Below are 144179 nucleotides of genomic sequence, written 5' to 3'. Positions count from 1 at the left end.
GTGAAACTAGTAAAACTATCGTTTGCAATATCTCATCTACTAAATCAAATGCAGTAGAATTAGGTGAAACAAGTAAAACTAGTAAACCAGAATTAAAAGAGAACTAGGTGAAACAAGTAAAACTAGTGACACGGACGTAAAACGGAAGTAAAACTAGTTAAAACTAAGTAAAACCCGGTAAAATTATAAACTGAAGTAAAACTAGTAAGGGAAGGTAAAATTAGTAAAGCTAGTAGAACGGAGGTAAAACTAGGTAAAATTAGGTAAACTTAAGTAAAACTCGGTAAAACTAGTAAGGGAAGGTGGAATTAGTAAAGCTAGTAGAACGGAAGTAAAACTAGGTAAAGCTACTAGAACGGAAGTAAAACTAGGTAAAACTAGGTAAAACTAGTATAACGGAAGTAAACTTGGAAAAACTAGTATAACGAAAGTAAAACTAGTATGAAAAGGTAGAACTGAAGTAAAACTAGATATAAAAAAGTACAATTATCAGTCTTGTGAGAAATTTGCTCGGATTATTTTCCATGATTCTATCTTTTGTAAAACTAACTATGGTTTGCAATATCTCATTTACTAAATCAAATGCAGTAGAACTAGGTGAAACTAGTAAAACGAAAATATAACTAGGTAAAGGAAGTAAAATAAGGTAAAACAAGGTAATACTAGTAAGAGAAGATAAAACTAAGTTTAACTCGGTAAAACTGAAGTAAAACTATGTACAAATATTAGTCTCTTGACAAATTGTTTGGATTATTTTCCACGATTCTATTGTTTGTTAATATCTCATCTACAGTTGAGAAAACGACAGAACTGCTTTGGAATTAAATTGTTGTTTTGGGAATTAAGTAAAATTCATAGCACTAAATTAAATGTAATAAGCTAGGTGGGATTAGTAAAATTAGTAAAACGGAAGTAAAACTTGGTAAAACTAAGTAAAACTAGATAAAACTAGGTAAACTTTAGAAAAACTCGGTAAAACTATAAACTAAAGTAAAACTAGTAAAAGAAGGTAGAATTAGTAAAGCTAGTAGAACGAAAGTAAAACTAGGTAAAGCTACTAGAACGGAAGTAAAACTAGGTAAAACTAGGTAAAGCTAGTATAACGGACGTAAAATTTGGAAAAACTAGTATAACAAAAGTAAAACTAGTAAGAAAAGGTAGAACTGAAGTAAAACTAGATACAACTATCAGTCTTGTGAGAAATTTGCTCGAATTATTTTCCATGATTCTATCTTTTGTAAAACTAGTAAAACTATGGTTTGCAATATCTCATCTACTAAATCAAATGCAGTAGAACTAGGTGAAACTAGTAAAACGGAAACATAACTGGGTAAAGGAAGTAAAACAAGGTAAAACAACGTAATACTAGTAATAGAATATAAAACTTAGTATAACTCGGTAAAACTGATAAAACTGAAGTAAAACTATTGCACAAATATTTAGTCTCGTGAAAAATTGCTTGAATTATTTTCCATGATTCTATTGTTTCTTAATATCTCGTCTACAGTTGAGAAAACGACATCAATGCTTTGGAATTAAATTGCTGTTTTGGGATTCAAGTAAAATTCATAGCACTAAATTAAATGTAATATAACTAGGTGGAATTAGTAAAACGGAAGGAAAACTAGGTAAAATGGAAGTAAAACTAGGTAAAACGTAAGTAAAACTAGGTAAAACTAGGTAAAACTAGGTAAAACTAGGTAAACTGGAGTAAAACCAATAAGGGAAGGTGGAATTAGTAAAACTAGTAGAACGGAAATAAGACTATGTAAAACAAAGGTAAAAGCTTATTTCAAATAAGAAGTGATATTCATCCATGTGGTCGAGGTAGAAGGTAAAAGCTTCGTTTTTCTTCTGAAATGGAGATGGTAAAAGTGAGAATTGGAGAGAAGGTAAAAGTGAGAAGGTAGCGTTTGATGATATTGATTAGGAAAGTCAAAAGACTAATTTCTATGTTTTTAAAATTTTTTATTAACTTACTTTTACATTGAGATTAACATGCCCTTTTATTTATCTGTTTAAATTGTTTTCACAGGCCCAATAATTTATTTTATCCGAAACGACTCAATTTTTGCTCTTTGATTCCGGCGAATCCTCCCCACCGTCACAACAAATCAATTTTTGCTCTTTGATTCCGGCGAATCATCTCCACCGTCACGTTCTAATCCCGAGGTCTCTCTTATCCCTCAATTCTATTTGAAAACCCATCTTTTGTTTCTCTGTCTTGTTCTGTGTTTATGATTCATTTGGCTTTGTGGGTTTTGTATTTCATGTGTATATCAGAAGTCATTATAGCTATTGATTGATTGAATTCTAAATCTAAGTATGAGGCATGTGTGTGATGTTATCATTGTAGCTTTTGATTGATTGAATTTGAAAATCGAAGTCTGAGGCATGTGTGTGTTTCGTTTCTGTGTTTGCAACTTTTAGGTTGTTTCGTATGTGTGTTTCAAACCTTTGTTGCTTTGCTTGATTTGATTCAGCGTCCAACCACAAAATAAGAAGCTACCGCAGCTAAGGTGAGCCCAACGTGTAGCCAAAATTAGCTTTTTTATTTGGAGTTTTAACTAATGGTAACATTGCTCACAGATGCGTATAGAAGAGAGTAAAACTGGAATAACAGAGATAAAACTGGTAAAAGTGGCAAAACTGGTACATCTGAAAATAATAAAATTGAGAAAGAATTACAAGAAATGAATAATGCTTGAGAAAATAATAAAAACTGGTTTGTCTTATGTTATTGATCAATGCTTGTGTTTGGTTCTTTTAAAGCTTGAATTGGCTTGTGTTATGTGCTTTTGTTTATGTTTTGTTATTGATCAATGCTTGTGTTCTGTTCTTTTAAAGCATGAATCAGTTTGTTGGGCTGATCAATGCAATCTATGTGTTTCTACCGTCTTGTGTGAGGTTAATTGGAGCAATGCGACAATGATATCTGATTCATTGGGAGTACCTGAGGTCATACAAATGATAGCTGCTATCATTGCAGCGTTTAACCTTCGATATAAGTGGGTGATGCTCTCCTAGTGGGTACTAGATAGATGCACCTTCTTTAAAGTATTTCAAAGTCCACGATAGCAGATATCGATTTTCCTATTTGATCGAGCATATGCCAAATCTTGAAGAGGCAGATATCAAAGTTAGGCAAACTGTCGAGAAGTTTTTCGAAACTATTTTTTCTGTTAAACGTCTTTCTTTATTAGCATGGTTCAACAGTAGAGAAGAGGTAACTTGCTTCCTGATATATCATGGTTTTTAGGTGTTTTTAGCCATGATATAAGTCTTAAATATAGAGTCTTCTTGGTGTTTTTAGAGTCTTTTTGAGTCTTTATAGGATTTAACATGGATGGGAGCATAATGGAGCTAAATTGGAGGATTTGGAGCTTAATCAAGCATTGAGGCTGAGTTACAAAGTTGGGAGACGAAATTGAGAGAGTGCATCGATCGACACATTGATAGCATCGATCGATGCTAGGCCAAATACGAAATTGGAAGTTTTCCCACAAGTTTTGAAGATTTACAAATCTGCCCCAAAGTTTTCCATATTTGCATCATTGGTCCCTGGACGTGTTTAGGAGTATAAATAGGATTTTTATGGTCATTGTTTAGACCTAAGCTTTATTTTTCCCTGCAACTTTTTGAGAGCAAAACCCTGTGAGATTTTTAGAGAGCTTTGGGAGAGAGAGATCTGCTTTGAGAGAAGAATTCTTGAACTCCTTTACTTCTTCTTTAATCTCTTAATGCAATTTATTCAGAAGATGTTTTCTGTTTCATTGATTATGTCTGAGTAGATCTGCTTGTTAGGTTTAGGGTTTCTCATTAGGGATTTCATGGATTATTAGATCTGTTATTATTTAGGATTCATTATCTTTCTTGTTCTTCATCATAGGTTGTTCTCAATGCTAGATCTTTGATTAGTCATCTGGATTTAGATCTTAGGATTATTAATTGATATGAGAATATAATTGATTTTCCTGATAAAACCTTGGTGAGCAAAATTATTTCTTGCAAAGAGATTTGATTTAATAATTTTGTGAACAATCTAAACTTGTTTTTAAAGCTGATTTATTACCTAGAATTTTGCAAAGAGATTTGAATTTTCTGGTTTTAAATTTAGATAATATTTGCAGTGAGAACTGATTTATTTTATAATTGTGTTTAGAGTTCAAGAACGGTGCTTAATTGTTGAATCCTGCTTATTTAATTAATTGATCTGATTTTCCATGATTTCCTGAGAATTTCCCTAAGCCTAGCGTTTATTCCTATTGATTTACAACTCCTTTATTTTCTGTTTTTGCATTGCTATTTAAATTTAATATTTTGATTTAGCATAATTAAAAGAGTAATAAGTCTATTGTGTGAATCTAGAGTTCTTGTGGATTCGATCCCTAAGTACTACAATTGATCTCTTAATTTGAGAGAGTAGCTCAGGGTTAAATTTGAGCATATCAAATTTTGGCGCCGTTGCCGGGGACTCTTTTGATTCACCATTAGATTAAAATCTTTGATTTTGTCTAAATTTTTCTTTTTCTGTTTTACTCACACGCTTTTGTTTCTTTTCTCTTGTGTGTTTCAGGTTCATGCCTAAGCCTAGCACCAGGAAAAATCCTACTGGTCCAGTTATTAAGCTTACAAACCAAGAGTTAGGACAACTAGAGCGTGAAAACACCAAAGCAGCCAAATCAGCGAAGATGGCCAATATAATCATATTGAGACCTGATGAGGCTGGGGTTTTGAAGGATCAAGAGGGTAATGTGTACAACGAGCAAGGCCAGAAACTTGATGCTGAAGGACGGGTTATTCAGGAAGAACTCGTCGTGGCCGATGAGAATGCAGATGGCGTCGATCGACGCAACGTCGGCATCGATCGACGCAACTAGGACGGCATCGATCGATGCAATGCTGGCATCGGTCGACGCAATGCCGGAGCCGGTGCGAATGGTGCAGATTTGGGTGGCAATGACCAGCAGATTGTTCAGCCTAGACGGGACAACAATGGAGAGCTTGTCAAGACTCTTGCGGACTTCAACAGACCAGACTTATTCTATGAGAACCGTTCCAGAATTGTCCCTCCTCCATTCCCAAGGAATGACTTTGAGCTGAAGCCTGCCTACTTCGCTCTTGTTGGACAAAGGCCATTCCAGAACCTGCCAAATGAGAAGCCTCTAGATCACATTGAACACTTTGAGGACATTGTTACTAGCATCAAGGCTAATGGAGTCACTGAAGACTACCTCTACTGCAAGCTTTTCCCCTACTCTCTTGCTGGGGAAGCTTCTCATTGGTTAAGGCAGCTGAAACCAGGATCTCTGACAACCTGGCATGACATTAAGGTGGCGTTTTTGAACTACTTCTATGATGATGCGATGTCTGATGAGCTAAGGATCAAGCTTTCTACCTTTAGACAAGGCCTACTGAATCTTACAAAGCTGCTTGGGTAAGATTTAAGGCATACCAGAGGGACTGTCCACATCATGGATTTTCAGAGGTGCAATTGATCAGTATCTTCTTTAGCGGGATTGACTGGAGGTATCAGATGGCTTTGGATGCTGCTAGTGATGGGAACTTCAAGACAAGGTACCCAGATGATGCTGAAAAGTTGATTGAAAGGCTAGCATCAAGTAATAGCACCAAGAATGCAGACTTAGAGCGGAAAAGAGCACATGAAGGCAATGGTTCAAATCAGTTTGCTGCAGTGAATGCTAAGTTGGATACAGTGCATAATCTTCTTGTGGGAAAGAAGTCTGTCCATTTTGCTGAAGATGTTGAGACTTTTGAGCCAAAGCCAGAGATTACAGAAGATGTCAACTATGTATATGGAGCTGGATATCAAAATCAGAGATTTGGTCAGAAGAATTCCTTCACAGGAAATCCAAGCAGCAACTTCACAAGGAACTATGGTTCTTCATCTTACCAACCCCTCCCTCCACCCAGTTCAGAGAGCAAGATGGAATCAATGGTTGAACAGATTCTTCAAGGTCAGCAGAAGTTAACAGTAGACTTCAATGGAAAGATTGATTCTGTTTACACTGAGCTGACTGGGAAATTTGAAGCTCTAAACACTCATGTCAGGAAGCTGGAGAATCAAGTTGGGTCTGTTAAAAGACAAGAGGAACTTCTTTCTAGAAGAACTGAGAACCCCAATCATGCTTGTAATGCGATTTTGGTGAAGGACGTAGACGATGATACAGTAGTGGATGATGCATCGACCGATGCAGCTGCAAAGCATCGATCGACGCAACCCTCAGTGGTCGTAGAAGAGTTGACTTCACGAGACAGTATCGACCGATGCAATTCAAGTATCGACCGATGCAACGTCGAGACCGAGAAGGGAGTTACGAAAGCTCCGATTCCAGTTGCTGAGAGAGTGTACAAGCCTAAGGTTCCTTTTCCTAAGCCTAGGAGGTCTAAGCAGGAGCTTGAGGAAGCTAGATGCAAAGCTATGATGGAGAAGGTGATGATTGAGATGCCTTTGATTGATGCTGTCAAGTTTTCTCCTAGTATTAAGAGATATGTGAAGAGGATGGTCACTACTGGTTTAAGCCCTGAGGAAGGAGCTTTGCTTACAAAGGATGTCAGCTCAATTCTGTTGAAGCAGCTCCCACAGAGGAAGAAGGATAAAAAGCAGGAAGTTATTGTTTCTAAGGAAATCAGTGCAGTGATTCAGAGTAGGATTGCAGAGAAGTTACCAGATCCTGGAAGTTTTGTGTTAGATTGCTCTATCTCCACAGGAAGGTTTCCTCACTCTCTTTGTGATCTTGGTTCTAGTATCAATTTAATGCCACATTCTGTTGCTGTGAGACTTGGGATGACGGATTTCAGACCAACTAAGATATCTCTTATCTTAGCTGATCGATCTAGAAGGATTCCTGAAGGTGTCTTAGAAGATGTTCCAATCAGGATTGGAGATTGCATAATTCCCACTGACTTTGTGGTGCTGGAATATGACAAAGAGCCTAATGATCCTCTCATCTTAGGACGCTCTCTCTTGGCTTCAGCTGGTGCTATCATAGATGTGAAGAAGGGACACATATCTCTGAATGTGGATGATTTGGTCATGAACTTTGAGATGGACAAGCTGAGAAGGGTTCCCACTATTGATGGTCAGACATTTTCTGTGGAGGTTGTTTCAGATGACAATCTGATCATAGAGCTTCAAGAAGACATTACTGCTGGGTATGTCAAAGAGTTGGAGCCTGTAGAGGAAGTGAGTAAACAAGCTGCTAAGCTTGAAGATTGGAGTGGAGATCATCTAATCAGTACTAGAGATCATGATGAGGTTCTAATGCATGACAAGTCTCTGGAAGATGATGTTTTTGTGATGGAAACACGAATTGCTGAGGAAAGCTGCAAAAACGTTGAAGAAACACGAGTTCAGAGACTTGCATTGATCGATGCAGCTGTTGCATCAATCGACACTCCTTCCAGAGACGGCTCGGACTTGTCCACAACCACAGATTCTCGCGTTGGATCCTTAGCTGCAAGTCCTAGACCAGTTGTAAAGCTGAAATCTCACTATTCCACAGTTCAGAAGCCACAGGTAAGGCCAAGGTATGCATCTCCTTCTCCCAAACCTTCTCCATTCATCAATAGGAATTTGAAAGGTACAAAAACTGTTGTGCAGTTAACCAAGCCACAAGATTATCGCAGTGTGCTTGTTTCTTCTGTTGATGATTTTCCAGGACTTAAAAGAAAGCCACCCATCCCTCAGTCCCGTCCTGGTCCTGCTCCTCACATCCTTGTCAAACCTCATGCAGCTAAAGCCTACACACCCCCTTGGATGAAGAGGACATCCTCTCAGAAGCATTCACTGCCATGTTCCGATCCACCGGATGCCTGAGATCCGACACAGTCAAGCTAATGACTGAAAACAAGCGCTTAGTGGGAGGCAACCCACTGATAGGTTTTTCTTTTTCATTTTTCTTTTGCTTTTCATTTATTTTTATTTTATTAGCCAATCTCATACTTGATAGCACTGGGGACAGTGTTGTTTAAGTCTGGGGGAGGCAGTTACTAACTACGTTTTTGTTTTTGAAAATTGAAAAGAAAAAAAAATTTGTTTTATTGAGTCAAAATTTTGTTGGGAACTATGATTTTTCTTTTTAGTGTATTGCCTTGGTTGATTTATGCTGCAGATTGAATCCACAAATCCGACTAATGAAAAATCCAATGGCTGACCAGTGAACCAGAGACATCCGAATTTCCAACAGAATCCATAAAAGCTTGAGGTAATTTCTGTACTTTTCTTTTTACCTCATCAAGGAGATTGATTTTCATAGAGCTTGACTCCTTGTTCATACCTGACAAGTAAGACTTCAGAAAGAAAATGGTACTCCTCTCCCTTATTTAAGTTTAAAAGATTTTTCCTGAGAGCTTTGTTTTTAAAAAACAAAGAGAATAAAAGATGAGATGATTTTGATCAGTTTAGAGAGGTAGGTAAATTACCTGTGACCTCATTATTCTACTCTTGAGTCAAATGATCACACAAAGCTTGGAAGCGAGGGGTAGGTAAATTACCGATGACCCCATTATTCGCCTACACCTTTGATTCAAAAAAAAAAAAAAAAAAAAAACAAAGCAAAGCTCTGAGGAAGAATAAATAGAATAAGTCTGGGGGAGAGAAAGAGTACTAAATGTGGTAAAAGATATGTCTTGCTTATTATGGTATTGCACGGGAATGAGTCTAGAAGGTTCTTGACATTGATCAAATTGATGAGACCCACCGATGAAAGCTTAATTGAGGAAGTAGTGGAATTTGGTTTGAATTTGGGATGCTAAGAAAGTCAACGGAGAAGTACATGGTGGTTCGATTTGGATTTATCAGCTAAGCATGTGGATTAAGGTTTGGATGATCATGGCATTACTATTAAAAAGAAAATGAGTTTCTGCGTTTTCAAACCTCTTTCACATGGCTAAGTTTATGTTTTGCTTGAGGGCAAGCAAAGGCTAAGTTTGGGGGAGTTGATATATCATGGTTTTTAGGTGTTTTTAGCCATGATATAAGTCTTAAATATAGAGTCTTCTTGGTGTTTTTAGAGTCTTTTTGAGTCTTTATAGGATTTAACATGGATGGGAGCATAATGGAGCTAAATTGGAGGATTTGGAGTTTAATCAAGCATTGAGGCTGAGTTACAAAGTTGGGAGACGAAATTGAGAGAGTGCATCGATCGACACATTGATAGCATCGATCGATGCTAGGCCAAATACGAAATTGGAAGTTTTCCCACAAGTTTTGAAGATTTACAAATCTGCCCCAAAGTTTTCCATATTTGCATCATTGGTCCCTGGACGTGTTTAGGAGTATAAATAGGATTTTTATGGTCATTGTTTAGACCTAAGCTTTATTTTTCCCTGCAACTTTTTGAGAGCAAAACCCTGTGAGATTTTTAGAGAGTTTTGGGAGAGAGAGATCTGCTTTGAGAGAAGAATTCTTGAACTCCTTTACTTCTTCTTTAATCTCTTAATGCAATTTATTCAGAAGATGTTTTCTGTTTCATTGATTATGTCTGAGTAGATCTGCTTGTTAGGTTTAGAGTTTCTCATTAGGGATTGCATGGATTATTAGATCTGTTATTATTTAGGATTCATTATCTTTCTTGTTCTTCATCATAGGTTGTTCTCAATACTAGATCTTTGATTAGTCATCTGGATTTAGATCTTAGCATTATTAATTGATATGAGAATATAATTGATTTTCCTGATAAAACCTTGGTGAGCAAAATTATTTCTTGCAAAGAGATTTGATTTAATAATTTTGTGAACAATCTAAACTTGTTTTTAAAGCTGATTTATTACCTAGAATTTTGCAAAGAGATTTGAATTTTCTGGTTTTAAATTTAGATAATATTTGCAATGAGAACTGATTTATTTTATAATTGTGTTTAGAGTTCAAGAACGGTGCTTAATTGTTGAATCCTGCTTATTTAATTAATTGATCTGATTTTCCATGATTTCCTGAGAATTTCCCTAAGCCTAGCGTTTATTCCTATTGATTTACAACTCCTTTATTTTCTGTTTTTGCATTGCTATTTAAATTTAATATTTTGATTTAGCATAATTAAAAGAGTAATAAGTCTATTGTGTGAATCTAGAGTTCTTGTGGATTCGATCCCTAAGTACTACAATTGATCTCTTAATTTGAGAGAGTATCTCAGGGTTAAATTTGAGCATATCACTTCCTATCCGTTTTCTTAACTTCAAGTTCTTAATCGTACAATAGTTTTTTGTTTTTCTCTGAGAATAAATTATTTGTCATTTTTTGTTATGGTTGCAGCATTCATATGCTGCTGGGATTGTTTTCAACCAGCTTGAACATCTGAAGCTGCGTATAGACGGTTATCAATGGCCGAAATTAATTTACCGGTTGCTTGGAGATTCTCCTAAACTGCAAGGTCTCATTATCTACTCCTATGTAAGTAGTTGATTATATATATATCTATCTACTAAATACTCTACGCCACAGTGTTATTGAGTCCCTTATTTTCCTATCTCAGTGTGTTCCCCATTGTGATCCAACAGAAGGAAAACTACATAACGGTAGTAGAACAGAAGTAAAACTAGTAGAACTGAAGTAAAACTAGTAAGGGAAGGTAGAACTGAAGTAAAACTAGTAAAAACAAGGTACAACTATCAGCCTTGTGAGAAATTTGCTAGGATTATTTTCATGATTCTATCTTTCGTAAAACTAGGTGAAACTAGTAAAACTATCGTTTGCAATATCTCATCTACTAAATCAAATGCAGTAGAAATACGTGAAACAAGTAAAACTAGTAAACCGGAAGTAAAACAGAACTAGGTGAAACAAGTAAAACTAGTGACACAGACGTAAAACGGAAGTAAAACTAGGTAAAACTAAGTAAAACCCGGTAAAATTATAAACTGAAGTAAAACTAGTAAGGGAAGGTGGAATTAGTAAAGCTAGTAGAACGGAGGTAAAACTAGGTAAAATTAGGTAAACTTAAGTAAAACTCGGTAAAACTAGTAAGGGAAGGTGGAATTAGTAAAGTTAGTAGAACAGAAGTAAAACTAGGTAAAGCTACTAGAACAGAAGTAAAACTAGGTAAAACTAGGTAAAACTAGTATAACGGAAGTAAACTTGGAAAAGTAGTATAACGAAAGTAAAACTAGTATGAAAAGGTAGAACTGAAGTAAAACTAGATACAAAAAAGTACAATTATCAGTCTTGTGAGAAATTTGCTCGGATTATTTTCCATGATTCTATCTTTTGTAAAACTAACTATGGTTTGCAATATCTCATTTACTAAATCAAATGCAGTAGAACTAGGTGAAACTAGTAAAACGAAAATATAACTAGGTAAAGAAAGTAAAATAAGGTAAAACAAGGTAATACTTGTAAGAGAAGATAAAACTAAGTTTAACTCGGTAAAACTGAAGTAAAACTATGTACAAATATTAGTCTCTTGACAAATTGTTTGGATTATTTTCCACGATTCTATTGTTTGTTAATATCTCATCTACAGTTGAGAAAACGACAGAAATGCTTTGGAATTAAATTGTTGTTTTGGGAATTAAGTAAAATGCATAGCACTAAATTAAATGTAATAAGCTAGGTGGGATTAGTAAAATTAGTAAAACGGAAGTTAAACTTGGTAAAACTAAGTAAAACTAGGTAAAACTAGGTAAACTTTAGTAAAACTCGGTAAAACTATAAACTGAAGTAAAACTAGTAAAAGAAGGTAGAATTAGTAAAGCTAGTAGAACGAAAGTAAAACTAGGTAAAGCTACTAGAACGGAAGTAAAACTAGGTAAAACTAGGTAAAGCTAGTATAACGGACGTAAAATTTGGAAAAACTAGTATAACAAAAGTAAAACTAGTAAGAAAAGGTAGAACTGAAGTAAAACTAGATACAACTATCAGTCTTGTGAGAAATTTGCTCGGATTATTTTCCATGATTCTATCTTTTGTAAAACTAGTAAAACTATGGTTTGCAATATCTCATCTACTAAATCAAATGCAGTAGAACTAGGTGAAACTAGTAAAACGGAAACATAACTAGGTAAAGGAAGTAAAACAAGGTAAAACAACGTAATACTAGTAATAGAATATAAAACTTAGTATAACTCGGTAAAACTGATAAACTGAAGTAAAACTATTGCACAAATATTAGTCTCGTGAAAAATTGCTTGAATTATTTTCCATGATTCTATTGTTTCTTAATATCTCGTCTACAGTTGAGAAAACGACATCAATGCTTTGGAATTAAATTGCTGTTTTGGGATTCAAGTAAAATTCGTAGCACTAAATTAAATGTAATATAACTAGGTGGAATTAGTAAAACGGAAGGAAAACTAGGTAAAATGGAAGTAAAACTAGGTAAAACGAAAGTAAAACTAGGTAAAACTTGGTAAAACTAGGTAAACTGAAGTAAAACCAATAAGGGAAGGTGGAATTAGTAAAACTAGTAGAACGAAAATAAGACTATGTAAAACAAAGGTAAAAGCTTATTCCAAATAAGAAGTGATATTCATCCATGTGGTCGAGGTAGAAGGTAAAAGCTTCGTTGTTCTTCTGAAATGGAGATGGTAAAAGTGAGAACTGGAGAGAAGGTAAAAGTGAGAAGGTAGCGTTTGATGATATTGATTAGGAAAGTCAAAAGACTAATTTCTATGTTTTTAAAATTGTTTATTAACTTACTTTTACATTGAGATTAACATGCCCTTTTATTTATCTGTTTAAATTGTTTTCACAGGCCCAATAATTTATTTTATCCAAAACGACTCAATTTTTGCTCTTTGATTCCGGCGAATCCTCCCCACCGTCACAACAAATCAATTTTTGCTCTTTGATTCCGGCGAATCATCTCCACCGTCACGTTCTAATCCCGAGGTCTCTCTTATCCCTCAATTCTATTTGAAAACCCATCTTTTGTTTCTCTGTCTTGTTCTGTGTTTATGATTCATTTGGCTTTGTGGGTTTTGTATTTCATGTGTATATCAGAAGTCATTATAGCTTTTGATTGATTGAATTCTAAATCTAAGTCTGAGGCATGTGTGTGATGTTATCATTGTAGCTTTTGTTTGATTGAATTTGAAAATCGAAGTCTGAGGCATGTGTGTGTTTCGTTTCTGTGTTTGCAAATTTTAGGTTGTTTCGTATGTGTGTTTCAAACCTTTGTTGCTTTGCTTGATTTGATTCAGCGTCCAACCACAAAATAAGAAGCTACCATAGCTAAGGTGAGCCCAACGTGTAGCCAAAATTAGCTTTTTAATTTGGAGTTTTAACTTATGGTAACATTGCTCACAGATGTGTATAGAAGAGAGTAAAACTGGCACATCTAAGATAAACACAGGTAAAAGTGGCAAAAATGGTACAACCGAAAATAATAAAATTGAGAAAGAATTAAACAAAATGAATAATGCTTGAGAAAATAATAAAAACTGGTTTGTCTTATGTTATTGATCAATGCTTGTGTTCGGTTCTTTTAAAGCTTGAATCGGCTTGTGTTATGTGCTTTTGTTTGTGTTATGTTATTGATCAATGCTTGTGTTCTGTTCTTTTAAAGCTTGAATCGGTTTGTTGGGCTGAACAATACAATCTATGTGTTTCTACCTTCTTGTGTGAGGTTAATTGGAGCAATGGCGACAACAATATCTAATTCATTGGGAGTACCTGACGTCATACAAATGATAGCTGCTATCATTGCAGCGTTTAACCTTCGATATAAGTGGGCGATGCTCTCCTGGTGGGTATTGGATAGATGCACCTTCTTTAAAGTATTTCAAAGTCCACGATAACAGATATCGTTTTTCCTATTTGATCGAGCATATGCTAAATCTTGAGGAGGCAGATATCAAAGTTAGGCAAACTGTCGAGAAGCTTTTCGAAACTATTTCTTCTGTCAAACGTCTTTCTTTATCCACATGGTACAACAGTGGAGAAGAGGTAACTTGCTTCCTATCCACTTTCTTAACTTCAAGTTCTTAATCGTACAATAGTTTTTTGTTTTTCTCTGAGAATAAATTATTTGTCATTTTTAGTTACGCTTGCAGCATTCATATGCTGTTGGGATAGTTTTCAACCAGCTTGAACATCTGAAGCTGCGTATAGACGATTATCAATGGCCGAAATTAATTTACCGGTTGCTTGGAGATTCTCATAAACTGCAAGATCACATTATCTACTCCTATGTAAGTAGCTGATTATATATATTTCGATCTACCAAACACTCTACGCCATAGTGTTATTGACTCCCTTATTTTCCTATCTCAGTGTGTTCCACATTGTGATCCAACGGAAGGAAAACTACATAACGCTAGTAGAACGGAAGTAAAACTAGTGGAACTAAAGTAAAACTAGTAAGGGAAGGTAGAACTGAAGTAAAACTAGAAAAAAACAAGGTACAACTATCAGCCTTGTGAGAAATTTGCTAGGATTATTTTCATGATTCTATCTTTCGTAATACTAGGTGAAACTAGTAAAACTATCGTTTGCAATATCTCATATACTAAATCAAATGCAGTAGAACTAGGTGAAAACTAGTAAACCGGAAGTAAAACAGAACTAGGTGAAACAAGTAAAACTAGTGACACGTACGTAAAAACAGAAGTAAAACTAGGTAAAACTAAGTAAAACTCGGTAAAATTATAAACTGAAGTAAAACTAGTAAGGCTAGGTGGAATTAGTAAAGCTAGTAGAACGGAGGTAAAACTAGGTAAAATTAGGTAAACTTAAGTAAAATTCGGTAAAACTATAAACTGAAGTAAAACTAGTAAGGGAAGGTGGAATTAGTAAAGCTAGTAGAACGGAAGTAAAACTAGGTAAAGATACTAGAATGGAAGTAAAACAAGGTAAAACTAAGTAAAACTCGGTAAAATTATACACTGAAGTAAAACTAGTAAGGGAAGGTGAAATTAGTAAAGCTAGTAGAACGGAGGTAAAACTAGGTAAAACTAGGTAAAACTAGGTAAACTTAAGTAAAACTCGGTAAAACTATAAACTGAAGTAAAACTAGTAAAGGAAGGTGAAATTAGTAAAGCTAGTAGAACGGAAGTAAAACTAGGTAAAGCTACTAGAACTGAAGTAAAACTAGATACAAGTATCAGTCTTGTGAGAAATTTGCTCCGATTATTTTCCTTGATTCTATCTTTTGTAAAACTATGGTTTGCAATATCTCATCTACTAAATCAAATGCAGAAGAACTAGGTGAAACTAGTAAAACGGAAACATAACTAGGTAAAGGAAGTAAAACAAGGTAAAACAACGTAATACTAGTAATAGATGATAAAACTAAGTATAACTCGGTAAAACTGATAAAAATGAAGTAAAACTATTGCACAAATATTAGTCTCGTGACAAATTGCTTGAATTCTTTTTCATGATTATATTGTTTGTTAATATCTCGTCTACAGTTGAGAAAACGACAGCAATGCTTTGGAATTAAATTGCAGTTTTGGTATTTAAGTAATATTCGTAGCAGTAAATTAAATGTAATAAAACTAGGTGGAATTAGTAAAACTAGTAAAACGGAAGTAAAACTAGGTAAAACTAGGTAAACTTACGTATAACTAGGTAAAACTATAAACTGAAGTAAGACGAGTAAGGGAAAGTGAAATTAGTAAAACTAGTAGAACAGAAGTAAAACTAGGTAAAGCTACTAGAACGGAAGTAAAACTAGGTAAAACTAGTATAACGGAAGTAAAACTTGGGAAAACTAATATAACTAAAATAAAACTAGTAAGAAAAGGTAGAATTGAAGTAAAACTAGATACAACAAAGTACAACTATCAGTCTTGTGAGAAATTTGCTCTGATTATTTTCCATGATTCTATCTTTTGTAAAACTATGGTTTGCAATATCTCATCTACTAAATCAAATGCAGTAGAACTAGGTAAACTAGTAAAACGGAAATATAACTAGGTAAAGGAAATAAAATAAGGTAAAACAAGGTAATACTAGTAAGAGAAGATAAAACTAAGTATAACTTGGTAAAACTGGTAAAACTGAAGTAAAACTATGTACAAATATTAGTCTCGTGAAAAATTGCTTGGATTATTTTCCATGATTCTATTGTTTGTTAATATCTCATCTACAGTTGAGAAAACGACAGAATGCTTTGGAATTAAATTGCTGTTTTGGGATTTAAGTAAAATTTGTAGCACTAAATTAAATGTAATAAAACTAGGTGGAATTAGTAAAACAAATAGAACGGAAGGAAAACTAGGCAAAACTAGTAAAATGGAAGGAAAACTACATAAAGCTAGTAGAACGAAAGTAAAACTTGGAAAAACTAGTATAACAAAAGTAAAACTAGTAAGAAAAGGTAGAACTGAAGTAAAACTAGATACAACAAAGTACAACTATTAGTCTTGTGAGAAATTTGCTCAGATTATTTTCCTTGATTCTATCTTTTGTAGAACTAGTAAAACTGTGGTTTGCAATATCTCATCTACTAAATCAAATGCAGTAGAACTGGGTGAAACTAGTAAAACGGGAATAGTTATCATGAGGAAATAGTTATCGCTGATCAGCCTATTTATCGTTATCATATGAAATTCCCAGGAGGAAATAGTTACTTCCCCCCTACGGAATCTGTCCAGGGCTTGATCTGCTTTTAAGTATCAGGAACGCCTGTAGTTTGGAACCCTAGCAAGAGACAGTTATTGACTTTACCCAAACCGAGATTGAGCTGGAATGACATATAATATGTTTAGGTTACACAAAGTAAAAGTGTGCATACCTCTAAAAAGAAGTTCTGATGTGTATCGGGTGTTCACATTGGTATCAGCTCAAGAATCATGGAGAACGGTAAAAACTCACCATAAGCATCGCTCTGAGTATCAAATCTCTAAACATCAATTTGTAATACCAAATCACGGGTCAATACATGTTTTGTTGGATTTCTTTGGCTTTACCGAATGTATAATTAACGAATTTGATATTGCACCAAACCAAAATAGTAGTACCAACTACGGGTCGAAATCAGAGTATGACCTTAAGTAAATTAAATATATGATTTTATAAAATGTATAGAATTAATAAATTTTCTACTATTAGTTTGTAACAAACAAATCCAAATTTACATAAATATTTCCTCACGCTGGTAACATTATTCTACAAAATATTAACGTGTATTTATGAGTCGGGTAACGAAACGGGTAACGAGACGCTCAAAAATTAAATTAATATCCGATACTCGATCATTATTCATGGATAATATAATTATTATACCCTTTACTCGACCCTAAAGCTGTGGGTACCTTTTTCCGGACGGATACAAACCCAAAAACGGGTCTAATATGGGTATCGGTAGTAGTTTTTAGGCCTACCTATTAGTAGTTTAATATGAATTAAAATTCACCATATAGTACTATATTATATAACATGTAAATGAATGATACAACATAAACATAATATTAACAAATAACAAAATATAAAAAAATTCCCCGCGCTACCAGCGCGGGTTATTATCTAGTATTATATATTTGTTAACCCATAATTTAAGTTACTTCTATATTATTTTAACATACAAAATACTGTCAAACCAAGTAAAATTCTATATAACAAAATAAACGTACCTCACACCTCCTCAAGCCCCCTAGTATTAAGTTTCTAACACTTAGGATATGGTATGACACCTTGGTTTAAAGTCAAGATATAAGCAGAAATAACTAAAAACTAGGAGATATCCCGTGCTTTAAGCACGGACCAACATTTTTTAAAAAATTTATAATATAATAATAAAAATTATTGTTTTATTTTATTTTTTTAATTATTTTGTTTGATATAATATTTATTTTTAATCATTATATAAATCTATTAGTCTATTTGAATACTAATTATTTTATAATATTATAGTATTTTATTTTTGACGTATTATTACAATTTTATATTGTTTATTTGTTGTATTTACATCATATTTTGTGAAATATAAAATAGTAATTTTAATATTATAATTGTGAGTAAATAAAAATTATTAATTTATCATCTATATAAATTTAGTTTTACCAACCCGCCAATGTGGAAATTAAAACACATATTTTCATACATTGAGTAATATATCTTCGTTTTAAAAAAAATCAAATCACAACATATGCAGAAAAAAATATGCATTTTATTAATTATAAGTATTATATAAAAGTTCTAAACAATTTGTAAATAAAATAAAATAAAGATGATAGGAGAATCATAATTTGAAATCTTAACAAAATTTTTGAATTTAGTTATTACAAATAATTGTATTGTATACTTGGATATAAAATCTTAGTTTTTAATTCTGATTGGTTTATATATATATAAATAATTAGTAATTTCATCCATAATTTATTAGAGAGAAAATATTTTTTTAGATTTTTTTTTTAGATTTTTTAATATTTGATATGTGAGTGCTTTTTATTTTTAATTTAATTATATTTATTTAAATTAGTTAATTAAGCTTAATTAATTTTTTCTAATGGCAATTGAATGTAATTTTTTACACATTTTAAGGTTAGTTTCATATTTGTACTTCTCAATTAATATAGTAGGATGAAATCTATATTATGAAAGTTGTTCAACTCTCTCCATATGAACGACACATCAGCAATGGAGAGAGTGACACATGTCAACCCAAATTAAAAGCACGTAAATTAAAAATAAACATCTTTAAAATTAAAAAGGAATTTGAAACATCTTTTATGTTTTTTATTCTTTTTCATTATCACAAACAGTTTCAATATTTATATAAGAAATCTAGAAAGGCTTAGAACATGTTGATGTATTCTTTAATTAAATAGATGCATCACCAAAAGATAAAAATATCGAGAGTAAAACCAAAGATTTGTTTCGTCCTCTTAAAGTAAACCATAAAAATATGAACATATGATTTAGTCGCTATAATTTTCTCAACAATTTTGAAGGGTTGTAGCGGTGACTGGGAATTTGGTCAATATTGTAAAGAAATTCATGAAAGTTTGTCCTTGGAGAAATAAATGTTTATATATGAAAAGGATTGGATTTTTGTTCACTATCGAATGAAAGACAGTTAAATCAATGATATAATGTTGGTTGAGGAAAATATAGAGAAAAAAAAGAAGAAAATTAAATTATATTCTAGAGTTATATTCAAGAAATTGAATAGCTAGAAGAAGGGAAGTTATCTATCTTAACTATAACCACTAAAGAGTTAACCAAGCTGCAAAATAATCTTTTTGATAAAAGAGAATTTGAGAATCCATGGTATTTAGTTGAGAAGCTTAAATACAAATATATCTAAATACCTAAGTTTTAGACAAAATTGTAGGATGTTTAGATGCTGTTATCTACCAATCAAATGTGAAATTGAAAATATTTTTGATAAAAGAGAATTTGAGAGTCCCATGGTATTTAGTTGAGAAGCTTAAATACAAATATATCTAAATACCTAAGTTTTAGACAAGAATTGTAGGATGTTTAAATTTTTTTATCTACCAATCAAATATGCAAATGGAAAAAAATATGCTAATAGTTTTCGTCTACAAAAATCACTTTAGAATAAGATTTAGCTTTAAACAAAATTTAGTATTCTTTGTCTCCGCACAAAATTTTTTTAGTTCTGTCTGTTAATACAAAATTTTTAATTTTTCAAATGTGAAAATATAAGAAGCAAATAAAGTATTACAGTAAATGTATATATATAGATGTAAACAAATCCGCACGTAGTGCGGGTATTTGTCTAGTAAAGGATAAAACCTCGTCATGTCACATGCCCCGTGCATAAAACTCTGTACTACAAAGAACATAGATATACAAAAAAAATTGAGTTTAACTCAAATCGATTTTATGCAAATTTGGTTTATAGAAATCGATATTTTCATGTACAAATATGTTGATGTTTTAATAAAAACAGAAATTCAGAATATTATTTACAACAAAAAATAAATCAAAATTTGTGTTCAACAAAAATCATGAATCGTTTTTATAGAAAAAACAAAACTAACAAATATAAAATAGTACATGACTGTAGCATCCCGTTTTTGTAATTACAACACGTCGACTTAAGGTATATTCGTGCAACATTGTTAATAAATCCATTTTACTATCATGGAGGCGAAAACAAAGCATTTGCTTTGTACAATGAAATGATGAACGATAGGAAAGACTTCATTCTACTTAGTTTACTTACACGTCGCGTAGAGGGGATATGAAGCCTGGTCCTGTTTGAGAGAGTTATAGGCAAAGGGGAATCACTACAAGAAAATAAGTTTATTGAGACGTATTTTCGAGACAAAAAATTTCCGTCACAAATTTGTGACACTTTAAATACGATATTATGACTAAGTTTATTTGTAACAAATTCATAGTATTTTCGTCACTATATTATGACGAAAAAACTCAGTAACAAAAGTTTGTCACAATTAGTGACGAATATGCTACGATAATATTAATCGTCACTCTTATGACTACATTGTGACCAATATGTTGTTGCAAATTAGTTATGAACTTATAAAAGATATGAGTAAACATTAGTCATAAAATAGTATAAATTGTTATGTCATTTATACAAAGCCCATTAAGCCAAGTCTCTAACCCTAATTTAACCAGACTTATTTAAGAGATGATTAGGGTTTTATTCTTTATAATTTCGTGCCTCCATAACCTAGAGAGAGAGAGAGAGTGAACCATTTGAGAGAAAGAAAACAAGGAGCCACAATTGAGATTAAGGACAGATCTTACATGTTCTAGGAGATGGTGGAAAATAAGGGGTAAACAGACTCTTTTATGGACGAATTTTGGTGAGCAATTTCCCAACCCATAGATGTAAGTTTTCCCCAAAAGATTTTGTAACCCCTTTTGTAGATTAAAAGTTATACATGTTTTCTCAAACCTATTCTTCGCAGATCCGCGAATTAACATCAGTCATCTTGTGAAATCGTTTCCCACTGCTACAAATTGAACCAGAAGCCGATCTACCAACCGTTGGAAAGATCTGAGTCTTAACTTTCCAGAATGTCTGAAATCGTTTCCATAGGAGTTATAACATGGAAGTTATCATCGAATATGTTCATCTGGACGAATTTGTGATTTATTTTTTTTGTAAGAATAAAGATAGCTTATAATGTATATTTAATGTTTATGATTATAAAAAATTTGTATGATAATAAATTTAAAAAATAATATTGTTTTGAGATTGTTTTTTTAGTTATAATTTTTATCATATGCAATGAATTTTTATTAATAACACCATTTGGAAATAACTTCTAATGATAAAATTGGACATTACGATAGTCACAAAATATCATGATTTTTGAGTATTTGTTAAAATTTTGCGACAAATTTCTAATTATCATTTGTGACCATTTGAGACTATAGTTTCGTAACAATAAGATACATAATTAAAACGTTATTTTAAACACGAATTGTGACGATTTAAAGACGTTTTGTTAGTCTGTAATTAAGACAGTTTTGTTACTTTTTGGTGTTGTTGTTATTGATGACAAAATGGTTACTAATATATTCGTTGCAACTCTTGTGACGTTTTTGTTACAAATAAAAATTTGTGACCATTGTATTGCAACTATTCAAAAATCGTCACAAATTCGTAACAATGTTTATATTGTGACTAAATACTTTGTATTGTGACTAAATATTTCGTCTTAATAAAATTATTTTCTTGTAGTGAATGAAGCATGGTCTTGTGATCTTTTTACCAATTAGTCAAGTAAATGGAAGTCAATTGTAAAACATAAAATCTAGAACCAAGTCGCCTTGGTCTAGTGGTAAAGGGAGAAAAGTCCCGCCACCTGGGTTCAAGTAGCATTGGCCACGGAGGTTCGAATTTTAACATGGTTTTCCCCGGCCCCAAAAGATTAGTCTTTGGGCCTAGGAAGCTTTTAGGATCACTCCTGAGTTGATCACTCCTGAGTTATCAAAAAAAAAAAAAAAACATAAAATCTAAAGGCTTTTATCACACAACACTAAAGTTTATTTTGTGGATTCGGTCAGATTTAGGCCTTGAATGGTTGTATTTTTTAAACTACTTTTTGGTTCTCAAAATCTATTTTTGTAGCCATTTAAGATTTTTAGAGAAGATAAGTTTTCATAAAAGAAAAGGTCTAATATTTCAGTGTCTTCCTTATTTTCCAAAAAAATTCAAAGAGAAACCCAAAATATTTTTGGGGTGTTCCTCAGACACCCATCACATTTTTTTTCTACTGTGCAGAGTATTTTGTACTGATCATTAACAGGGTCGTGGTAGATAAAATATGGGATGGTATAAGGAGCTCCTTCATCTGTGATATCAGATTCTTCTATAGCAGGTAAGATCACAACTTTGTTCGATTGTGGGGTTATAGATCCGCGACTTTATATAAATAGTGAAGCAAATGAAAGCCTTAGGGCCGGGGGCAGGTGAATATATCCAAGATTAAGAGAATATATCAAAAGCTACGTTTATTGTACCCGTGTTTGGGTTATAATGAGCTTTGATGTCAGATCTGAAACGTTTGGTATGATTCAATTACCATCGGCTGTTCATAAGGATCCGCTCATAGCTTATGAGGGGACGTTATATTTTGTTAGAACAGAGACCAAGAAGGATGGTGATAAAATTACATGTTGCGTTTTGGAAGATGTAGAGAAACAAAAGTGGTTGAGTAAAGGCTTTCTTGCATCTATGCGGCACATAGGTGTGGGTTTGCAGTTTCTGAAAGTAAAAGGTTGCACAGTCTGGTGAGTTTATTTGCGTAAAATCCACGTCTCGATATACTGATTTTATTTTATTTTATGATCCGGTGAAAAAAAGCTGTAAAAGAGTCAAACTTGAAGGAATCGCAGAAGACAAATCTAGGCGCAATAATGGAGGTACAAACGGACTGATTTATCTGCTCGATGCTTCCCCGAATCACGTTGCGAGTCGAATGACTTTGTAACAAGTTTTTTCATTTTTTTCTTCCTTTTAGAATAACATTTATTTTAATGCAAGTTCATTACTTTGTCCCGTTACGTTACCAGTTCTTTGTTATTTAAGAGTGTAACACTAATATAAAACATGAACTGCGTAAGCCTCACCTATGTGCCCAATGCCCATAGATGCAAGAAAGCCTTTACTCGACCATTGGTGGTGCTGAGTTACAAACTATTTCACTAAAAATCCAATAAAAATACACAAACAATTATTACGGGTAAAATAAATTAGTACATGTTGAAAAAAAAAAAAAAAAAATTAGTACATAATATATAAGCCGGCTGACATTTTAATTTTTATAGAAAAAACTTCAAAATATAAATTACACTAGAGGATATTCCGTGCTACGCACGGATTTATTTTTATTTTTATTTTACAATCAAACCCCATATGTTAAATTATTGAAAGAAACTCTTTTTTTCTTCAAAAAAGAGTTACCCACAAGCTTAACTGAGAAAAATAGAAACTTCCTGTTCTTTTAAATTTCACTTGATACATATATTATTCTTAAGAGATATATCTAATACAAAATTCAACAAATCAATTTCTAAAAACCTAAAATTATTCAATTCTGATGAAAAGATAGGCTAATTGTCGATATTTGACATCATCATCATAAGGAGATTTGAACAATCCATAGCATAAATAATAATTTATCCATACCCAACCCCAACCGACACTCCATTATTAAAAACAAACCTTGATGTATAATTTAATTTATTAGTCTTGTTTAATTTATTAAATAACAAAATGTATAAAAGATTAAAATATCTCTCTGTTTTACAATTAGAATGTGTTGTTTTGGGATGCTACCAATTTGTAATACATGTACGGTGAAATTTGAAATTTGTACTGTCTTTTTTTTATGTGGCACATTTGTCTTTGCTTTGTAGATGAAATGACAAGTGATTTTATTCCCTTTTCCTGCTGGTTTCTCCCAACATCAGAAGTTGTTTTACTTTTGTTGTTGTATTTCCTGTCAACAATAGACCAGTAATGTTAAAACCCCAATCAATGCCTTTATCCCTTGCAAATCTTGGAGAGACTTCAACCTCAGTTTTAAGCTTTGGTTTACATCATCAGTAATTATCTGTTAAAATAACAAAGGGAAAAATGTAAAATTGAAAATGTTAAAATTCAAGCGTAAATGGTTTATGATTCCTTGTTGAAATTTTTTCCACATGTGTGTCTCAAGTTCTAAGGGTAAGTGGTGTTGATCGTCTTTGATAGATGTGACAGACTAACAGTGAAACTCTGGTACATAGAGCCGTGAAATTGTATGTAGACTCTTTGACATTGGAATAGAATGTCTTCCCTATAAAGTCTTTGATGAGCTAAGCCACCTTGTTTTCCAATTCATCTAAGTTGGCCTAAGAATAAAAAAGTGACTTGGGTTGGCAATTTTAGTTTAAATAGTACCTTCAAATAGTTAGTACACAAAATAAAAATAAAAAAACATATGAAAAGAACTATGAAACAACGGATTGCCACGCTCTGGACTCATTGAAAACAACACACCGGAGTATTCCCACAGCTTCGGATGGAGAGAAAGTGTGACATGTCAAGGTCAAACCAGAATTTTTCATTTTCAAATTACAGTTAGTGCATGAAATGTAGTGCCACCTATTTCACAATACACAACTTCAACCACTTTTGCTTTACACCAAAAACAAATGTTCCTTAAAAATATCAAGACGATGTTTTAAGTAATAGTAGTAAAAATAAAATATAAATTGGTCATATTACCTGGCCTCCATCCTTGTTGTTTGACGTAAGTCTCTATTTGTTCAATCATGTACAAATCTTTTGGATCTTAATAAATTTTGCCTACTAAAGTTGATGGGACATTACTTGCCTTGAAATAGTTACTGGGGAAAATATTAAAGACTATAAGATTGTTGTTCATTTTAAAATATTATTGTACGAATATTGGGAAAAATTGATGTGAAAAGTAAGACAAAAACTGATTTAATTGGAAGCAATATATATTACATGTTGGAGAATGGGGGAAAAATACATAATTAACCAGATGTATATGAAATATAATATCTTTTGCAGAATTGTTGGAGTTAGAAAAATATTGGTTGACGATGTTGCATTCAAATATAAATAGTATGCCCAAAGTGTAAGAAGTTTGGCATGTTTTTCAATGGCAAGTTTTTCCCAAAGAGAGACATTGCTTTCCCCGAATCAACAGATCTTCGAACTTAGAAAGGCGAGTTGCATGTCTGAAAGCAAGTAAAAAAATAGTTAGAGAGGAAGGTTTTAATATACAGCAGGTGAGATAGGTGTGGTGTGGATTAGGTAGTTGATTTATATTTTCGTCTAGAAAGAGACATTTAAAGCTGAGTAAGAGATTGTTTCTTGTAAAGTATGGAGCTTCCCAGAAACAATCCTATTTTTACCAGTGGTGATCGTTAGAGAGTAACTCTAGAGTAGAGTAGAGAGCAATTTTTTTAGGTTGTAACATTTTTAAAAGCGTAGTTAGTGTGTGGGGTGGGGGTGTTGATTCCCAGTAGATTGAGGGAGAGAGATTATAATAATAATAAAAATAATTAGAAATTGAATTCTATTGGATTATAATTTTATGGAAAATAGATTACTAATATTTAATTGAAAATAAATAAGAAAGTAATTATCAAATGACTTAATTTACTTTGATGGCAATACGTTACATTTTCAAAAGCAGAATGCAAAACTAAAACTAAATTCGAGCTTCAATTTAAATACTGTATGGGAGGAAGAGAAATACAGGGGCTGCATGTTCATATCCCATTTGTTTGTTTGTTAAGGCAAATTTTTTAATTACCAAGGGATTAAGTTGACAATTGTGGCTATATTTAATTAGATATGGATAAGTGTCAATTATATAAAGCGCCAGATGTCATCGCCTCAAACAAAGTTTAGAAGAAACCTGGGGTGGGGGTGTTGATTCCTGGTAGATTGAGGGAGAGAGATTATAATAATAATAAAAGTAATCAGAAATTGAATTCTATTGGATTATAATTTTTTGAAAATAGATTACTAATATTTAATTGGAAATAAATAACAAAACAATTATCAAATGATTTAATTTACTTTGATGGCAAGACGTTACGTTTTCAAAAGCAGAATGCAAAACTAAAACTAAATTCAAGCTTCAATTTAAATACCGTATGAGAGGAAGAGAAACATAGGGGCTGCATGTTCAGATCTCATTTGTTTGTTTGTTAAGGCAAATTTTTTAATTACCAAGGGATTAAGTTGACAATTATTGCCATATTTAATTAGCAGTGGACAAGTGTCAACTATATAAAGCGCCAGATGTCATCGCCTCAAACAAAGTTTAGAAGAAACCTTCTCTTATTATTTAAGATTCTTAGAAAAAACAAATCAAGTGATAATTAAAAATAACGTAGAGTTTTCGCTATTCAGTTTGGAACAATTTTTGGGTTCAACCCATATATTCACCTCCCCATATTTTAACCAATAAAAATATGCCATGTTACAATATACTAAACCTAAACCTATAAAAATAAAAATAAACAAACAACGAATAAAAAAATAAAATCATTAAGAAACATAACATTGCGTTAACCTCGCAGTCTTTTCTTTTTAGGTTTTTGACGAAAAACTATAATGTCCATTGATACTTACCTTACCTTCTCTTCTTAATCAGCATGAACTTCTCCAATCCCCACCCTCCACCTTCTTTTGTGTGTGTGTGTGTATGTATTCAGAGGAGGACGATGTTGGTTCGGTTAATTTGGATTCAGAGGAGAAAACGTGAAGACAGGGAAAAGAGACGACGTTGGTTATACAACCATATTTGAACAGGTCTACATTGTACATCGGAGGCTTCGCTCTTCGACCAACATTTCATATTTGCTCTCTCCATAACCAGCTCGATCATATAGTACAAAGTATATCCTAATTTCTTCCACAAGCTCCTAAGAAATATTATAAATAAATTAAACCATATTAGGCTTCAACCAAATAACATCGACAAAATTATATGCACGAAGAAAGAAGACCCATTAGAAAACTCATGACTCTTTCATTGCTATATATGTTTAAGTAAACCATCGGGTTGAAGTTTGAATTCTGTGGTGGTCTGGTTTCCTTCCACGATGTGGTTTGAAGAGTACCCGAAACCAGCAGCCTAGTCAAATTTATAGACAAGCAAATTCGAAATCAACAATCTACCATTTGGAGAATAGGAGACAAGAGCTACGAGACCGGCTTCCAAGTTTGGTTTGCTTCAAGATTCTAATAGTTCATACTCTTTTTTTATAACTCTGTTTTAGTTCCAGAAATCGAAACTTTGCAAAAGAAAACACTTGTTGTAAAACACTTTCTATCTCCATACGATCATAATCCTATACGAGTTGATTACGATCTTAACTTGATTCACGATGGGATATGGTTGACTTTTATCATTTACTAGATGAGGACCCGCCCGATGTGTGGGTTTAAAGTTTTATAAATTATATTAAAATTTATTGTACGTTATTTATAAATTTTATTTTTGTTATAATACACTGAATTATATCCATATACAAATTTTTTATGTAAGTTACCATTAAAAGTATATTTTTTTACACTTAAATATACTCTATGTTACAAATATATTTTCACATCTAGAAAATGTCTGTATGAACACATTAAGGCAACTATTTTACTTTTACTTCTGCATAGTTTTTTAATTACTAAAATTGTTAGCTCAAAAAACATTTCGAATAAAAAATATATTACATAATATACTAATCAATGATGTATCATCACAATAGTGTATGACTACTACGGAGAAAACCTCGGCTCTGCCCTCATCTCTTATGCAGAGAGCCTTGCGTCCAACCTCCTCCACCATGGAGAGAACCTTGGCTCTGCCGTCCTCACCTGGGGAGATAAACCTTGCACCAAACCTCCTCCACCTTCCTCCCTTGGGGAGATAACCTTGTGTCCAACCTTCTACACCATAGGGAACCTCGGCTCTGCCCTCCTCATGTGTGAAGAGAACATATTCACGTCTTATTGTTATCTCAAAATGGCTTGCTCAAAAAGCCAATAAAAGTAAAAACCTTTTTCTAACGTGACAAAAAATTTTTAATAGTAACTAATGTTAAATTTCCCAATGTATTCGAGGAAGTGTCTTTGACACACCATGATGTAGCCTCTATCTCTGTAAAGCCTCAACCGCCACTTTGTTTAGTGAGCCCATGTCCACTCTCAATCCATGGGCTCACCTTCCTAAGTGGGCCCTACATCTATTCCTGGCTTGTGGACTCACCCATATTTGATGGCCGGTTTGTTACGTCTGGGAGGCTTTAAAAACTTGTTTACCGATCCTACAAATCAACAAATGATCTTTTTCTGGGTTTTGTCCTCACTTGTACAGTTCCGATAATCACTTCCAGGAAGGTCACCCATCATGAAATTTTCTCAGGACCCTGGACCAAAAAAATAAGTGCATTTTGGTGACATATGTAGCCAAAATCAATTCTTTTAAATCTTTCCGCAAACCAAGGTGTCACAGTCTTTGAGCTCCTATGGATCTATCAACAACGATTTATGTTTTTCCAAACTGTCTATCTTTTTGTTGTAAGCTTGTGTTTGATTACCCTATTTTATCCATCCATTAGGTTGATGAGCTTTTACTCGTTATCTCTCTTTGGGATTGAATGAATAATGGTAACAATTATGTTTGCAAAATAAGGAAGGGTTTATGACCAACCAATCAAGTTTAAAAAATTAGAAGAAAATTAATGTGACATAATTAAAGAAACAATAGAAAATTATAAGCACGGTAATATATGAATCCCAAATAATTCAATGATGAAAATATAAATTATTTTAAATCAAAAAATGATCTTTTCCTGTGTTTTGTCCTCACTTGTACAGTTCCGACAATCACTTCCAGGAAGGTCACCCATCATGAAATTTTCTCAGGACCCTTGACCAAAAATATAAGTACATTTTGGTGACATATGTAGCCAAAATCAATTCTTTTAATCCTTTCCGCAAACCAAGATGTCACAGTCTTTGAGCTCCTATGGATCTATCAATAACGATTTATGTTTTTCAATCTATCTATCTATCTATTTGTTGTAAGCTTCTGTTTGATTAGCCTATTTTATCCATCGATTAGGTTGATGAGCTTTTACTCGTTATATCTCTTTGGGATTGAATGAATAATGGTAACAATTATGTTTGAAAAATAAGGAAGGGTTTATGACCAACCAATCAAGGTTAAGAAATTAGAAGAAAATTAATTTGACATAATTAAAGAAATAGTAGAAAATTATAAGCACAATAATATTTGAATCCAAATAATTCAATGATGAAAATATAAATTAAATAAAATAATCTAAAAATACTACAATGAATTTTAAAATACAGTATTAAGAAAAGTAGACACATATATTATTTTTTTTTTTGGGTCAACATATTAATCTCACTTATTCCCAACTGAAAAAGGAGAAAGTAAGAGAAAATTTTGGTTTAAAAAAAAAATTACCTTTCCATTAAAAAAAATTCCCAATTAAACAAAGTTGAAAGTAGTGTTTTTGAATAACTTAAAACTAAAAATAATTAAATAATATTATAATTTCGAATTTTATGAAATATATATATATATATATATAATCTTTTTATAATTATTTAATAAAACTTTGTATTCTTTATAAATTTTGTAATTTTTGATAATTATTTTTTTACATTATTAATATTTTTAAAACAAAATATTTTATTTTTACTGTAATCAAATTCTTTTTATTAAATATTAACTTTTACACATGTCAAATTCTAAGATTGATAACTTGACAAATGTCAAAATACTGTTAATGACTAACTTTCAAAATCCAACTTTATATAATAAGACTAGATGAGGACCTGTCCGATGTGCGGGATTAAAGTTTTATAAATTATATTAAAATTTGTTGTACGTTATTTATAAATTTTAATTTTGTTATAATTCACGGATTTATATCCATATACAAGTTTTTTTATGTAAGTTACCATTAAAAGTATATTTTTTTTACACCTAAATATACTTCATGTTACAAATATATTTTCACACCTAGAAAATGTCTGTATGAACACATTAAGCCAACTATTTTACTTTTACTTATGCATAGTTTTTTAATTACTAAAATTGTTAGCTCAAAAAACATTTCGAATAAAAAATATATTGCATAATATACTAATTAATGATGTATCATCACAATAGTGTATGACCACTACGGAGAAAACCTCGGCTATTGATAATTTGACACATATCAAAATACTGTTAATGACTAACTTTCAAAACTCAACTTTATATAATAAGATAGTATATTTTATTAAACAAAAAGACGTGGCTAATATCAAATTAAATAGGACTTACATATCTCCTACGGTTAGATATTGAAATTGCAAAATCCAGTAAAGGTTTAGTAAAGATTTTGTTAGGTTTAGTAAAGATTTTGTTTCTAATTCACATAGATTAGTGAAATAGTTAAAATCAAATTTGTTTCTAGTTCATGTAGATTAGTAAAATAGTAAAAATCAAATTTATTTCTATATTTGTTTTTGACACGTGTTAATCTGCTTTTACTCAGAATTAAAAGCAACACCAAATCTGAATTTTTTTTTTTTTTTTTTTGTGAATACTGAGATATACTATATGCGTATCTCCGTCTATCTGGCGTACACAGGTTGGAAATTTACAGTATGAGTTTATCAAATTAAAAAGGGATCGTCGTACCAGTTCTGTCCCAACGTTTCCTCTGAATCCAAATTAACCGAACCAACATCGTCCTCCTCTGAATACATACACACACAAAAGAGGGTGGAGGGTGGAGATTGGAAGTTCATGCTAATTAAGAAGAGAAGGTAAGGTATATCAATGGACATTATAGTTGTTCGTCAAAAACCTAAAAAGAAAAGACTGCGAGTCTGCGATGCCGTTAACGCAGTGTTACGTTTATTAATGATTTTTTATTTTATTTGTTGTTTGTTTTTTTTTTTTTTAACACTTATTCATTCATAGCAAAACGAGAGAGAGTACAAAAATGTAAACAGAGAGCAACAATTGAAAATAAGGTGTAGAAGAGTAAGCTGTATCAAACTATCCTTCAACCTCTCCGATCTTGAGCAATCTTATCATGTAACCAAGATGGACCCCAAGTGCAAGATAAGAAGGCAACCGTCCCTCGCGTGACACACTAGAAGCAATGTTTATTTTTATTTTTTTGTTTGTTTATTTTTATTTTTTTAGTTTTAGTTTTTTCTTAAAATTAAATCCCTTAAGTATATTTTGACATGGCAAATTTTTATTGGTTAAAATATGGGGAAGTGAATGAATGGGTTCACAAGAATTGTTCGTCTAGTAATCCCATAGAAATCTCAACCATATCTTCTTTCCGTTTATATTGAAACTATTTTCGTATTGTGTAACTTCTTTTATAAAGTGAAATAACAAAAAAAAAAAAAAAAAAAAAAAAAAAACTAGCAAGAGTTATAGTAACGATTAGTAGGAAAAAGGTGGTAATCAATGCAAAGCTGAACAAATTAGCGTTTTCACCAAAGATGGAGCAACAAAAAGAGAAGATAAAAGTCTCCAAAAGACAAAGAACACAATTAACTTTGTCATTTCCTCTGGATCTAACCTCAGAGATACTCTTAAGGCTGCCTGAGAAATCTGTTGCGAGGTTTCGTTGCGTGTCGAAGCTTTGGTTATCAATCACCACGGATCCGTATTTCATCCGCTTGTTCGAAACAAGGTACCCACGGCCGAGTCTTTTGCTTTGCTTCACTGAATATGACAAGTTGTTTGTTTCCTTGATTCCACAATATCATCATTCGCTTCAGGGCTCGAACAAGTCTTACTCTTGTTCTCATCGTCTTGATCTTTATCAATTTCAATTCCAGTTATATCCTAACGTACCCCCTACGGAAACTGTCCAAGGCTTGTTTTGCTTTCAACAATCAGCAAGTACCCCGATAGTTTGTAACCCTAGCACGAGACAGATCTTAACTTTATCCAAACCTAGAATGAGCTGGGAGAATCTAACCATCTTTTTAGGATACGATCCGGTTGAATGTAAACACAAAGTAATGTGCATGCCTTTCAGAAGAAGTTCTGATGTGTGTCGTGTGTTAACATTGGGATCTGCTGAAGAATCATGGAGAACAGTCAAAACTAAACCTAAACATCGTTCTGACAGTCATACATCTGGGCAATGCATCAAGGGGGTTGTATATTATATAGCCTATGTTTATCGTACCAGTGTTTGGGTTATAATGAGCTTTGATGTCAGATCTGAAAAGTTTGGTATGATTCAGTTACCATCAGATGTTATGATGAATCCGATCATAGCTTACGAAGGGAGGTTAGCTTTTGTTAGAAGAGAGACTAAGAAGGATGCTAAACTGACATTGCGCATTTTGGAAGATCCGGAGAAACGCAAGTGGTCGAGTAAAGGCTTTCTTGCACCTGTTTGGTACAAAGATGAGAGTTTGAGTACTTATTTTTACGTAAGAGGTATCACTCATGCTGGTGAGTTTATTTATGTACCTGACACGTATCACAAGTCGTCTTATATTTTATTTTGTGATCCGGTGAGGAGCAGCTTCAGAAGATTCGAACTTGGAGGAATCATGGAAGACAAAGCTGTGGTCAATACTTTATATTTTCACAAGCTCCATGCTTTCCCGAATCACGTTGAGAATCAAATGTCTTTGTAACAAATTTCTTGCGGTTTTTCTTTTCCTTGGCATTATGACACTTATCTTATGCAAGTTTATGATTTCTGTTCTCATTTTTTTTTCCTTACTTTAATTATCATTTGGATTACTTTTGTGGTGCTAAACGTCTGAAAATTGAGTAATTTTGGCAATTTTCATTTCTAAAGTTCAAACCATGCATGGTAATTCAAAAACTTCCCCCTACTGTTGTAAACTAGACATTTAGAAGAATAATGATAGTTTTCAAATATAAGCTCCTAAATAATAATCATATACTATATCGGGACCCATGCTACTACATCTCTTTTTCACAATTAAAGAGCTCTCCTTCTCTTTTTCTTCTTTAAGCAGTTCACGACAACAAAGGAAATTTACAGCAGGAGGCGTCACATAAAATAAAATAATAGAGTTTTTCGTTTAATTTTTCTAAATTAGAATTTACCTAAAATAAAATAATGTTTTTATGTTAAGGGCAAAACCAAAAAAAATAATATATATCTTATTTGGTTCTCAAAGTTAGTAACTCACCAGATCGTGACACATTAGTTTTAATGATCAGAGATCAAAGTTAAAAACTCACCAGATCATGATATGTGTCAGTTTTAACGATTAAATATCTAAGTTATTAACTCAACAGATCGTGACTCAATTTTAACGATCCAAAATCACATATCCAAGTTAGTAACTCATCAGATCGTGACACATGTCAATTTTAACGATAAGAATTCACAGTTTTTTCAAGCTTCGTAAAACGATGCATAAGATAATTGTAATCTTATTATATTAAGAAAAACTTTATTAATCCTAAAAGGAAAAGGATTGTAAATACACCCATCTATATAAGCAAAGAGATGATGACATATTTTTCACTAAACAAAATAATTTCGACTATCTTTGTTTTTCTTGGTAAAATTTTCTTTTTTGTTGTTTATTAACCTTTTGTTTGACACATCATTGTTCTTGAACAAGTCTCAAGGCAATTTGTTTGTTGTCTAATCGAAGCAACTAAATAAAAAGATTCCTAGATATTACCACGTGTTTTCGTCGTCGTTTCTTTGAATTTTGTTTCGTTTCTCATTTTCATAATGCATACTATGCAATCTTTGACTTTGAAGTGTTAACAAAGTTTCTTATGCATAATAACTAAGGTTTTTGGGATTAACAAATTTCTTACGGTGTTATTATTATTTCTATTAATTTGCAGGACAAGTAACATAAAAAAAAAAAGATGAATACACAAATACAAGATAACAACAGAGATTATATAATACTAGATCAACTAAACAGAAATCATTCTTATTGTCGAACGATAGTACGTCTTACAAGAAAGTGGGAAGCAAGAAATTTAAAGAAAAACAATGAGCTCATTGGAATAATTTTCTCATAAAATAGAAAAATGATTCTAAAAAATGTAAATACTCACTTCTATATAAACATAGATCGTCTCATATTATTCATCTAACAAAATAATTTATTCAAAAATGTTGTTTTCAACTTTGTTCTATTGGTCAAAATTTTTTAATAGGAAGACAAATATTCCTTATTTTTTAAAACCAAAAAAAACTCATACTTTCTATTTTTTCAGTTTGGAATAGGTAAGATTAATATTTTGACCCAAAAAAAACTGGAAGATAAATATATGCATCTTTTTTTCAAATACTGAATTTTAAAATTTATTCTATAATAGTAGTTTTAGATTGTTTTATTTAATTTATATTTTTATCTTTGAATGATTTTAGATTCATATATTACCGTGCTTATAATTTTCTATTATTTCATTAATTATGTCAAATTAATTTTCTTCTAATTTCTCAACCTTGATTGGTTGGTCATAGACCTTTTTTTTTTGTGCAAACATAATTGTTACCATTCGTTCAATCTCAAAAGGAGATAAAGAGGAGAAGGTCATCAACCTAATGGTTGGATAAAATATGCTAATCAAACACAAGCCTACAGCAAACATAGATAGATTAGAAAAACATAAATCGTTGTTGATAGATCCATAGGAGCTTGAAGACAGAGGCTACATCATGGTGTGGCAAAGAAAATTCCATGAATACATTAGGAAATTTAACATTAATTACTAACAAAAGATTTTGTGACGTTGGAAAAGGGTCTTTAGTTTCATTGGTTGCTGAAGCAAGCCACTTTGAGATAGCTAAAAGACGTGAACATGTGAAGTGACCTTAGTGCAGTAGCCAATGGTAAGTCCTTAATGCACAAGGCACCATCACACCAGGGATCGAGTCCCTCTACGAATGTAGGGATTTGGCTGATGGACCGGCCTGTTGTGGCCCAACGGTTGACAAAACAAAAAAAGACGTGAACATATTCTCTCCACACAGGAGGAGGACAGTGCCGAGATTCTCTCTATGGTTTGTCATACACTATTGTGATGTAATATATTTTTTATTCAAAATGTTTTTTGAGCCAACAATTTTAGTGATTAAAGAAACTATGCAAAAGTGAAAGTAAAGAGATATATAATAGTTGACTTAATTTGTTCATATAGACATTTTCTAGGTGATGGTAAATAATATATTTGTAACATACAATATACCTAGGTGTAAAAAATATACTTTTAATGGCAACATACATAAAAAATTTGTATATGGATATAAATCAGTGTATTATAGCAAAAAAAAATTTATAAACAATGTACAATAAAGTTTAATAGATTTTTATTAAATTTTTCATTTACAAAACTTTAAACCCGCACATCGGACGGATCCTTATCTAGTATATATATATATATATGATGAAATATACATGATTGTCCACTTGAACTACATAAAAAAAAATATCCAAAAACATGCAACAAAAGTGTCTAACTCAGAATCAGGAAGGAACATAATATATATATATATATATATATATATATATATATATATATATATATATATATATATATGTTGGTAGATGTAGAGATAAGATGCCAAGAGAGATGATAAGTTGACACCTACCATTGGTGGCTTTTCCGAGGATGTGTTTCTTTTACCAGCTGAAGAATTTTGAGACTGGTTAGGTGGTCCTGATTGGCCTTGTTGAAGGAGCATTAGGAGGAATCAGTAGAAGGGACTTTTTTGTTTTTTTTTGCTCACTAGCCACAGTTGGCTCCATAGCTCCTCCGGATTTTGAGGATGTAAGACATTAAAGGGAGTGTTCTCCTGATTAGAAGAGAAAGAGATACCAGCGTTTGTTCACTTTTGGCAGCACGGAATTGATTCAGATACACTGGCCCGATTCAGGATCAACAAATTTTATTTTGCTATTATTTGATAATTATTATGTACATTTTTATTCGATAAACATTATCACTAGTAAAAAAAATGTATAGCCACGTTTTTGTCACCCATCATCGTGACTAAAAATTTATTTGCCACAAATAAACCACCAACAAACTTTATAGCCACTTCGTGACAAATTAGCCACGAAATTATCACGGATACACTGCATGACAAATTATGTCACTGCAGCGTCACATAAAAATTCGTGGCTAAATAGACATGACAAACTTCGTGACTTATTTGTGGCTATTCCACCGAATTATCCATTCTACGGCGGAAAAGTAAGATGACTCTATAGCCACGATGTGAAGCGTAGCTAAACCGTGACTAACTTGTTGCCACAAAGTACGTTTGTAGCCCATTCGTGACTACTCCACCGAATTATCCAGCAAAAGTGAGATGGTTGTATAGCCACTAAATTATTCGTAGCTAAGTCGTGACTACCTTTTTGCCACTAAATCCATTCGTGACAATTTGTGACTACTCCACCGAATTATCCATCACGTCAAAGTTAAAGTTGGATGGCTATATAGCCACTAAAACCATTCCTGACAGGTTCGTGGCTATCCCACCGAATGAGCCACCAAATCCAACTAGTCTGAAAATGATTGAGAGTTTGCAGGAGTAATAGTGTGGGGAATATATTCAAAATTTTGTCACAGATAATTTTAGTGGCGGAATCGTGGCCATACAAGAAATTCGAAGCTATATTAGCCATGTTTCGGTTGTGGCCAATTTGTGGTTAGCGATTTCTATAAAAGCAAAATGTTTCTCGCTTCATTTTCCAAATCCATTAAGTAAGTAAGCAAAAAAAAATCGGGAGAGAGTTTTTTTTTCTTTTCAAAAGTTTCATGTCTTATTATTTTCAAAGTCGAGAGTGGATGGATCAACGTATTGATTGAGTAAGAAATTGTGTTTCAGAAACATTTATGGCAGGGATTGATGTTTTTATCGAATTTGCTTGTAATCAAGTATCTTATCGGAAAACCAACACTTTGTTGTGTCCTTGTGCTCGGTGTAAGAATAGAAAGCAGCGTGATGCAAGAACGGTCACTAGACATATTTGTCGGGTGTGGTTTAAAGGAAATTACTTGAAACGACTCGGCCAGTTTTTTTTAAAAAAATAATAAATAATAAGTATAGTAAATAATTAAGCTAGTGGTCCCATACCCACTAGCCACCTAACCACAATCACACCAAACAGCGGAAATAATAATACCTATAAATAACCAATAAACTAATAGCCAATATCAAATAAACCATAATGATTCCAAATCCATAATCTAACGATCCAATCAACATAAACTAGAGAACCAGCAATCCTAAACAACATTCTATGACTCAACTCTAAAAACCTATCAAAAGCCAGACAACAATCAAGCGAGCCACTAGAACATCCTCCTCTTCATTGCTTTGATTCCACGATCACACTTTGCCTTTGCACCACAAACACAAATTGAGATGCATGAGTATTTGATAAACACTCAGTGAGGCAATCCTCCCATCTACTGGGCTATACACACAAGCAATCCTAAACAATTGATCGACATCAAACAACAATCAACAAACAAACCAGGCACTGCATCGACCGACGCCAACCTTGCATTGACCGACACCACCAGGGGATTGCATCGACCGACGCATGATCTGCATCGACCGATGCAAGGTTCACTTGCATCGACCGATACTCACATTGCATCGACCGACGCATGCTCGACATTTCACGAAAAACCCTCGTTGCATCGACCGACGCCTCCACATGGCATTGACCGATGTTCCTAGGTCAAATCGCGCCGTCCTCGCATTGCATCGACCGACGCACATGCCGAGCATCGTTTTCCCCAAAGCTTCTCGCCGGATCTTCATTTCTACAACCATCAAAGTTGATCCCAAGCCACAAGAAAGCTTCAAAAAGCATCAAATAACGTTCAAACAAGCCAAACAACACATAAACAAGCAGATCAGAGAAATCTCAAGCTTAGATAAGCCATGGTCATGCACTCACCTTTGCCAAGAAGATTCTAAACCTCAAACAAGCAAAACAATGCTCCTAGGAAGCTTCTACAACGATCCCAGCTACAGATCTCTACAGGAACAGCCTCAAATCTCCCAAAATACTCAAGAACACTCAAGAACTTTTTCTCTCTTTTCTTTTCTCTCAAAAGCGGCCAATCTCGTCGAATGACGACAAAACACGACTTAAGGGTTTTAACCCAAAACGCAGCGTTTAGCTTAAACTTGTCCGCAAAAAAACCGAACATGCATCTCCTAAACTGGGATTCTGGTTTGCGGATGTTACAATTCTCTCCCAACAATATAGATTTATCCTCGAATCTCGAAAAACCATCAGCCAAGGACTCTCGTGCAACCGTCTCCACGGCCTGCACTTCCTCCGGCCGATCTACAAAAGGTCACCTCTAGGTGATAAACTCACGTTCCAGGCATTATTTGCTCTCGACTTTTGAACTTTCCTTTTCAATCATAGGCCTCAACCTTGAGTTTATATTGGCTCCTCATCAGGCCGAAGCCTGCATGCCATAATATTGGCTCCTCATTGGTCCTAAGCCCGCATGCCATAATATATAAGGAAGTCCAATATTCATCTCTCGGGTTGCCACCCTACAGCGTGTCCTCGGATCGTCATCCGAAGTCGATATACCAACCATACTCTCAAGCCACAAAGTCTCAGAATATGGCAATACTGGGAGAACCAGAGTCCCCCAAGAGTCGTGAGCAAACAATTCTGAACACGTCTGAGTCCTTTCCCTATCCAGATTTCCTTCCTGTGGCTCGCGTAAAACAACACTATGTCCTACCAACCACATATCCTCTCACTGGAATACCTCATGACCACACAAGGGTCATCTACATGCCACAAGGGCCGCCACAAAGGCCAACAAATTTCCTAAACAGGACCGCCACAAAGGCCAAACAAATGTCCTAAACAGGACCGCCACCAAGGCCAAACAAATGTCCTAAACAGGACCATCACAAAAAACCACTTATCCCGAAGGACCGTCACGAAGACCACTTATCCTGAAAGACGGTCACGAAGACTATACATCCCGAAAGATTGCCTAAATAGGCCACACGTCCCGAAGGACCGTCACGAAGACAACACATCCTGAAGGACCGCCTAAACATGCAACATTGGCTAAACAGCCCGCCACAAAAGCCACACAATTGGCTAAACAGCCCGCCACAAAAGCCACACAATTGGCTAAACAGCCCACCACAAAGGTCACACAATTGGCTATACAGCCCGCCACAAAGGCCACACAATATCTGAAAAGACCGCCACACACGGATACAATGACTCAACAGTCCGCCACAAAGGCCACACATGCCCCTCCAAGGCTCGCAACCACTAAAAATGGACAAATTCTAACTCCCATAAAACTTTCCATTTTTAGAACTTTCCACTTTTAGAAATTTCTATTTCAGGAAACTCCCCCTTTAACCACTGCCTCATAGAAATTTTGTACTCCAAACACGACCTCATCTTGTTACTTAGTCGCACAACCAACCATCTCTAAGTGACCAAGTAAACAAGAGAGATGGGCTGGAATACTCCATTCCCGTTCCAGCCATGGACTACAGCTGGGACCAGGCTAGACAAGCTCAAGTCGCGGCCTATTTCTCATACCACTTCTTAAACCTTGCCTTCATCCTCGCTTCTAGCTCCCAAGTCTGTTCCTCAACACCATCACAGTTCCAAAGGACTCTCATCAAAGGAATCTTCTTCTTCCGAAGTTCCTTGATCCTCCTCTCGAGAACCCTCACTGGATTCGCTTCCAAAGTCATGTTAGGCTGAAGATCCTCAGGAATCTTAGCCAACAACTGATCATCCTCACGGAGACACTTCTGAAACATAGACACATGGAAAACCTTGTGGAACGCACGCATAACCTCAGACAACTCCAGCCTATATGCTACCGGTCCCACCCGCTCAATCACTCTGAACGGACCCATATACCTCGGACTCAACTTAGTCTCTGACAATGACCTGTTCGGACCCTACAACATGGCCATCTTGAGGTACAATTTGTCTCCCACCCTAAACTCAAGATCTCTCCTCATCCTATCAGCATAACTCCTCTGCCTATCCTGAGCTTCCTTCATGTTCAGCTTGAGAACCCGAATCTTCTCTGAGGTCTCCTGAACAAAACTAGCACCATACATGCTCCTCTCCCCCACCTGAGTCCAACTTAACGGTGTACGACATGACCTCTGAAAAAAGAACTTTTTCAAGGTCTACTTATGCAATGAATGTATGAGAACATGCAAACAGAGACATAAGCAGAGATGATCAAGTGGAATGCAAGGTGTTTCAATACCCTTATGATGTTGTAGCATAAAGGATGTCAGTCCATAAATAGTGATTATGCAAGCAGTCAAGATATGATCAATGCATTCAAGTTAAGCCAAATATCAAGTTGGTTTGTTTCTAACAACCTAATGAAAGAAATGAAATGCAGAATATTAAAGCAACTTAAGACAGTACTAATGCAGAATTAAACTATAGAACAAGTGCAATAAGCAATACTAAGCAGAAATGACTAATAAGCAGAAGAAAACAAGAACAGAACAATGCATAAAATAAAATAAAAAAAATTGGAGCTCGACCTAGCACTCGGTCGAGTGCATGGTCGAGTAGGTGGTCGAGCACTTGGCCGAGTGATGCATAACACAAGAACAGAAGCAGAGTCAACAATTAAAACAGAGCAAAACACAAGTAAATCAAATAGCAAGCGGGTGATAGTAATTAAACAGAGAAATCAATAGACAAAGAAGGTCCTAAAGATGGATTCATGGGCTGGACTTAAGCTATGGTTATCTAAAGGAAAAATGATTGTCAGCTACTTGAAGTATATACCAACACATAGCCACACATACAAACAATATAAATGTCTTGTTAACTACGTACACTATTGTCATCACATAATGACATCCATAAACAAACATATGTTATGTCTACAACACCATAAACATTCGAGGTTAACCGGAATCCAGCGTTGACCAGTATTGACCGACGTTGACCAATATTTACCGGCGTTGACCGCTGTTGACCAAAAAAATATATTCAAAAAATTATATATTTTTTTCCTAATAATAATAATTTTTGTTTTTATGTATTTTTGAAAATACAAAATTAAAATTGATATTTAAATAGAAAAAGTATAAATTTGTTATTGTTTATGAAAAAATCTACTACACATCAAATTTTGATGGTATAGTTTTATTATATTATTTTTGGTATATTTTCTGTATTAAGAAATAGACAATTCGTGGGTTCATCTTTACGGGCGAACCTCTCTTATTCATCCCCTTTAAATTAAGGAAACAAATCTTAATTAAAGAAACAAAATATGTTGATCAATCCATATTAGAGTTTTTAATTATCACATCTAAAACCCTAACCATTTATTATAAACTCAAACCGACATATAATTTTGTTTAATTATAAAATCTAAACCCTAAACACTCTTTTATAAATCCAAACAGGCATATAATTTTATTTAATAGTAAAATCTAAACCCTAACCACTCTTTTGTAAACCCAAACCGACATATAATTTCATTTAACTGTAAAATGTATACCCTAACCACTCTTTTGTAAACCCAAACTGACATAATTTTATTAATAAAATATCTCTTTTTTAAAATATGATATGACATGCCATATTATTGTATTCTGATTTGTTAATTAAGAGGGATGAATAAGAGTTGTTCACCCCTAGCCTTAACAAAATTAATTACTTTATATACCACAAATTTTGTTTTTCATATTATTTTTATTTTTATTTTTGTAAATAATTTTCTTGTATTTTTTCGTTGTTATATGTTGTTTTTGTACATTATACAAATCATTTATCTTTTTATTTATTTATCAAAAATACATAAAAACAAAATTATTATTATTTTTAGAAAAAAAAATATTTTTTTGAATAATTTTTTTCTGGTCAACGCCGGTCAATACTGGTTAACGTCGGTCAACTCTGGTCAACGCCAGATTCCGGCAGACCTCGAATGTTTATGGTGTTGCACACATAACCTATGTTTGTTTATGGATGTACTTATGTGATGACAATAGTTCACATAGTTAACAAGACATTTATATTGTTTGTATGTGTGGCTATGTGTTGGCGTATACTTCAAGTAGCTGACAATCATTTTTCCTTATCTAAACTGATCAACAAATCTCAATCAAACATGAGCTATCTCTAGACAATGATCTTCTAATACTTGTTAATCCACTCTCATGGCAATAACAATCAAGCTTAGATACTCCTAGACCTATCTCTCACTAGCTAAGAACATATAAAAGCAGGCAATAAACAACCAGTTCATCAATGTCAAAAATCACTTTAAACATCTAATCTCTTAGCATGCTTCATGATAATCTCTAGCATTAGCCTTATCTAGCAACTTAAACATTGGTGTGATTCTAAGAAGCTTAAGATCTATTCTTACCCTCTCAGTATAAGAATAGCATAGAGCATATCTAATCTAGAAGAGATATATAAACAATCAAGCTTGATCAATCTAAATAACCATAACTCTTATCCAGCCTAATCCATCCCTAAGATCCTAATTCACTAATCTGATCTAAAAATCATGATGAAGAACACAAACCCAGAAAATGATGATATAGACATGGATAGATAGATAATGATGAGATGAACAATTTAATACAAGGAAGTGAAAGCAAATACTCAAAATATTCAAAGTTATGAAAACTACAAAGTGCAAAAATCCTAGAAAAGATAAGAGATGATGCAATAAAGTAAAAGCAGCTAAAAATGGCAAAAACTAGGTTATGACATCTCTCTAGGCGGCTGCAGGGTGCATTGTCCTTTTATAGGAGGAAGGGGTAGCCTACTTAGCTAGAAGAAAAAATAGAAGGTCGTCTGCAAGTGCTCGACCATGTGCTCGGTCGAGTGCATGGTCGAGTGGTTGGTCCGTCAAGTAACTCCAGTCTTCGATCTGGAATGATATCGGTTCAGTAAAACAGATATAACTCTTGAACGACAGCTCCGATTGCGTTGAATACACCGAAATTTGAAAGTTAACTCAATTTCCTACAACTCTCATGAAGGATGCTGAAGCTGAATCGCAACGCAAAATCTTCATTCGGATCGATATTTGAGGAGCTTGTTATGAACCCGACCATGTACTCGACCGTGTGCCTGCTAGAGCGGTGTGGTCGAGTGCCTTCTTTTCCCTTCCTAATACTTCCAATCCTCTTTTTTAGCTCCAGAAATAACAACAAGTCCTTCCTTACCCTTTTAGAGCTCCATAACACCTAATAATACTCCAAATGCACAAATGTATGCAATGAATGCTTTTAAACATCCTAAGTGTATAATTGGACATAAATGGTTATAAAACCTAAGGAGTCACTTCTATATGATGCAAAACATGAACTAAACAAGGCCATAAATATGGTAAAATATAGTGACATCAGCCTCCCATACAAAGCCTCATAAGGATTCATCCCAATGCTCGCCTGATAATTGTTGTTGTAAGCAAACTCTACCAAGCACAGGTGATCTACCCAATGGCCACCACAATCTAACACACATATCCCCAGCAAATCCTCCAACGTCTAGATCGTCCTCTCCATCTGTCTGGAGATGATAAGCTGTACTCATATGCACCTTAGTGCCCATCTCTGCCTGAAATACCTTCCAGAACATCGAAGTGAACTTAGAATCTCTATCAGACACAATACTCGCTGGCACCCCATGCAACCTGACTATCTCTTTCACATACTTCTTAGCCAAGACCGCTGCTCCATAAGTCTACATAATAACCAGAAAATGTGCCAACTTAGTCAACCGGTCCACAATGACCCAAATAGCATCAAAAGTCTGAGACACTGGCAATCCCACCACGAAGTCCATCGTGATCATATCCCACTCCCACTCTGGAATGGGAAGGCTCTTCAACAACCCGCCTGGAACCTGATGCTCTACCTTCACTAGCTGGCAAACATCGCACCTCGCGACCCAACTAGCTACATCCTTCTTCATCCCGACCCAGTGATAGTATCTCTTGAGGTCACGGTACGTCTTAGTCACTCCTTGATGAATAGAGAACATGTTCGCATGAGCCTCTCTCAGGATCTCCTGCCTCAACTCCTCATCCTTGGGCACACAAATCCACTCGTGCACCAAAATAGTACCATTAGCTGAGACCTGATACTCTGAATCAATATCCTTAAGAGGTATTCACCAGCCCTAAATCCTTCTCCTAAGCCAACCGTACCCTGCTCAGAAGATCTGCTCTATCAGCCGCCTCCAAGCCCAACGGCTCTTGAGAAACAGCATACAACCTCAACGCACTGATCTCTCCAACCAGAGACTCCATGTCCTGCTCCTAAGCCAAAGCTGCCCTCTTCCGACTCAGAACATCAGCTACCAAGTTAGTCTTACCAGGGTGATAGGCTATCTCCAAATCATAATTGGCCACTAGCTCCATCCACCGCCTCTACCTCAGATTCAGCTCAGGCTGAGTGAAAATATACTTCATGCTTTTATGATCTGTAAACACCTACACTTTTGCACCAAAAAGATAAGATCTCCAAATCTTCAGTGCAAAAACTACAGCGGCCATCTACAAATCATGAGTAGGATAGTTGTCCTCATGCTTCCGCAACTGCAGCGAAGCGTAGGCAATTACCTTCCCATGCTGCATCAACACACACCCCAAAACAACTCTGGATGCATCTGTATAAACCACATAGGCTGCTCTGGCAAAGCCAATGCCGGCGTAGTAGTCAGCATCTCCTTCAGGCTTGCCAAGCCTTCCTCACACTCCTGTAACCAAACAAAAGGAACGTCCTTCCCAGTCAACTTAGTCATCAGACGTGCTCTGCTCGCAAACCCCTGCACAAACCTCCTGTAGTAACCTGTCAACCCAAGGAAACTCCTTATATCCGTGGCATTATGCGCTCTAGGCCAATCTCTGATAGCCTGAATCTTTTTTGGATCTACAGAAACTCCCTCTACATAAACAATATGACCCAGAAATCCCATCTCCCGCTGCCAGAAACTACACTTGTCCAACTTAGCAAACAACTTCTGCTCCCGCAGCTTCTCCAGAACTGCCTACAAATGCACTGCATGCTCCTCAGGACACTTAGACTAGACCAGGATATCGTCGATGAAAATGATGACAGACACGTCCAGAAACTCCTGAAACACGCTGTTCATCAATCTCATAAACGTTGTTGGCGCGTTAGTCAACCCAAAAGGCATCACCACAAACTCATAATGCCCATACCTCGTCCTGAATGCAGTTTTCCTCACATCTGCATCATCTATCGGTATCTGATGATAACCCGACGCAAGCTCTATCTTGGAGAACCAAGTAGCACCTCTCAACTGATCCAACAACTCATCGACCCTGGGAAGAGGGTACTTGTTCTTCACAGTGACCCGGTTCAGACCCTATAGTCAATACACAAGCGGAAACTCCCATCCTTCTATTTAACAAATAACACCGGCACTCCCCACAATGATACACTAGGACAGATGAATCCCTTGCTCAAAAGATCTTGTAACTGCTTCTTCAGCTCTACCATCACTGCTGAAGCCATCCTGTAAGGAGCCTTGGATAACGGCGTCGTCCCTGGTTCTAGTTCAATGGTGAAAGGATCAGACCGAGATGGTGGTAATCCCTGCAACGACTGAAACATGTCCTCAAACTCCTCAACAACCCGAATACCGCTAACCGTAGACTGCCCCACTGACTCTAGCATCGATATAGTAATCGAACTATTCATACATCGGACTATTTATGTATATTTAGGCACAAAATCAAAAATTTATGTATGGAATTCAAATATTCTAAAACTGCATGTATGTTTAAGCACTGTCAATAGTCCGATGTATGAATTCAACACATTGTAATTGTCCACGTATGCAAAAGCCGTTTTTCCATCACGAGACTCCCTGAAGTCGGTCTAACTCCCTCAAAAACCAACTTCCCTCATGGACGCTCAAACTCCACTCTACCCCAAGAGCAATCAAGATGTACTTTATGCTGATGTAACCAATCCGCTGGACTGATAAGCAAATCCGCTGGCCAAGACTCTCCTGCAATCTGAATATCAACTCCCCTCGCTCGTCCAATAACTCTCAGAAACTTGCCTCCCGCAACCCTGACAACTCCCGCACGCTCCCCGGGATCTCCTCTGATATCAGCACTCTTTTCGCACTCCGGAGTAATGAAGCTATGAGTAGCTCCAGAATCAAACATAACGTGGGACATAAACCCGCCCACCAACAAGGTCCCTACACAAACCTCATGTGTTGAGAACCTAACACTTTATCACAGGCAAAACATAAAATCTATACCTACTGAAAATCACAAAGTTTAAGTACCAGAATTTATACTTGTGATCACCCCGGCACTGGTTCCACCAGTCTCGATTGCCGTGTAAACTCGTGGCGCCTACTCAATCCATGCCACCTGCTGCATTCCAGGCTGCACCACATGCTGCACCGCTGCCACTGCCATCTGCTACAACTTGGTAACTTAAGCTTGATGCGTCCAGGCTCCCTGCAATGATAGCATACACGAACCGCTGCCGTCGGAGACTTCCTCTGAGGACAGCTAGCTACCTTGTGGTCCATACTACCACATCCAAAGCACCCGGCACCACTCGGCCTCTGCGTAGCCTCCCACTCCTCTTGGTTCCCTGCGTAGGCTTGCTGCCCTTGCTAGAACCTCCATGATGACGAGCCTTCCTAGGCTGCACCGGTGGACTAACCGTCACTACCTGTGCCCGGATATCCTCCTCAATCTCTGCTGCAGTCTCAACCAGCTCTGCACGTGTAGCATAACTCCGCCCTCTACAATGGACCCTCAAATCATCCCGAAGGGCCCTAATGAACCTCCTGATATGGGCCTCCTCAGACTCCATCGCCCGACCCCCATAACACAGAAGTCGACTGAACTCCATGTCCAGCTCCCGCACTGACCGAGTCCCCTAAGATAACTGAAGGAACTGCACCTCCAACTGTTCTAATGCCTCTCTTAAAAAATACTTACGGTTGAACTCCTCCACGAAGTCAGTCCAAGTCATCTCCCTCTGCACCCTCCTAGCAGCCACTAACCTCCACCACACCTGAGCATCACCAATCAGGTTGTGGACTCCTATGTCCACCCAAAACTCCTCAGGACATCTGAGAGTCTAGAAGTTACGTTCCACACTCGTCCTCCACACGTCTGCAGCAGTAGGATCCGTACCACCTGAAAACCACGCAGTATCAATGTTACGCATCTCCCTCAGCATAGACACATAAAAGAATGAGCTCTCTCATCCGCAGCCACTGGTCGCCGCTCCTCCGCCACCACTGGTGGCACTACCTGAGCCTGAGCCGGTGCCACTACCGGCAACCGCTCCAATACCCATGCTAACAAGTCAGCAAAGTCAACGCCTCCTCCAGGGACTCCACCTGCTGGAACTCCCACACCCGGAACCCTATCATCACCGGCCACTCGAGCATCAACAACGCCCCCTCCGGCCACACTCAAGGAATCCTCCTGGACACTCTGCGACTTGCCAACACCCTCCGCTGTCACACTCTGGTCCACAGTATCACTAACTGCTGGGCCTCTGCCCCTACCACGAACACGTCCGCGTCCACGACCACGTTCGCGTCCTCGACAATGACCAGCAACAGCATCCTCTCTAACCATCTGCACTTCCATGAACCAAAGGCTAAGCAAGCAATTTAAACAGAACACAAAAACATAAACTCACCGTGGAATCACACTGTAGGCTCGAAGAGGATATTCTAGGACTTCATGCCACACACAGTTGACTAACTCACATAATCAATTAAGACATGCAAATCCCAAACATCTACAGCACAAAGCCTAGTGAACCCAAACCTAGAACCGTAAGGGTTCTGATACCAAACTAAAACGACCCGACCCGGTTTTTTTAAAAATAATAAGTATAATAAATAACTAAGCTAGTGGTCCCATATCCACAAGCCACCTAACCACAATCACACCAAACAGCGGAAATAATAATACCAATAAATAACTAATAAACCAATAGCAAATATCAAATAAACCGTAATGATTCCAAATCCATAATCTAATGATCCAATCAACATAAACTAGAGAACCAGCAATCCTAAACAACATTCTAGGACTCAACTCTAGCAACCTATCAGAAGCCAGACAACAACCAAGCGAGCCACTAGAACTTCCTCCTCTTCATTGCCTTGATTCCACGATCACACTTTGCCTTTACCTGCACCACAAACAAAAATTGAGATACATGAGTATTTGATAAACACTCAGTGAGGCAATCCTCCCATCTATTAGGCTATACACACAAGCAATTGAGATACTCTAACCATCAAACAACAATCAACAAACAAACCAGGCACTGCATCGACCGACACCATCAGGGGATTCCATCGACCGAATCATGATCTGCATCGACCGATGCAAGGTTCACTTGCATCGACCGAGACACACATTGCATCGACCGACGCATGCTCGACATTTCACGAAAAACCCTAGTTGCATCCACCGACGCCTCCACATGGCTTCGACCGATGTTCTTATGTCTAATCGCGCCGTCCTCGCATTGCATCGACCGACGCACATGCCGAGCATCGTTTTCCCCGAAACTTCTCGCCGGATCTTTGTTTCTACAACCATCAAACTCGATCCCAAGTCACAAGAAAGCTTCACAAAGCCTCAAATAACGTTCTAACAAGCCAAATAACACATAAACAAGCAGATCAGAGAAATCTCAAGCTTAGATAAGCCATGGTCATGCAGTCACCTTTGCCAAGAAGATTCTGAACTTCAAACAAGCAAAACAACGCTCCTAGGAAGCTCCTACAACAATCCTTGCTACAGATCGTTACAGGAACAGCCTCAAATCTCCCAAAATCCTCAAGAACACTCAATAACTTTTTCTCTATTTTCTTTTCTCTCAAAAACGGCCAATCTCGTCGAATGACAACAAAACATGACCTAAGGGTTAACACAGCGTTTAACTTAAACTCATCCGCGAAAAATCGAACATGCATCGACCAATGCATCCCCTAAACCGGGATTCTGGTTTGCGGATGTTACATTACTATATTTGGCTGAACCATGTAGAACATTATTATGATGTTGGATAATCCTTGGGGCAAGTCATTTGACCGATGAAGAAGCAATGTTGCCGCCAAATTCTACAAATTTTCATTCTCCAGGAAATACTTATGAGTATTTTCCATACGCAGATGTTAACATTGTACCAGAGGCGGCGTCTCCACATGTATTGGAGAATACAATGGAAACAACACACGAAGAGGCATATGTTGATAGTGTTTTCGAAGCTTTTGAAGCCGCTAAAGAGCCTCTTTACGATGGATGTCCGAAAGGAATTTCTCAGTTGTACCTGGCATCACGTATGTTGAAAGCAAAATCAGATTACAATATGGTGGAAGCATGCGTTGATGAGCTATCACAGACTTTCAAAGCTGTTTTGCCCACACCAAACAAAGCTCATGCATCATACTAGGAGACAAAGAATCTGACACGAGAGCTTGGGCTACCAGTATATAAGATTGATGTCTACAAAGATAATTGCATGCTCTTTTGGATAGGAGACGATCGAGATCTAATGCAGTGTAATGAGAAAGGGGAAAATAGACCTAAGCAGAGAATGTTTTATATGCTGATTACAGATTGGTTGAAGAGGTTATACCAGTTAGAGGCGACTGCAACGGCTATGCGATGGCACGGTGAACATATGTCTACCGAAGGAGAGATGCAGCACCCGTCTGACAGGGTAGCATGGAAACATTTTAATCAGGTATATCCTAATTTTGCTGCCGAAAGTCACAATATTTATCTAGACTTATCAACCGATGAATTTAATCATGTTGGTATGAATGGGGAGGCACATTCAGTATGGCATGTTATCATAACTGCCTATAATTTGCCACCCAATATGTGCATGAAAAGGATTTTTTTTTTTCTATCGGTACTTGTTCCTGGGCCAAAGCATCCAAAAAAAAGTCTAGATATTTATCTTCAACCATTGATCGGAGAATTGCAAAGTCTATGGATTGACGGTGTGGAAGCGTATGATGTATCATGAAATGCCAAATTCACGATGCGAGCTGCGTTAATGTGGACAATCAGCGACTTCCCAGCATATGGCATGTTGTCTGGTTGGACGACGCATGGTCGTTTATCGTGTCCATATTGTCAAGATGAGACAAAATCATTTTGGTTAACAAATGGAAGGAAACATAGTTGGTTTGATTGCCACAGAATATTTTTACCTCAAGATCATCTAGACAGGCGTAATGTTCAGGCCTTTCGATGGGGGAAAGAAGTACTAGATAATCATCCACCATGGTTGAATGGAGAGGAGATTCTTCACGAAATAATAAACCTTTTGATGGGGGAAAGAAGTACTAGATGATCATCCACCATGGTTGAATGGAAAGAATAAACAATATTATGGGGTTGTTTAGAACAGTCGATTGTGGAGGGAACGGACACCAGCAGCCTGCTCGAACCATCAATGCATATGGGGTTCATCATAATTGGGTTAAAAAGAGTATATTTTGGGAGTTTCCTTACTGGGAAAATCTTCTTCTTCAACATAACCATGACTTCATGCATATCGAGAAGAAATTTTTTGATAATCTCATCAACACGGTTTTAAATGTTCCTGGGAAGATGAAAGATAACATTAAATCAAGGATGGATCTTGCTGCATTATGTAGAAGACATACATTGAATCTTCGTCGCGATGGGACAATGCCGGTACCAATATATAGGTTGTCAAATGAAAAGAAAAGGCAATTTCTTCTATGGATGAAAAATGAGATAAGATTTCCAGATGGTTACGCGTCAAAGTTCAGTCGTTGCGTCGACGAAACTCATTGGAAGTTGCCAGGTTTGAAAATCTATGATTGCCAGGTCATTATGCAGCGACTTCTCCCTTTTACAATTTGGAGAAGATATTTTCACCGTCGTTCTTTGATGTTATGGAACATCTCCCTGTGCACCTACCAGATGAAGCTGCTTTAGGAGGTCCAGTACAATATCGGTGGATGTATCTGTTCGAGAGATACATGTACCATCTAAAGAAGAAAGTTAAGAACAAAGCACATATTGCAGGTTCGATTGTTGCACAATGTGTGAATGAGGAGATAGCAAATGCATCTGCAAATTATTTTGGACATCCAGAAGTTAGGGATGATGCTGCTCCTAGAGAAATTCGATTTACATATTTTTATCCTGATGTACCTACCTTGTTCTACCATGAGGATCGTGTTAGTGGAAAACTACAAGTGGATGGCTTAATGATCATGACTACACAGTGCTCCAAACATTTATGTTGCTCAACTGTGATAAATTTGAGCCTTATAAACGGTATAAATTTTTTATTACTTTATAGTGTTTATATAAATTTAAATTAAATTTATAATTTAAATTTTATATGGTTATAAGATGTTTGAAGATTATATGAGGGAGCACACCCCAAGAATGACTAGTAATGACATGGAAAAAGCTAAAGACAAACATTTTTCAGAATGATGTAAAGACTACGGAAATTTAATTTTGCAATGAATGTTAATTATTACTATATAATATTAATTTTCAATTACAATAAATTTAATTTACAGATTAATGACGCCACTGAATCAATTGAATATCCATTGTGGATGTTGGATTTTGTACAAGGACTTAACCGCAACTATACATCATGGCCTATATACTACTCACATGGATACTGTTTCCACACACATAACCATGACCAAGATAAAATAAAAAAAACCAAAATTACGGTGTTTATATTCGTGGAACCACAAACACTGATTATTATGGGCTGATAGAAGAGATAACGATGATCCATTACCATGGTGCTGTTAGGCTGAAGGCCATGGTTTTCAAATGCAAGTGGTTTGATACAACATTAGGTCGTGGAATACAAAAACAACCATCTGGTATCGTTGATGTGGCACCACGTAGACAATATGCGAAATACAAACTTTTATATTTTCTGGTAATTGTGATCAGGTATGTTTCATTCCTTATCCACGCATGTGTCATACTGTAGCAAATGATTGGTGGGCATATACAAAAGTAATGCCTAGAGGAGTTCGTGAGACAGCAGAAGAGGCTTTAATTTATTGAGATGAATACACACGACCAAGCCTTAGTATATGTCGTTTTATGTTATTTTGTATAGTCTTAGGACTTTCCTTATTTGATCTTCCTGAATGCATATAAATAGAATGTAACTAGGTTAATATTCTATAAGGAATGAGAAACACTCCTTCTCTTATTCTCATCTCGCCGTCTCTCTATTCTCTCCCTAGACTCTAAATCTCACATCTTCTTCTTCTCGAATTCTCACTCATTCTCTTTACTCTCACTCGTGATTCATTCTTACATGGTATCAGAGCAGTAACGCTCCTATTCTACAAAATCTCAGTCTGTTTTATTCCGCAAACAAATTCAGTTCGAAAAACCTCTCATGGATCTCAACAAAATCCTAATCATTCCGGTCACACTCAAGGGTGGAAACTACTTGCTTTGGGAAAGGACTACAAAGACAGCTTTGTGTGGTCGTGGGCTTTGGAAGCACATTGAGAAGAATGAAGCTACAAAGGAGACCACGACTACAGAAGAAGGAAAGGAGATCGTGGCTTGTGATGGTGACAAATGGTTCTAAGAGAATCAAAGTGTCTTGGCTTTCATCCAAAACTCCTTGGTTGCTCTGATCCTTGAGTCATACTCTTACTGTGAGATGGCTAAGGATCTTTGGGATACATTGAAAAATGTATTTGGAAATGTCTCAAACCTCACCCGTGTGGTTGAGGTAAAGAGAGCCATCAACAACCTTAATCAAGAAGAGATGGAGTTCACCAAACATTTTGGGAAATTCAGATCTCTTTGGGCAGAGTTAGAGATGTTAAGGCCTAACTCAGTGGATCCAGCAGTCCTAAACGAACGTCGTGAGCAAGATAAAGTGTTTGGTCTTCTCTTGACGTTAAACTCATCATACAATGATCTCATCAAGCACATCCTCCGGTTAGATAAACTCCCAAGTCTCGATGATGTGTGCAATCAAATTCAAAAGGAGCATGGCTCAATTGGTCTGTTTGGAGCTAAAGGAGAGCTTATCACCGCTAACAAAGGAGAGGTGGCTGTAGAAAACAAGGGATACTACAAAAGTGATGGGAAGAACCGTGTCATATGTGACCATTGTAAGAAGCCGGGTCATTTCAAGGATAAATGCTGGAATCTTCATCCTCACCTCCGACCAAGAAATGTCAACCCAAGAGCAAACCAAAGCATGTGGACATAGTGAAGGTCAAGCTCAAGTAACAACTCACGCCACTGAAGGTAATGGAGGAGCACTAGCAGCCTCCTCGGAGCTGGTGAGGAGATCCGACCTCGATGCTCTCATAAAGGCTCTAAAAGAGTCTTCGGGTAACGCTTATCTCACCCTTAATGCTATAAAACCTCTTATTGTGGATTCTGGAGCTTCTCACCATATGATTAGTGACTCTAAACTAATTAGTGATATCAAACCAACTTTAGGGAATGTGATCATAGCAAATGGAGATAAGATACCAATTAAGGGTTTTGGAAATTTAAACATGTTTGATAGAACAACTAAAGCGTTTTATATGCCTAGTTTCACATCAAATTTGTTATCTATTGAGAAGGTGACTAATGATCTTAACTGTTATGCAATATTTGGTCCTAATGATGTGTATTTTCAGGATATTGACACAAGTAGAGTTCTTGGCAAAGGAAGCACTAAAGATGATCTTTATGTGCTTGAGGATTCGGATCTCACTACTGCTTTATCTTCTTGTTTTAAGTCAATAATCGATGAGACAAATGGTTCAATTTGGCATGCTAGACTTGGTCATCCACATTTTCGTGCATTGCAACTAGCTCTTCCTAGTTTTTCTTTTAAAAATAATGAATGTGAAGCTTGCATTCTTGGTAAACATTGCAAAACAGTTTTTCCCAACTCTTCTACTATGTATGAGCATTGTTTTGATTTAATTCATTCTAATGTATGGACATCTCCATGCTTGTCTCGTGAAAATCATAAATATTTTGTTACTTTCATTGATGAAAAATCGAAATATACTTGGTTAACCTTGCTTCCATCTAAGGATAGAGTTCTTGAGGCTTTTCTAAACTTCAGAATTATGTGACTAACCAATTTAATGCCAAGATAAAGATTTTGAGATTAGATAATGGTGGGGAGTACACAAGTCATATGTTTAAACAACATCTAGCCAAACATGGGATTGTACACCAAACAAGTTGTCCTTACACGCCACAACAAAATGGTGTAGCTGAAAGGTAGAATAGACATCTTATGGAGGTTGCCCGGTCCATGACGTTCCACTCAAATGTACCAAAGAAGTTCTGGGGAGATGCAGTAGTTACAGCTTGCTATCTAATCAATCGAACTCCAACAAAAATACTGGGTGATATCTCTCCATTTGAAGTACTTAACAAAATTAAACCATCTATTAATCACTTACGTGTGTTTGGCTGCATATGTTATGTTTTAAAACCAGGTGAACAACGTGATAAACTCGATGCTAAGAGTGTCAAGAGCACGTTCATTGGATATTCAACCACACAGAAGGGATATAAATGCTATGAACCAGAAGCTAGAAGAGTCTTGGTGTCAAGGGATGTAAAATTCTTAGAATCAAAGGGGTTCTATGATGAAAAGAATTGGGAAGACTTGAAAGATCTCTCCTGTTCCCAATCTGACAAACCCAACAATCTTCGAATTCTGCTAGAGAGGCTTGGAATTACAAATAATCAACCTTCACTATCACCTTCAGTCAACATACCACCAATTAGATCTAACAAGGAATCGACTGAGCTGCAGCATCCAGACTCGACAAATGAAGACGTGAACATCACACCAGTAGAACCTGCTCGACAACATCAAGCTGGGATGACATTGATAATCATGAGGAAACTCTCAACTCTCTTGGTACTGACAAGAGTCAGGACTCTACATCAGCTGATGATCTTACCTCCGAAGGAGAAGAAGCTGAAATAGAAGAGGATCAACATCAGGTTGTGGAGACCAATATTATACCCCTCCGTAGAAGTGAGCGTCTCAAGAAAACTACTTGCGTCTACTATAATAGTCAGGCCGTGGCTCACCCTATACAAGCAATCTGCACTCTTGCACACCTTCCTATCAAACATCAAGTCTTTCTTACTCAAATAGACCAACATTTGATCCCACAGAGTTATGAGGAAGCTAAAGAACACAAAGTTTGGAGGGATGCTGTGGGAGATGAAACTAATGCTATGGTAAAGAATCATACATGTGATGAAGCTGAATTGCCGAAGGGGAAGAAAGCCGTGACATCTCGGTGGATATTTACTATCAAGTACAAGAGTGATGGGGGGATAAAAAGATATAAAGCCAGGCTTGTAGATAGAGGATTCACCCAAACTTATGGAGAAGACTACCTTGAGACATTCGCACCAGTTGCCAAACTCCACACGGTAAGAGTAGTTCTTTCACTAGCTGTTAACCTCTCTTGAGATTTGTGGCAGATGGATGTGAAGAATGCATTTCTACAAGGAGAACTCACGGATGAGGTGTACATGAGACCACCACCGGGCCTTGAAGACACTATCGGACCTGGAAAGGTGTTCAAGCTCAGGAAAGCTATCTACGGTCTAAAACAATCACCAAGGGCTTGGTATCACAAACTAAGCTCAACACTTCTTGACAAAGGCTTTAGAAGATCAGAAGCTGATCATACATTGTTCACATATCCAAGCCAAAGAGGTATTATTGTCATTCTCATATATGTAGATGATATTATCATCTCTGGGAATGACAAGGTAGGCATTCAAGATACCAAACAGTACCTTAAATCTGTATTTGATATTAAAGATCTTGGAGAACTAAAGTACTTTCTTGGGATAGAAGTATGTCGTTCGGAAGAAGGACTCTTCTTATCACAAAGAAAGTACACACTTGATCTTTTGAAAGATGTAGGTAAGCTTGGAGCAAGACCTGTTGAAACACCACTCGAAGAAAACTACAAGTCAAACCATAAGGGGGAGTCCAATGAAGCTCTGTTCGAAGATGTAAAACAGTATCGACGGTTGGTAGGTAAGCTCATTTATCTCACCATAACTCGACCTGATATATGTTTTGCTGTGAACCAGGTAAGCCAACATATGCAAAAGCCAACAGTACATCATTGGGAGATGGTGAGCCGCATACTCAAGTATCTCAAAGGAGCTCTTGGTCAAGGCATTTGGATGGGATGTAACAAGAATACGGAGCTTGTATGATACTGTGATGCAGACTATGCTGGAGATCGTGGAGATAGACGCTCAACGACCGGTTACTGTACATTTGTGGGAGGAAACCTTGTTACTTGGAAGAGTAAAAAGCAAAAGGTGGTCTCTCTCTCAAGTGCTGAATCAGAATACAGGGCAATGAGGAAGCTCACAACCGAACTAATGTGGCTCAAAGCTCTCTTGAAGGACCTCGGCATCAACATTCCAAGACCTATCACAATGCACTGCGATAATGAAGCGGCCATTCACATTGCAACCAACTCAGTATTCCATGAAAGGACCAAACACATAGAAGTGGATTGTCACAAAGTCAGGGAACAAGTTCAACTTGGAGTGATTCTACCATGTCACACCAAGAGTTCTGAACAATTGGCAGACATCTTCACCAAAGCAGCAAGTTCAAAGGTTTGTGAGTACATACACTCCAAACTCGGGCTCATGGACCTAACGAAGCCGCAAGTGAAGACCCTAAACTACTGACCCCAAACTCTTTTTCCCTTAGGTGTGTTTTTGTCCCAAATGGGTTTTATACACTAAGGTTTTTAATGAGGTGGGTGTTCATAGTTCCAAGCTCAACTGTTTCTCACACGGTTAAGCTTGAGGGGGAGTATTGAGATGAACACACACGACCAACCCTTAGTATATGTCGTTTTATGTTATTTTGTATAGTATTAGGACTTTCCTTATTTGATCTTTCTGAATGCATATAAATAGAATGTAACTAGGTTAATATTCTTTAAGGAATGAGAAACACTCCTTCTCTTATTCTCATCTCGCCGTCTCTCTATTCTCTCCCTAGACTCTAAATCTCACATCTTCTTCTTCTCGAATTCTCACTCATTCTCTTTACTCTCACTCGTGATTCATTCTTACATAATTGCTCTTCAAGACAATACACACAATCAGTTTGTTGCACCAAGTACAATTGTTCAAATTGAATCACATGTGGTGGAAGATGAAGTTGATTATGATGTTTTACATGTGTCTCCTCCTAATAACGAATACACAACTGAAGAAGAGTTAGAAGATTCGTGTGATGACTTGAATTCAGATTATGATTACGATTCCGAATAAGTTTTCTTATATTTTTTATGTATGAATTATGTCTCATCGACGCTCGCGCTGAGAGTCTTGTACTCGAAGTAGAGGAAGCTGCTTCACAGATTACATCTGAAGATGGTTCTCCCCACAGCCAAACTGCCACATCTGATGTTATTCCTTCTCGTATTGTGTTGAACAAAGAATATCTCAAGGTACTCTCTAAAAAATCTTTTATCTTTCTTAATGCTTCATGCTCTATGGTATGTATATATTGGTGAAATGTCTTGCTCTCCTTTTGTTTTGTTTGATTGGTTAAGTTTATATGTTTGCTTTTGAATATTGTTTGATATTTGTTTTGTTTCTCTCACAGCGTGGGCAGTCTAAAAATTGGTATGTCTATGGAATCGGCAGTGTTCAATATCGGAAAATCAATCCATCTGAGAAAATAGCTGCTTCCATTTCTCGCAACCTGGACATGGAAGTGCGCATCTCTAGTTTGGAGACAAGCTTCAAGACACTCAACACCAATGTTGGAGATTCGAATACTAACATGGGAACAATGATGCAAGAGCTGGTTGCATCACGACAAGCACTTAATCTGATCATGCAGTCTCTTGGAATTAGTTAACCCTCTGCTGCTGCTGCTCCTGCTACAACTTCTGCTGCTGCTCATGCTCCAGCTTCTACAACAGCTGCTCCTTCTCCATCTACTGCTGCTCCTGCTCCTGCTCCAGCTTCTACAACTCCTGCTCCAGCTTCACACCAAAGCAACTTAGATGACTGGTGTGCATCAATAGGTATTTAATTTTCGGGAAATGATGGTTAAGCGTTTTTTGTTAAAACTTTCTAACAGATAGACTTTTATTTAGCAAGTCTTTTGGTACAATGTAAAATAAGACTACTAATAGTACTTATTGTTATTTAGTAAGTCTTTTTGGTATGTAAGATAAGACTAATTGTTGTTTAGCAAGTTTTTTTGGTAATATGTAAACATCAAACTACTTATGGTAATGTAAACTATCGCTATTTGGATTTCATGTTTTGAGAATTTAGCTTTTTGTTACAGGTTTTCATTTTTAGTAATTAATATTACTAGATATTCACCCGCGGTACACCGCGTGGCTATCTTTTTATAAAAAAATGTAATTTGTTTTATAAATTAAATATATATAACTAATGTCTAATTTATATATTTTTAAATATATAACCTTACAAATATAGATATATTAGTTAGTATAGAAATTCAAAAGTATTTTGTTAGTAGTATAGAATTCCTACGTGTACTAAAAGTAGGAATGTTATATCGACCGCTAATATTTAACTATGTATGTTTTGTTCATATATTTATAAAAAGTAGATGTTATATTCATAAAATGTAAACAAACCAATAAACTAATTGACTTGTAGTTCAATCAGTTCGACTAATTGGCCAAGTAACCCGAAAGACTTCTGGTCCGGTTTTAAAAATATTGTCGTTTATTGATTATGCCAATTGATTGTTTAGGAAATGTCTTTATGGAGAAAATATTGTTTTGTAAAATTGGAAACTTAATATTAATTAAGTTAATTATAAATTGAATACTTAATGTTAAAGGGAGTGGTTCCTATTGTTTTGGAAATTTTATTAGAATAGAAAATCTTGTTTTCAAAAATCAAAACTTAATACTAATTAATTAAATAAAAATAAATTAATAATTAATGATAATGGCATGCTTGTAAATAGGTTGCAACTTCAGGATTTATTTGCTAAATGTCTCCAAAAATGTATATATAGATTGTTTTTTTTTGGCAAATAACCAGCCACGAAACAAGTTATTATCATAGCTTTGGAAGCTACCATAATGCCACTAAAAACTATTGTGACTTACATAGCTTACCTACTAAATTGAGTAAATTCGTGGCTATTTTATTACGAACTTCGTGATGACAAATAACCTGACTAGTTAGCCACCCAAATAGTGTTAGAATTATAACTATTTCGTAGCTACAATTAGTCACGACGTGATAGTTTCGTAGCTACATTAGCTACAAACTAATGGTGATAGTTTCGTAGCTCTATATAGTCACGAATATGTAGTGACAAATTCATGACTCCACATCCACGAAAAGCACACTATATCTACAATATTTTTTCGTGACTATTCGTGATATTTTTTACTTATAGCCACGAATATTTGTACATGTTTTTTTTTAAATCAACAAAATTTGGTTAAAGCTTGTTTCAAATATTTTGTAGACCCTCGTTCGAGTTTAGGGGTGTTATCATTTTTCAAACGAAAACACATTATTGTTTTGATAAACTCATTAAACATGTGTCATCTAAATTAGTGTTTGTTTCATATATTCATATTTTCGAAATTGTACTTCGTAGATAAGTTGACAAAATAAAACACATAAATTTCGGATCCACCACAATCATTTAAACCGGACAATTCGGTGCGGGCACGCAAACCAATTATCAAATTTTCATTTTTTGGTCATCTTCTTCTTCTTCTTCTTCTTATTCTTCTTCTTTTGCGTGTGCCTTGAGGAACTCAAAAACTCATCTCCAATGGCTGCAAAAGCAAAACCCAAAGACAGAGATTTCCTCAACCATCTCGAAACATACTTAGCCAAAAGAGATGGCGTAGACAAACTCCTAAAGATCTCACGTTACGCAACCAAAATCGTCCTCGCATCATCTCTAATCCCAGAAACCAAACCCATAGTTCCCCGTCTCAAAAGCTTCGAATCAAGCGTCGGAGTCAGCCGCAAAGCCTTCCGTCTCGGCAAATTCGTACAAGACATCAACGCTCTAAGATCCTCCCGATGGGATTCGAATCGCGAGCTCGTATTGATTCTGATCGCGTACGGCGGCGAAGGATTGTACTATTTCGTCGAACAGTTCATATGGTTGGCGAAATCGGGATTGATCGATGCGAAACACTCGAAATGGCTTCAGAAGATAAGCGCTTGGGCTGAATTGGTTGGGTATGTTGGTAGCGTTTCGATGAAGGTTAGGGATTTGAGGAAATTGAGAGAGGAAGAGACTTGTGTTGCTTCGACGATCGAGATCTCGGTTTCTAGAGGGATGGCTTGTGATGGTGAAGATGAGAAGATGAAGAAGATCAAAGAGAAGAAGACATTGAAGGTTTTGTCTATTATGCAAGATGTTGCTGATGGGTTGATGACGATTTCGGATATTGGTGATGGTAAGGGAGTGTTATCGGCTCCGAGTGTGGTTTCTTCTGCAGGTTTGTTTTCAGCTATTGTTAGTACTCATAAGAACTGGGTTTCTTGTTGATGTTGTTGTTGATGATGATGATGTTCATCGTTTGATTTCGATTGATTTATAGTAATGATTATCGAATAAAAGGTTTCTTTTTGATACACTGTTCATCTCAATTTCAATGAATGATTCAGTTAAGTAGAAAGCTTTGAGAGAGTGAGAATAGAAATGGGGTTTGAACTAAGACACAGCTAATTTAGATATAAACAGAGTTGAGGGCAATACATGATTTTAAATCAGAAAATAAATCCAAACATGGAAGCAATACAAGCAGAGAGTAGTAGAAGAGTGGCTTATAGAAGCCTGTTAAAAATAAAATAAGAGATGGAAGAGACTGATGATGGCTTTGGGGGATTCTGTTTTCGAACTCCCTTACAAAGATGAACCGTGAGGGGCGTGTAGCTAATAAAACGAATGAGGAAACGCGGAATGGTTTTGTTGGATTTGTCTACCTTTCTTTCAAGGAACTGCTGTTAGATTTCGAGCGTTTGAGTTGCCATGGAGGTAAGCAGCCTCTGAGAGGTGATTGTAGGAACAATGATGATGTCGAAAGCTGTTTTTGTCTCATGGAGATTGAAGACAAACAGCTGAATGAGCTTCTAAGACTTCGCTTTTCGTTTTCTTCCTCTGGGATTTGACCGTCTGGATCATGGCAAACCGCTGTAATCTTGAGGGACTCGGGAAGTATGCAGCTGCACACAGAACCTGCAGATAAAAAGCAAATTTGTCTTCAGAATAAATCTAACAGAATTATTTTAACAATTTGCAAAATGCAGCAGACCTTGTTGTTACCTATTTGTGCAAGCCGATTCACCCATTTTGGGATCTTTTTGCCTGTAAGCTTGTAGCAAACGTCTTGGCAGAAATGGTTGCAGTTCTTAGCAATCAAGTGATACATATTCCCATAGTAACTGCAAGCCATGTCCTCCATAAACTCTCTCACTTGTGCTGGGTTTAAATTTGTGGTTCCAATAAATATTGATTTCTTGAATTTGAAACCCGGGCATTGCCTCGGTTCAACCTCAAAAACACCACTGGTTGCATAATCATGGGCACCAAAAGCATACTCTACTCCATGAACTGCACAAAACACCAAATGTTCAGAGTTAGCAGCAAGCAGTAAACTATAAAGTACACCAAAAGTGCCAATCTTTCGAATTAGACTATAGCAACAAGAAAACACATGCCCCTAAAGCTTACCTTCTACACCAGAGTGAAATATACCAAGGCCTGCCCAATAGATATATCCGTTAATAGGAGTCAAGTCATAAACATTGAGATAGACTGGTGCACGGCCTGGACCATGGTTGTTTGACTTCAGTTTCGAGAAGAAGCAAAACCGAGCAACTGATTTGCTTTTCAGATGAAGAGGTCCGAGAGATTTCCAACGTTTCTTCGACACAAATTTCATCTTTTCTCCAAACTCTGTCCGAAATTCTAGCAGCGAATCTGACCAACCTGCCCATTCAGAAATGTTTTGTTCAAATATTGGACTCGCAAAGCCGAATCAAGACATATAACAAAAGTAGAAAAAAACATTTTGATCTCTGACATTCACATCAATCACACAAACTTCAAATCAAAATCTTACCTCTTTTCTGCGTAGGCTCTTCCTCTCCCTTCAACATTTGGATGCCTCAGTAGAGGTTATCCTGTATGTAAACATCAATCAATAAAAGATTCTGAAATGTGCACAAGCAAAGAGCTCTGTGCCACATTTTATGTTTTCATAGAACTTGAGAGACCAAAATGAAAAAACTTCCTATTTAATTTTATCTTATGATAGTTGGCTGAAACACAAGAACAGCTCATATAAAAGTCAGCACCAATATCTCTTGGCCGGCTTTAATCAGTTATACACAAAAGCATAAAATATATAATAGAGCATGCATCTTAAAATAAACAAGATTGGTCTCATTTTGTTCATCTTAAATATAAAGAAGGCCAAGTCAGCTCAATATCTGTTATGTGATCCTAGAGAAAAAAAGTTGTTAAATCAATGTTCAAACCAAATCCACTAAAGTTACAGAGATCAAAAGAAAAAGGCTTTAGAGTTATAATATCAAGTCATGTTCCAAAAGAGTTGCTACCATGTCAGAATGCAATCATGAAAACAATAAGATGTAGTTGAGTTCGTGTATTAAATAAATGAGAACTAGACAGGAGAAGATGATACAGATAGATTAAGTAAGAGCTTAGGAGACAAGTCAAAGCTTTCAACAACTCATTCCAACTAATTGAGGCTAACCAAAAAAATAAAAAGTAAAAATGATTCCAACAAACAGTATTGAATCAATCAGTGGTTAGCTGATGTAAAGAGTCAAAAGATCTAATTTAAAATCTAAAAGGAAAAAAAAACCCAAATTTTTTGAACTAAACACTCATTACCAAAAACGGTAAATCTTGAAAAGTGTAGGGTGCTTTAAAAGTGAACTTTTAATTGCAACCCATTTTAGCACTGTCAATTTAGAAACACATTAAAGATATCTACAGAGAGACTAAAAAATCCCTAAGAATGATATGGTCTTGTTTCTAGGGTTTATATGTTCCAGATCTGCCAAATATAGATTAAGTAAAAGTAATAAAGACTAAGAAATAAACAAACCCTTTGCTCAAAGATCTCATTTTCTCCAATTTCTCCGACAAAAACTAAACCGACAATTCAGAGCCAAATCTTCATATGAATTGGACAATGTGAGACGAATAGGGTATATAAGATTTGACACAGCAAGCAAATTCAGTTCTTTTGTTTTAGAAATTAACAGATAAAGAGTTTGTGGGAATGTGTAACTTACGAAATTGGGATAGATTCACCATTACCGCGTAGCATTAACTGTGAACCACCTGAGACTGCAACTTGGAAGTTTTTTTTCTTTTTTCTTTTCTTTCTCTCTTTGTTTGTAATAAGTTGAAAATCATAAGAAGAAGATGAGAGAGTGTGTGTGAGAGAGAGAGAAAGGGGAAAAAGAACGGATTTGTTCGCTGCTTCTCTCTCCCGTTGTGTCTTTTTCTTTTATTTTTTTGGTTGTATGTATGTTTTGTTTTGTTTGGATTTTTATCCTCACTTACTTTGGTAACAACAGTATCAAAAACGCATTTGGATGATTAACTTAAAATTGCGTTTCACTCCAAAACGTTTAATAAATCAGTTTTTTGTCACTCTCTGTTTTAGATATGGAGAATCGGCCGAGAACTATATTTTAGAATATTATTCGGTTTAAGTTCTGAATTTTTTTTGTTCCGTTGTAAAAAAAAATTAAAATATTTTGGTTACCCAACCAAGAACTCTGTTTACCAAATTACTCTTACGAGACTTGTACACTAGTTTATATTCCGCAAAAGAGGTAATCAGAGTTCTTAAGTTTCTACTGACTACTCTTTTAAATGTGGTCATCTAAATCAAACTACTGTATGAAGATCTCTTTAATCAGGGTACAATTATTGTAGATTTTTGTCAAAATCTCTTTAAATATTTATTTAGAATATTATAGATGACAATTATGGTACATAATTGTCATCTATAATATTCTAAATAAATATTATGAATTTCACGGTAGATTTCTCGAAGCGTTACATAAAACCGTTTTACCATGTATTAAATTATATTTGATATTTTAACAAAAAAATAATATAAATTATATTTGATAGTCAAACTTATGTCTTATTATATAGTCAAAGATATTTTTAAATATGTCTTATCATATAGTGAAATATTACAAAAATTGTCTTATATGATAAGATTATATTTGATAGTTAACTTATGTTGCGTAATCTAGTAAAAGATTTTTTTGAAATTGATAATGAATTCCCCAAAAAAATTACATAATTGTCATACTATGAGATTCTCTTTCGTAGTCAAACTTTTGTGATTTTTATCAAGTTAGATTTATTTCGGATTTTATAGTGAATCTCTAATGTTACATAATCATCTTATCTAGTCAAATATTTTTCAGATTTTACAATGAATACGTTAAAGATTACATAGTTTTCTTGCCATAAGAATCCATTTGGAGGTCAAACTTCTCTAGTCAAAAACATTTATAACTTTGACTCTAGTTATTGATAAGATTTTGAGGATTTATTATAAGAATAGGGATAATTGTTGTAATTTTTTTTATCAAATCTAATTGAAAGCCTCTCTCTCCACACCTAAACCTTTCAGATGAAGATATGAGCTCCAAGCTACACTTTTCAAACCATTGGCAGACTCAGCATATGAGTGTTGTGATTACAACTCCTTCCTATAAATTAAAATGTCTGTTGTCAAAAAATAGCCTTGAAAAATCCAAAGAATATTGTAATGTTTAAGGAAGTTTAGTTTCATCGTAAGGTTAAGCTAAAAAAATAAAGATCTTAAGTTCTCCCATTTCACTAAACCATACAACCAAAACTGTCCTTATCATTTCAACTTCTCTTGGGTTTTTCAAGTCTACAGTCACTAAACATCATTCCAAACCTTCTCACATATTCAACGTATCCGATCATCATGAATTCACAACCAATATGTTCTTCTCAGATCAAAACATCCACATTCTGCAAGGTACCAATGGCTATCTTATCTAAGATGGATATGATATGTTTTTTTTTAATATACTCTTGAGCTAATTGAACTATGGGCAAATTTGTTGAATACACATATTCAATCATTTAATTAAGAATATAATATATTATTTAAAAAATTAGGAAAATAGAATGAGAGATAGGAGAATTACTATTTTGGTATTTTAATTATTGGTAGGTGATGGCCAATGGCCGGCATTAGGAGTGGTTACCGGTGGCTGAAAGTTGGGGTGGTGGTAGTCGGAGGTGACAGGTGGCCAGAGGTCAAAGGACTGCCGGAACTAGCCAAAGAAGGGGTAGGGGATGGTGGTGGTGTTTTGAACTAAGGATAAAATGATCATTTATACATAAAATATATAATATATGATAGTTTGATGGTTAAGAGACTTAGAGTGGTTAGAAAGTGAATTAATTTTTTATTTCTGTCAAAATCTCTTTAAATATTTCCTACTTTCATGATTTTGTTTCTTGGAGTTTTCCAACTATTAAGTATTATTTATTTGTTTAAATGATTTAGCGATTTGATCCATTAAGTTTACGAGGAATTCCATGGATTAAAACAGTAATGATGGTTTAATTTTTGTAAGTTTCCCTTTTGTTAAGTGGTATAATTTAATATTGACTATTGAGGGAGTCTTGTTTTCTAGTTCAACCCAATAAGGTGTAATAAACATTTTTTATTTAAAAATAAATAAAATAAATAAAAGAGAATTCTTATACATAATTAAAATTAAAAATATGTTTAAGGGAATATTTAAAGGTGTTCACAAAAAAAAGGCGAAATATTGTTTTGGATTTTTGTTAAATTCAAATTGTTTTATGAAAATGTGCAAGAAGACCCATATTTTTCTTTGCTTGCGGAATTCAAAAGATCATGGCTGACTCAGTGTATATACATAGTTAATCCGTAGTTCAAAATACTTTAATTTCTATTAAATTTGGCAAAAAGTATATTAAATTACATATTAAATCTCACAAAAATGTTACAAAAAACATCCTACACAATGATGATGGAACACTAATTTTTCATTGAAACTTGAAATGAAAATTTCACTTAAAAGGGTATCAAATCCTATAGAAAACAATGATATATATATATATATATATATATATATATATATATATATTTATACATATTATCTATATTAAATATAAATTTGCTTGACTAAAATGATATTTATTTCATTGTCAATAACAATGTTAAAAAATAAAATAAAAACCATAGAGGATAATATTTTTCAAGGTAAATTAATGCAAAATTCGACAAAGCGATAAGATTCTTTATTTATTTTTTAACTCATCTATAAAATTCTTTATTTAATCTTACAAAAATGTTACCATATGTTATCTAGTCAAAGATCTTTCAAACTTGAAAATGAATCTCCTAAGATTATAATTTCTCTAGACGGTTTATCTAGTAAATAAAAATTTGCAGTTAAGTTTCATTATATTGAATATAGGGTTACTATTAGAATTTCTGTTTCTGTTTTTTTTTTTTTTTTTTAACTTGAGGTGGTTGTAGATTCACTACCTATATTTTTCTTTCTACCTTCTTTTTTTTTTAATGAACAAACAACAATGACCTTCAAAATGTATAAATGGTTACCAATCTCTATATTATTATTACTGAAATCCACATATATTAATTTCATATTATTACATCTCACATATAGGTGAATTATAGTATTAAAATTTTCTTCCTATATAAGACTGACATTATATAAAAATTACTAATTAGAGACAATTAAATCAATTAGGAGACACAGGTGCAGATTTGCCTATCGCAGACAACATGAGAGTTTGGTGGACAACCAGAAAGGTAACAGTCTTTGATGCTATTACATTGACCACCAATAGGAGCACCATTAGCGCATGTACATTTGTGGAGTTTATTACATATTACATGCATCCATAGTCTGCAACCACGAGGATCACAATCCTTAGCACTCTTACATCGAAACTGACCTTCACTCCTCATTATCAGACCTGTATAAAATAAATATGTATACCAGAACCACCATAGTTGCATGAATTATCTCTTGTTATAGTATGAAGAAAGCAATACAAAGTCTTCATTCATTTTTTTTTAGAAAAACAAAAACAAAACGTGTGTTTTCAATCGACCAAGTGCAAAAAAATTTGGAAGACTTACATGAAGAAATTATGAGAAGAACGAAGAAAATGCTTCTTACTTTTTCCATTTTATATCTTCAATTGTTTTTGTGTTTGGTTGGATTGTAGGCTTCGCTTATATAGCGGTTTTGGATCTCCTTTGTACATTAAAATGTTATTGGATTTACATTAATTGTGTACATGAATATTGGTCAAACTCAAAGAATGCTTAATAAATGGGTAACTTTCTTATAGGAAAATAAAACTACAAAATGGGTAACTTTAATTAGTTATATCCAAAATATGTTACTTTCTCAGTAATAGATTACGTACTATGTTTAGTCTATTACTGTAATAAATTAATAATAATTTACTTTTTTGTAGTTTAAAAACTACAAAACGATCATTGTATATCTGTTACCGTGCAAAGGATTAACAATGTCTAAACAATGTACTTATCTAAATATGTTTTAACATTTACCATGTAAGTAAACCAAATATACTACTCAATACTATTTAAAATTTTGAAACTATAAAAAACACATAAATCAAAATATTTTATTCATTCGGAATATAGATAAATTAATTACAATATGTATCATCCCGTGTTGTAGTATGGGTATCACCTAGTAAGACTATTATTTGTGAAATTACACGAAGAATTTGACAACAAAAAGACGATTTCTAAAATTCTATAAGAACTCCTTATTACAAATTCGAAATCAATAATTTTCTAGATAAGGGAGCCATTAATACCTTACAGATGTGATTCATTGAATGTGGATGTTTGGATCCGAAAAGAACATATTGGGTGTGAATTCATGATGATCAGATCCGTTGAATATGTGAGAAGGTTTGGAATGATGTTTAGTGGCTGTAGACTTGAAAAACCCAAGAGAAGTTGAAATGATGAGGACAGTTTGGTTGTAAGGTTTAGTGAAATGGGAGAACTTAAGATATTTTAATTGTTTTTTAGTTTCACTTTACCATGTAACTAAACTTCCTTCAACATTACAACATCCTTTGGATTTTTCAAGACTATTTATTGACAACAAACATTTCAATTTACATGAAGGAGTTGTAATCACAAGACTCAGATAATGAGTCTGCCAATGTTTGAAAAATGTAACTTGGAGGTCATATCTTCATCTGAAAGGTTTAGGTATGTAGAGAGAGGCTTTTAGTTTGATTTGAGAAAAAACTCACAACAATTATCCCTACTCTTATATTAAATCTCAACATCTTATCAATAACTAGAGTCAAAGTACTAAATGTTTTTGACTAAAGAAATTTGACCTCCAAATGGATTCTTATGGCAAGACAACTTTGTAATCTTTGTGCTATTCATTGTAAAATCTGAAATATATTTGATTAGGTAAGATGATTATGTAATGATTTGGAAGATTCACTGTAAAATTTGAAATAAATCTAACTAGATAAACACCACAAAAGTTTGACTATGAAAGAAAATCGCATAGTATGACCATAATGTAACATTTTGGAAAATTCATTATAGATTTCAAAAAAATCTTTTACTAGATAGTGCGAAATAAGTTAATTACAATTTTTGAAATATTTCGAAAAATTCCCTATATATTTAAAATATCTTTGACTATATATAAAAAAAACATAAGTTTGACTATAATTTTATAATATATGGTAAGACAGTATTGTGTAACGCTTCGAGAAAAGATCCGCAGTGAAATTGGTAATATTTGTATTGTCACATACCTCTTTGACTTACGGTAATAATAATTGTGAAACTCCACGAAGAATTTGACAACAAAAATACGATTTCTAAAATTCTAAGAATACTCCAAATCAATGATTTTCTAGATAAGAAGAATTGCATATTAACATATCCAAATCTAATGGGCTAAAACCATAATGGGCCTAAATTAAAATATGAAAATCAAAGTCCAATAACAGGAAAAATGAGACCTCCTCTGTCACCGAAAGATCAAATCAGCGATTAGAGAAACAAAACAAAAAAAAAAAATGCCCGCCAAGATAAACCCTAGATTCGCATCTCGAGTAGATGAACACGTTCTTCAAACTCGGAAGCTTGATCCAACGCACTGCTTCTCAAATCTCTTCGTTGTCTTTCCCTAAATCTCGTTTCTTCTCCGATGGAGAAAGCGCGGTTTATCATCACGCGCGTTTGTTCAAGAAACCATTATCGACGAAGCTCAACTTCAATCTTTTCAACTCCGTGAGCCTTATGGGTTTCGTTGATCGACCCATACGAGTCATCGACACCGGTCCCGATAGGTTCGGTGTTTTCACTACGCTTAGATTGAAACACCCGCTCTATCCTAACCGGAGCTTTAGGTCAGGTTTGTTCTATTTGCGTTTTGCTTGTTTCGATTATGTAATCTCTAAGATTGTTGCTTAATCGAAGATTTAGGGTATCCTTAGTTTGGTATTAGAAACTGATTCTTTGGATTAGTTAGCCTTAATGATGTTTGATTATGATCTGTATTGTTCCTAAGCCTTGTGATTGTTAAAGTCTTAGTATCCAATAGCACAATGTAGATTCATTTGAAGATTGATGAGTGTTTCCTTTTGAATTAGTCTTTGTTAATGTGATGATGCAATTCAATAACAGGATATATCTTAGTATGTGGGACGCGATGGCACGGATGTGTATTGCGCATCTGAAGCCAAATGATCACATACTTGTTTCAGGACGCCTTGCTTCTTACAGCAAGAGCTCCAGTGATTATTCTTTCGGCTTAGATTTTGGTTACCAGGTATTTGTTTCAACAGCTTCTCCTGATGTCTTGTGTATATACTACTTGTGTAATTAACTTTATGTATCTGTAATGTTGATAGTATGTCTTCTTTGTTGCTTTAAAATCACCAGGTTTATGAATTGTGAATGATTGCAGGTTAATGTGACAGAGGTGAATTATGCGGCGGTTCCACCAAGCCACGTCTTAGATTCTCAGATGTCCGAAAAAACAATGTCTGCAGCAGGTTATTATCTCTTCTACTCATCATCCCCTGTATTGGTAATGAATAGGATCCCACATTGAAACGTGTTGTTGTATATCTTCTGGTTTCGAGTACTTGGGTTCATGAATAATTCTATTCATTAGTTTATAGTGTTGCATACATTTTGTGAGAAAAGATGATAAATTTCCCGCTGACATGAACTTGTGTGTTTTTTATTCCTGTTTCCTTAGAAAATGGTATAGAAGAATCCAAGAATGATGAGATATACTTGTGGCAAGTCTTCTTTTCGAATCCGTACGAGTGGTGGGACAACAGGAGAGATAAGAAGAACCCAAGGCAACCTGACTTTAAGCATAAAGATACAGGTGAAGCTCTCTGGCTTGGCTCAGATTTACCGGATTGGGTTACTAGACGACTTGAATTGTTAGACCAGAGAAAGCGTTTAGACAATGAGGAAAAAACACGTCGTGGCAGTCTTTCCGAGTGGCTTTAGGATTAGGACGAGATGTTCTTGAGGTATTATTTTACAAGTGTGTTGCATCATCCTGAGAATGAGTGAGTAACCAACCATCTTAAAAAACCCTTTTTATATGGGATCAGGTTGTAGTTTTGTGAACATTGTACTCATCATAGTGCTCACTCAGATGAGAAATATCTAAACATGATTGGTCTTTTGACGTCAAGAACGAGTTTAGTAGTCGCAATCTTGCTTTAATGCTATTTCAAAGTCAAATATATTGGATTTGGAAGGATTCAAAAGACTTTTTAGCAGGGAAGATTTTTCTTCAAAAAGATTACAAAACATCAAATCATAGGACTTTCATGTGTTTGTTTATATATATATATATATATGTAGTGACCTGCAACACTAATTTTACTAAGTACTTCAACACAACGATACTTCACATTACTTTTTCATTTCCACAAATATGAAAGCTTTCTTATATAATCAGAAAATGAGCTTCCTTCTTCGTTCCAACTGTTTCTATTTTCTCATTTCAAGTTTTCTAAACACGTTTGTTTCTTCTACACAACGCTTGTGTCACTCCGACCAAAGGGATGCTCTTCTTGAGTTCAAGAGTGAGTTTTTGATCGAGCCATATGTCCCCTCTTATTCTGGGGATGAACCATGGGTGAATAAAAGTGATTATTTTTCTTGGGATAAATCATGGGTGAATAAAAGTGATTGTTGTTCTTGGGATGGCATCACGTGTGCTGCTACGTCGGGGAAAGTCATCGGACTAGACCTTAGTGACGGCCTCCTCTATGGACCACTTAAATCGAGCAGTAGTCTTTTTAGACTGCGTGATCTCCGTGATCTGAATCTTGCTGGCAACAATTTCAACAATTCGCAATTCCCAGCTGAGTTTGACAAACTCATGGAGCTAAAAAGACTTAATCTCTCCCAGTCTTCACTATCAGGGCAAATTCCAATCAAGCTTCTTCAGCTAACCAAGTTGGTGTCTCTCGATCTTTCATCTTCTAGTGATTCTTCGTATTTATCCATTGATGAATCTTTTCTTCATCTACTTGCTCAAAATCTGAGGAATCTTAGAGAACTGGATATGAGCTATGTAAACATTTCTTCAGAAATCCCCCATGAGTTTTCAAATATGCGGACTCTAAAATCACTACATCTTGACGATTGCAACCTGTTTGGAGAATTTCCAAGCAGTGTTCTTCTGATACATAGCTTACAGTCCATTAGTTTATACAACAATCCAAATCTGAGAGGCAATCTTCCCGTTTTTAGTGAAAATAACTCTTTGGTAGAGCTCTTCATTCGAGACACAGCCTTCTCAGGCCCCATACCTGACTCCATTAGCAGCCTCAAACATTTGACTTCTTTGACCCTTTCCAGATCTAAGTTCTCAGGGAAGATTCCGTCTTCACTTGGGAATCTTTCTCATCTCTCCCATCTCGATCTCTCTCAAAACAGTTTAACTGGTGAAATCCCATCTTCAATTGGCAATCTTAAACGGTTGACCTTCTTTGATGTTTCGGATAACAAGCTCAGTGGAAACTTGCCAGCTTGGATATTCAATTTGACCCAACTACGTGAACTCTATCTCTATTCAAATCAGTTTACAGGTTTTCTTCCACCAATCATCATCAGCCAATTCTCCAAATTAGAGTCTTTTCGTGCTGATCGTAATCCTTTTACGGGAGCCATTCTTTCATCCCTAGTCCAGATTCCCTCTTTGACCTATATATTTTTAAGTTATAACGAATTCGACGACTTTACTGGGATTGGGAATATCTCTCTGTTACCTAATTTACGAGAATTTTCTATTATAAGTAAAAATTACAAAAAAGTCATCGGTGCTAACCAAGTTGGATTAAATGTCTTCTCGCCTCTCAAGAAGCTAGAGACATTATTTCTCTCAGGCATCTCTCTCTCAACAGCAAATATCACTAATGATTCGGATTTTTCATTAGAACTGACACATTTGTTTTTGCGAGGCTGCAACATCACTGAGTTCCCTGAGTTCTTAAGTAACGGAAGATATCTAGAACAACTAGATCTTTCCAACAACAAAATCAAAGGTCAAGTACCAGATTGGTTGTGGAGACTACCAGCGTTGTCTTATGTGAATCTCTCTAACAACTCTCTCAGCGGTTTCAATGGATCCTTAAAAGTTTCTCCTGAGTGTCGAGTCAGTGATCTTGATCTAAGCTCAAATGCTTTCCAAGGACCACTCTTCATCCAGTCCTTCAAAGATCTCAACAATTTTTTGGGTTCTAAGAATAACTTCACCGGGGAGATACCTCTATCAATATGTGGACTAAGCTTTCTGCAGACCTTAGATCTATCAAACAACAACCTCAACGGCTCAATTCCTCGGTGCTTAGAGACTTTGGTGATGAGTTCTCTTTCAGATCTAAATCTCCGTAACAACACACTCAGCGGCATTCTTCCCGAGATATTTCATAACGCCAAGAACTTAATAACACTTGACGTCAGTCACAACCGATTAGAAGGAAAAATGCCAGCTTCTCTTGTTGGTTGCTCTGCTTTGGAAGTTTTAAACGTGGGAAGCAACACATTCAACGACATGTTTCCCTTTCACTTAAATTCTCTGCAGAAACTTCAAGTTCTTGTCATCCGCTCTAACAAGTTTCATGGCACATTACATAGTGTTGATGGGATTTGGTTTGGATTTCCTCAGTTGAAAATCATTGATGTATCATATAATGACTTCTTTGGTACCTTGCCATCTGATTACTTTTTGAACTGGACTGCAATGACCTCCATGAGAGATAATAATACAGAACCAGAGTACATTCAGAGTTATAATACTAACAGCTACTACACTTCACTTGTGTTGATGAGTAAAGGAATAGAAATGGAGATGGAACGTATCCTTACAATCTTCACAGCCATCGATTTTTCAGGAAATCAACTTCATGGACCAATTCCTGATTCTGTTGGTTTGCTTAAGGGGCTTCGTATTCTCAACATGTCAAGCAATGCTTTCACGGGCCACATCCCATCTGCTTTGGCAAATTTGACGAGTCTCGAGTCACTAGACCTATCCCAAAACAAGATTTCTGGTGAGATTCCTCCTGAGCTTGGAACTCTCTCTTCTCTCGCATGGATAAACGTTTCACATAACCAGCTTGTAGGTTCTATACCACAAGGCACACAATTTCAACGGCAAAATTGCTCGTCCTATGAAGGAAACCCCGGAATTAATGTTCCTTCCCTTAAGGATGTTTGTGGAGATATCAAAGTGCCAGCACCACCACAACCCGAACTGGTGGAGACAAAAGAAGAAGAAGAAGAATCATTCAGTTGGATAGCAGCAGGTTTAGGCTTTGGACCTGGAGTTGTATTTGGATTAGTGATGGGATACATAGCGGCTTCGTACAAGCATGAGTGGTTCATGAAGATTTTTGGCCGAAGCAAGCAACGGACCAGCAGAAATCATTAACGCATGCATTGCTGTTATGTTCAATGAAGTTGATGTATATCATAACATCATAAATAATTTGTAATATTTCATGAAGAAAAAAGCAAGCATGTGATGAATCAAGCATTATGTATTATATATATTTGTATGTGATGAATCAAGTTTCATGTATTAGAGGAATTATCATATTGAAGCTACGAGTATATTTTACTGTGTTAGAAAAGCTTTGAGATCCATCAAAACATGTACCAAACAAAGGGATGTTAACATTATTACAGACATCAAAAAAGATGTATAGCACAAAGATTATTTCCTCAAATCATCATCATCATCACTCGTAAAGACACTCATTTATTGAATACTCGACTATATGTAAAACCAGTAAGCTCCAAATTAGTTTTAATGCAACGGATCAACAACTTGGCCGATGAACAGAATCACTCCTGTTATGTTCTCAGTGACCACCAACAGAAACGGATGATCCGCCACAAAATCTATCTCCTCTTCCATCATAGCCAAAGACCTTAGCTTTATAACTCCAGCTGATGCGGCTGCAGCTTCTGTTCCTTCTTCGTTCACTTCGATACACGCTTTATGGAAAATGTTAGATACGCATAGATTCTTCCCCATCTCTGGAGATTCAACCATCTTAGTTAGACCGTCTTCACCACTGAATGGTGAAGTCAGCCCCAATCCTTTCAAAACGTCTGAAGCGTCGAACCCGAAAGAGAATTTAAACTTCGGAACCTTGAATTCACCAACTTTAACTTGTCGGCGTGGAATGTGGCTGTCCAAAAATCCAGGAGCAGAAACTATTTTGTCAAGTAGATCAGACAGCCCGTTATTTGCATCGGGAAGATAAAAGTACATGGAGAATTGTCGTTTATCCTGCCCTTGTAAGTAAGGAAGTCCCAATACTTTGAACCCATCGTAGGCGCTTACGTACTGTTTCTTCTTGCTGGTCATGAATGGTGCAGTCACTTTGTTACCGTCAAGAAGGTGAAAGTCACCGTCTTTTGTTAACGACTCATCGAATTTCTCATTCCATGTGCCCTTGAAGTACAATGCATTTGCGAAGATCAATTTGGTCATACTATCAGCTGATCCTTCTGGAAGAACCTCAGTGATGAGACCATTTGTCTCCTTTTCAGCCCAAGAATTCACCTCAGTAATCACTTCCACAGCCTTCATAACAAAAAAAACATCAACACAGAAAACCTTATCAATCACTACATCAAACCACAAACCAATCAAGTTTCACAAAAACCAAGAAGATGCATAAGAATCAATGATCATATACAGACCCTCAAACCTAAGAAACAAAATAATCATCAACATAAACCCTATCAATAAATAAAATCACAAGACACCGCAATTTTCACACAAGCGAAAGATGCATAAGAAGCTATATACTGGGAGGTAAACACAACAAGTCTCTCAGTGAAACTCCTAAACAAAAAAAAAAAAAAAAATCCACATTTTGTTCTTTAAATGTGTCTAATACAGTCCACACAAAGTTCCTAATGATCAAAAGAACTGTAAGTCTCCATGTTTTAAGACCCTACAAACAGAACCAGAACAGAGTAATCGTCATTCGTCAACATAAACCCTAACAGTTACTCAAATCACAAGCCACTAAAATTTCACACAAACCAAAGATGCATAAGAAACAATGGACAGATACATACTAAGAAACAATGGACAGATACATACATCCTCAGGGTCAGGGTAACATTAAGAAACAACAAATCCACATATTGGCCTTTGATTGTGTCTACTAAAGAGTTTAAATTCCACACAAAGTTCATAACCATCACAAGATGCTAAGCCTCTCAATGCATTAAAACCCTAGATCACAGAACCAAGAAATCAAATTGGAAAAACCAAATTAGAATCTCACCTTCGATTGGAAATCAGCTTGATTCGAAGCAGCTCTGTAAGAATCTTCCAGAAGCTTCTTAAACGATGGCTTAAACGAGAGAGACTTATCGATCCAGGCGCCATTAGCAACCGAGAGCTTCGGACCACCGTTAGCACTACCGTCAGCGAGAACAGCAGAGACGATATCGGAAGAGAAAGTATTGAGCTGATCAGTGGAAGAGAACTTGAGAAAAGAGAGGATCTGATCTTTGGTAGCACCGGTGGATCCAGCGGCGATTACACTGAGCACGACGTTGATTGAAGCCGGAGAGAAGATGACGTTGGAGTTTTGAGAGACGGTGGTGATCACGTGTTTGGCGAAACTCATTGAGACTTGGTTTTGCATCGAGATTGATTCACGCACGTCCATTTTCGCCGGAAGTTGTGGTGGTGGTGATGACTGGTCGACGAGTTTGCTGTGTATAGGAGGAGACGGTTGAGATATTTATTTATTTTTAGAGAGCATACACATTTGAATATTATATACAGTAGAACCTCTATAAATTAATAAAGTCCGGACCATGAAATTTTATTAATTTAAAAAGTTTTAATTTATCGATAAATTAATAAAATATTAAGTTATGAAGAGATTTTTAATTTTCATAATTTTGAAAATTATGTATTATAAAATAAGATACTTTTGTTATCATTCATATTTTTAAAAAATTTCTTAATTTATTATCTTGTCTATTGTAATTGCTAAGTTTAGAGTTTAGGTAAAAATGATACATGTTAGAAGTTTAGAGTTTAGAAGAAATTTCTACTAGTATCATTCATGGTAATGATGAAGTTGAATAAGATATTGCGGTAATTTTAAAACCAGTTACATATAAAGAAGCAATTATCTCATTTAGAACTCTTCTTAATTTTTGGATGTGATTTGAGAATACGACAATGAAAAATATTAGAGATGAGCTCCAATAAGAATGCAAATTCAAGAATATGCAAACAACAATAGAGTCATATTTCAGTATTTCACTAGATTTTCTTAGATATATATATATATATATATATATATTAATATTATTTGATTATTAATTTATGATATTGATGGGACTATATTTTTACATAGGATTTCCAAAAAAATATTATCTTATTAATTTATCGAAATGTGTCATTTTTTACACCGGCCTAACTCGGGACCGAAATAATTTATTAATTTATAGCGAGTATTAATTTAAAGAGTATTAATTTATAGAGGTTCTACTGTAGTTAAGTAAAGATTATATAAATTGACATGTCGGTCATTTTTTTTTTTTTTTTAGACACGACTCTATATGTCGGTCAAGGACTCAATGGTATAATAGACTAAAGGGATCTAATTTTTTTGTTTAGTTGTGGGTTTTGTGGATTAGTTTACTCTAATGGCTGGTCTAAGCAATTATTTTAATTAAAATTTAGTGTTGATATATATGAGAATTTCTCTATGACATTTTAACGAAAATATTATTTTATTGTTTTAGATCTAAATTTGCTTAAAACTGATCATCATTTGTAACTGAGTAGACAAAAATCAAATCCCCTTTTTTTTTTTACCGCTGGCCTCGAGAAAAAGCTCTCTTCTCTCTCGTCTAAATCTAGCGGCCGCTCAGTTTTTCCTCAGATCTGAGACTGGAGTGCGGTGGCTCCTTTAGCACCGACTCTGGTCTCCCTGTTTTTCTTCCTTCTTTGCTTTCCTTAGTTTCTTTTTAAGCTTTGAGAAGTTTTTAGCCTTCGATCGGGGGTTGCGTTTTAGGTCAATCAGTTGTGCTTTTGGTGGTCTTGCGGAAGCGGTCGAGCTTTTCAGAGTTATTTGGTTCGTGGTTTTAGCGAGGAAGATGGTGCCGGATCTGAGATCGGCGGATTCAAGCCATTGTTTTTTTGCCTCCTCACAAACCAGATCTGTTTCTAGCTCTTGTGCTTCAGTTTGATTTGATGCCGCATTTTTGGTTTGTGCGTTTTCTGTAGGCTGTTGTCTCCTCGCCTTTGTTCTCTCGGCCACCATTTCTTCTGGCTTTCCTAATAGTTGCCCTTTTAGTTTGTTTCCTTGCTAAGTAGAGGTTCTTTTGTGTGAAGTTGATACTCGGTTCTCTGCATCAAATCCTTCTACTCTTAGGTGGAAGTTGCTGGTGATGGTAACCTCTGTAGATGATTGTCGGTTCTTGAATTTTACTCATCGAAGTGGTTTGTTTCGCTCCTTGTCTCAGCGTTTCCGAATCTGGAGGATGTCGGTTTGCTTTTCATGGCTTCTATCTAGGCGCTCTTTGATGCATCATCGTCTTGCCGCATCTGGAAGTGTATTGAGGTTCTGAATTGAGCCTTTGCTTGTCAGGTCATGAAGTCTGGTTTCTGGTTGGGAGAGATCATCTCTCATTGTGATAGGAGGAGGCAGTTGTTGATTGATGCGGTGGCCGTGGGCAGCATTAATACATCTCATTCGCAGAAACTTCAAAAGATAAGTTGGATTTGTTTGTTTAGACATAGTGTTTTTCTTCGGTATTATTGTTAGTTTGCCTCTGTTCTTAGTGTTGAGTTCATACTCTTTCGCTTGTGGCTTTAACATCTCTGTCGTGTAATTCTAGTTGTTTACGGGGACTTTTCGTTTGTCTGCCGGCTTAGCCTCCCTCTTTTGGGCTTTAGACTCCAGGGATATATCTGTTTTCCGCCGGCTTAAGATGTATTTTACAATGTATCCTTTCAAATATTATCAATAACACCAGATGACCAAAAAAAAAACTGAGTAGACAAATTGTAATTTGGAATATTATTCCTAAAATTAACAGAAAAAACAAAAATTTGAAAAGTATGAGGACAGCTGCCAAAAAAAAAAAGTATGTAGGCTAATCTGCAAACGCAGCAAAACTAACAGTCATGAAAAAAAAAATACAACAATTTACTAATTTTTAAAATTGTGGTTTTTATTAGACCAAGTCTGTCAAACCCCATTAGAGTTTTGGAGCGTGTTAATAAAACGGACTATTGGCATTTCAATATTGACAGAAAAAGAAAAACCAAACTTGTTAGATATAAAGTAAAAGAAAATCAGATTAATGTTTTGTAATAATGGTTTTTTATGTCATTTATAATGTCGATCATATAATATGTGTAAGGAGAATACGCTCACCGTATACGTCGAAGCGCCAAGCGAAGAAGGTGAAACATCGGCTAAACTTTAAAGAAAACAGTTGACAAAATATTTTGAAATGATGTGTAAGACTCCGTACGATGGAACTAGAACTTATATGAAATAAATTTAAAAAGGGTATGAATCTGTGCTTTGCTTATAGACGACTTGTCGTGTTTACCTCTTGGTGCAAGCAAGCGATGATTATAAAAAAAAAACATGTATTCGACCAGACCGATTACACAACTTTTATGAATTTTAATTCAAGTTTGTGATGACAAAAACAAAAATTAAGACCAAACTAAAGTAATAATCTGGAAATGGTCATTTGTAAATATTTGATATAACTATAAAGTCTATAATTATAATATAAGATGGTTTCTTCTCAAAGTGCTATATTTTTGTGATTTACATGGGTCGGACTAAATAACTTTGTTGACCCAAACATTTCACGTTTACATAATTGAAAAATATTTAAACTACCACAGGAGTTATATTATAATTCGTAGTGTGTTTAAATGAGAGATAATTGTAAATTTAAAGTGAAGAAAATATATGTAAATTTAACACAATCTCAAAATCCAACACTTGTTCATGCAATGATGCCGAAGCCTAACACAACTCCTTTCACCAATTTTCGTGATAAATAATCCTTTATAGAACCAGAAGTATATAAATACATACATACAAGGGCGATTAAATACAATCCATCATTACATTGTGGTTTCTGCCTTTCTGGGAGATTATCAAACATGTAAAGAGAGAGAAACAAAAACAAAAGACAAAGTTAATTACAAAAAGTGTCGTGCCTACCATTTGACATCGAGTGTTAAAGCTTCTTGAGGAACAAGTAATGATGGAAACTTAGTGAATGACATGTTAGACATCAAACTGCTCCATGCTTCTGTATCCACTTCAATGAAAGGCACCACTTTTCTCATCCCCACTGTTTTCAACTTATCCCCTTCAATTTTCGCCGTTACTTCAAACCAAACCCGTTCGATCTTCGGTTTTGTTCTCCACTCTACTCTTTTGTTTATTACACTCTCATTCCTCCCAATACTTCTCTCGATCTCCAACTGAAACCGTACCATGCCTGATGCCTTCAATTTCGCTGTCACAGAGCTTACTGTTTGTCGGGTTCCATTCCCTAAAGAGCTCAGAACTTTTTCCAACTTGTCAATCTTCAAGCCAAGAAGATCCGTTGGGAAACGATGCTGCCTGTACGTGTGTGCTTTATAATAACATTTATCTGCATGTAAATGGATTGCCTCATCGGATAAATAAGAAGTCTTGATTTGCGAATCATTCGGAGTCCTAAAGGCAACCAATGAAGCTGATCCTACGATTTGTATGGGAGGCAATGGCACGCACACAGAACCCCGGAACGACAATAAAGAATTTTCTTCTTTAATATTAACAGAATCGACAGTAGCAGCATATCTTCGATGGGATGAGTGGAAAAGAGAGACTGCTTGAGCTTCCCTTATTTCTACTGAGATACCCTCACTGACAAGAACTCGTTTTAAACCGCTATGTGAAATGTTCATCTGAAAACAGATCATAAGCTCAACATCATCAGTGACAAAACAAGCTACAAAACATGGCAAGGAAATTGCAGACTTAATATCAAAGCAGAGGTTTATAGTGACACTGGCTGGGTTTATAGGTTTAAGAACACACAAAAACCAAGTCTTCCCTAAAACGTTATTCAGAGTTTAATGTAAAATCCAACGGAACAGGAACATTCAAACATGCATCTGCTCGAGACCAGGAATGAAAAACGCCAGAAACTCAGTTAACAAGACCTATGAATCTAATTCCTCTGATATCCTTAGCAACGAATAGATCATAACCATCAATCATAGCAAATCTTGTGATAACCTACTGCCGCAATTTGCTTCAAAACATGGAAAGAAACTTTTAGACAAACACTAATCTAATTCCTAATGACTAAAACAAGACCTAAGAATCTAATTCCTCGGATAATCCTAACACTGAGTATATCATTTACATCAATCATAGCATTAAGAGAGATGGAAGATTTACCGGCAACTCAAGCGAGAGGCGGTCATCGCCGTCGACTCGTAGCTCAAATGGACCTTTCAATACAAGAGGATCAAGAACCTTAGTCGAATTAACTTCCCGAACTACCTCCTGCAACTCCTCATCTCTTCCTCCGCCGCTTCTTCTCCAATCGGTTACTTCATCCGGGAAGATGAAAACGAATCGGCTCTTCCCTAATCGGATCCGGATCTCAAATCTCCGACCAATACCAATACGAAGCTTCTTAACTTCCAATTTCTTAAATCTAACTTCCTCTAGATTCCACTTCTGCTTCACCGTTATCTCTTTCAACACATCCTAAGTAATCAAAATCAATTGGTCATACGATCAAACACCGGAGACGAAGATTGATTTTAATCGATTTGAAAATTTACCTGTAGAATAGGTGTTACTGTGATGTTGGATTCGTCAGGCTGCGACGGATCGAGAGCTACGGCTAGAGTAAGGGCATGGAAGAAGAGTGAGAGTAAGACGGAGAAAGGAGAGCGATACATCTTCATTCGACCGATAACGTTTACGCCGTCGTAACCGTCATCGTCGTCAACGACTGTCTCGTCGCGGCTCTTTTTAGGGAAATGACGGTAAAGCCCATTGATGTTTTCCAAATATCGGTTTCTTTTTAGTGATGTGGCAAAGTCTTCTCACATGGTATGTGCGCTCTATACCAGTTTACACTTTACACTAACCATTTAATTTAATATTTGCAACTATTATAAAACCTTCTTTTAGTTCATGCAAAAATCAACAATTTTTAATAATATGTAATACTCTCTCTGTTTCATAATATATAATGTTTTAGAGATTTTTTTGTTTCATATAATATAAGATATTTTCAATTTTTAATTAACTTTTAGATTACTTCTATATTTTCTTATTATTTATTTTATGCATTTTTGTTTATGATTGGTTGAATATTTTTTAAGTGGTTATTTTTTAATTTGCGTGTTTTCACTCAAAACATCTTATATTTTGAAACGGAGGGAGCATATTATAGTATAATTTTTTTTGTAAATATTCACATAAAATGGGGATTATGGCGTTATAGTTTTATGAAAAATATATAATTATAATTATAGCGATAGCATTTATATTTATTTGTTAGACTAACATAGCTTAGTTATTTAGTGTCTGTTTACGGTGATTTACATATTAACAATACTTTTTCATATTTTAATCTTTTATATATGACATAATCAGAACCACAAATATTATGTTTTTTTTGTGCATCTCAATAAACTATTTGCAGTTTAATTTTAATATTTTTGAAATCTAATTGTCATTTTCTTTTTCAGGGAAAGAAAATTTACTTAGTAAATATCATTTATAAAAGGAAAATGGTTCCATTTATTAATTTTCGCAATTTTTGTGTGTAAAAGAAAAATAAAGTAAAAGTGTTCAAATGAAAGAAATTGTTTTTTTTTACTTGGTTAGATTTTTTAATTATGAAAATAACCCCAATTATTTGTATTGTCTTTATTTAGTCTTTTCTCATCTCCTCGTAATTAACTACATATCAAGAATATATATGCATGTTAACACCTCTCTTTTTCTTACATATGAATAATCCAAAGTAAAAAGAAAAAGTTCTCTCTTCTTCACAATCTCCGTCTCTAACAATTCAATCAATCCATGGAGAATAATCCACTACCATCATCTGATGCACAAAACCAAAGTGTTGGTGTTGATGAAGACAATACTCAAGATCGAATTAGCGACCTCCCAACCGATCTTTTGTTTAATATCTTAAGAAGGCTTACCATACAAGAAGCTATAAGAACAGTTGTGTTATCAAAACGGTGGAGGGATATGTGGGATGAACCTTGACAACAAGTGTTCTATATCAAATCTTCTCTTTTATTTTGTTGTTGTTTTGTTTTTATTAATCTGGACTTTGTTCCCGTTTAATATATTGCATCTTAATAATAAGAGATATATTTCAATTACAAAAACAAAAGGATACACTGATTTTTATTCTTTGAAATACGACAGATCACTAGACCTAGAACTACTTTCGTTGTTGTTGTTAGAGCGATGACCAAGATCCATTTCTTATTTCTCAATAGCTTCTCGTAAAATTTTGATTAAAGATATGTTTATAGATCTGAGTATAAACTGAAGATCTACCTAGGTTATATTGATAAAACTTAAGAACTCAGGAGTAAGTAATTAGATGATCTTGTATGTTAAATTGTTTTTAGTTGTAGTGCAAAATAAATTTTCAGATACCCATGAATACATTTTCTACAATTTATGGTCAAATAAAAAAATTTTAGACAAAAATATATAGGTTCATATTTATTCATTATAATAGCTATCTCTCGTGTTGTTGTTGTTGTTGTTGTTGTTTCACTTAATTTATTAGATTTTATTTAAAATTCGCACGTAAACTAAACATAAATGGTAACGGTTTTGGGCGCGAAAAATAATTAGATTTTATGACATAAACATTTTATATCGAAATATTTTGTGATATATATTTCTTGTCTTATTTCACTGGGAATAAATAATAGCATTCTAAACTCTATTTCAAAGATATATATTCTTATTCAAGTTTAGTGATTCATAATTTGTTATGATTTACAACAACAACAACAAAAATCCAAGTAAACTTGTAGTAGATAGACGACAAATCCATATCTGGTTTCTTTTTTTTCTTTTTCAACCAAACATTAAATTAAATTAAAAGGAAACTCCTAGATTGGTTGTCCAAACTGGAAGAAAAGAGTTTACAAAAGAAGCTTCAGAAGTTAGAGATCTTGAAGAACGAGCAAGACAATCTGCCCTTATATTAGAAGCACGGGAAATCCTAGCCATCGTGAATGAAGGAAAAGATGATCCAAGCAAGGTGAAATCATCCGGCAGATTCGAGAACGCGGGCCAATCATCAGGAGCCTGTACCATCGCAACTAATTCTGCGCTGTCTGTCTCGAACGCTTGACAATCAACGCCAGCCACCGTAAGGGACTCCATAGCCCAAATCAAAGCTTGTAACTCTGAATGCAGGGGAGTAGGATCCCGTCTATGGCTCCATGCTCCCAGAAGAATCGTAGTATCCTCGCTATCATAATACCACCATCTCAGGCCCTCAAAAAGATCCGAACCTTTCCATGATCCATCCACCTGACAACGAGAAGAGGGATCCCTATCCTCCAAAGATGGCGAAGAATCCAAAAATCTCTCAGAAAAAGATTTAGCCTCCTCCCATATATGGTTTCTTATTCATGTGAATTTTAATATATCGACTAATTACATGTTCATCATCAGATTTAAGGTTTTTTATTTTCTGATAATATATTACAATTCAAGTATAAGAATTAGTGGAGCATGTATCCAATAGATTCCAAAGAATATATATATATATATATATATATATATATATATATATATATATGGATCATAATGAGATAAACTAAATGAAATGATAGTTGGTGAATTTTCGAAATTAATGTTTGATGCATTATGGTTATGGATAATGAAACAGTAAGAATAAAATACAAGTAAATACTGTAGTATTTTTTTTTAGGTTGTTTGGTTCCCCAACTCCAGACCACACAAAAGTATTAAGTTGGCTTGCTATTCTAAATCGCATAGCCACAAGAGATAGATTGCTCAGGTGGAATATAGAGATGTATAGATATACATATAGTGAAGTGATTTTAGTCTAATTACAAATAATAAATCCAGCGAAAACAGCAACCATCGCACTAGGTTTGAGTCCAAGTTCTTATGAATATAGGGATTTGGCTAATGAGCCGGTATATTGTGGTTCAATATTAAGATAAACAAAAAAAATGATAAATAAATATTTGTTGGCAATTCAAAAAAAATTGCAAATATATATATAGGTAAGTATTAATTGAAAATAGCAATCATTAATAAAATATTAAATACAAGGTTAAGAGTCTTTTAGCAAAAAAAAAAAAATATTCATATTCATAATTTTGTTATTAGAATCATATTAGTCATAGGGTGTTAGTCTAGTTATTTTTCTTAAGATTATATATCGTCAATATAGGTAATTTTTACACACACATATATTATATATATATATAATTTTGTATCTATAATATGCATAATATTACTTTATTATTGAAAAGTATCCCACTTTTATTATACAACTTTGAGATTCTTTTTTTTTAATATCTCTTTTGTACCCTTTTTTAAGAAATACAGCTTAGTAAATATGAAATTACTAAATTGTATAAAATTTATAAGATACTTCTTGATAGTGACTACTTGAAGACTCGACCCACATATTTATGAACTTTTATAAGGTTTTAAAATGTTTTTAAAAGATATTTATAAGGTATTTTTTAATTATATAAAAAAAAATTACACACATATAAAGGTAATTTATGTTTTTTTGTAAGATTACACACATATTTGAATAAATATCAGATTTGTAGTATCAGTTTTTATATAATTTTAGAAATGGAGAATTTTTGAAAAGTGGAATTAAGAAAAAGTATTTTTGAAATCCATCTACAACTTTTCGAAATATTAATGAACAATTCTTTTCATAAATATCATTTTATAATATGTATTATAAAACATCAAATGTTATAAAACTATGTAAGATATTATAAAAATTATAAGCATATAGGGATGTTATGCATTTTCTCATTGCAAAAACGAAAACCTAATTAGTACAAAAATTGTTATTAAACAAAACTCCAAATATGTATTTTTTTTTGGAGAGTATTACGGCATTTCACTCCTTCATTGAATTGATACCTTTTTAAAAATCACTACTGATATTCCATCATTGTATTGAATTGTGTAGGATACAAATGTGAAGTTTAAAAATTTTGGTTAGTCTTGAATTCTCTCCATTTTCCAGTTACGTATTTCAATTTTCTTTTTTTGAACTAAGACTATCATCATCAGTATTCTTAAAAACAAAATAAATTAATATTTTAATTGTTTGATTATATTTATTTTTGTAAAGAAAGTTGAACCAATGAGGATAGTCTAATAATGCAAGAAACGTTTCAAATGTTTCTTGATGAAGAAACGTTTCTCTCCTCTCTCATAACTTTTTATTACTTTCTGATTTTTTTATTGTAAAAGTTTATAATAAGAAACACTAACGAGGATAATTTAAGATTATTTCGACTAGAACCGAAATGAAATACTTGATTTGAATATTTTTGATAGAAAAAAAAAACAAATTGGTCATAATGTTTAAAATTTGACCCCACTATCATATACTTACTGGTCAAACCTATGCTCAGAACTTTTGTATTGTATTGAAGGCTATTTTCGTCCTAATGTTACAAAAAAAAATTGTTTATGTTGGCACCATTATAACTTATAAATAACCATGTCTAAAATATCAACTTACATTGTCAAATAATGTACCTTTGTTAGTTAATTTATCATCTTTTTGTATTTAAATAAAAATTTGTTTCAATACCAATAAAGTTTGTCCTTAAAAACATAAAAGGCAAATAAATCCCCTCTAAATAGGGAGTGAGAGAGTGATAGTGAGAGGAAAAAAAAAAAAAGAAACCAACCAAAACATCATTTCTTCTCGCACTCTTCACCTGCTCTCCAATGGACGAAAGACCCGAGACAGAGCTAATATCAATACCAGCCACACCACGCGTTTCAACACCGGAGATTCTAACTCCCTCAGGCCAAAGATCACCTCGTCCGGCCACCAAACCATCGTCGGCGACATGGACGCCAACCTCTTTCATATCTCCGAGGTTCTTGAGCCCGATTGGTACACCTATGAAACGAGTTCTTGTCAACATGAAAGGGTATCTTGAAGATGTTGGCCACCTCACTAAGCTTAACCCACAAGACGCTTGGCTCCCTATCACCGAATCTCGTAATGGAAACGCTCATTACGCCGCGTTTCACAATCTGAACGCTGGTGTTGGTTTCCAAGCCCTTGTTCTTCCCGTCGCGTTTGCGTTTCTTGGCTGGTGCGTTTTGCGTTTTCTTGATTCTCTTTCTTGTTTTTGAGTTTTTTTTTCTACTTGAAGTTTGTGTTCAGTCTTTTCAAGATTATTTTTTCTAGTGAACGGCGAGGGTTGGTTCAAGTCTCTGTGGTGTTCAGATCCAATTTCAGGGTTCACTTTACATGTTATTGTTTTGGCACAAATTTAAATAGTTTTTTGTTTTTTTTTTATCTTGTCGGAAATAATAATAGTATATTGACTAATTTACTTTTTAACTTTGAAAACATATCAATATTTTTGCAGTAGATATTTTCTTTATTTTCTTTCATTTCTCATGCTTCCATCATTACACATGTGGCTACTCACAGACATACTTTTTTGCTTTAATTTGGATTAAGACAGTGCCCTCCTTTATCATTGATTTTGTTTCTTGTTAACTTCCGGCAAAATTTGCATTTATTTATACTTTTATTCTCCTTTTTTATTTCTGGTATAAGTAGGTACATATGTACAAAAAAGATAAATATTTATGTGTAACACTATTATTGTTACAAGTTTAAACATTTGAAGCCTATAAATACGTGTTATAGCTTTTAGGTTGAGTATTTAGCTTAGTGATGGATCAAGTCAGATTGTTATTTAAGATGATGCATATGATTGTTTCTAACTTAAAGAAGTGAATTATTGTTGTTACAGGAGTTGGGGAATACTGTCTTTGACAATAGCCTATTGTTGGCAACTATACACACTGTGGATTCTAGTTCAGTTACACGAAGCTGTCCCCGGGAAGCGCTACAATCGATATGTCGAGCTTGCACAAGCTGCATTTGGTAAAATGATAAAATTGAATTGTACATTTAAGGCGTCTACTATGTATGTCTATTAGAAGGAACCAAAAAATGTGACACTAACTTCGTGTCCTTCTATTACTAAAATCTTGGATTCTTGATTTGGAACAGGAGAGAGGTTGGGAGTTTGGCTTGCACTGTTTCCCACGGTTTACTTATCAGCAGGAACCGCGACAGCTCTGATTCTGATCGGTGGAGAGACAATGAAGCTCTTCTTCCAAATAGTTTGCGGTCCATTATGCACCTCGAACCCTTTAACAACAGTCGAATGGTATTTGGTGTTTACATCTCTATGCATCGTTCTGTCTCAGCTTCCAAACCTCAATTCGATTGCGGGACTCTCCTTGATAGGAGCAGTGACAGCAATAACTTATTCCACAATGGTTTGGGTTCTCTCTGTGAGCCAACCAAGACCAGCCACTATCTCATACGAGCCTCTTTCTATGCCTTCGACTTCTGGTTCGCTCTTCGCGGTTTTGAATGCTCTTGGCATTATAGCTTTTGCCTTTCGAGGTCACAACTTGGTTTTGGAAATTCAGGTAATAATGCAAAATGTTTCTGTTTATAGATTTTTTTTATAGGGTTTCTGTTTATAGATTAATGCACATATTGGAGTACTTGTGATTCATTATGAGTTTTGAAAATATTTGTAGTCGACAATGCCATCTACGTTTAAGCATCCAGCTCATGTACCAATGTGGAGAGGAGCCAAGATTTCTTACTTCTTCATTGCTCTGTGTATCTTTCCAATCTCCATTGGAGGATTTTGGGCTTATGGGAACCTTGTAAGTTCCACTTACTATATATGTAGTGTCAATTAAGAAAGTCTAGTCTGATGTTTGGTTCAGTTTTGGTTTGTGAAATCTAGTCTGACCTCAGTTTTGTTTAGCAAAATGTATTAAAGAACTTATGGTTTATGTAAATTTTTTCTTGGTCATTCAGATGCCTTCAGGAGGTATGCTTGCTGCTTTATATGCATTCCATATTCATGACATTCCGAGAGGCTTGTTAGCGACAGCATTTCTCCTAGTAGTCTTCAGCTGCTTGAGCAGCTTTCAGATATACTCGATGCCCGCTTTTGACAGTTTTGAGGCTGGCTACACAAGCCGAACCAACAAACCTTGTTCCATATGGGTCAGATCAGGTTTCCGTGTTTTTTTCGGTTTTGTCTCGTTTTTCATCGGTGTTGCTCTCCCTTTCCTGTCTAGTCTCGCGGGTTTGCTCGGTGGACTCACTCTCCCAGTCACATTTGCTTATCCTTGCTTCATGTGGGTATTGATTAAGAAACCGGCGAAATACAGTTTCAATTGGTATTTCCACTGGGGATTGGGTTGGTTGGGAGTTGCATTCAGCTTAGCATTCTCCATTGGTGGGATCTGGAGTATGGTTACAAATGGACTTAAGCTCAAGTTCTTCAAGCCACCTAACTAAGTAGTAATAGCATATGTTTGTTTGGTTGGCATGTTTGAAGTTTTAAGAGATTTTGTATTGTCTGTGTTTTGGTTCAGAGTGCTTTTATGTATTCTGAAGTTTCATCAATGTAATGTGTATTATATATTCAGTAAGCTTTTTTCAATATATAGAATTTGGATTTTTGAAGTATTACGAGTGGTTAAAGTGTAAACTCTTTGTTTGTGATTAAAGATTTAAATAACTGAAGTGCTGCATATTTTTTTTTCACAAAATGAGCACCTAGTAAAATTTGACATGTGTTTTTTACCTTTAACAACAAAATAAGCACGCTTGGGAAAAATAATTATATCAGGCGATGAACCAGTATGTAAAAGGGTCATTTCATAACCGTACATACTCCAAAAGTGAGAATTGCTACATGTATAAACAAGAAGTGCCAATTTAAACATGTACCATAAGACATTTCACATTTCATACCTGTACTCACAAAATCGAGCCAATTGCACAGTCCACGTTAACGGATTTAAGTCAACCGTTATAGAAGCTGACTCAGAATCCACGTGTTTTTTGACGTGGCAACGAAAATATACGTTTTCTCGCAAAAATTTGTGGAAATTCCACACTCTGGAGATTCAAACTCATGACCTCACATGTGTTTAGCATAGGACGTAACCAGTTGATCCAACAACAATTCACGACAATATAATACAAATTAATCCTCATAAACCTAACGTAACATCCATCAAAATCAAAAAAGATTTGGAAAATTCACACTCTCGTGGGTCGAATATGCGATCTCAGATTTTAATAGCATAGGACATAACCAATTGATCCCACAACATTACTCAGTTATATGATACAAATTTATCTTTATAAACATTAAATAGATCTAAGTCCCAATTAAATTAAATATTTTTATTTATATTTATATATTAAATATAACTGTGGATATAAAGATAAATTTGTATAACTGATAAATTTATAAATTTATATTTAAATTATAAATTTAAAATTTATAACTGAGAATTAAATATAAATTTATAAATTAAATATAACTGAGAATATATTTATATTTAAATTAAATTAATTTATATTCTAAATTAAATGAAATATTTACAAACCTTAAACCTTATGAAGCAAATTTGGCTGAATATAAATTAATTTCATTTAATTTAAATATAAATATATTCTCAGCTATAATTAATTTATATTTAATTCTCAGTTATAAATTATAAATTTATAATTTCAATATAAATTTATAAATTTATTAGTTATACAAATTTATCTTTATATTCTCAGTTATATTTAATTTATAAATATAAATAAAAATATTTCATTTAATTGAGACTTAGATTTCTTTTAGCTTTATGAGGATAAAATTATATCATATTATCGAGTATTGTTGTGGGATCAACTGGTTAAGTCATATGCTAAACACGTAAGAGATCGTGGGTTCGACCCACGAGTGTGTGAATTACCCAAATTTTTTTCGATTTCGATGGATGTTACGTTAGGTTTATGAGGATTAATTTGTATCATATTGTCGAGAATTAAAGTTGGATCAACTGGTTACGTCCTATGCTAAACACATTTGAGGTCATGAGTTTGAATCTCCGGAGTATGAAATTTCCACAAATTTTTGCGAGAAAAACTTATCAAAACGGCGTCGTTTTGCATTTTCGTTGCCACGTCAAAAAAACACGTGGATTCTGAGTCAGTTTCTATAACGGATGACTTAAATCCGTTAACGTGGACTGTGCAATTGGCTTGATTTTGTGAGTACATGTATGAAATGTGAAATGTCTTATGGTACATGTTTAAATTGACACTTCTTGTTTGTACAGGTAGCAATTCGCACTTTTGGAGTGTGTACTGGTATTAAATGGCCATTTCCCGTATGTGTATCTTATGATTCTTATCTTTAAAAACCTTGTTGAAGAAAGCTTTTCAGTTTTCAACTACCAAGTTTAACTAAAACTCTTTAAAAACAAGAATTGATAATATATATATAACAACATTAAAGCTTATTATTAAATTATTTCTATCTTTTGCTATTTATACTATTAATTTTAATAATTGTTTCTTCTTCTTTAATTCATTTGGTTCATTTGGTAATCAAAATTTGAAATCATAAAACTATATATGGATCTCATAGAAGACAAAAAAATCACATGAGCATAATAATAATTGATGTAGGGTAAGACGAGAGAAGTCACAACACAACACACATGCTGAGAGACAATGATGTGAGAAGCCACAAAATTGGGAAACGGCATCATAGTTGTGTAATTATGGAAATTGATAAACAAATGTTGGGTGGTTGCATTTTCAAAAAGGATAACAAAAATGTTGGGTGGTTGGTTATTAATATAGACAACCTTTGGATCAAAAATAAACATTCTTTCGAAGATTGAATCTTCTTGTTTTCTAGCAAATGATTCAAGACTCATGATGACTCTAATTTAATTTGACAATTGAAGGTCAATGACTCCCACTTCCACTGTTAACACTTTAGATTTTGTAATGATCTTATGATGGCATGCCACCACATCCTTAATATATGTTTTCGAATACAATAAAGACTTAATTAAGTTTCGATTACTGTGTTCTATATAGTAATGCATGTGGAAAGAAACTAATGTTTTGGTTTGAATATATATGTCAACAAATACACATACTACTTTGAGAAGTGAATTTTTGCACTTAGAGTTCTTAAATAGTAGATTACACTTTTAATTTGAATGGACTATCAAAGGTAATTCTTACTCGATAAATTTTCCTCTTTTTTAATAAATAAACAAACTATTTTATATAAAAATAACGAAAAAACTTATAACGATATGAGAAACTACATGCAATATTTGAGCATTACATAATTAATCCACGCCTTGCGAAGTATTGATAACATTACATAACTTTTTCTACAATCTAATTAGATTGTATTCCTTTTTTTTTGTCAAACAGATTGTATTCCTTATAAACTTAGTTAATATTGGAAAGTCTCTTAGCTCAAGTTCCATTTGGAAACGATTTAAGCAAAATAAAAATTCCGAAAGAGTGATGTGTGTGTGTGCCTTAACCTCTCAAAATTTTAACCTAAACCAAATCGGCAAGTAAAAAGAATGAGGATATCTCAGTTGATTTAGGCTTTAAGACCAGTAGACCACCAACCAGATTATTACTGATATGTCGATTAATTTGTACTTCGCATTCACTATTTTTAAAAAAATCGAAACAAACAAAAAAAAAAGATTAAAAATCGACTGGAACAAAATTACTATATAATTTGATGTACAATCAAATGGAGCTGATCACGCTTTGACTGAACAACGTTGATTGATTTTTTTATGTTGGCTAAAGTTAATTTTAGTTGGTAACAAACCTAAGCATTATTTTCTGATATGTCCTTTGGGTCATAAACTCATAATGTTATTCAGCACAGTTTGTTTTTGGCTTTGACCACAATAGGAGACTAAAGTGACAGTATCCATTAGCTATAATCCCTATTCTATTGTAACTAACTGTACACTCGAGTTGAAAAGTTTGATAAAAAAAAGACTAAGAGTTGAGCCCTGATAAGTACACCATAATCTACAGCAACAATAACAAAACTCAAATAGTAAAAATGTGGCTTCATCAAACTTCTCATGTATCAATAATATCTCTAACATCACTAGACTCACATGATTTGATATACCAAATCTTTGACACTGCAAATGAACAATGTTGTTATTGATAAGTGATAACATCTAATAAAAACAAAACAAAGTTCAACGCAGTTTCCTCATTTCAAAGACGAAATCAACAGAGTATCTCTTACTCACTTCTGTAACAGTACACTTCTGTACTTTTTTCCTTTTTGGACTTTTATGCTCTCTACTAGTTTGAGTTTTTGACTATACCGTTTCAAATTTTAACCAACCAAAAAAAGTTTTTTTTTTTTAATAACTTAAAAGTCCATTCCAATATGTTCGTCAGAGTAACAGAGGATTTACATACCACCACCATTGTTGGACCTCAAAAACTAAAAAAGAAAAAAAACATTTTGCTTCAATTTGTGTTCTTTGCTCTTCTTTCTAGGACAGACAAAAAAAAAAAAAACAAACAGAAAATTCCAAAAGAGAAACAAACAAAGAACAGAACAGAGGAAGAAGACAAGGATTCAGAAAAGGTTTCACTTTCACTTAACATCGTTGCTTTGCATTGAGATCTCAAGACCAGGCCATATCAAACTGTCTCCTCCTCCACTTTTACCTTCAACCTCCCCCAACCGCCACGTGTCACCGCCACCGTCCACCACCGGAATCTCTCCTCCTCCTCCGGTGGAACCTCCAAGATAGCCAATACTCATCTCCTCAAGCCCGTACCCGTAGCCGTAGCCGAACTCGTAGTCCGACCCACCGCTTCCACTTCCTAAACCCAACAGAGAAGCAAAGCCTCCATGACCTGAGATTACGTTACTACTACTACTACCCTTCGTCTGGCTCGCTTCAGTTACGGCTGGTTCTTGTGTCGTTGTGGTGATGACGGAAGAGGAAGAAGAAGAGGAGGTTGCGGTGGAGGAGAAAGAGCGGTGACGTTTCGAGGAGCTACGGCGAGTTCCACCGCCGACGGGGACGTCACGGAGTGTACCACCTTGAGTCCAGTAACGGCGGCAAGATTTGCAGAAGTAACGAGGCTGAGCGAGGTTGTAGTTGTTGTAGTAACAGAACTTGGTGGTGTTGGAGTTGCAGCGAGGACAGGGGAGAGGCTCGGCCAGATTTGGCGGTGGGTAAGCCGCCGTTGAGGCATGAACTCTGTTGGGTCGGGTCTGGTTTGGTTCAGACGGCATTATAAGTTGAGGTTTATGAGAAAGCGACAGAGAAGTTTTAATTAGGAGAGAAGGAAGAAGAGAGAGAGCGAAAGAGAAGGGGATGTTGTGAGAGTGGTGTTGTGGTTTTTATATAGAGAAGCTTTTTCCGGTTCTTTCAGTTGCTGTTTTGGTATATATCATTTTTATTTGTTACTTTTAATTTTGAAGGTTTTAGTTGATAGATTAAATTTATTTGAAAAATGGTTGGTAGTGGATTTTAGTATTTTGGTTATAAATGAAAAAATCAAGAACATAACAAATTTATATAATTTGATTTTTGTTTTTGGGTCACTTCCTTCATAACAATACCCTCTGAACCTACAATATTCAATCTAAGGCCCCGATTGGTAACGACTTTTATTTGTGGCTGTAGAGACTTTGACTGTAAAAATTTGGCTGTATAAATTTTGGCTGTATAGACTTTGGCTGTAAATACTTTAATTGTTAAAATCTGATTGTTAAAAAGAAAACTTTAAAAGCTGTGGCTGTAATTTTATTAATAACAAAATTATAAGAAAATACAAAGGTGATGATAAAAATTAGAAATTTGTGAAGAGAAGTGGATATCAAAATAAAGGAAAAAAATGCTGATAATTAATGTATAAAAAAAAGTTTGTGCAAAAATATATATAAATTTATAAAAAGTTTTCAATTATGATGGAGGAAGTAAAAAAAAAGGCTTTAACTTTTTTGGTTTTAAAGCGTTATTTCTAAGCTTTAAAAAACGAAAAGAAATAAAAAAGGAAAAAATTAAAGTGGCTGTTGAAACTTAAAAAATTAAAAAAGTCATAAAAATCTGATTGGTAAATAAAATGCTTTTAAGACTTTTAAATATTTTTAAAGTCTTAAAAGCCTTCACCAATCAGGTCCTAAAACGGGTTTAGGCGTTAATAAGATTATAACCTAGTCAATACTACCATGGACTAAGATATTTTTTTTATAGCTCAAACTATAGTTAAATTTGTGAGAAAATATTATAATAAAAAAATAGAGGAATATATCAAATATGGGAAAATGCATAAGCTTTCGTATGAAATTATAATTCAGAAGAAAACAAATTCAAAGAGAATTTAAACCCCAAAGAAATCAAATACGAATTTATAAACATCATATAATTTTCAGCTAAAAAAACAAAATCATTATATAATGACACTATAGCAGTTTGAGCTCACTATAGCTGTTGACAAAAAAAAAAATTATATAATGACTTTCATAAATTATACGGCCCAATAGAGAGACCCAATTCGGAACCCATTAAGACTTTTGTTGATCCCATCAGATTTTCAGATTTTCTCAGCTAAACTAAACCTCTTCTTCTTCAATTCACAGCTTCACGTCGTGGTGGTCGTCGTCTTTGCGTCGCCGGACTTGTGTAGCTCCCGATTTGGTGTCACAGCGAGAGAGAGACGATGACGCTTTTTCACTTCTTCAACTGTGCGATTCTCACATTCGGTCCTCACGCCGTCTACTACTCCGCCACTCCTTTGTATGAACAAATCCTCTTTTTTTTTTTTCTCGATCTGTGGTTTCAAATTTTAGTATCTCTTAGTTCATTCATGCCTAATCTAAGATTTTATCTAGATCCTCTTGCGCATATACTTAATCGCTTACTTCTAAACTTCGTGATCTAGAATCTTAAGGCTTAGTATGAGCTTCTGCAGAACTTAGGTGTTGAGAATTCCCAAATTTGGAATTTGGTATAGTTTGTAATCGGAAAGTTGTGAATCTGCAGATCTGAATATGACACACTTGGAACCTCCGTGAAAGCTGCTGTTGTTTACCTTGCTACAGCTTTGGTTAAGGTTAGTCAACTATAACAATCTTTGGGAGAATCTCTTTAGCTAAGCTTATACCTTAATTCTAAGCTCATTGGGTTGTTTTTTCATGGCAGCTTGTTTGTTTGGCAACTTTTCTGCAAGTATCTGAGACTGAAGTATTTGACCCATACCAGGTATTTTTTACTTGTAGCTAAGCTAAGATCACTGTAAAGATTGTGAAAAGTTAGTCATCTTTACTCTTTAAGTAAAATGATATACAAATAATTCAATGTTAACCAGACTTATCTTTTCTTATGATATAGATGCACATTGTTGACTTTCTTTTTGCTATCAACTTCTACTGTAACTGCTTAGCTTGTTTTGTTATGTTACAATCTAGATGACTAAGTATGGGTTCGATCTCCCTTGTATTAGGAAGCATTGAAAGCAATGATTGGCTTCATTGATGTTGCTGGTCTATACTATGCTCTGGCCCAACTGACACACAGGAACATCTCCCAAAACCATAAGTTTCAGGCTGTTGGCCTTGGTAAGTGGATCTCTGCTGCTACACTAATATCGTTAGCTTCGGATGTAACATTCTATACACATGTTAAAAATCGATGATTTGATGGTGGTCTGGTATATAGAAAAGAAACTCTTTTTTTATGATTACTGAAGGAGTAATTTCCATGTCAAAATTCCATTGGAGCATTCAACCATTTCTAGACTTCTCTCAATGAGTTTCTGCATCACATAATGTTTATCAATGATCATTATGACTAATTTCTATTGGACCTTTCAAGTTTCAACCATTTTTAGACTTCCCCTAATGATCTGTCACATCACGGAATATTTATAAACTTTTATCTAAAAGATGCTTTCGTTTTGTTCAGGATGGGCATTCGCGGATTCTGTTTTGCACAGGTTGGCACCTCTTTGGGTTGGCGCTCGAGGACTGGAGTTCACTTGGGATTATGTATTGCAAGGCCTTGAAGCCAATGCAAATCTGGTATATACAAATTTTTAACTAATAGAATGATCCATCTGTAATTGTTTCTTACTTCCATCAAACTCTTGTGTCAAATTCAGGTGTTCACAATATCTTTAGCTGCGCTAGGTTCGTTGATGTGGCTACGCAAGAACAAGCCGAAGAGTCTGATCCCCATCATATACACATGTGCAGTGATCATCGCAACCATGCCTTCGATCACAAGCTATCTAAAGAGAGTCATGGGATGGCATTTCCCCAAAATTGTTGGGTTTGAGCTGGTGACTTCTTTGGTAATGGCTTTCATCAGTTGTCAACTCTTCATCCTCTGTCAGCGACCGTCTTTGTGATTCCACTTCCCTGCAAGACACAGTTCAACTGCTCTTAGGCAGAGCTTTTTGTTAACGGGAAACTCTTGCGGACATACTTGCCTTGTTTTTTTCGCAGGACTCAGTTTCATGATGAAACTTTGACCTTTATTTGTAGAAGAATATTGAACCATCTTGTCCTTAAATTATTGATCTGGGGAGTTTCATTCGTTCAAGAATGGACTTAGAATCACAATTACTAATGCTTATCCTGAAAATTATTGATGTATGAACAAAAATTAGTCTTGCAAATCTGTTGCTAAACTGTGGCATAAAGCATAGAATAAGTTACGTTGCCCTGTGTTACCATAAATGAGAATCATGTGCTCCTTGTTTATAGGAGACGGTAACCAATTAATCTTCAACAAGAATCCTTAAATGTTCTTACTTAGAATAACCTATTTTTCAAATGTCTCTTTAGTGTGAATCCAAAGATGTCTCTCTTGGAATTCAAATGTAACGCAACAATAGACTTTTTAATTCGCCTGGTTGACAACGTACTACAGGTACTTGTGTGTATAAAATCGATCTCCTTCTTCTTCTCTATGCACATAAACACAACCCTTCTCATTAATGGCTTCAATAGGGTTATTAGAAGCATTCATAGCTTTACTTTGCTTTCTCATCATCTTCTATCACTTCCTCGTCAATAAGGCTAATTTCAGTTACGTCCTCATTAAGAAAACCCTTGGAAGGTACCCATGGAACTGGCCGGTACTTGGTATGCTTCCCGGTGGGCTCTTGAGGCTCCAGTACATCTATGATTGCAGCGTAGAGATTCTCGAGAACTCCAACTTGACGTTTCAATTCAAGGGCCCATGGTTCGTTGGAATGGATGTATTAGTCACGGTTGATCCAGCTAATGTTCATCATATAATGAGCTCAAACTTCTCAAACTACATCAAAGGTCCTATATTCCACGAAATTTTTGAAGCTTTTGGAGACGGGATCATTAATTCGGACTCGGAGCTATGGAGGAACTGGAGGAACGCAGCTCAGACTATATTCAATCATCAAAGGTACCAAAACTTCTCAGCAAGTACCACGAAAACCAAACTCAAGGACGGGCTTGTACCTCTTTTCAATCACTTTGCAGATGAAGAGATGGTTGTGGACTTGCAAGATGTGTTCCAAAGATTTATGTTCGATATAACCTTCAATTTCATAACCGGTTTCGATCCTAGAAGTCTCTCCATTGGAATGCCAGAGGCTGAGTTTTCCAAAGCTCTTGATGATGTGGGAGATGCGATTGTGCATAGGCATATTACACCAAGGTTCGTGTGGAAGCTACAACAATGGATTGGAATCGGAACAGAGAAGACGCTATTGAAAGCTCATGCCACTCTTGATCGTGTTTGTGCCAAATTTATAGCAGCGAAGAGAGAAGAGCTAAGATCACATGGGGTTACTCACAACACCAATGGAGAGAGTGAGGATCTTTTGACATCTCACATAATGCTTGATGCAACCAAGTACGAGCTTTTGAACCCTGGTGATGATAAGTTCCTCAGAGACTTCACAGTAGGTTTCATGGCAGCTGGGAGAGACTCCACGGCTTCTGCACTCACTTGGTTCTTCTGGAATATGTCTGAAAACCCTAACGTGTTAACCAAGATTCTCCAAGAGATCAACACAAATCTACCAAGAACTCGAAATAACCAAGACATGTCATCGTACTTGAACAAGTTGGTGTACTTACACTGCGCATTGAGTGAATCAATGAGGCTCTACCCACCAATTCCATTCGAACGCAAGTCTCCAATCAAAGAAGATGAGCTTCCAAGTGGACACAAAGTTAAAGAAAATATCAATATTATGATCTTTATCTACGCGATGGGGAGAATGAAAACCGTATGGGGCGAAGATGCAATGGAGTTCAAGCCAGAGAGATGGATTTCGGAGACAGGAGGGTTGAGACATGAGCCTTCTTACAAGTTCTTATCGTTCAATGCCGGCCCAAGAACATGTCTCGGTAAGAATTTGGCCATGACTTTGATGAAGACAGTGATCGTCAAAATATTACAAAACTATGAGATTAAGGTCGTTAGTGGACAAAAGATTGAGCCAAAACCTGGTCTCATTCTTCACATGAAGTATGGGCTTAAAGTCACAATGACTAAAAAATGTTCCAGCTTGGAGTAAAATACTCATGTTAATTGGTTTTTATTTATTTATTTTGATCACATAGAATGATCCTAAGACAAATGGTAACTGATTTGTGATTTCTGGAATGTATTTTTCAACCTTAAATTTCAGCTTGAAGCTGATTTATTTATGATTGGTCTAACTTGTATTATATGAGACCCTTACGCATAACCGTAATTTAGGATAAACTAAAACTTAACAAAATGATATATATTGTATTCGTAAATTGCCACACAAGTTATGAAAGACTTATCATTTTAATGCAGATCCGGACAAATTCACATAATTTATACTTAACAATATTACAGCTCATACTCTCATAGTTAATTGTAATCGTGTATTTTCGTTTTGTGTAATCATCATCTTGGTTTTGGTTGCTATATTTAGTGGGTTTGGTTATTGCTTGGATTTTTGACATTTTTCTAGGAATTCATAATTGATTTCATTTTCTTATTTGAATTATGGATTTCTTGTGTAAAATTTTGTTGGATTGATTGAAGCTGGAATTTTTAATATTCGCTTTGATTAAATATTCAACAGATTTGTTCCAATGCTATAGCAGATTTGCATAGATTTTCAGTCGACTTGTTTGTGACTAGTGTATTTCTGACCGGCTTGTTGGTGTGTTATATAGGCCTTATAAGGGACTTGTAAGTGTGTCTTGGCATATATGCAGTTGCATTTTTCTAAAGCCTTATCTTATTTAACCAACAATTTGATTGAGACATCAGCTTCACTCTTCTAAGGCTTTAATTAGTTGGCCAAATAACTAAAGGTCTTTATTTATCGACTAATCGTTGACGTAATCGGTTTAATGAACACGCCTTAAATCTTTGATTGCTTCACCTTCACCTTACGTGATGAGAAAGTTGGAGTTAATCACCAAAGGGTACTGGGCTCGTGGTGAAACTGTGAAAGTGAACCAGAATATGTAGGGGTATTAAAAACAATAATTTTATAAAATCCTCAGTTAATTAAAAGCTTAAACCATCTCCACGAAGTTCCTTGAAATTTATATGATAATCCGTACATCATTTTCCGAAAATGTTGAAATTTCTCACATATTAAGTTCCCAAACACACGTAAAAAATGCATTACTTCACAAGTCATTTAACCTAATTTTGTGTTGTGTATATCTCCTAAAAATGTAAATATAACTTACAAACTGTACATATATCTCGAAAATATGATATCTCAATATATTTAAATATCGTGTCATAACAAAGATAGAATTTGAGTTGTATATAAATTCCATAGGAGATGAGCCAAAATTACATACATGCATACCAACTAAATAACACTCAAAAACATAGAAAAATTATACCACAATGGACGATCATTTCAACTCTCTTCACCAACTATATTTGATCCGATTATGTTTCTTTAACCAAACCATCAGTCCATCACCTAATCCAATGGTCCGGTTTAACCAGAGGTAGCTTTGGCTACTATACGACATTTATTTTAGAGTTTTACATTGTGTGACGAGAAGAGTGTGCACGATCAAAATAATTATGAACATAGTTACATAGGCACTAACAAAAATACGGTCTTAACTCTCATGTGATTAAATAAGAAGGGAAAAATGATTGCCAGCTACGCCAAGTATATACCAATACATCGCCACACATACAAACTATATAAATGTTTTATTAACTACACGAACTATTGTCATTATATACAGACATGTATAAACAAACATGAGTTATGTGTACAACACCATAACCATCTAATTCTGATACTTTCTTAGCCGGAATCCGGTGTTGACCGGTATTGACCGGTGTTGACCAATTTTTTTTTTTCATAAACAACAAAAATTAACAAAATAATTACATAACTTTACTAAAAGATTATATAATAAAATTTTACTACAAAATAGTACAACAAATATACATTTTCGTTTTGTAAATTCAAAAGTTAGTTTTAAAATTTATACCATATTATATTTATTATATACAAAAAGGAAATGTATATTTAATTTGTTATATACCATATTATATTTGTTATATACAAAAGGAAAATGTATATTTGTTATAATACTTTGTAGTAAAATTTTATTATATACAAAAATTTCCTTTTATATAACAAATATAATATGGTATATAACAAATGATGAGACATATAATCTTTTCTTAAAATCTTTTGGCTTAAAAATGTTCATAGACTTTTTTTAATTGTGTCTAATTTTTTTTTTGTCAAAGTATATTGCACCTTGCTATATATATTTAACCTTTGATTTACCATTATTTTTTATATATTTGTTATATAAAAATATTTAATAGCATGCTACATAATAAAATATAATAGGGTATACAAATGATATGGTATAAAATTAAAAACCAAATTTTGAATTTATAAAAAGAAAATGTATATTTGTTGTATTATTTTGTAGTAAAAATTTATTATATAATCTTTTAGTAAAGTTATGTAATTTTTTTAAACTTTTGTTCTTTGTAAAAAATAGATAAAAATTTTAATTTTTTGGTCAACATTGGTCAACACCGGTCAACATTGGTTAACGCCTGTCAATACTGGTCAACACCGAATTCCGGCAAACAAATCATCGAATTAGATGGTTATGGTGTTGTACACATAACTCATGTTTGTTTATGCATGTCCTTATGTAATGACAATAATTCATGTAGCTAACAAAACATTTATATTATTCGTATGTTTGGTTATGTGTTGGCTAATACTTGGTCGTTGAGAAGAGGGAACACAAACATGTTTATGTGGATCCTACACATTCATAGAGCTAAAACATAGACACATTTATAGCTCTTTGTAGATCGTACCTTTGTTTCCATTTTTGCACTAAAGAATCACAATAAAGCAAAAGAAACATAGCCAAGAATACGTACGATTAGCGAAAGAAAAATAAAATTTATTTATTTATATTTATTATAACAAAAATAAAAATAATGGACGGTCACAATGCGATGATAACCACCACCCATCACTTTCATGTAACTGTAATATTGATACGTCGATTTTCCGAATTTCTCGTCAGTTTCTACCTTAAAACTATAAATTTTAAAGTGACATTTCTCGCATTTTCGAATTTTCTATGATAGTTAACGTATAGTGAAACTTTTGGCGTATTAATATTAAAGTCTTATATAATGATCCGACCAAGCTTTGGCTCATATATATACCGATATACGTTATAAGTTACTACACGTGGCTTACAACCAATAATTACGTGTAGTTACTACACGTGGCTTACACCCTTTTCTCTTAAAATCTATAAAGTACGTTTTGTAAAAATTTTATTGTAACTCTTCGGTCAGATTAGTGTTGAAAACATTGATCAGTCGGATTATTAAAGTTTTTCATCTTTGGGGTTAAGTACATTTACACTTTTTTTTTTCTAGAGTATTTTGTTCATGAAATAATAAAATCTCCAACACTTTGCTTCTTTCTATCCTTTGATTAATCGACTCCAACTAGTGCATAACAATTTCTTTATAATATTATTGATATTCAAACGATAACCCTAGCTTAATAATATATATGTATAATAGAGATATTAAATTACTATTAAAAGATATCATATTCAACCTACTCTACGAACCTCATAATAATTCATCATTTGACTTGGTTTTTTTGTTGTTATTTACCTACAAACAATCCCAAATCTCTTAGAAACCGAATAAAATCCTACATTTAATCACGTGGCACCCTCCAAACTTTGACCGATTTGTCAAGACTCCCACTATACACAACCAACCTCCTATCTCCTCCGTCTTCTTCTTCACCTCCGGTTGGCTCCCCCACCGCTAAACACTTAACCGGTCCGGTATGACCGGTTAACACAGAGATACACGTGTGAACCTTCCCGTCCCTCTTCCACACGCATATCTTCTTATCCGCCGCACCACTAAACAACATTTTTCCGGCGGCGGCGAGACAGAGCACGGCGAGTCTATGTTTCTTGAAAACACCACAATGTTTCAAGATTTTCTTCTCTCCCATCTCCCAATAGTTCACAGCTCCGTCGCTTGAACCGCTGTAAACCGCCACGTGGCTTACAACCAAAGCCGTAACCGCTGATTCTTGCTTTAACAAAGTCTGGACGAGAGAGTGAGCCGTACGCTTCCCTCTGATCTCACGTTTCCAGACCTTTACAGTTCCATCGGCCGAGCCAGTGAACACAAGGCTCTCCGCGGCTGCAACCGTGTTCACTGCGTCGTCGTGAGCTTTGATGGACTCGATGCATTTCAAGTCATGGATACGCCAAACCTTGACCGTCCGATCCCATGACGCCGAATACAACAGCCCTTGATCTTCCACTAAGCTCAAACACGAAACGGCATCGGAATGCTTGATCCATAGCGCCGTACGACGACGTCTCACTTCCACGTAGTTGCTCGGCTTCACTGAACTCTTCAAAACGTCTTTCAAAGCCGGTAAGCTCCCGGCGCGTGTGTACACTCGCGGGTTCTTGGATGAGGTTTTCCAAACCCGGATCTTACCGTCTTGATGACCCGTGAACACCTTCTCCTCCCGACTAATCACTATCGCTTTAACCAGTCCGCTGTTCGATTTAAACCCACTAAACTCGTTTAAGTTTTTCCAAACCCTAATGTGATTATTATCCGATCCTGTGTACAAAAGATCATTAGTTGCGGCTAACGAGTAAATGTGGCCTTCTTCTCGTACAATCTCTCCGACCAGACTGTCTCCATCCGAGTATCCGCGGGTCAGGTCTGATCGTGGCATTTTGGTCGTAAAATCTAGATCGTCTGATTAGTTTCTTTAGAGTTTTAGAAAGCTAAACACCCCGGACATAGAGGAAAGAGTTTGAGGGTAGTTGTTTGCATTATAAGAAGGTAGCAAAGCAATGGGAGTATGACACGTTTAAAGTTGTAATTTCGTTTTGTTTTGTCCACTTTTTATACTAAAATAATCTTCATAAGTGAACCCTGTGAATGTTGTCCTTATTGCTAAATATAGCCATATAGGGAATGAATCATGAGTGTATGTGTATATATGATAACATTGTTTTATTGTTTTCGTCATAATTTTAAAGTAAGTGGGGGGACCGCTAATAATAAGATGGCACGTATAATATATGATACGACTTTGTCTTCAGAATTTCACTTTTTGTAAGGGAAACTTTAAATTGTTGAGAAGTTATCATTGGTTGATTAAGTAAAAGACACAATTTTGCTAAGCAAGAAGTGCTATTTGAGGATAGGCATGATAAGGCTAGGGGGTTATCGCACATAGTAAGGCATCCTCTTCTTTGGGATAGTGTATGCATAAAATACATCATGTGAATCGAATGGGGATGTTGACAAAAAAAAAGTCGAATGGGGATATTTAGAGACAAAAGAAAAAATTCTTTGTTGTTTGGGTTTACATAATTAACGACAACTTAGCGCGTGAATATGCGATTTGCAAATTATTACTTATGTTTATATATATGGCATAGATTAGAGCAATTAGTCCAAAATGGTAAATTTAAACTGTGTGTGAGTTGAAAACAACAAGAATTGGTTTATTTGATTTTGCAGGTTTATTTTTCATATATGTGAAAATCATAAAACATCTAAAGGAACGGATGATTAATTATTAAATAATATATGTCTCATCTGATATCATACCAAAAAACTAAAATATGTATTTAACAAAAAAAAAGAAGTTCATTTGCGTATGTGAGAACATCTTATATGAATTTGTAACAAGTTTGTTGTCACGCATTGTTCACTCCTACTTCAAAGCAACAATCAATCTTCCTGAAAAGCATAATTTGATGGTAAAAGAGCAAATGAATATCACAAATCAAACTTGTGAGATACAATTAGTTGAGACGATTATAGTTGCTTGTCAAATATAATACTCAAACAATTTGTAGAAAAGAGTACTCTAAATAACTCAATTGTGATATTTAAAAAAAAATTCACTTCTGCATTTTAGATAAAAGAATACAGTTAAAAACTTAGGAACTGTGGCTTAAGAATGTAACTAAGGAGACTCCCTAACTAAACGGACCTACCATCAGGCTAGGTACGAGACTTACGAATATGTAACTATAAGGAACTCAATAAAAAGTTACATAATTTAAGTGTACATATATAATCCTAAGTCAAAAATATAAATCACAATATGAGACAGAAGTTAGCCAAAAAGTTACACAAATTACTACCGTATAGTATGCTTAATTAATAAGTCATAATTCACCTTTAGAGCGACATATCTAAAGACTCATATTTACATATCACGTTTTACGAATTTTCCCATTGAAACGATGGATGGTTTCTATTGACATAGTATACTAAATAAATTATACAAAACATGTGTAGATTTAAAGTCAAATACATGTGCAGAATACGAATTTAAATGAAAGTTGTCTGTTATTATCTTTTATGTACGCAGTTGTATTTACATGTTTTACCCCATTATGCATGTACACATGTCGATTCCATGACTTTTGGGTTTTGGCTTTGTGATTTTACAAGCAAGCAACCTATTTATTATTTCTTTAACATGTGTAAATATATAACATATCATTTGTCTATAATAATTTATAAATTTATTTTAAAAACAATCCGAATAACGGTGACAACCTTATCTACAAATATCTAACATTTCACTATTAGTAATAATTATAAATTCACTAAAAAGTTTGGTCCAAAACGATTAATTTTTTTTTTTTGTCATTAGACATACTAAAAAGATGATTGTTCATCTTCTAATTTCAAAATTCTAGCCCGTGGCAATCATCAATTTGCGGTTCTAACCCATGTCCGAAAACTTTCATTCTTCAAGACCTCTTTTTTCATAGGTTTATGATTCTGTTCTGATATACTTTTCTCCAAATAGTCTTCTACGACCATATCACGTACATTCTAGTTCTTTATCAATCAAGGCTCTACCACGGTTCAATTGTGTATCTCTACGCAATAAAATTGGACTTAATTTTAGCAAGCCATCTTAAAATGATACGTCAAAATATGACTACCTTAATTAAGTAATGTAGTTATGCCATACCTCTATCTCTGAATTACTCAATACAGTATATAATAACAATATAGATACATTTATTTTATGGCTCTTTTACTCATGTATATAAACTCTTATCATTCATCTCATATTCTCATATGATACAAGTTAATTCCATACATAAATATATACTCCATTTTTCATCAACTTTACACGTTTCGAGTGATACCACAATCTAGAGCACGTAGGTTACCATTCCCGGATGCTAAATAATTATCTGCTAAAGAAACAAACAATGATAATAGTCGTTATATTGGAATCATGTGTCAATGTGGAGGAACCAAAACTGTATTGGCCCAACCACTATGTTTTCTACCCAAATATGGACATCTTCAGAGGCATTTGGACCGTGCACACATGCTCCTTTTATACCCATTGCTTTGTTTTTAAAACCTTTCAACCGTTCTTTTTGTTTTGCGAACCAAGAGAGTTTTTCTTAAGCAACCTACTTTAATAATGTGACCATTAATCGAAACTGGTTTAGTGTATTAGCCTTCCGACATAATTTGTAGAGTGTGATTGGTTACGATATTTTCTGCGTGTTGTTAGGGCATCTTTAAAGGGATAACACTTTTTAGTGTTCTTAAGTTAAATATATTAGGAAAATAATCTAAAATCACTTGTTAAGAACTTTTGTTAAAAAGTTAGTTATAGGGAGAACATGGTTAAGATCAGTAGATTTAATAATAAAATATTCTTAAACATTTTAAAATTATAAAATCTAATAAATTTAGTATATAATATTACAATAAAACTTATTACAATTATATAATATTTCTTAAATATATTTTAAAACTTATAAACTTTTAAAATATAAATATTATAAAAGAACATTTAAATTTTTTACTTATAAAACATATAATAAAGAAGATGATATTACCATTACCTTTCTTCGCCGGAGATGAGACGAGACAGACGAGACGCCGGAGACAGACGAGACGCCGGAGACAAACGAGACGAGTAGACGGTAAAGAGATCGCCGACGAGATAGATGAGACAGCGGCGACGGAGGAGACTACGAGATCTCTTGCAGAGAAGGTGAGGAGCTTCGCAAGACAGCCGAGAACGTCGAGAGGAAGAGCTTGCAGAGACGCCGGACACAGACGAGCTCGCGGAGACGGTTACGAAGAGATCGGCACAGAATCGCCCTTTGAAGACCAGAGAAGATGAACCCTAGGTCGATAAAACCAAAGAAGAGGAAACCAAATAAAACACTCGACCCCCAAATAATTCTTTCCAATAAATTTTGGACACGTCGCTCAAGAACACAACTCAAAACAGTTGCGAAATAAGCACATGTTTTGGTCGAAAAGCCCAGTTTCGAATATTTTGGATTAAAAATAACATCAAGCACACCCCTAAAGATGGCCCGATAAAGATGGCCTTAATATGTAACTAACTAGTAGTAAAGAATTAATAACAGAAAACAGTGGTGGCACAAAAGAAAACAGAAAAACAATGACAACACAAAAAAGTTGGTATGCTTACCCCTCCCGAAGTAAACAAGACAGCAAACAGATTTGTAATTGTGTGTTATTTTTTTCAAATTACTTGTCATTTAAGGTTTTCTAGCACGAACTAAACAAATTATAATTTATTTTATTTTACTTTTTTTCAATTATGTGAATTTATTATTGGTCAAGAGATTAAAATAGTTGAAATAAATTGGTTTTTTTTTAATACCAAATATCTACTTCGAAAATTTAAAATAACAACTACTATGCAACAAAATTTAATTTTTAATATAACAAAAAAGTAATATTTATTAAAAAGGGTATTTTTGAAAATGAATATTTAAAAATGATATTTCTAATAAAATTTTATGTTTATTATTGTTTATAATTTGCTATAATAGCTGAGCATGTTGGGTGCCAGATGTATTTGGCGAAGTCTTTCCCCGTTCCATGCAGAGTTGGAGGCTTTGCTTTAGGCCTGAAGTGTCTTCTTGCTAATGGAGTGGTCAGACAGACTGTGCCGATCTAGTCACAGTGATTGAAACTTCGGAGAATTGACCTGTTTTTTCTACTCTATTAGATAAATTTTACCTGCTTTGGGCCGCTTTTCCTCTTTTTTCCTTGTCCAAAATTTTTTGTTTGTTGAATTTAAAGGCGGATTGTCTAGCTGAGTCATCTAAAACTCTAATTTCAGCAATTTTTTTTGTAAATATGTTTCCTCCAAATTGGGATACCAACGCTAAATATGTTTCCTCCAAATTGGGATACCAACGCTGATGTTCTTTTTTACGTAATGTTCGGTTGATTCAAAATTTTGATACGAATTACAATATTTCATTACAAAACAATATGAAATAGTTTGCTTGTATAATGAGAGAACGTCAAAGCACCTACTGGATTGGATGGAGCTTTGATGCTCTTTTATTTTAAAATCCACTTTGACAAAAGTTGGCTATACCTTTAATTTAAGATTCTATGTGCACTACGCGTTTTAGCGAGTATTATTTTTTCCATTTTTTTTTATCCTAGCAAGTATAACTTCATGATATAAACAAGGATTACGTACAAATCTTTTTCTGTTATAGTTTTCTTGGAATTTTTTTATCAAGTATAGACTAAAAAACGTGTTTTTATGAGATCAAATTTTGTCTTTCTATCTTTTCAAAGCCTTAGGGTTGCTTTATGTCTTGTCTATATATATATATGTCAATCTCAATATTGATTTTTGTCATTTTATGTCAATCTCAATATTGATTTTTGTTCACTTTCAAAAAGTAATTCGTTTTGGATAACATTTTTTTATTAGAATATATTCTAAAATTCCATGAAATCATATATATAAAAGTAGAGTTTCAATCTCTCCTTATTGGTCCACTTGGCAATGCAATTTTAACAAAAAAAAATTATATTAAAACACAAATTTAAAACAATTAATTTTCAGATTTAACTCACATAATATAAAACTGAAATCTTTATAGCTTCTCCCTATAAATTATGCATTAACTTTATTTCTCCACTAAGTTGTATTAATCAATTGTATTAAAACAAAACAATAAATTAGAATTGTAACTCTCATTTTTCTAAATGTAATTTTTCATCATTTCTCTTCCTATAAATACTCATTATCTTATTCTCTTAGTCTATCACTCTTTCATTCTCTCATCTTCTTCCACTACTCTCAAATCTCTTTTTTGTTTTGTTTTGTTTTGTTTTGTATTTTTTTTTGTTATTGTTGTTGTATGGGTTATAAAAAATCAAATCAAATATCATTGTAAAAGCTTAGTTTTAGAGTTTGTATGATATATGTATATCTTATATATTTATTTTAATCTTTTAAAATGTTTATCTCCATTTTCTATTTTATATTAACATCTAATAAGTCATTATTTTCATACATCAATATTCACCACACAATAAGATCATAAAGTTGAAATGATCCATATGTAATTATCTATTATGTCTCTGGTTATCTCACACATTCATGTATCATTTTAAATAATTTATAAAGATCAATATAATATTTAAAGATCAATATAATTATCCATTTATCCATTTATAAAGACTATTTTGTTTTGTGATCCAATTGTTAAATCTGCAGAGATCAATATAATATATATAAATTTTTTTTATGATTTGAGGTTTTTGAAAACAAAAAGAACATAATTAAACAATTTGTTTTTTTTGTCTTTAATCAAAATTAAAAATGATCCAAAAAACAAAACATATTCAAATAGAACTTAAATATAAAAATAAAATATAATTTTAAAAATATCATTTCACTAAATTCTCTAAAGATGAAACCATTAGTATGAAATCTAGCACTATAAATTAAATTGATGAGTAAAAACCAAAAAAAAATATAAGTTATCCTTGGGATTTTAAAAATTATTGAGATTGAAGAATTCATATAATTTTATAAGAAAACTAATTTAGTTTGTCACTTAAAAAGTAATATTTTTGATTTTGAAATATTATGTGTAAGTGTTGAGTTTATATCAACAAACAACCAAATCATGTGAATTTTGATTCAGCCACTTGGTATTCCTTTTATTTTAGGTTATAAAAAATTAAAATATTTATTTATAATTAAAGACATGTAACTCCATTTAACTCAAATGTAACTCATATCCAATAATTGTACATTAATTCATTCCTCCTACTAACTTATTATCTTTCAAGAGAAATTATTTTTGGTTAAATTTTAATATTTTTTATTTATTTTGATTGGCTAAACTTATATTCATATTTTGGTTGGCTAAATTAATATATTTCTCATGTAAAATTATTGTTTATAATATATTTCTCATTTCAAAGTTTAAAGCAATATCATATATATAAAAGTAGAGTTTTAGTCTCTCCTTATTGGTCCACTTGGCAATGCAATTTTAACAAAAAAAACTTATATTAAAACACAAATTTAAAAACAATTAATTTTCACATTTAACTCATATAATATAAAATTGAAATCTTTATAGCTTCTCCCTATAAATTATGCATTAACTTTATTTCTCCACTAAGTTGAATTAATCAATTGTATTAAAACAAAACAATAAATTAGAATTGTAACTCTCATTTTTCTAAATATAATTTTTCATCATTTCTCTTCCTATAAATACTCATTATCTTATTCTCTTAGTCTATCACTCTTTCATTCTCTCATCTTCTTCCACTACTCTCAAATCTCTTTTTTGTTTTGTTTTTTTTTTGTTTTTTTTTTTTTTGTTATTGTTGTTGTATGGGTTATAAAAAATCAAATCAAATATCATTGTAAAAGCTTAGTTTTAGAGTTTGTATGATATGTATATCTTATATATTTATTTTAATCTTTTAAAATGTTTATCTCCATTTTCTATTTTATATTAACATCTTATAAGTCATTATTTTCATACTTCCTTACAATATTCACCACACAATAAGATCATAAAGTTGAAATGATCCATATGTAATTATCTATTATGTCTCTGGTTATCTCACATATTCATGTATCATTTTTAATAATTTATAGAGTTTCAGTCTCTCCTTATTGGTCCACTTGGCAATGCAATTTTAACAAAAAAAAAAATTTATATTAAAACAAAAATTTAAAAACAATTAATTTCACATTTAACTCACATAATATAAAACTGAAATCTTTATAGCTTCTCCCTATAAAGTAAAATACTTAGGTTCACCCCTAGGGGTGAACTTCTCCATTCACCCCCTCTTCTCTCAGCCAATCAGAATCTTCCATCTAATATTTTATTTAAAAAATAAATCAAAACTAAATTAAAAAGCAAACTAAATAAGGAAACAAATTCTGCATACTTTTAATTAAGGAAAGATAAATATTGGCTTGGTTTAGATTTTTAAAATTAGAATAAAATTATTTATCGATTTGGGTTTACAAATGAAGTGGTTAGAGTTTAGATTTTACAATTTAAACGTAATTATATGTCGGTTTGGATTTACAAATGAGCTGGTTAGGGTTTAGATTTTACAATTATAACGAAATTATATGTCGGTTTGGGTTCACAAATGAGATGGTTAGGGTTTAGATTTTACAAGAAGAACAAAATTATATGTCGGTTTGGGTTCACAAATGAGATGTTAGGGTTTAGATTTCACAATTCAAACGAACTTATATGTCGGTTTGGGTTCACAAATGAGATGGTTAGGGTTTAGATTTTAAAAGTAGAACAAAATTCTATGTCGGTTTGGGTTCACAAATGAGATGTTAGGGTTTAGATTTCACAATTCAAACGAAATTATATGTCGGTTTGGGTTCACAAATGAGATGGTTAGAGTTTAGATTTTACAAGTAGAACGAAATTATATATCGGTTTGGGTTCACAAATGAGATGTTTAGAGTTTAGATTTTATATATGTCGGTTTGGGTTTATTAAAGAGCGGTTTAAGATTTTTAATTTTATAATAATATATACAGATTTTATTTTCTTATTTTATAAGGGGGTGAGTGGAGAGGTTCACCCCTAGGGGTGAACCCAAGTATTGTTCCCCTATAAATTATGCATTAACTTTATTTCTCCACTAAGTTGAATTAATCAATTGTATTAAAACAAAACAATAAATTAGAATTGTAACTCTCATTTTTCTAAATGTAATTTTTCATCATTTCTCTTCCTATAAATACTCATTATCTTATTCTCTTAGTCTATCACTCTTTCATTCTCTCATCTTCTTCCACTACTCTCAAATCTCTTTTTTGTTTTGTTTTGTTTTGTTTCGTTTTGTTTTGTTTTGTTTTGTATTTTTTTGTTATTGTTGTTGTATGAGTTATAAAAAATCAAATCAAATATCATTGTAAAAACTTAGTTTTAGAGTTTGTATGATATGTATATCTTATATATTTATTTTAATCTTTTAAAATGTTTATCACCATTTTCTATTTTATATTAGCACTTATAAGTCATTATTTTCATACTTCCTTACAATATTCACCACACAATAAGATCATAAAGTTGAAATGATCCATATGTAATTATTTATTATGTCTCTGGTTATCTCACATATTCATGTATCATTTTTAATAATTTATAAAGATCAATATAATATTTAAAGATCAATATAATTATCCATTTATCCATTTATAAAGACTATTTTGTTTTGTGATCCAATTGATAAATCTGCAGAGATCAATATAATATATATATATATATATATATATATATATATATATTTTTTTTTTATGATTTGAGGTTTTTGAAAACAAAAAGAACATAATTAAACAATTAGTTTTTTGTGTCTTTAATCAAAATAAAAAATGATCCAAAAAACAAATCATATTCAACTGGAACTTAAATATAAAAATAAAATATAATTTTAAAAATATAATTTCACTAAATTCTCTAAAGATGAAACCATTAGTATGAAATCTAGCACTATAAAATTAAATTGATGAATAAAAACCAAAAAAAATATGAGTTATCCTTGGGATTTTTAAAATTATTGAGATTGAAGAATTCATATAACTTTATAAGAAAACTAATTTAGTTTGTCACTTAAAAAGTAATATTTTTATTTTGAATTATTATGTGTAAGTGTTGAGTTTATATCAACAAACAACCAAATCATGTGAATTTTGATTCAGCCACTTGGTATTACTTTTATTTTATGTTATAAAAAAATTAAAATATTTATTTATAATTAAAGACATGTAACTCCATTTAACTCAAATGTAACTCCTATCCAATAATTGTACATTAATTCATTCCTCCTACTAACTTATTATCTTTCAAGAGAAATTATTTTTGGTTAAATTTTAATATTTTTTAATTATTTTGGTTGGCTAAACTTATATTCATATTTTGGTTGGCTAAATTAATATATTTCTCACGTAAAATTATTGTTTATAATATATTTCTCATTTCAAAGTTTAAAGTAATATATCATATATATAAAAGTAAGGTTTTGGTCTCTCCTTATTGGTTGATTTTTATTTAATGTTTTCTATTTTTTTTTTTTTGCTTTCTAATTTCTTTAAACAATATTTAAGACCCAATAAACCCAAAACATTTAACTCACACATTAAAATAAAATTATAACTGAAAATAAAATAAATTATGCATTAATCACTTTAAAGGCATAAGAGGTCAAAAATAACTTCTATCCAATAATTCCACACATTCCTCCCACAAATAATATATATATATATGTTCAATATTATATTTAAATATCAAAGAATTTTTTAGTTAGCTAAACTTATAGTCACATATATACAATATATATACATAAGAATCTATATTACTTATTAACACCATAATTCGACCCATTATTTGCTTAACTCAAAATTGGTTCCAAAGCCAACTAAAGAAAAACATAAACGATCTTATTGATATTAGACCAAAACATGGACATAGAAACATAATCACTTACACGAAAAATAATTACTTTTAAAAAATAACTTATTATTGCAACATCAACGTATGAAGGGTTTACATAAGCAGTTAATCAGAAATCTAAAATACAATAAATGTATTGGGAACAATATCAGTCAATGATAAGATTGGATCTTCAAAAGCAAGAAACAACATCCTCATAATTCATAAAAAATAAACGCAACAATTGTACACATCTAAACGAAATGATATAAACATATAGTGTATTAATACAAGTGACTGCGAAGCCCATATATGCCTAATTAAAACGAAATAATACAAAAGAGAAAAAGAAATAGACCAAAAAAACAAGAAAGTGCCAACTACACCACAACCCACGCGTTGCGTGGGGAAGCACCTAGTAATTTACTATATATTACACAAGCTACATAATTTTTCTAGTCAAAAATAACAAAATAAAACAGAATATAATCTCAAAAAATATTTTGCTTGTGTAGCTCATAATAAAATATTCAACTTGTTCATAATTTCACTGAAATTGTCAAACCAACAATTATTAAAATTCAAAATGAATATAATGCTCTTTGATTCCATAAAGATATATATATATATATATATATATATATATATATATATATATATATATATATATATATATATATATATTCTACCAATTATCATGTTGAGTCACTGAATTGCTATATATCGGAAGATTCAATAATTGTTCTACAAATGAGTGCTTTTTAGCCTTAATTACTTTACTAGGTATATATATAAACCCCAAAAATATGGATCATTCGTCCTCATCACTCACTCAACCATACCGACGAATATTGTCATTTTTTACATGGCTTCTTCACTAGCCAAACCCAACGACAAAGGCAAGAACAAGATTCGTGAAGACACTGAAACCCCAGATTTTGTGTCCACTCATATTCGCATCAAACGTATTCATACCACGCAAACACTAGACCGGGAAGCGATTCTACGGCGCATACGCCAACGCCGACGTGCAAACAAGGTCAGGTCCGTATTCCAATTACTGTTTGGTTTACCGTTTGCAAGCAAAAAACATGATGGTAAAGCTAATGAAGATCCCGAGGATGCTTCAACAGTGCCATGACGTTTGTTTGTAAAGTTGTAACTTGCACTAATTACTTGATTTGAGCTATAGATATATGCGTTCCCATAGTTGTGAATTGTGATATATATACATAAGTCGCAAGTGTAAAAAGTTTGGCTTTCAGACTGAAGCGTCCTTATTTGTAACCAGAGTCTAATATACGTGTTGATATTCTTCTACCATGTTCAATTCTATTTTTTGATTGAATATGCTAACAATTTTATAACTAAAATGATACTGATGCATATAGATCAATTAAAAATTTAATATGGTAGTATTTTGATTAATTATAACCACTTGACTAAAGATACTTCACATTTTTTAATCAACATATTTGAATTTGATCAAATAAAAGTAAAAGTAAATAAACATAAAATTAGTTGAATTTGCTCAAAGAGACATAGTATTATTATAAGTGGTGATAAGAGCTTATTTTAACAATAAAATACTTTTTGGTGTAAGAACATTTTTTTTTGTGGTAAAACATAGAGAAAAATGGTAATGATACTTTGATGTATTGTTTGCATGTTAAATATTTTTGTGAATAAGTTTTGTAATATTTTTGAAATTTAGCAATAATATTTTTTGTATTGAGAATGTTTGGCAAACGTTTTGGTGGCTGATAATTTAGTTTTAGATTACTGTGATAATTTTTATAATAAATTTAATGTGTAAAAATATAAAGTTGTGTATTAAAGTATAAACAAATATGATTTTTTTTTCTAACTAAAAACATTTATATATTTACTTCTAATAATAGTTTTTACTTAAAACAAAATGTGAATATATTATTTTAAAATAGTTTTATGGAATAATTTTAAAAACAGTACTAATATACATATAAATTTTCGTGTAGGACTAAAATAAATTTAACATGATGTACTTTCTAAGTCTTTCGTAACTGATGTCTATATAAAAATATTTTTTAAAAGTTACTGGGTCATATGTCAAGTAAATTTATACACACAAAAAAAGCAGGAATATAAAAAAATTCAAAGATGATTTTTTTTTGTAGGGTGTGTTTATGATATGACTAATGATAAGAAATTAGGAATATTGTAATCAGAAAAGATACACACTAAAGATACTAAATAAGTAAATGAGAATTTGTTAGAAATGCTTTTTTGGCATACCCATTTTCAAAAATGCTCTTTTTTGGAACAATTTTATTTTTGTGTTCTTTTACATAATTAATCTATGTTAAATTAATTTTTAGAATTTGTTTTTTTAGGTTTGAGTTTCCAATTTACATTTAGGGTATAGTTTTTAAGGGATAGAGTTTAGTATTTGGGGATTTAAAGTTTATAATTTTATCATTTTATATATTAAAAATGGGTATTTTTGAAAATAGATACCATCAAAAGGTATTTTTAAAAAGTGATATAGAAAAATGAGTATTTTTTGAAAATCAATCCAACTGACTATAGTTACTATTTAAAAAAAAACTGACGATAGTCACTATAATTGCTAACCAATAGCAATTTCATCCATACCGGAATTATGATTTGGTACATACCGGTTTAATCAAGTGACTGATTTTAATGTTCACCAGTCACCACCTTACCAATACAGTTTGTTTCTCAAAATATAAATTAAATCCTCTTTTCTTTTGCACTCACTCGCCTGGACATTCGGGTGCCCGTTCGGGTATTTTGGGTTTTCGAGTTTAGAGGTATAGAACCTGCTCGGGTATTTCTAGACTTCGGATTCAGATCGGATTTGGTTCGAGTATTTCAGATTTGGATTTGGATTATCCGAAGTTCACAAAACTCAAAATTTTAGTATCTAATTTAGTCTAAATTATTCAATAATATGCAATATATCTAAAAATTTAAAGTATTTTCTACCCAAATTTAATAATAAACAGTTTAATACTTCAAATTATCGAAAATATCTAAAAATCTGAATATTTTGAATACTTATATTATTAAAATTATAAATTATTAATATATTACTACTATATATTAATAATGTTGGTATATTCAGATACCCGTTTGAATTTCGGTTCGGATCGGGTTCGGATTCGGGTTTTTGGATTTAGAGATTTAGAACCCGTTCAGTTAAGGTATTTTACAATTTCGGATATACATTCAGATCGGTTTTTGGATCGAGTTCGGATTGGATATTCGGATCCGGGTATTTTGCCCAGGCCTACGGGCACTTCGCTCGCTTCGGATCAGATAGAGAGAAAAAAAGAAGAACATTTCTTCGGAAATTTCAATTTTTGTCTCTTCTTCTTCGATCGAGAATTTGGTTTGATCATGATCAATGGCGACCGCTTCATCTTCTCCTACTCCGCCGTCAGACTCGCCGAGCGAAGAGACGCAAACGAATAAAGAAGCGATGATACCACATGATTTGCCAAAGGAAACTATTACTACTACTACCACTACGGAGGAGGAGGAGGTTTTGTATAAAACGAAATCGATTCAGTTCCTTGGAAGAACCACTCCTATCATTCTCCAAAACGAAAATGGACCTTGTCCTTTGTTAGCAATTTGTATGTTCCTTCCTCTTCCATTTTCGTTTTTACCTTAGGGTTGGTTAAAAACTTCAAATAGGGGTTTGGATAAGTGGAATTGATTCGTTTAGAACGTTGATTGTTTAGGTTATCGTTACTAATTTTGGGGAATTTGTGAGACAAATCGAAGAATTGGTGATTAGGTTTGCTGGTTCCGTACAATGTAATAATGGAGTGTTCTTACGCGGTGGTCTCTCTAATCGTTGATTCGGATAGTAAAGTCAATGTAATAAGCTCATGTTCTTTATAATTATCTTTTATGGCCTAAATATATTTGGATGAACTTAAAATTTTTTTTATATTTCGAAATGGCAGAACAAAGATGAAGGATATATGGAGTTTCAACAACAGAAGATTGCTGATGCAGTTGATCTTCTTCCACGCCTTAATTACTACTTGAATTGATGTAAATATTAAATTCAGGAGGTTAATACTTACTTTGTCATCTGTTTCTCCTTTTACTATGTAGGAATTCATATCATAGCCATGTGTTTCTCCTTTTACAGGATTGATGATTTTGAGTTCACACCTGAATGTGTAATATTTGCATACCTACAGGATGTCGAAGCAGCTAATGCAATTGGCAGCAAGTCATATAATGCTCTTATGGGTGAGTTAGTATATTAATATATGCTCTGGTTTCATTCCCATGGCCAAAAATATATTTACTGGTTTGGCCGAAACGGTTAATAAGAAAATAGAGAGTACTATTAATTATCATATGATCATTGTTCGTGACCATGAGGTTTAGACTTTCAAAAACTTATTCCTGGTTCGGCCTATTAGTTTTGTAAGCTTAAAAGACCAAGAAGCCATTTCACGTCGTATTCTCGTTTCTTTTCTAGTATCCTGTGGTGTATTCTCTCTCTTAGGTGCTATCATCCACAAGAAACCTCCTCTGACCGTCTCTAAAGATGGTTTTCTCACTCTCACCATCACCCTCTATTTTCTTTGTAACATTTATTTTATTCTTAGGTCGTTCGTTCCATCTTCTAAGAAGAATGCATTATCTGGGCTTCGCTCTTCATTATGAGTTTCTGAATAGTCTAGGGTGGACTTTGTCAAAAAAAAAAAAAAAAAAAACCATTATTAAAAATAGGAAAATTTCTATATTATTTTTTATATATGTTCCTAAATATGGAAATTGTCTTTCTTTTCGAACATCAAGATATGAAAAATTCCAACTTTTAACGTAATGTAAGAAAGTAAAAACTTTAGTATTAATACCCGAGTTGTTCGTAGGCTCATAGAGTCGATTCCTTCCGTTTCCTTCTTTTTCAAGTCAAAACCCTAGCTACTCGTAACTCGCCTCTCTCTTGTTCTAGTATTCGATACTTTGCATCAACCCTAATCCTCTGTTGTGTTGCAGAAAGATGGAGTGGAATCTAGAGAATCTCCGATTTCTTTCCCAATGTTTTCTCGACACGCTCTGTCCTGACCGGGAGCCTCGTCAAGCCGCTGAGAAGTTTTTATCTGACAGAGCCAATCTACCTAATTACGGCCTAGCCGTTCTCCGAATAGTAGCTGAGCCTTCTGTCGATGAACATATCCGTCATGCCGCTGCTGTCAACTTCAAGAACCATCTCCGTTCACGATGGCTCCCTGCTAGTGATTCTGGTATCTCACCGATGGAAGATTCAGAGAAGGACCAAATCAAGTCACTCGTTGTTTCACTTATGCTCTCTTGTTCTTCCCCTTGTATCCAGAGCCAGTTGAGTGAAGCCCTAATAATCATTGGCAAGCACGATTTAGAAAACTCTTGGCCTTCTTTGCTTCCAGAGCTTATCGCCAGCCTTAAAAAAGCTGCTAGCGTTAAGGATTATGTGTCCATCAATGGTATTCTTGGCATCGCTAATTCGATTTTTAAGAAGTTTAGGTATCAGTATCGAACCAATGATCTGTTTCGTGAGTTGAACTATTGCCTTGGTAATTTTGCTGCTCCTTTGCTAGAGATGTTCCGTACAACAGCTGAGTTGATTGATGCTGAGGGATCAGCTGCGATCCTAAAGCCTATGTTTGAGTCCCAAAAGCTCTGCTGCAGAATCTTTTTCTCGTTAAGCTTTCAGGATTTGCCGGAGGCTTTTGAGGAAGATATAAACAAGTGGATGGAGAAGTTTCACAAGTACTTATCCTCAAGTTACTCTGCCTTAGAAAGCACGGAAGATGGATTAACACTTGTTGATGATCTTCGCGCTGCGGTCTGCGAGATTATTAATCTGTATATGGAGAAATACGAAGAAGATTTTCGTAACTTTTGGAGTGCTTTTGCATCAACGATCTTGACATTACTCCGAGATGTGTCAAAGTCTCCTAGCAGAGATCAGCTAGCTACTAGAGCAATCAAGTTTTTGACCATCTTGAGCAAAAGTGTTCACCATACTTGGTTTGCTGGCGACAATGTAATCAAGGAGATTTGTCACGATATTGTGATTCCTAATGTTTATTTGAGGGATGAAGATGAAGAACTTTTCGATATAAACTATGTCGAGTTTATCCGTAGAGACATGGAGGGAAGTGATGTGGACACTAGAAGGAGAATAGCTTGTGAGCTACTCAAAGAACTTGCCGTAAACTACAAAACCCAAGTGGCACAAGTAGTTTATATTGAGATACATAATCTTTTGTTTTCATTCTCAGCAAATCAGGTTGCACGGTGGAAAGATAAGGACTGTGCAATTTACTTGGCTGTCTCTCTAGCTACTAAGAAGGCATGTGGTGGTGCGTCTCTGTCTACTGATCTCATTGATGTTGTAACCTTCTTTAAAAACATCATTCACCCGGAGTTACGAGATCAGGATGTCAACAGTTCTCCAATACTTAAGGCAGGGTCCTTGAAGTTCTTAACAATGTTTTGTAGTCAAATACCAAAGCCCTTTGGAATTCAGTTGTTCCCGGAGTTGGTCCGGTTCCTTACAGCAGAGTCGAACGTGGTCCACTCGTATGCTGCTATATGCATATAGAAGTTCTTGCTAGTGAAGGAAGAAGGCGGACAACGTAGGTATGGTGCTGGTGATATAAGTCCGTTCTTGGGGCAGTTGATGACGAGCCTATTTGAAGGAATGAAGTTTCCAGATTCTATGGAGAATCATTACCTAATGAAGTGTATAATGCGGGTTCTTGGTGTTGCGGATATCAGTGGTGATGTTGCTAATTACTGCATCGGGGGGTTGACCTCTATTCTTAATGTAGTTTGCAATAATCCTAAGAATCCTGTATTTAACCACTATCTCTTTGAGTCAGTGGCTGTACTTGTTCGACGGGGATGTGAACGCGATATTGCTCTTGTACCTCCGTTCGAATTGGCTTTTCTCCCTAGCCTACTTAATATTTTGGGGAATGATGTCACAGAGTTCTTGCCATATGCGTTTCAGTTGCTGGCTCAGCTTGTTGAGTTAAGTAGACCACCGCTCTCAAATACCTACAAGCAAATCTTTGAGTTGCTTCTCGAGCCGAAATCATGGGAGATAAGGAGCAACGTTCCAGCTCTTGTGCCTTTACTTAAAGCTTTCTTGCAGAAAGTATCTCATGAGGTCACTTTGATGCGTCGAGTGCTGTTGATATTCAATAAGCTTGTTTCATCTCCTAGCACAGATGAGCAAGGCTTTTATGTGCTTAACACGGTTATTGAATATATCGACTACAGTTTGATTGAACCTCACATGAAGTATGTATGGGATGTTTTGTTCGGACGCCTTGAACGCAAATTTACAGTCAAGTTTCAGAAATCACTTGTGATATTCATGTCGCTGTTCTTGGTAAAGCACGGACCAGTGAAACTATTGAACTCTATGAACACTGCTAGGCCGGATATGTTTGCTGATGTCTTGGAGCAAATCTGGATTCCAAATGCCAAACTGATCACGGGGGCTATCGAGGTCAAATTAACCGCGGTTGCTGCAACTAGACTCATATGTGACTCTCCAGCTCCTCTGGATCCATCAGCTAGTAAACTATGGGGAAAGATGTTGGATAGTATCGTCACACTTGTTTCACGGCCCGAGGAAGAAAGAGTCGTCGATGAACCTGAAATGACAGATGAGATGATCTTAGAGAATGTTGGATACAAAGCTGTATTTGTGAATCTTTACAATGCTGGGAGAAAAGAAAAGGATCCTCTAAAAGACATAAAAGATCCAAAGGAGTTCTTGTTAGCTTCTTTGGCTAGGCTTTCTTCTGCTTCTCCTGGTAGATATGGGCAGATGATTGGCGAGAATCTTGAACAAGCTAATCAAGAAGCTTTGCTCCAGCTCTGCAATGCTTACAAATGTGGAATTGCTTGAAGTAATTAAGTTTTATATTAACTTCATTAACGTTTTCAAATTGTGTAAAATTAGGATTCATGAGTCAATTCTTGATATGATTGTCATTTTTGCAGGGAGATGAGTGTGAGGAGATAACGCATCAACATTGCATTGCATTGCATTATCAAGTTTGAGTTGGTCGAGTGGATTCCTAAAGAGAGGCGTAAAACACGCTCTTGCTCCTGGCCCCGAGAGTTACGGGCTTGGCTAGAATCTTCACATTGCACTGCATTGCACCGCGTCACATTGCACTGCATTACACTGGATCTACGAAGAAAAGTTGTAAAACCATGCTTTGGTTTTTATTAAATCGGGAGTATCATAGCATTAAAGAATTATATTAAAGAAGAGCATCATCGCATTGGTAGAAGCAAGTGTTCTGTTACTTCCATGTATGTCTTCAAATTAAGAACATATTGAACTCATGAATCAATCTTTATGTGATTGTAAAATGTTTTTGCAGGGAACATTGCATTGCATCTGCCACTAAGGAAAGTGGAGAAATCATGCTTTTCCCCCATAAAGCGGGAGTTTCATAGCATATGGAAAACTAGACTAGCTAGAGAGAGCATCATCAATTCTTATATTTTTTTTCATTTTTTTTTTGCTAAAAGGCATTTAAATGCTCTTTATATATCGGTCTTTGGCATTTTTTTACTGTAGGTCATTTTTTGTTTTCATGAAAGCAAAGCGTAAGGCTATTAGATAAGGTACTACTATGTGTCTTTATGTGCATTTTGTCGTTGTCTTATGCAATAACCATGGTTATTAATAAAGGAGAATATTTATTTTCTTAAATAGAATTACCAAAAAAGTAGAAGAAATCTTCTATTTGGAAAATAGTTGATATTATCAAGATCGAAAACTTTAAAGTGTTGGATCAGTTTGGGGAAAAAGGCAATATAAAGAAAACAAATATGATGACAACAACTCATATAGTCATATCATTATTCATACTATTGGTCTGTTTCATTGTTGCTTATTGCCTTAATTTAGGGCTCTAATGAATTCAAACCTTCACAACTTCTAAAAACACATCCAAATAGTAAACCATGTGATTATTTTCTATCTCTTTCTCGGCATAGTGAAAGAAAATTATGCTTCCTTGACTATTTTCTTAGTTTACAATAGGTTTATTACCATCCTCTACTCATAATATGCTTTGAAGTGTTAGCATGCATAACGTGATGACATGTGCCAACCGTATCTTCAAATCTATTACATTTGAATAAAAGTAAGCTCCAACTTTATCTTCAAAGATTTGGAACATATGGTGTACCGGTTGTTATGCCAATAGTAGCGCCGGGCAGCTAAGTTGTTGTAATCATAATTTATGTTATGGTACACTATAAATGTGCTGGCAAAACAATTCTGAATAACACATTGTTTAAAAACGTTTCGTACAACTAAAAAAAGAAAGAAGTTATTTGGTAGTGAATTACATAGAAAAAAAAAAGAAAAAAAAAAGATTTGTTGAGGGAACATAAAAAATGTACAGAAAATAAAAATGTAAATATGAGCTACATATTTTTCTTTTGGAGCTGGTAAGTAAACCCAAACTATTATATTTTGAAAAGATTACACTTCAAAATATAATAATTTTAGTGATCTCGAGTGAGTTGCATCGATAAGTTAACCCGAACAATAAGTCGAAAATTCAACTATTTGCATATAAAACTACATAATGGTTGATATATAACATGCGTCATCTGCTATCTTATGCATAGGAAGATGCGATCATATAATGGTTGACATTTTTGTGATAAGATAGATCTATATCTCGAAAAATGATCTGTTATTAACTTAAATAAAATAAAATAAAAACAAAAACAAAAAGAAGAATGCATTATGTTATTGACGGGTCAATGCATTTTATTTGAGTCCATATAGAAAATGTTTGAGCTTAATTTCAAAGTTATTTTATAAAAAAATTCAAAAGGAAATATTAACAGATAGCCAAATTACGGAGATAAACTAAAAACAAACCATGGTGCAAAAAGGTTGAGTAACTAACGTTTTTTGGAAAGTAAAATTTAAAATTACTCTCAAATAAAAAACAAAACATACAACAGCTTATTGTAATTTTGAATAAAAATATGAAATAAATAATAATTACGCAAAATCTGAAAACAAGGAAAATAAAACTAGAATTCCCATGTGAGAATTGATGAAATAGAAACTTTCGAAGACTCGACGAGAATGAGAAAAAGAAAATTAATTTCATATGTTAAAATAATATGTCATATTTAAAAACCCTGTTTATTTGTAAAATAATGTGCTTTTAGAATTAAAATTTTGTGTTCTAAAAATTAGTATGTGGTAGTAACAAATAACGTGTAATATAAGATAATATCATGTTTAATAGAGAGTTTTCAGCTGTCGCGTGTAATTCGAAAAATTGTCATGTAACAGAAGAAAATGACCGATATTTTAAAAAAAACACACAACAAAGATTCTAAGAGATATTGAGATCCTGGAAATTCAGAAGAAAATCTTGTGCAATTGGATGGAGAGAAAAGACCCATCAACATGGAGCGATTGTTTCAGTGTGATGTCCGTGAGTAAAAATGATGAGAGGAGATGCTGGAAGCGTGCGAAGGTCAATAATTATAAGAAGCGAACAAAAATAAAATGCCTCAGTTTAAATTATACAAAATAAAAATGTTTGTAAAAATTAACCACAGTATCATATAACAAAAATAAACAAAGAGACAAACTGAAACGAAATATTAGTTCTTAAACATTAACATAATATGATTTGATAACTTCAATTATTAAAAAAATAGAGTATATAGAGATAGTAAATAAAAAACTAGTTTTAATTTGATATAACTAATTTGGTGAAAAGACGTTGAAAGAAAAATTTGTCACTGTGTTACCATAGAATTAAAAGATGAGAAAGCTTTAACGACCAAATAAAAAGCTATCAAAAATGAATGTGTAATCCTAATTGTTTAACTAAGCATAGAGTATGTCATATAATTAGTTCTTTTTAATTAATTAATATAATAAGCCTATGTTTAAAATTAGATTGTAGAAATTCATATTTTGTTTCTAACGTTGTAACTTGTAAGAAAAATTTATGAACCCATATTTCCATAGTTATATATTTTTTATTAGGGATAAACTACATGACATAACTAAATTATATGCCCTTGTTTTTTTTGAAAAAATGGATACCACAAGCGGCTGCTTCTTTTTTCATAACTACTGCACGGCTCTGGCTGGAAGGATTAAATTCTCTAGAGCTATCTACTTAAAAGAAAAAAAATTCTGAGTACTCTTCGTTATTCACTCATACTCTTAATGAAAGTTGTAATCCCCAAACTTGTCCTTACCAAACCGATTCAAACCAGTTCACTAAACCAATTTTTAATTGAATTGATAGAAAAAACTAAAATCAGCTTCCCGCTCCATCGTTGCTTCTTCTTTTCCGTCCTCTCACACATATTCCACCATTGAATCTCAAGCTATAAAATCTACAAATCAGATTTTCTTCTCCTTCCTACTACTTCTAGCTTAAATTTTATTAAATCCATGGAATATTCAATCGATTTTGTTGTATTTGGAACCTAGAGACTTCAATTAGATTTAAAATTTGTCTTGATAATGATGGATATTGGGTTGATAACTATCTATTATGGCTCGATTAAGACATATGAATGAACTGTATTGGCTAAATCATAGTAAAACATATTAGATTATCGTTTTTGGTTTCGAAGATCCATTGGGTTGCAAATATAGTAAAACTAGAAAACTGAGTATAACTGTCATGGTATAACTAAAAAAATTGATATAACTAGTACAACTGATTTGGATTCAGTAACCACCACAAAAGGTGAGTTCGCCCTAGCAGTTTCTCTCTGGCACATTCCCCAAGGCTGCTTCCTCCGGCGGCATCGATTCCGATCGGCGCCGCTGGGACTTTGTTCCGTTGTTCCCCTCTTCCTTCTAAGCCTGTTCTACGTCTGGTTCTATGGTGAACATACCGGAGGTTCATCGAGTCTCTTCTCCGCGACTCTGGCCATGCTTCAGCTTCAATTCCCCTCCCCTCATTTCGTCTCTTCTGGTGGTTTCTCTTTGCAAGGTGATTCTCATGAGCTTCCAGCCTTTCAAAGTCAGATTTTAGACTTCACAAAGCCCTTGTAATCTTGTCGTCCGTCTCTGTCACGCCCCTAGAAGTCAACCTCATCATCTCTTTGCTCCTTGGATCTAGATCCCCTCACCAAGCGTTTTGCTTGGTCGCAGTTGGATAGGAGCTCTGTGTTGACGCGTGAGCTGTACAAGATCCTGACAAGACCCCGAGACCCAACCTTTGCACCTCATGATTCCAGGTTTATTCCGAATCCTACTTTATCTTTCCGTAGCTTAATCTTGGTCCGATTCATGAAGTCAGTTGTCCGAAGACTGCAACTTGAACATAATCGACCATGGATGCTCTGTTGTTGCAAAGAGTATTTGAGAACCCTGCCCTTAGAGTTGGTTAGGGTCCCGACCTATTACTACCTGATTTTGAGAAGGTCCGGCATTATGATCTTGGCCCTATGGAGCCATGGTTACCGGTACCTCTTGAATCTACCCTCTCTGTTTCAGCTGTTCTCTGACCTACTACAAGCGCTAAGCTGCTATATATGCTCTGAAACCAGAAGCTCTAGGAACATCGGCATTATGATATTTTCTCCAGGGAGAGGAGGTTACCTAAACTTTCCCACTCTTCTCTCCTTACCTTCCATGTGCCATGAACTTTGTCAATTACAATTCACCAAAGTCCGGAAGGTTGCTCCCCTTTGCCAAAGTCTTGAGAGTTTCAGCATTATGACCATTGCTCCAAGGAGTGTGGTTACTGAATCCTCTTCAAGCATGCCATTCCCAAACCTAATCCCCCAATCAGTCTCCTTGCCACTGAGCAGATCAAGCCATCGTGTCTCTTGGCTATGGAAACCATCACAACGTCCCAATGTCATCTTTTTAAGGACCATTACCACATTACCGCTGCTTCCGCGAATGTGGCGTCGGATCGTTTTGAGTTAGCTTGCGGTTTGGTGCTCCTTTGCTCCTTTGCTCAAGCCTCCAACATCTCTGGTTTATGATTGTCGATCTATCTATCTTTACTTTTGCTGCTTCTTTTTGTTATCAAGCTTTGCCTTGGAAATCTCTAAACCCTTGTAACTTTGCTACTTTGTTTGTTTGAATGAAAGTAAGATATGTTATGTTCAAAAAAACTAGTACAACTGATATTCCTAAAGGTACAACTAGTATTTTATCATGTGATAATTTCGTTTTAGTTATAATTTCTTAAGGAAAAATACAATGACCAACTTTTCGAAGTCTAAACGGCAGCCATGAAAAAACTTGGATAGCTAGTTTAAGAGTGAGAGATAGCCAAGATAAGAATCAAGATTAGTATAATTTTCAAAGTATTTGTACTTATATTTTTGTACAACTTGGTAAAACTTGGTTTTGTAATAGAACAACTATATATGTAAAATTTAGTATAACTAATGGTACAACTACAGCCAAATTTTTAAAAATTATATCTGTACTTTAGAAATTGAAATTTGCTAGACAATAAGATTAAAGATCTTCATTATAAATTGTTTTGTGTGACAAATTTTCTAAATAAACATTAAAAAAGGGATAGTCTACACTAAATTCATTTGTGTACAAGAAAGATCTTATAGTTTTAAGATGACTTTCTTAATGTTAAATCAATTACATTGCAAAACACACAAAAATAAAATTTTGACACAAATTTTTGCATGAAGATATGGAGATGTTATACAAATAAGTAAATTCTTCGGTCCAACTACAAAAATTTAGTTTGAATACAAGTATAACTGATTACACAAAAAATATCAAAAAGTACAACTATGTATAAACGAGTATAACTTGAAAACTATGAAAACTATGTTTGTTTTTGCAGCGCCACTTGCAGTTAACGACGGTAAAGTTGACCCACGTTGCAGTACAATTGTGTATATGCAATTACAACTTGAAAACTGCGAAAAACTGTGTTTATTTTTGTGGCTCGACCTGTCAGTTGTACTTGCTTTGTCGCACCATCTGTCAGTTATACTTGTTTTATAATACTTGCTTTGTGGCGCCACCTGTCAGTTGTACTTGTTTTGCGGTATTTGCTTTGCGGTGCCACCTGTCAGTTGTACTTGTTTTGCAATGATACCGAGATTTAATTTCTGATTTAAGATTTTAAGATTCAATTCATCACCAGTTCGTACTACTAGTACAAGCTGGTATAACTATTCATCATGTTTATGACTATAATAGATCGAATTAACAGGAAAATATAAGTCATGTCTTTTACCCAAACAAGAGTAAGAATTTCTGGAATTCTAAAGTGATTGAAGTTATGTAATCATGGTCATGATTGGAGTATGATGTTCCTAGATCAAGTCATACCAAGTTGTACCAAATTTTACCAAGTTGTATCTTTTCGTTACATCAATTTATAACTAACAAAAACAATCTAGTTATACCAAGTTGTTCTTCTTCTTCTCCATCTCTATCTTCTACGAACCTAAACATAGTTACTCACTTTCAATCGACAATGAGTAAGTAGAAGAAAAATGAAAGAGATGGCTCGAATCTAGATATCCACCGTATTTGTTGTTGTCAAATGTCCTCGTTGTGGAAGGACTTTATAATGATAAATTTAGATCTGCTGAATTGGTTCATCAAATTGAACTTCTGGCGTCGCTGCTACTCATCCATCTGCTTCTAGAGACTGGCTTTGATATGCATCTAGAGCATTCACCACTCGACATACATTTCTGTTCATTGTTTCCACCATTACAAGTTGTCTCTATTTGCACTCGTACAAGGAAATGAAGATGAATCAAGATGAGTTGGGTTGGGTTTCTTGAAGATCAAACGAAGAAAAGAGAAATTGATTTCTAAGGGGTTTGATGGATTTAAGGTTATTAAAAAAAATATTTGACTCGAGTATAAAAGGTTTGGGTGTTGTATTTGTTTTAGTTGGTTGGGTCAGCAATATTTTCTAACTATTAGAGGTCTAAAGGTATTTACTTATTCTTTCCAATTGTTTTAAATCAAAAATAAAGTAAATTTTAGAAGAGTAGCATTTGAGAATTTTTGTTGGAGAGTAGGGAGCTCCCGAGAATTTAACCCATGCTGGAAAAGGAAGGGTGTTTGTGTTGATCAGTAACCAGAGCTTCATCGTGAATCGTGATGTCGAAGTACAATGGTTTTGGTGGCTGGGGAAAGAGAGATGAGTGATGTTGTTTGTTCCTCGTGATTAAAACAACCCGATCTGTTTTTTTTATTTATAACAATATAATTAAATACCCCATAATATTCAATTACAACCCAAACCGTAAACCAATATAAATCAATTTAAGATAACCACCTAAACACACAATACCAAAACAACAACATGCACAATGGAAACATAAATCATAACCAAGACCCTAGATCATCATCCTCCTCATCGCCATGATTCCACGTCACATACATGCACACCACAAACATTAATTGAGATGCATAAGCATTATCAAAATACTTAGTGAGGAAATTTTCCCATCTACTGGGCTATACACACAAGCAACTGAGAAACCAATGTTTAACAAAAAACAACCAAAGACAAACAAACCAGAAAAACAAGCATCAACTGCTGCTGAAAAGATTGGTGTTGACTGACACTGCCCTCAGTGTCGATCGAGACTCCGCCTTGGTGTCGACCAACACCGACTTTGCAGACACGTTCTGCTCGAAGCCAAAAGTCGAAGAACCGCTTTCCAAATCCTCCAAATCGTCTGAAAACTCATGGAAACCAACAACCAACCACAAGCACACAAGAAAACAACACAAACAGCCACAAAACAAGCAAAACAAAGGATTCTCAGGCTTAGATCATCCATGATCATGCACTCACCTATTTTGCAGAAAGTTTCTGACCCAACTGATGAATCCAACACCTTAGAAGGCTTCTCTTTCGTTCATGCACTAGATCTCTACTTCTCAGGGACAGATCTCACTAATCAAGCCAAGAATCCCCAAAAACTCTCAAGAACACTCTCTAACACTTTTTCTCCTTTTCACAAACTCTCAGGAACAGCCAAACTCAAAACTCACGACCCTATGTCGACTTTCCCTTTAAATACCTTTGGTTTGGAGATTTCACTTCAACCAAACTGCTCCATTTTGACAATTTAAATCAATCTGGTCAAACCAGAAACTGCTGGTGCCGATCGACACTATCATTGGTGTCGATCACACCCACTTCCAAAATCCACAATTTGGTTCGTGGATGTTACAACGCAGTTGTTGGAAATTCTTCGCCATAAAATCATCCGAGTGTTTTGTATGATTTTAGAAATAGCATTTTTTTAGCATATAATACATAAAATGAGGCATAAGAGTAATTGTAATCGAAGAGAGAAAGGGAGTGTTATGACGCCATGGCTAGTTTGTTAATTCTTTTATGTTTCATGGTTAGTTTGTATATATTCCCTTTTCCAAATATACTTTGTTGTACAATTGCATATTTTTAAGCAATGTTATAATCATACATCACAAAGAGTTAAAGAAAGTTGGTTGATAAAATACAGTTGTCTATCAGTCACACATAATCGATCCACTGGCAAACTTGTACGCAAAACCTCGCAGTTGTCTATCATTCTCTTTGAACCAAACATATACTACATATTCTTATTAAAAAAAAGGGTAGTATATGTAACTAAAAATGTTTGCCAATAAAGATAATAGAATTGATAATAAAAAATACATTTAAATACCACTAAATTAAAATTTTGTTGATATCATCACTTGTTTATTTCCATAGAATTAGAGAGTCCTAAGCTAATACTGATGTGTCATGCTTACAGAGTTCTATAGCCCATTTCATTATTTGCCTTTATCCTACTTTAATATTTTCTCTAAATTGCCATTGGTATAAAGAAAAAATATTTCATTCAATATATAGAAAACTACAATTAATATTTAACCTCTGATTAGTAATCAAAATTGACTAATCTTAATACTCATAATTATCATGATTCTTAACAAACCTAAAAAAAAATCAAAATTTCCTCATGCATATATATATAACAAAAATTCAGAATTAAAAATAATTATATTAACATAACAAAATCTATACCATAAATAACGTATAAACATTAAAAAAAAATCACTAACCAACCAGTAACACACCACCATTTACCTAAGAATATAAAATCGATCATCATAAATCTGTTTTTCTTAAAATATAAAAATTGAATAATATTGAAGAAACATTTTTTATGTATTCAAATAATTTCATAAACTATCCAAAAGAATTTCTAAGGACGCTTGGTTTATATGGTGAGACTATAGAAGATTGACAGTATTAAATTAATACGGATTAAATCCTAATTATTATACGAAAATTACATATTAAATAAAAATAAAAAGATATATTATACAAGTTGATTGTAGATTCCAAATAAAAATTACAATATACCTTGTAACTAAAAATTATAATAAAATTATTTTATAGTCATTTTACCCTACACTATGTGCGGGTTATTATTATCTAGTTAGTAATATTTTTGAGAAAAAAACTATTATTGGTACTTTTGGAACAAAAACTCATTTTAGTATTACTTTTGAGAGTTGCCTATAAATTAATAAATACATAAATAAATAACTGAAAATAATTATGAGCTTGACACATAAGCACCAATGATTCTCTTTTAATATATAGAAGATACTATATATTAAACGGAGAAAGTCACATTTTCAACATTAAAAAGTATCACTGGATAGCACTTTAAATCTTAAAAAAATTTCACTAATACTACATACCAGCAAGATAATTTTAAATACATTTTAAACCTTTAAAATAGCTTTCTTTTTTACGCCGCCATAAAAGATGATCAAACAATAACGTTAGCCAACGCGAAATAGTTAAATAATGTTCGTTTAATTTAATATCAATTCATTCTATTATTTGCTACAATTGATTATAATAAAGAAAGAATAAATACAAAAATTTGTGAATGTTGAGTATATTTCTTCGATAGAGAGAATGCTTTATTTTTCGAATCTTCAACAGCGAATGCCATCATCTTATACCTCAGATTTATCATGAATACCTCTTTTTATAGCTTGCTATCATCTTATACCTGATCAGATTCTTCAGTTTTTGCTTAGATTTATCAATGGCGGAAGTATGAACAAACCATGACGCACAAAGATTAGGGTTGGGCGAGAGTTTTGTGGTCGGACGGTGAATCCACGACGAAAATAAATAAATATATATATATATATATATATATATATATATATATATTTTAATTTTTATTAATAGTAATAAATAATTTAACTATTGCCTGTTGATGGTCAATATTGTTTCTTTGTCATCTTTTTGTGGCGGGACATATATGAAAGTTAATTTTAAGATAAAGTGTTAGTGACAAATTTTAATATTACATAGTGAATTTCTCTCAAATTTTAAATTGTTATCAAATAAAACTTTAAAGGTAAAAATGTGAATTTTCCTACGTTAAACCGTATTATAAAACTGTAATATATATTAGAAAGCTATGTAGTTCACGCAGTACTGAGTTCACGTTACCTTTATCAGTTTCATTGCCTTTCTTTTTTTATTTATCATAACGTAACCTCGTTTTAGATTTAGACTACGTATAGTACACTAATAATATTTTTTTTTTTGTCAACCATTGGGCCACAACTGGCCGGTCCATTAGTCAAATTCCTACATTCGTAGGAGCCGAGACTTGATCCCGGGTGTGATGATGCCTTCTACAAATGGACTTACCTCCTGTTACTGCACTAGGGTCACTTCACGTACACTAATAATTTATTAAAAGTTGTCAATAATGGACTGTTTGTAATTTATAGACTCTTTTTTCCACTACTATATAAACTCAATAGCATATCATGAAATTTCAAATCCATACATAGCAATAAAAGGGAAGAAGCGAATAGTGAGTGGCTTGAGAATAATTTTATATTCATCAAAACACCCAAAAATGGCATCACACAAGCTCTTTCTCATCGTTTTATTGGTGACTCTTTCTTCTTCTATTGTGATCAACACTTGCTCGGCCTCACGCCGCCTTCTCCAAAAAATTCCAGGGTTTAATGCACCTCCATTGCCATTCGGGTTTAATCCACCTCCACTGCCATTCGGGTTTAATCCACCTCCACTGCCAAGCTGGTTTAATGTACCTCCATTGCCATTCGGGTTTAATCCACCTCCACTGCCGAGCGGTTTTAATGTACCTCCATTGCCAACCGGGTTTAATCCACCTCCATTGCCAAGCTGGTTTAATCCACCTCCATTGCCCAGCTGGTTTAATCCACCTCCATTGCCAAGCTGGTTTAATCCACCTCCATTACCATTTGGGTTTAAACCACCTCCATTGCCAACCGGTTTCAATGTACCTCCATTGCCATTCGGGGTTAATCCACCTCCATTTCCAACCGGTTTTACTGTACCTCCATTGCCAACCGGGTTTAATGTTCCTCCATCGCCAAAAATATTACCATAACCAACTCTTCACATTTCTCACTCACTTTCTAAAGCCAACTTCGCCTTCGATTTATAACAACAATCCCTTCTCTCCCTACCACTCTCCCATCCACAGATCCACTTCGTTCCTCTCATCACCACCTTCTACAACTAGATCGAGTCCTTGAATAATCACTACATGTATTTAATGTATCTCTTATATTATTGTTGTAATAATTTGTTTCATTGTGATGTGTTTTGGTTTGGTCCCGCGTGATATGCGCCTTTAATTTCCTTTTCGATTATCTATGTGTTGTATTTTTACATTTGTTGTACTACTTAACGTGTTTATCTGGTTCCTTGTTTCATTGATAAATATAATATAAAATTTCTTACCATGTGTTTCATAGTTCTACCAATAATATATGTTATGTATTCCCTTTGACATTTTTCTCCTTTTCAGAACCATAATTTTTGGTTTTTCTTTTATATATTATATTTTGCAAAGGTAAAAAAGCATTGAAATACAAATAATTAAGAGGATTTTAGAGTTATGACAGACATCTAAGCAAATGTTTGACGTAGATCCCGCTTGGATATTTTGAAATAACAAATAAGAGTGAAATTTTGTTTAGAGGTTAAAAAGTTTCGAAAAAAGCTTCACAAACTGAAAATAATTAAAAATTTAGGTTATAAGTTGAAAATTTTCATGGCAAACCAAAAAATATAAGTAGTCATGAAATTTTTGTTATTATGTTGAAAAGAAATAGATACATTGCAATTGACTTTAAAATTGGACCATTTTTACAATTTTCCCTAGAAACTAGTAAGATACCATTCTTCATATTCATGTTCTAAAATTTACTATTTTGACAAATATCCCTTAGTTCGAACCGCCATTGAGATTGATTTTAATTGATGGGCTGAATTATATAAAATTGGGGTAAAGTTAAGTACATATTTATTTATTTTCTGTCTCTGTTTACTTTTATTGGATTTTTCCTAAAAATTTAACTTGCTGAGAAACGAACCTTCGCGACTCTTATACGGTTATACCTAATGGCACATCTAAATTGAAACAATGCTCCAGAGTGAGATTATTGCCTTAGTAAGCCATAGACTTGTGAGAGAAATATCAAGTTTGTGTTAGTGGCGTAGGTGGAGAGTTAAGTACGCACTCAACATTTTTACCCTTTTTAGATATAAATGTAGATGTTCAGAAGAGGTTTTAACATTCCAACTCATATAGAACATACAGTTTTCTTATCTTTTTTTTTTTTTTGAAAACTTTGTGAAAAAAATGGCTAATGATGTTGGAAACATTAGTGTGTATACTCTGAAGATGCAGTTACCGCAGCAGGGTGTTTGTTTGGAACAAGGTCCTGGTAGGACACAAAACTTTGCATATGAGGACAGACAAGTGGAGAATAGGAAGCACAGCTGACGTGACAAGTCCGATGTTGGTGGCATGAGAAGATAAAGTAGAATCGGGAGAGAAGATATTTGGAGAATATTATTCCCGGTGGATAAGGAAAGGGAGTTCTTGGCAAACAAGTAACTGCCTTAAATGAAGATTTGAAGATCTTTTTGTTAAGGTTTAGAGAGATCGAATATAAAAGATCTGGGGTTATTGGTGGTAGGTTTTTTAACACTTGAAAAACCTTTTGCGTGAAATTGTAACTTCAAGGCTGATCAAAGAAAACTAAGAAGGCGAGTGTTGGGTTATTCTCTTAGATCTATACTGGTGAGAGTTTAGATAGAGAAGAGAAGAGTGCTTAGATTTATTCTTGTAACCAAGTGTTTGATAAGAATAAATAGTAAAGCGTTGGCTTGGCGTTTTCCAAGTAGAAGATTGTGGTGTTAATCTTCTATACCCTTACAATTGGTATCAGAGCGGACACATGATAAAAGTCTTTTTGCCTTTTCAACAGGTGAGATCTTGTGACAAGAGGTATGGAGAAATCACAAGCTTTTGTTGCAATACCGAAAGTTCTGAAACTGGATCCAGAGTACTATGGGCATTGGAAGGTGTCGGTCAAACAGGCAATTCAAGGTATCGACATGCAGGCCTGGTTTGCTGTTGAAGATGGCTGGACTGAACCAATGGTGAAAAATGAAAAAGGTGAATCGATGCCTAAACCTCGGAAGTAGTGGACTGCAGAAGAAAAGGCTGAGGCCTTGTCGGTGATTTTCAACTCTCTGCCGCTGGATCAGTTCAATAGTGTCTAGGGTTGTGTGGCTGCGAAAGAAGCTTAAGATATCCTCCAAGTTACCTTAGAAGGAACTAGCAATGTAAAAAGGACAAGTCTGGACAATCTGGCATCAGATTTCGAGAATCTGTTGATGGAAGAAGGTGAAACCATTGCAAGTTATAGCAGTCGTCTGAGTGCTATTGCACAGGAAGCTGTTATCATGGGAAAACGCTACAAGGACAAGAAGCTGGTGAAGAAATTTCTTAGGAGTATCCGAGACAGATTTCAACCACACAGATCTGTCATTGACGTCTCCTTGAACTCAGATGAGTTGAAGTTCAGTCAAGTTGTTGGGATGATGCAGTCGTTTGAGATGCAGCTGAAGAAAAAGGAACAACGCGCTGAACGATCATTTGCTCTAAAGGCTGTTGAAACACAGAAGAATGCTGAGACACAAGATACTGCAGATGAAGATAAAGTTGGGTTACTTGTGAGGAAGTTCTTCAAGAAGATGGAGCGTGGTCAGCACAGAGGATCCTCATCTACAGTTAGAAGTGATTCGGAAAGGGACTTTAAGAGGGGTGATAGGCAAGAGCGCCAATGTCTGGAGTGTGAAGGATACGGACATCTCAAGGCAGAATGCCCTAACTACAAGCGCAAAGGGTTCAATGCTATGGATGCAAAGGATATGGACACACCAAGGCTGAATGTCCTACCAAAGAGAGTAGATCCAAATCGTCTGTCGTCTAGAGTGATAGTGACTCTGATGATGACGAGCAAGATGGTGAAGTTCTCAATAACTATGTGGCTCTGCTGGGAGTCATTGAGGAAAATGAAGTGGTGGAGCAGGAAGTGAAGGATCAACTGGATGTTGTGTTAGATTCTGAGGATGACGATGCGGATCTACCAGCTGAGGAACAGGTTACCCTGTTAATTTCGAGTCTGGTTCAGAAAACTCAGGAGTATGATGTGCTTAGAGCTGAAAAAATAGATCTGGTGTCAAGGTTCAACTCGCTGTCTTCAGATCTTGAGGAGGTAAGAGCCAAGTCTCAGGGACTTGAGAAGCAACTGGAAGAGCAGCTTAAAAACATCAGAATGCTGAGCAAAGGAACAAAGGATCTTGACACCATTTTTAGTAGTGGGAGAGTGGGTAATACTAAGTGGAGACTCAGGTATCAAGGTAACGATGCTTCAACATCCACGAAGTTTGTCAAGGGCTTGAATGCAGAAAACAAAGAGGCTGTACCCATCCAACCGAAGACACAAGCGACAGTACCGGCCAAAACCAATTCTCACCAAGAAAGAAGTGTACATTCTCAAAGGAGAATTCAGTCTTCTTACAGAGCACCTTTTAGAGTTATGCCTGTGACTCAGTCATTTGATCCATATGGGTTGGCTGCGAATGACTACTCAGCACATCAGGCATTTGGACCAGCTTACCAAGTTTCACGAAGTCGAAGAAACGGGTGTTGGTACTATGAAAATCTAACTCATTTTAAAGCATAGTGCTATGAGTACAACACTCACATGTCAAGGTTTTCCCAACAAGCGACTTATCCTAGAGATATGAGACAGATCAACAAGCCGCTGTTTGTCAAGAGGAGTGGTATGTACTGTAATGTAGCTCAGGCTGAGGGTAAGTTTGGTTTTGACTAAAAGAAGTGGTACTTTGATAGTGGATGTTCCAGACACATGGTCGGAGCTCATACTAACCTGTCGGAATTTGAGAATATATCTACTGGTCGTGTTACTTTTGGTGATGGAGCAAACAGGGAAATCAAAGGCAAAGGTGTTAATGGTGGAAGTGCACAACCTAGTCTCAAAGATGTATTTCTAGTTGATGGGTTAAAGGCAAATCTCATCAGTGTTAGTCAGTTGTGTGATGAAGGTCTGGATGTTACTTTCACTAAACGGGATTGCAAAGCTGTTGATCAACAAGGATCTGTGAAGCTCGAAGGCAAGTGGTCAGGTAATAACTGCTATATGTGAAGTTCAACAAATCATTGCTTTCATGCATCCACAGGGACATACACTAAGTTGTGGCACCTGAAGCTGGGTCATCTGAACATATGCACCATGCATAAACTCGCACATCAAGATATTGTTCGAGGGATACCTAAGCTCCAGTCTGATCAACACTTTGTGAGTGGACCATGCAACAAAGGTAAACATGTAAAAGTGTCACACAAGGCGGTTCCTGATGTTTGCACTGGTCGTATTTTGGAACTGGTACACATGGATCTTATGGGTCCGATTCGTGTCAATAGCCTGTCTGGTAAACGATTCATTTTTGTTATGGTCGATGACTTCTCTCGCTACACATGGGTGTGTTTTCTTAGGGAAAAGTCGGATACACTTGAATGCTTTCGCATCTTGGCCCTCCAAATCAAAGGCGAGAAGTGGGATATCAAGGCAATACACAGTGCTCACGGTGGTGAATTTTAGAACGAGCAGTTTAATCAGTTTTGCACAGCTCAGGGGATTACGCATCAATTCTCAGCTCCCAGAACGCCGGAACAGAATGGTGTAGTTGAACGGAAGAACAGAACACTGCAAGAGATGGCAAGAGCAATGCTTCATGGGAATCAAGTTCCTCAACAGTTCTGGGATGAGGTTGTCAATACTGCATGTTACATTATCAATCGGGTGTATGTTCGACCAGGAAACTCCAAGATACCCTATGAATTGTGGAAGGGTCGCACTCCATCGTCAGTTATTTCCATGTCTTTGGCTGTGTATGCTACATCTTAAATGACAAAGACCAGCTGGGAAAATTTGATTCAAAGAGCGATGATGGGTTATTTCTGGGTTATTCAGGAAACAGTACTGCTTTTCGTGTTTACAACAAGCGTCTGCGTTCTATTCAAGGAACTGTCAATGTGGTGTTCGATGATATTTCTTTCCAGCGAGTCTCGCTCATTCCAATTCCACACCCAGATTACTCGGTAACTGAAGCTCCTGAAACTTCTTCTAGTGTTCTCGAATCTCCAGCCTCCACAACACATCCCTATGCTCCTTCTGAGGATTGTCCTTTTCTGGATGTCTTTCAGGTGCATCAGAATCACTCCTCTAATGATGTTATTGGCGAGATTCAGGGGGGCAGAGTTACCAGGGGAAAGCAAATTGATTTTCTTCATCTGGCTGGGAACAAACAGCGATCGATCATTCAACAAGTGCCTCAGGACTCTGAAGTCGTACAATTTGCTTGTTTCGTTTCCTCGGTTGAGCCAAAAATCACAAAGAAGTTCTGACAGGTGAGTTTTGGATAGCTGCTATGCAAGATGAGCTTGAACAGTTTGCTCGCAGCGATGTGTGGGAACTCACAAGCAGACCGGTGGATGTCAATGTGGTGGGAACTAAATGGATCTTTAAGAACAAAAGTGATGAAAATGGATGTATTGTGAGAAATAAAGCTCGTCTTGTTGCTTAAGGTTACTCACAAGTAGAAGGAGTTGACTTTGATGAAACCTTCGCACCAGTGGCAAGGTTGGAATCCATTCGCTTTCTGTTTGGCATGGCATGTGCGATGAACTTCACATTGCATCAGATGGATGTCAAGAGTGCCTTTCTTAACAGGATCCTTCAAGAAGAGGTCTATGTCGAACAACCCAAAGGGTTTGAGGATCCACAATGTCCGCAACATGTGTACAAACTGAAGAAAGTTCTGTACGGACTCAAACAAGCACCTAGAGCCTGGTATGAAAGGTTGACAACTTTCCTTATGGATCAAGGCTATGTTTGCCGAAGTGTGGACAAGAATCTGTTCATTATTAGTCTTGAAAAGGGCCTGATGTTTGTGCAAATCTATGTCGATGACATTGTCTTCGGGTCAACCTGCCAGCAACTCGTCAATCAGTTTGTCCAGAATATGACTGATGAGTTTGAGATGAGTATGTGTGGAGAACTAACTTATTTCTTGGGTTTGCAGGTACAACAGTCAACTGATGGCATCTTTGTGTCCCAAAGCACATATGCGAGAGGCTTGGTAACAAGATTTGGCCTTACCACCAGTAAGGAAGCTAAGATACCTATGAGGGTGAATGACAAGCTCTCAAAGGATGAAGCAGGAGAAGACGTTGATGAGAAACTGTAACGAGGGATGATTGGTAGTCTTCTGTATTTGACAGCAAGCTGTCCGGACATCTGCTTAGCAGTTGGTATATGTGCTAGATATCAAGCCAGACCTAAGAAGTCACATCTCTTAGCTGTGAAGAAGATCATCAAGTACATCAAAGGCACAATCGAACTTGGCATCTACTATACCAAGGACACAACCACCAGTCTAACAGGCTACTGTGATGCTGATTGGGCTGGTTCTGTGGATGATCGCAGAAGCACATAAGTGGTGGTTGCTTCTTCATGGGAAACAATCTCATATCATGGCACAGCAAGAAGCAAAACAATGTATCTCTGTCAACAGCTGAAGCTGAGTACATAGCCTTGGGTAGCTGTTGCACATAGCTGATGCTGATGAAGCAGATGGCTGCCGATTATGGGACACACATCAAATCAGGCCATAGAAATTCTAGGGTCTCGGTTATTGCAATGTGGATTTGTTTTTATGTTGTTGGAACTTTGTTTAGAAGTATGTTAGGTTTTTGATTTATATTGGTTATGATTGGAATTGTATTATAATATACTGGAGTTGGTTTGATGTCTTCCGCTGTGCATGATGTGTTAGTGTTAGTTTGTTGGTTGCTAGGTTGCATGGAAACGGAAACGGATACGCGGAAACGAAACGTTTCGGAAACGGGAAATGGTTTTTTTCAAAAATTAAGTAATGGAAACGTATAGGAAACATATATATATATATATATATATATATAATAAATCTTCAAACATAAAAACCATATTAAAAAGATCTGAAACAACACAAATTCAAAACATAAATATTAAATAGTTTAATTAAAAGTAAAACTGTAAAAAAAGTAAACGTTCAAAATCAATTTTTTTGACCAGCATCGCCATATATTTAGGGATTTAACTAATTATATTATAAATTTTTATCATTATATGAATCATGAATTCTTATATTTACAATTTCTTTATTTATTAAATTTTGAAATTATAAAAAAAAGTTTTTGTCGCGTTTCTAAAACGAAAACGAAGTTTCCATCGTGTTTCTAAACAAATATCTTTAAGAATAGTGTTTCTGTGACTTGTTTCCAAGTTTCCATGAGTTTCCGTTTCCAAAACGTTTCGGAAACGGGAAACGCACCTCAAAAAGAATTTCTATGCAACATAGGTTAGTTGGTTATTATTAAATATTATGAGATATTTAATTATATTATTTTTAAAAAAATAACTGGGGGTTTGTTTCACATCTGAAAATTATATATTTATTTTTAAGCAGATACCAATACATTTGCTTATATTATTTCATCTTAGAGATACTAGTTAGTTATAGTATCATAAATCAATACAACAACATTTTTTTCTACTAACACAGAAGCCGTGATCATATCTGTCTTTCTGACAAATGAAATTGCAGAGGTATGGTCCTCCCTCGTGTTCAGGATCACACGCGTAAGACTCGGAGCAATGGAGATGCGGACGCAAAAATCGGCGAGGTTGATAACCTATATACAATATTAACAATAATCAATACCCACTAACAAAGAGTAAAATCATCAGTTGCAAAATGAAGGTATGAATAACAATAAATAATTACCCGGACTTTCAGCAGTTGTAGGAAGACAATGAACAAAAGATACGATGAAGATGATAGTAAAATAAAATGCCACTAAAGTTTTCATAGTGATAATTATTATTCTAGTGATATTCTCTCAACTTTTTTTAATGATCTTTTCTTCAACTAAACTGATTATATATATATATATATATATATATATATATATATATATATTATAAGAACATAAATATGCTTCATGTTTTTTTTTCCTGGTCAAAGATGCAAAATAATATAATCTTTTGATTTATTTCCATATAGATGTATTAAAAAGTATATTCTTAGCTTATCTATATAAACATTTTTGAAGTACATTTTGGTTTATGCCCTTTAAATTTTATTTATTAAATTTGTTTTTTACAGCATTAACCCCTAAAATAATTCCATAAATAATATTGTAGAGAAACTCAAATACTAAACTTTCTTAAATTGACCAACATTTGTTACATTTATTGCCATAAAATTCTAACAACATCTATACATTCCGATTTTTCCAAAAACAACTCTACCCATTAAAGTTTTAACCCATTAAATCTCCAAAACTATTTTTATGAATCCTAGAATCTCTCAAATTCAAATGATATACAACGGATTTTCCATAACAAAAGTTTACAATTTCAATAATTATATTAACATTAATAATTTTCCTAAACAGAAAATCTAATTATAAAATGTCACATTAAATATGTTGAAACCCCCCCCATATAATTTGGTTTATTTTTTTAATTTTTTGAAGAATTACCAAAAAAAAAAATTCTATTAATTATCATAAACTATATATATTGACATGGAAAAATTAAAACTATAAAAATATGCTAATTTGGTAAAACAATTAACATAATTAAACTTGATAAAGAAACTTATTTTGATTATATTTTTTTACGCAAAAACTTATGTTGATTTTGGTGAGACGGGTTGGCATTAATCTCATATAGGGAGTTAAGTGGAATTGTTTTTTTTAAACACTTTTAGATGTGTACCGGAAGATAACTGTATTACTAGAATATACCTATACCACAGAGGTTAAAACCTTGAAAACACTACAAAAATCCTATACTTTGAATATTTATATCAAATATCTGTAAAATTTTATATGTTTAAAATTAAGAAAACAATAATAAAATAACAAATTAATACAGTATAAATTTATATTTTTTGAAATTAAAAATATTGTCCCGCGGTATATTGCGGGTTAAATCCTAGTTATGTTTCATTTCTTGTCAAGTAATATTAATTATTTTATACATTATTAAATATGTATATTTCAGCATCTTTAGTTAAGATTTTGAAATATTATTTGCTTAAAACCTTATGGTTGTAAACATTACTTGACCAGAATTGATGGTAGTAAAAATCACCTTAACTAGTATTTAACGTGTGGTACACCACGAGACAACCTTTTTTTTATAATTTTCATGATTTTTTTTATAAAATGATTGAGTTTAAAACGAAATATATAGATGTCACAATATTATAGATATTTTGGTGTATTTTAAAAATTAATAGTGTTTCTTATTGAGTATATGTGGTTAATTTGAAAGAACTAAAAATATTTTGATTTTGAAAAAAATAAAAGTACATAAAAATGGTGCACGCCTAATACATAATATTGTAAATATATTTCTATTTTTTGTAAGACTTAAAATAACCCTTTTCTAAATATATGTGAGTTAAATTTTAAATAAATATAAATAATCATATTAGATATATAAATAGAAATTTTTTTGGGTACATTTTCAAATAGAAAATGTGACTAATCCTCATAAACCCCTAAAACACTCTAGAGAGACACAGAGGGGATGACCGTAGTCAAGACTGCATGGAAATAGAAAAGAATACGCGGAAACGAAATACAAGAAACAATTTTTCTGAAATTAGGAAATGGAAACACTTTGAAAACATAGGTATATATATAAAATCACCAAGCGTAAAAACCATATCAAAAGGAATATTTGAAATAAAATAAATTCAATATATATATATATATATATATATATATATCAACTAAAACACTAATAATATCATAATTTATCTGTATCATGAATTCTAATATTTCCAAATTATTTATTTATTAAGTTTCCAAACTAAAACAAAAGAAGAAGTTTTCATCGTATATCTAAAACGGTGTTTTCGTGATTTGTTTCCCTGTTTTCACGAGTTTCTATTTCCATAACGTTTCGGAAATGGGAAACATAACAAAAAGAGTTTCCATGCAAGACATACTTGTGTTCTTTTTTCCTTTTTAAAAATCGACCATAGTTGTGTTCATGAGTGTCATCTTATAAAGATGTTAAAGTTCTTTATAATCCTCCACTCTTTACTTCTGTAAATTTGAAAAACTTGTAGATGATTTACCGAAGTTTATATTTGTGTATCCTTAAAAGACACAAAAATAATAATTAGTTCTTCATATATATAGTTTCAAATTAATAGTTAGTAATGCTCTAGAGACTTACCGTTACAATTTCTCAAGTCTGTCTGTCATGATAAAATGTTTTGCCTCGGAGCACTTTGACTTGGATACACCAACATGTTTTGAAATACTTACGTCTTTAATGTATGATAAACCAATGGGAGCGACCAGTTTGCTTTTTT

General features: G+C 34.3%; 12 protein-coding genes, 2 long non-coding RNA genes and 5 pseudogenes across 42 annotated transcripts; 11 read left to right on the top strand and 8 right to left on the bottom strand.

Annotated features, from left to right (window-relative positions):
* The first annotated feature begins 20580 nt into the window (after positions 1-20580).
* LOC147924609 (uncharacterized) lies at positions 20581-21078 on the top strand. Its single transcript, XR_015585990.1, has 2 exons — positions 20581-20734; positions 20815-21078. It is a non-coding gene; the product is annotated as an uncharacterized LOC147924609 (long non-coding RNA).
* A 9479-nt stretch (positions 21079-30557) lies between these two features.
* On the top strand, positions 30558-32758 carry LOC104758069 (putative F-box protein At1g47765). Of its 2 annotated transcripts, XM_087497112.1 has the most exons (2): positions 30558-32382; positions 32471-32758. In XM_087497112.1, the coding sequence occupies exons 1-2, from the start codon at positions 31428-31430 to the stop codon at positions 32677-32679; spliced, it is 1164 nt and encodes a 387-aa protein (XP_087353238.1). In that variant the 5' UTR covers positions 30558-31427; the 3' UTR covers positions 32680-32758. The 2 variants fall into 2 exon arrangements, with proteins under 2 accessions (XP_087353238.1, XP_010479176.1); XM_010480874.2 differs by having other exon boundaries at positions 30558-32758.
* A 3965-nt stretch (positions 32759-36723) lies between these two features.
* LOC147924608 (uncharacterized) lies at positions 36724-57318 on the top strand (annotated as a pseudogene).
* Positions 57319-59639: 2321 nt separating this feature from the next.
* LOC104758068 (peroxisomal membrane protein 11A) lies at positions 59640-60656 on the top strand. Its single transcript, XM_010480873.3, has one exon. It carries the CDS (start codon positions 59837-59839, stop codon positions 60566-60568), a length of 732 nt encoding a protein of 243 aa, XP_010479175.1. The 5' UTR covers positions 59640-59836; the 3' UTR covers positions 60569-60656.
* A 71-nt stretch (positions 60657-60727) lies between these two features.
* Positions 60728-63624, bottom strand: LOC104758067 (deSI-like protein At4g17486). The gene is made up of 5 exons (XM_010480872.3): positions 63349-63624; positions 62145-62205; positions 61754-62011; positions 61346-61633; positions 60728-61258 (listed from the first exon to the last, which is right to left on the bottom strand). The coding sequence occupies exons 2-5, from the start codon at positions 62179-62181 to the stop codon at positions 61002-61004; spliced, it is 840 nt and encodes a 279-aa protein (XP_010479174.1). The 5' UTR covers positions 62182-62205; positions 63349-63624; the 3' UTR covers positions 60728-61001.
* Positions 63625-66728: 3104 nt separating this feature from the next.
* Positions 66729-67353, bottom strand: LOC104758066 (defensin-like protein 301). Its single transcript, XM_019239374.2, has 2 exons — positions 67266-67353; positions 66729-67099 (listed from the first exon to the last, which is right to left on the bottom strand). Exons 1-2 carry the CDS (start codon positions 67312-67314, stop codon positions 66867-66869), a joined length of 282 nt encoding a protein of 93 aa, XP_019094919.2. The 5' UTR covers positions 67315-67353; the 3' UTR covers positions 66729-66866.
* A 1823-nt stretch (positions 67354-69176) lies between these two features.
* On the top strand, positions 69177-70866 carry LOC104758065 (protein OSB1, mitochondrial-like). Of its 2 annotated transcripts, none has more exons than XM_087494137.1 (4): positions 69177-69561; positions 69834-69978; positions 70117-70204; positions 70414-70866. In XM_087494137.1, the coding sequence occupies exons 2-4, from the start codon at positions 69847-69849 to the stop codon at positions 70674-70676; spliced, it is 483 nt and encodes a 160-aa protein (XP_087350263.1). In that variant the 5' UTR covers positions 69177-69561; positions 69834-69846; the 3' UTR covers positions 70677-70866. The 2 variants fall into 2 exon arrangements, with proteins under 2 accessions (XP_087350263.1, XP_010479172.1); XM_010480870.2 differs by having other exon boundaries at positions 69180-69556.
* A 185-nt stretch (positions 70867-71051) lies between these two features.
* Positions 71052-74320, top strand: LOC104758064 (receptor-like protein 7 pseudogene; annotated as a pseudogene). Its single transcript, XR_015586981.1, has one exon. The product of XR_015586981.1 is annotated as a receptor-like protein 7 pseudogene (transcript).
* A 2-nt stretch (positions 74321-74322) lies between these two features.
* LOC104758063 (serpin-ZX) lies at positions 74323-76495 on the bottom strand. The gene is made up of 2 exons (XM_019239726.2): positions 75998-76495; positions 74323-75282 (listed from the first exon to the last, which is right to left on the bottom strand). The coding sequence occupies exons 1-2, from the start codon at positions 76385-76387 to the stop codon at positions 74497-74499; spliced, it is 1176 nt and encodes a 391-aa protein (XP_019095271.2). The 5' UTR covers positions 76388-76495; the 3' UTR covers positions 74323-74496.
* A 3259-nt stretch (positions 76496-79754) lies between these two features.
* On the bottom strand, positions 79755-81874 carry LOC104758062 (protein TUNICAMYCIN INDUCED 1). Its single transcript, XM_010480866.3, has 3 exons — positions 81562-81874; positions 81170-81484; positions 79755-80670 (listed from the first exon to the last, which is right to left on the bottom strand). The coding sequence occupies exons 1-3, from the start codon at positions 81685-81687 to the stop codon at positions 79930-79932; spliced, it is 1182 nt and encodes a 393-aa protein (XP_010479168.1). The 5' UTR covers positions 81688-81874; the 3' UTR covers positions 79755-79929.
* Positions 81875-83866: 1992 nt separating this feature from the next.
* Positions 83867-84445, bottom strand: LOC147924607 (uncharacterized). The gene is made up of 2 exons (XM_087496854.1): positions 84438-84445; positions 83867-84329 (listed from the first exon to the last, which is right to left on the bottom strand). Exons 1-2 carry the CDS (start codon positions 84443-84445, stop codon positions 83867-83869), a joined length of 471 nt encoding a protein of 156 aa, XP_087352980.1.
* A 2065-nt stretch (positions 84446-86510) lies between these two features.
* LOC104758061 (lysine histidine transporter-like 8) lies at positions 86511-89546 on the top strand. Its single transcript, XM_010480865.3, has 5 exons — positions 86511-87120; positions 87793-87926; positions 88056-88483; positions 88598-88729; positions 88887-89546. Exons 1-5 carry the CDS (start codon positions 86744-86746, stop codon positions 89373-89375), a joined length of 1560 nt encoding a protein of 519 aa, XP_010479167.1. The 5' UTR covers positions 86511-86743; the 3' UTR covers positions 89376-89546.
* Positions 89547-93400: 3854 nt separating this feature from the next.
* Positions 93401-94321, bottom strand: LOC104758060 (dof zinc finger protein DOF1.6-like). Its single transcript, XM_087494349.1, has one exon. The coding sequence runs from the start codon at positions 94186-94188 to the stop codon at positions 93538-93540; it is 651 nt and encodes a 216-aa protein (XP_087350475.1). The 5' UTR covers positions 94189-94321; the 3' UTR covers positions 93401-93537.
* A 1060-nt stretch (positions 94322-95381) lies between these two features.
* LOC104758059 (uncharacterized) lies at positions 95382-97564 on the top strand. Its single transcript, XM_010480863.3, has 6 exons — positions 95382-95695; positions 95942-96011; positions 96101-96160; positions 96402-96516; positions 96863-96978; positions 97059-97564. Exons 1-6 carry the CDS (start codon positions 95619-95621, stop codon positions 97305-97307), a joined length of 687 nt encoding a protein of 228 aa, XP_010479165.1. The 5' UTR covers positions 95382-95618; the 3' UTR covers positions 97308-97564.
* Positions 97565-97869: 305 nt separating this feature from the next.
* Positions 97870-99598, top strand: LOC104758058 (alkane hydroxylase MAH1). The gene has a single exon (XM_010480862.2). The coding sequence runs from the start codon at positions 97899-97901 to the stop codon at positions 99465-99467; it is 1569 nt and encodes a 522-aa protein (XP_010479164.1). The 5' UTR covers positions 97870-97898; the 3' UTR covers positions 99468-99598.
* A 3322-nt stretch (positions 99599-102920) lies between these two features.
* On the bottom strand, positions 102921-104402 carry LOC104758057 (protein JINGUBANG pseudogene; annotated as a pseudogene). Its single transcript, XR_015585960.1, has one exon. The product of XR_015585960.1 is annotated as a protein JINGUBANG pseudogene (transcript).
* Positions 104403-117448: 13046 nt separating this feature from the next.
* LOC104758056 (exportin-2 pseudogene) lies at positions 117449-123010 on the top strand (annotated as a pseudogene). Of its 24 annotated transcripts, none has more exons than XR_015587346.1 (7): positions 117459-117890; positions 117999-118137; positions 118227-118317; positions 118418-118521; positions 119281-122192; positions 122287-122582; positions 122676-123010. The product of XR_015587346.1 is annotated as an exportin-2 pseudogene, transcript variant X7 (transcript). The 24 variants fall into 24 exon arrangements; XR_015587342.1 differs by having other exon boundaries at positions 117488-117890; positions 118227-118337; positions 122287-122576; XR_015587340.1 differs by having other exon boundaries at positions 117488-117890; positions 118227-118337.
* On the top strand, positions 120950-122191 carry LOC147924606 (exportin-2 pseudogene; annotated as a pseudogene).
* An 18197-nt stretch (positions 123011-141207) lies between the features above and the next one.
* Positions 141208-141717, bottom strand: LOC147924605 (uncharacterized). Its single transcript, XR_015587275.1, has 2 exons — positions 141567-141717; positions 141208-141474 (listed from the first exon to the last, which is right to left on the bottom strand). It is a non-coding gene; the product is annotated as an uncharacterized LOC147924605 (long non-coding RNA).
* Positions 141718-144179: the final 2462 nt, after the last annotated feature.

This window comes from Camelina sativa, chromosome 17 (genome assembly GCF_030686135.1).
Source record: "Camelina sativa cultivar CO46 ecotype springtype chromosome 17, ASM3068613v1".
NCBI lineage: Eukaryota > Viridiplantae > Streptophyta > Magnoliopsida > Brassicales > Brassicaceae > Camelina > Camelina sativa.
The sequence above is the reverse complement of the archived record's forward strand: the minus strand, read 5'-3'. Positions and strand labels throughout refer to the sequence as shown.

Excerpts from the sequence above, each read along its gene's own strand:
- LOC104758059 (XM_010480863.3), top strand. The coding sequence starts at position 95,619 with ATGACGCTTTTTCACTTCTTCAACTGTGCGATTCTCACATTCGGTCCT. Across the intron at positions 96,012-96,100 it reads TTGCTACAGCTTTGGTTAAG|CTTGTTTGTTTGGCAACTTT; the intron begins GTTAGTCAACTA and ends TTTTCATGGCAG. Across the intron at positions 96,979-97,058 it reads TTGAAGCCAATGCAAATCTG|GTGTTCACAATATCTTTAGC; the intron begins GTATATACAAAT and ends TGTCAAATTCAG.
- LOC104758063 (XM_019239726.2), bottom strand. The coding sequence starts at position 76,387 with ATGGACGTGCGTGAATCAATCTCGATGCAAAACCAAGTCTCAATGAGT. Across the intron at positions 75,283-75,997 it reads AAGCTGATTTCCAATCGAAG|GCTGTGGAAGTGATTACTGA; the intron begins GTGAGATTCTAA and ends TTTGTTATGAAG.
- LOC104758060 (XM_087494349.1), bottom strand. The coding sequence starts at position 94,188 with ATGCCGTCTGAACCAAACCAGACCCGACCCAACAGAGTTCATGCCTCA.
- LOC104758068 (XM_010480873.3), top strand. The coding sequence starts at position 59,837 with ATGGCTGCAAAAGCAAAACCCAAAGACAGAGATTTCCTCAACCATCTC.
- LOC104758065 (XM_010480870.2), top strand. The coding sequence starts at position 69,264 with ATGAACACGTTCTTCAAACTCGGAAGCTTGATCCAACGCACTGCTTCT. Across the intron at positions 69,557-69,833 it reads TATCCTAACCGGAGCTTTAG|GATATATCTTAGTATGTGGG; the intron begins GTCAGGTTTGTT and ends ATTCAATAACAG. Across the intron at positions 69,979-70,116 it reads GCTTAGATTTTGGTTACCAG|GTTAATGTGACAGAGGTGAA; the intron begins GTATTTGTTTCA and ends GAATGATTGCAG.
- LOC104758062 (XM_010480866.3), bottom strand. The coding sequence starts at position 81,687 with ATGAAGATGTATCGCTCTCCTTTCTCCGTCTTACTCTCACTCTTCTTC. Across the intron at positions 81,485-81,561 it reads CAGTAACACCTATTCTACAG|GATGTGTTGAAAGAGATAAC; the intron begins GTAAATTTTCAA and ends TTGATTACTTAG. Across the intron at positions 80,671-81,169 it reads GCCTCTCGCTTGAGTTGCCG|ATGAACATTTCACATAGCGG; the intron begins GTAAATCTTCCA and ends ATCTGTTTTCAG.
- LOC104758061 (XM_010480865.3), top strand. The coding sequence starts at position 86,744 with ATGGACGAAAGACCCGAGACAGAGCTAATATCAATACCAGCCACACCA. Across the intron at positions 87,121-87,792 it reads GCGTTTGCGTTTCTTGGCTG|GAGTTGGGGAATACTGTCTT; the intron begins GTGCGTTTTGCG and ends TTGTTGTTACAG. Across the intron at positions 88,484-88,597 it reads ACTTGGTTTTGGAAATTCAG|TCGACAATGCCATCTACGTT; the intron begins GTAATAATGCAA and ends AAATATTTGTAG.
- LOC104758069 (XM_087497112.1), top strand. The coding sequence starts at position 31,428 with ATGGAGCAACAAAAAGAGAAGATAAAAGTCTCCAAAAGACAAAGAACA. Across the intron at positions 32,383-32,470 it reads TACTTATTTTTACGTAAGAG|CTTCAGAAGATTCGAACTTG; the intron begins GTATCACTCATG and ends GGTGAGGAGCAG.
- LOC104758066 (XM_019239374.2), bottom strand. The coding sequence starts at position 67,314 with ATGGAAAAAGTAAGAAGCATTTTCTTCGTTCTTCTCATAATTTCTTCA. Across the intron at positions 67,100-67,265 it reads TCTTCTCATAATTTCTTCAT|GTCTGATAATGAGGAGTGAA; the intron begins GTAAGTCTTCCA and ends TATTTTATACAG.
- LOC104758058 (XM_010480862.2), top strand. The coding sequence starts at position 97,899 with ATGGCTTCAATAGGGTTATTAGAAGCATTCATAGCTTTACTTTGCTTT.
- LOC104758067 (XM_010480872.3), bottom strand. The coding sequence starts at position 62,181 with ATGTTGAAGGGAGAGGAAGAGCCTACGCAGAAAAGAG. Across the intron at positions 61,634-61,753 it reads ATTTCACTCTGGTGTAGAAG|TTCATGGAGTAGAGTATGCT; the intron begins GTAAGCTTTAGG and ends TGTTTTGTGCAG. Across the intron at positions 61,259-61,345 it reads GAATCGGCTTGCACAAATAG|GTTCTGTGTGCAGCTGCATA; the intron begins GTAACAACAAGG and ends TTTTATCTGCAG.